The 144,179-nt window shown below is 43.3% G+C and overlaps 2 protein-coding genes, 1 non-coding gene and 1 pseudogene across 8 annotated transcripts in view; 1 reads left to right on the top strand and 3 right to left on the bottom strand.

Moving 5' to 3' along the window:
* Nucleotides 1-4,025, bottom strand: part of Esr1 (estrogen receptor 1 (alpha)) — a 393,645-nt gene extending 389,620 nt beyond the window's left edge. For all 3 annotated transcript variants that reach the window (NR_126357.1, NM_001302532.1, NM_007956.5), the window contains exon 1: nt 3,859-4,025. The gene's annotated coding sequence lies outside the window, so the exon portion shown is untranslated. The remainder of the gene's footprint in view (nt 1-3,858) is intronic.
* Gm3266 (predicted gene 3266) lies at nt 45,782-46,382 on the top strand (annotated as a pseudogene).
* Ccdc170 (coiled-coil domain containing 170) lies at nt 51,516-133,499 on the bottom strand. Of its 4 annotated transcripts, none has more exons than NM_001370992.1 (11): nt 133,386-133,499; nt 103,134-103,262; nt 101,702-101,958; nt 96,964-97,108; nt 95,074-95,259; nt 81,738-82,055; nt 74,132-74,332; nt 69,075-69,248; nt 66,215-66,457; nt 57,281-57,517; nt 51,516-55,115 (listed from the first exon to the last, which is right to left on the bottom strand). In NM_001370992.1, the coding sequence occupies exons 1-11, from the start codon at nt 133,449-133,451 to the stop codon at nt 54,903-54,905; spliced, it is 2,169 nt and encodes a 722-aa protein (NP_001357921.1). In that variant the 5' UTR covers nt 133,452-133,499; the 3' UTR covers nt 51,516-54,902. The 4 variants fall into 4 exon arrangements, with proteins under 4 accessions (NP_001357921.1, NP_001182601.1, NP_001357922.1 ...); NM_001195672.2 differs by lacking the exon at nt 133,386-133,499 and adding an exon at nt 106,095-106,142; NM_001370993.1 differs by lacking the exon at nt 69,075-69,248.
* Nucleotides 131,621-131,780, bottom strand: Gm22739. The gene has a single exon (XR_003949114.1). It is a non-coding gene; the product is annotated as a U1 spliceosomal RNA (small nuclear RNA).
* Nucleotides 133,500-144,179: the final 10,680 nt, after the last annotated feature.

Here is a 144,179-nt window from a genome sequence, read left to right as displayed (position 1 = left end):
TCCTGTCCCAAACTCCGAGTGCCAATCAGCAGTAGCTTCTCTGTGTGCTTCCATACCATGGTGCTCATCTCTATGAAAGCAGCCATCACTTTCTACTCAATTAGTGTATGTCATAGCTATTCTGCAGCAATGATACATCATACTATGTGCCCAACTCTCCACTTTTGACAATTAAAAAAAAAATCATCTAGAACACAAAGAATGCATCATGTTCAATCAAACACATCCATTGCATATCTAACATGGTTGGGTACCAGGCTTTTCCCAGAATACCACAATGCAACCCTGAGCAAAAGCCCCCTGTTGGCACCAAGGGCTCTTCCAATAGGGTCCGCAGCAGACCCTTTAGAACAGAGCTTCATGAGCCACAGTAGAACTTTGCAATGTGCTCATTCTTGGACAAAATTAAGAATTTAATAAGGAAGTCAAACAGAAGTACCCTTTTTCTGAATAAACTTGATGCCAAAATATACAGTAGCAAGATTTCATGTAAATGGGATTCCCAACATCTCTTAATGGACAGGAATGTACGGGTGTTCCGTTGCTTTACCCAGATGCAGAGATGGATTGTTGACTACCCAATGTGACCAGCTTTACTAAGTTCCCTTTCTTTGTAAGGTTTTATAATAAAGCAAAACCTAATGAATGACTGGTTATAGCAAATAAAAAATTAGAATTCAAAGGACAGATGCCATCTTACAGAGGGATTTAAAATTCCTTGTGGATTTCTTTATCACAATTATCAAAGAAAATTTTCCAATGAGACTACTTAAGTGAACCGCAGAGGTAGGAAGGGGCTCAGGCATGTGGCCCCCACTGCAAAAGGACTAGGGAGGCTCTTCTGAAGAGAGTGAGGAGGAGATCCCTTTAGAGAGTTCAGCTGATAGCCACCTGACAAGCAAATGCTTCAATAAGTACCGAGGAATAAGAAATCAAAAGACAGAAAAAAGAACCTGGAATGCCACCACTCCAGAGAAGGACAGTTACCAGGGCTACCAACCACTTAGCAAATTGACTGACCTTGCACAACTTGAGGTTCCCCCAAGGCTTGTCATCTCCTTTCCACCCACCTCATCTCCTTGTGATGAGCAGCAACAAAAAGGTCCTATGATTTTCGTGATGACTGTGCCCCCATTCTAGTCCGCTCTCAGCAGGGAGACACAACCCCCCAAAGAATTGAGAATTATTGAGTTTAAGTAAGAGGCTAAAGGCAGATTTCACTCCTGAAGACTACTCCTGCAGTCGAGACAATGAAGTGACAGCTGTGTCACCAACAAGACTCTTGATATTTTTTGCACTGGAAAAGATAGGGCTTCGCCTACATCACATCTCACACCAGAGGACATCCCCCAAGTCACATTGATACTCCAAGGAAGAGATTATAGACTACTTCCAATATCTCATCATTACCCCCATCTCACCTGAAAGCTTTATCACATGCCTGGAGGCTGTCTCTATGCACACACTTCCATCTACACAAACACACACACGCACACACACCTTAGAAGGAGTCATAGAATCTGTTGATGCATACAGTTTTGCTAACCCAAACCCTAACCCTAACCCTAACCCTAACCCTAACCCTAACCCTAACCCTAACCCAGGCTGATCTAGAAAAAGGACTACTGGAACATTGCTATAGAGACAAAATCACCGTTATCATAACCATCCTTAGCAAAAGCTACCTGTAAAGTGCTAACCTTTAAAAAGAGCATCTGGGTATCCAGCGAGACGGCTTAGTGGTAAAGCACTCGCTGGGCAAGCCTGGTCACCTAACTTAATTCCCAGAGTCCGTGAGAAGATAGGAGAGAAGTGATCCCACAAAATGTCCTCTGAACTCCACATATTCACTGTGGAACACACAATGCCGCTACACACATACATCATGTGTGTGTACATACACACAACACACACACACACACAAACAAATTAACACTTTGTTAGGCCCTTGGCAGGGGTTCATAGGTGGTATTTCTTTCTCAGCAAACAACAGCCAGCCAGCTCAGGCAGAGGTGGGTGGACAGGACCGCGCCTCCTCTGTGCTTTAGCAGAGCAGAAGCACAGTGGTCCTTCTCTCTCGTCTGTTTTTCTCTACAGCCTCCCTGGACCCATGGACCAAACTGCAGCTCAATCATGGCCTCATCTCAAGCAGGCATTCTGACCAACTGGACCAAAATACAGAGACATACTGAGACGGGGCAGAGATGCGCCTTCTTACCCATGGAAGAAGGTGCAGAGGGCACTGTAGGCTTAGGAATGTATGTGTCTGAGCATGATAGGAGGCAGATGGTTCCAAGTCCTAAACTGAATGAAAGTCAGGGGTCACTGAAGGAAAGGACAGCTGCCTGACTTTGTCATTGCAGCAAAGCTAATGCTCTGGGGCCTTTACTGCCTTGAGCAACAGAACTGAACAACTCCCTTCAAGTGTCAAGACAGCACCTCCCACTCATGAACATAACCCTGGCACTCACATTCAATATTTTGCCAATTTTCCTGTGTGTTTGTCTCTCATCTCTATGTCAGTGTTACTTCTAATTTCTATGACAAAAATCCACCAATCACTGCAAGACTGGGTCCAGCCTCTACAGCTTTATATCCAGACAGGGTCTAGAACGGGCCTTTTTGGGATGTTTATAAAACAAGGGCAAACATTTGCCTTTTTTTTCTTGCGAAACAAGAAAGAATTTTACTGAATACAGATAGATGCTGACCCCAAGAACACAGAGGTTCCCACCCTACTGACTTTTTAAAAAGTTCAAATACTTTTAATTGGTACTCCAACATCAGCCCTCTCTGAATATATTATTTCAAATTCAAAACCAAATACATTTCCCATCAACCTTGTGGCTGGGGGTGCTCTGTAAATCTACTAGATCTGGCCCAAGAAGGTAATTTTCAAACATCTGACATTAAGTGGTACTTCATGTCCCGATTGAACATCATCTTAATAAAAACCCAACCCTTATATTAGGGTTAAAAAAAAAACTTAAAATAAATTTTAACTAGCTAGACTTTTCTGGGCAAGTCAGAGAGAACAAACACTGGCAACTTCTTGGTCAAGCATGAGACTTTCCACTACAGGAAACGGGTGGCTTTCCTGTGGCCAAAATGAAAGTATCCTTTTCTGCCTTTTGTAACTACCACGTCACTGGCGAGTGGCACACACTGTATGGCACTGTCCTTAATATACACACCACCCTGCCTTAAAAAAAAAAAAAAGCAGTCACCCGTGGTTATTTTCAGGTTAGAGAGAACCAAGCCCAAGCCCACAGGACTCAGAACTCGCCTACAATTGTGAGGCAACTTCAAGACAAGATGCGTTACTAGATTGCGTAGCTTTTCAGAAAACTCGTCTGCCTTCAGGAAACAAATGATGCAAATGATGGCTTATTCCAGTCGCCTTAGATCCAGCTCACATAAGTCACAGCACCGAAGATTAAGAAACGTGGTCGCGTTGAGACAAGTACAAAGTGAAGTCGGAGCAGGAACTTTTTTAAACTCGCGCACGTTTCAACCATACAGAATCCCCCACAGCTCGACCTGGGACCAATAAATTGACGCGATCTGAGGCAGGCAGAGAGAGAGCCTGCCAGTGCTGCACCAAGAACAGATAACTGTGTCTGACTCAGCTGAATGTAGCTTCCCCGGAGTGAATTTCCATGGGACCAAGGTCAGCTTTAACATGATAACGTTTGCCAGAAACTTTATAAAATATCCCTGGAGCAATGAGCGAGAGAAAAATGAACATATTTTCACAGAAGTGAACTCTTGAGACTCCAGCCTGATTGCACACAGTAGCACACTATAGCCAAGGGGGGGGGGGGGGAACTGTAAAGAAATGGAGAGAAATAGAAGTACCTGCTTGAGAAGAATGTCGCCCAGAGACTGCCTTCTTAAGCTAGACAATGGCAGAGGAGGGGGCATTGGCCTCTCCTGGCATCACAAGGCTGCTGAGCAGGGAGCCTTGTGTTTTCGGTTTTGGTAGAATCCGTTCCGAGGCTGTTATGACCATGAAATTAGGAAATGCAGAGACTCAGAAGCAAAGAGCTAGCACCACCACTTGACTGGGATTGGAAACTCTGCTCCGGATAATAGGGGAGGGGGTGGCCTTCCTCTCTCTCTCCAGCCAGGTCTGCTTCCAACTTTCTCAGCGTTTGCCTACAGATAGATGTTTGCAGAAGGACAAGCCTCTGGCTGAAAAAAAAAAAAAAAAGTGATCCAACCCACTTTCTCTTTCCTTGCAATAAAGCTCGAAGTCTAGACGAACATGTTGACTTGGAAAAAATAAAATAAGGGAGCGTTCTTTCTGCACACAGATTTTCCTCGCTGAAAACTAGCTAAGAAGGGGCATAAGGGTGTTTCTAATGTGAGCGCTTCTCAGAGTTTCTCTTTCACTCATTGACTCAACCAGCTAAGTCCGTGGCTCAGCAGTTCTTGTCACTGATTAATGAATGGGGTTCCTGATTTTGGAAACCTGAACAGCTTAGCCTGAGCTGACTCTGAAAGCCTTCAGGTGTATGAGCCTTCTATAAACTGCTTGGCATTTCCTGCCGTGATTTACAAGTCCTGTTTGCTTTGGGGCTTTAATCTGGTGTTTTGTTTTGTTGAGACAAGGTCTCACTCTGCATTTCAGACTGGCCTTAAACTCTCAGGATTCCCCCTGCCTCGGTCTTCCAAGTGCTAAACTTACAGGCGTAAGCCAACATGACTGGCTTTTTAAAAACTTATTTTGTTTGTTATTCTTTCTTTTTTTTTTTTAACTCAGAGACAAACACGCTGAAGCAATAATATGAGATAAAAAGCATTTTAAATTTATTTTCCTTTTTGGTACTAGGGATAAACCCAAAACTTTGATGTGCTAAGCAAACACATTACCTCTGATCCACAGACCTCTAATTTTTTCAGACCTTTTGGAATTTTAATAGCTCATAAAATCTGTTGTGTTCTATGTAACATGTGTTTTAAATGCTGGGTTGTTGTTTTAATGTCTTAGTTTTTCTTTTTTTCTTTTTTCCCTATTCTATAAATCTGAGAAAGAATGCTTCTGTGGAAGTAAGAATGGTATCAGGCAAAAGACCAAAAAAGACTCTGGCCACTGTCTCGATCCCTATACATGAACATTAGTGCATGCTGGGTAAGAAAAGCATCTCAGAATTGGCTGAGAGGAGAAAAGATACCAAATGTCTCATGACTGATCTACACATTCTTTATAATAAGTTGTCTTGATTGTCTTCAGTTTTCTATACCCTGGTGAGTTTGGCCCCAAAACAATTCAAATACACAAATGTGTCTGAATTTAACTCCCCCAAACTACATAGTGTAGGATGTATTTTAGTTGTGATCTGAAATGTTTTATTTCAAATTAGCGAACGTTAAACTTGATAAAACTCATTTATAGAAGGAATAATCACATAGGCCAAGCATGTCAGAGAAGGCCCTCGCTTTATTGTTCTTATTATGATTTCCTGTGAAAGGTAAGTGAGTCAACAAAATGTTTTGAATAGTTCAAACATTTTAAAAGCCAAGTGGTTTTTTTTCCTCTAAATTAATTGAATCCCTCTGTTACTTGCCAGGATGGATGAATCATGCTTTCAAGCAGCATTAGCTACCTGTTAGAATCAGTGGTGCACAATCCAGAGAAGAAAATTACCTAGGGCAGGGGTTCCCAAAATAGAACACCCCTCAGATTCGGAAGCAAGTGTACATTATTTCTTTGTTGTGAAGGGATTACAGATGAGTGTACAGGCACACAGAAGTAAGTGGGTACATGACTGCAGAGCCCAAAGCAAGACACTGCTGTGCTTCTCTGTTGCTCTCCACATCGTTTCCTTGAGATAGGTATCTCAGTGAACTGGAAGCTGGCTGGGATAGTTGGGCAGTGAGCTCTTGGGATCCACCTATCGAATGCGAGTGCACAGACACACTCACACACACACACACACACACACACACACACACACACACACACACACAAAGAGAGAGACAGAGACAGAGAGAGACAGAAACAGGGACAGAGTCAGAAAGACAAAGACAGAGAGAGAGAGACAGAGAGAAATAGAGAGAGTGTGTAGGTTTGCTGGGATTGCAGGCACACATAGCCACGCCCAGCATGCTAAAGATTCAAACTCAACTCCTCATGCTTACAGAACAAGCAGTCTTATCAACTGAGCCTTCTCCCTGGTCTTCTACGCCCTTTTCTTTTAAAACGCACGTTTGTAATATAAAGATGTGTATGAGGCTGTGTGTCCTTAAGGGACAGTTGTGATGCCCCCTTCTAGACCATGCTTTCTTAGGTGAAAAAGAGTGAAAACACCAGCCAAAGTCTTCCAAATGAGTGCAGGTGTCTGGCGTGTCGGGACAAAGCACTTTCTACAACACACAGAGCCAGGTGCTACTGACTGGCAAGGAGACCGTGAGATGCTGAGATTGCGAACACACTCTGGCTAGAGCCAGTATTCAAATTCAGGGGTCCAAGTCAAGCCTCCATGACAGAGACCTCTGCTACAGTCTCTGAGAATCCACAGAACTGCACCCAACATGGAAGTGTGTGCTGTACTAGGAGTCGTTCTGCAGTTTAGCTTCTTCATGACTTCACTACAGATTAATATATATGTATATGTGTATATAAATATATGCATATTTATACATATATACATATATAGATATATATTAGATATAGACATAGATATAGATCTGCCAAGACCAAAACATTGTTTTAAAATATTCTGTGCTTTTCGTGGGGCAAAAACTCTCCTTTGAGGGAAAAAATTACCTAATTAGACTGTATTCAACAGTATTAGACTGACTGGATAATAAGCAACAAAGAAGAAAAGGCCGGACGTGGTGGTGCACACCTTTAATCCCAGCACTTGGGAGGCAGAGACAGGCAGGTTTCTGAGTTCGAAGCCAGCCTGATCTACAAAGTGAGTTCCAGGACAACCAGGGCTATACAGAGAAACCCTGTCTCGAAAAAAACAAACAAACAAACAAAACAAAAAACAAAAAAAAGCATCTAATCTATCATTGAGAGCGTGTCGTCTGCTATGTCCTTATCAATAATGAGAGAGGGCCAGCACACACATCCTCTCTTCATGTCATGAACTTTATTAGCAACACCAAATGATGAAATTCTAGAAATTTTTCTAGGTTACAACCTAGTTTTTTTGTTTTTGTCTTTTGGTTTGGGGGGAGGGTTGTTGGTTTTTGTTTTGTTTTGTTTTGTTTTGTTTTGTTTTGTTTTGTTTTGTTTTGTTTTTGGATATATTCTTTTATTTCTAAAGTAACCATTAACAGCCCAGTTTCCACAGCAAAGGAAAGCAGAAAATTGATGTAGTCTGTCTGGGTTGTTCAAGTAAAATCTTGCTGTGATATGGATGATTCAAGCTAATTTTTTTTTTAATTTGGAGTTTGTGTTTTTGTCCAAAACCCCAAATAATAGCAGATCTTGGGACTCAAATATATAGGTAATTGCCCCAATTCTCCATTTGTCCGTATTAAGCAAGATGCTTCCACTGAGCACTGTGCAAAGGCTCTTTCGATTCCATCACACTGGGAAAATGTAGCAGTGAATTTCTGGTCCTCCTCATGTAGAGAAACTCAAATCGAGATCTCCTACCTGAAAATAGCAAAGAGGCCCTGACCACTCACCCAGCCATTTCAGTAAAGAAATTGTCCTGTCCGTGGTTGCTGTTGCCTGGTGTCATCCCATCTCCTGCCTCTAATTGCTAATTGAGTAACTACTAGGCACCTGCCCAGCCAGTGATCTTGCACCAGATCTAAGACATCAGAACTGATCATGAGTGCTGTAGAAGTTTTCCCTGCAAGCTCATGTGTGGCACTGTTTAGGGAGACTGTAAACCTCTTAAAGGTGGGGTGTGGTTAGGGAATGCAGGCAGCTGGAATATAGGCCTGTAGGTTATAGCTGAGTCCCAATTCTGGCCTGGGTTCTGCTTCTCAAACTCCAGTGTGAGAGGAATTGTAGCCTGTTGGTCCTGTGGCCGTTAACTCCACCAAACCTTGTCCTCTTGATGGACTTGACCCATTCAAACCATAAGCCAACATAAGTCTTCTCTATCTTAAATTTTTACCTAGTGAATTCTGTCACAGCAACAAAAAAATTAATGAATATAATAGCTAACTACAGGGGGGTTTGCACGGATATGAATTTTTAACTTTTGACAGGGTAGTGGGCCTCATATTGGGGTAGTACAGTAGAAGACACAGGAAGCAAAGACCCTTAATTAAGTGAAGTTATCCATAGACAGAGAAAAATCAGCTAGCAGAGATTAGCAGACATGGGGCTCTGGACCCACAACTTCCTCACTCCATTTGCCACACTCATAGATCTCAAGTTCTGCAGTAACTTATCTTCAGGAGGCTGGGAACATTTTCTCCCGGATCTTGCGTGCTGGTCATAGGAGGCACAAAACCCAGTTCTTGTTGCAGTGTACAGGGATGGGATGGGGTTGTCAACATCACGATGGTATGGCCAACATCCAAGGAGGCTGTCTCCACCATCAAGAGCAAAGGGAAGCCTTGCTATTACTTATGACAGGAGTTAAGAATCAGGTAGAAAATGGACTGAAGTATCTGCTCTGGTAGAAGTGTCCTCCCCACCCCAGCTTAGCAACAGGAGAGTCCCACCCATGATTTTGATTGGCATCCGTGTAGACACCATTGGCCCAACAGCACTAGTGAATTCTGAGAGAATAAAATTCTCTAGATAGGATCTGGGGAAATGACTCCACTGGCAAAGTACTTGCTACAGAAGTGTGAGGACCCAAGTTTGCATCCTTAGCACCCATGTAAAACGTTAAGCATGACAACATGTGCCTGTAATTCCAGCTGGGGGAGGACATCACAGGTAGATCGCTCCAGCTCACTGGCCAGCAGAGCTGAATCAGGTTCAATGAGTCCCTATGGTGGTCTGAAGGAGACTGGCCCACATAAACTCGTACATTGAATGTTCCTAGTTCCTAGCTGGTAGAACTGTTTGAGAAGGATTAGGGGGTGTGGCCTTGTTGAAGGAGGTGTGGCCTTGTTGGAGGAAGTGTGGCTTTGTTGGAGAAGATGTGTCACTGGTGGTGGCTTTGAGAATTCTTGGAAAATCCATGACAGACCCAATTTCTAGCTCTCTGCCTCATGCCTTTGGACCAGATGTAAGCTCTCAGCTACTGCTCCAGCACCATGCCTGTCTGCCTGCTGCCATGTCCCCTGACACGATGGCCGTGGCCACCTTCTAAGACTGTGAGTGAGACCCCAATTAAAAGCTTTCTTTTTTAACTTTTTTTTAAAGATTTACTTATTATTACACATAAGTGCACTGTAGCTGACTTCATATGCACCAGAAGAGGGCATTAGATCTCAATACAAATGGTTGTGAGCCACCATGTGGTTGCTGGGATTTGAACTCAGGACCGTCGGAAGAGCAGTCAGTGCTCTTACCCGATGAGACCTTGCCAGCCCCTAAATGCTTTCTTTCGTAAGTTGCCTTGGTCATGGTGTCTATTCACACAATAGGAAAATAAGTAAGACAAACTCTGTCACAAAAAAATTCGATGGAAAGTAATCACATAGTATACACATGTTCACACAAGCACATACACAACAAGTACACACACACAAAAATTAGAAAGTTACATTAGAGCTAGCACATGGCATCCAAGTTTCACAGTAATAAGTAAAATTGGGAAATAAAGAGCAAGGATTTAGATTACTAAATAATCTTAAGTGGGAAACATGCATAAAGTGTATAATAATAAAGGTCTTTGTATGAATGTGTTTCACATCATTTCTATTTCAACTAAACTTTGTCTGATTATTACATAATGCCAACTCTGTTTCATAAAACCACCCTGTACTCCACTGGTTTGCTCTCTTCACCCTCCAAGACAAACACCCACACGGGTAGTTCCAGGACACTTGGAACCCCTAAAATCCTACCTGAACTCTGGGCACATAAACACACGCATTTTTCTGAAGGAAGAGTCTGGAAACTTCGTAGGATCTTCTCTGAAGCCTACACAAAGTTGAGAATCAAATGAATGGTGCTGTCACTTTAAATCAAAATCACAGTCACATATGTCATTTCTTCACGATTTGTAAAAACCTCACCGAGATTCAGAGTGAGTGCCACATGCAGATCCAATCTGACCCTCCTGCTCACACCAGGCAAACATTGTATCGCAGGAAACAAAGATGTGAGAGTAGTTCTTGGAAAATCAATGATGTTATCTACTTTCTCCCATAGAAGCACAAAGGAAGTAAAAGGAGAAGGAAGGCATAGACACGCTATAAAAGAGTTGCCTGGGTGTGAGAAGATAGTTGATGGGATGCCCAAAGCACATAGTAGGACACAAAGGCCTGAACAGAAAGGATTACAGTATCAGAAAGTTTCCCTATGGAGGGCTAGGCGAGGGGAAGATATCTCTGTGAGGGTTTGTGACTCCAGACTCTGCCCTTTCCAGTGCCTTGTGCAGGGCTCTGTCCTTAGGAGACATCACTTAAACAACAGATGTCAGGCTTCAAATGATAAGTAGGTTTTCCAAAGCCATGGCATTAACTACAAGTAGAAGCTGGCTTTCTATGCATTGAGATAATTAATAGGTGTCCTGGTAAAATCCATACTCTAAGGAAGATGCATAAATGAAGCTCTGGCTAGTGTCCAGCTGTGGGCACCATTCAACAGAGTAGCCATTCCCTCAAAAGCACAGGAGTGGAGAAGGCAGCCTGGGCCCTATGTGTGTATGAACTATTTACACCCTGTGTGTGTATGAACAACTATTTACTCAGGGGAACAAAAAAGAGAAAAAGAAGAAAAAGAACAGTGTTTGAACCAGCAGGGTTAGAGTTAGGTTATGTAATGCTGCAGGCAAGAAGAATAAGGCCTATTTTTTTTTCCTCTTTCCTGGAGAACGGTATTGTGAAATAGTCCAGGAACAACCACCAATTTCCACAGTCGTGGGTGCTTCTCCAGGTTTCTGTCTGACAAGGTCAACAGTCAGAGCCCTGGCAATGGCCTTACACCCAAGAACTCAGATGATCCTCAGTAACCTAGCAGGCCTAAAGCAATCTAAGGACAGTGCTTTCAGAAGGCACTGAAAAGGGCAGAGTCTGGAGTCACAAACCCTCACACATACATCCTCCCCTCACCCAGCCCTCCATAGGGAATCCTTCTGATACTGTAATACTGAGTTCAGGCCTTTGTGTCCTACTATGTGTTTTGGACATACCAACCTGTCAGACCAATAGGGAGTGGGGGAGATGACACCGACACAGGCATGGGGCAATGTCCAGGATTCTCTTAGTTGTTTTGAAACCACTTCCACCCACTCATACTCAGGTGTCTATGCTGCCTCTCACACATTGCACAACCTTAGAAAGGATCATTATTTTAGGGTCTGCAAAGCAGGCCCACCAGAAGTCAAAACAAAAATCACTCAAAGCTGTGCCCAGGCAGGGCTAGGACCAATGCATCACCGCTACAGGAGCTGAGTAGTGAGTGGGGGGTGGGGGGAGCAGTGGTGCTCGTGTTTAAGGGGAAAGTAAGAAGTTAAGATCCAGACCAGGAGAAGAGACTATAAGAGATGAGTAGACAGGACCAGAGTGCTTTGAACAAAGTGACCCGAAGCCATCCCAGGCAGTGTAGGCATGTCTCAGTCAATAGAAATAAAAGAGCTTCTAGCTTTCCCGTGGGTAGGGAATTCCACCCCTGGGAGACTAGGAGTCAAGGCAAGACTTGGTCACAAGGGAACAAAGCTACCCCAGTTGCTTGGATAGGTTCTTAGAGATTGTGTATTCCAGTTCATCTTTTCCAACCACAAATCATTCACTGCATACCCACAGTGTGCCAGGTACCATTCTGACTGTTGTGTCCGTGGAAACAAATGAAGAGCTGACCTTGCAGAGATTAGATTCCCATACAGTAAGGGTAAGATGCAAATTTTTATGGATTTAAAGTTTATATTCCACCTACCCCTCCCAATAAAAAAACCTCATATGCATGCTGAAATCTTAAAACCCAAATAGGTGGAATTGGCAAATGGTTGTTGGTTCATGAGGTGGGGGCTCTCCTGAAGGACTAGTGCCTTTGTAAAGGAGAGTTATTGGGGTCTTTTCATTGTATAAAACCACAGGAGGAAGATAATTTCCAGGACCCCAGAAGGGAGCCCCCATGAGGACCAGAACATACTAGTAAATGGATGGATCTCAGTCTTCTAGCTTCCAGAACTATGAGAAATGTCCACCTTTTAAGTCACCTAGATTATGATATGTGTTACAGTATCCCAAGCTGATGAATATTATAGTCAATGAGATAGACAGACATGGTCAAAGGATGCTGGAGATGAGATAAAGGGGTGCATGGAATAGAGACAGGGAGGACACTCACTTATACCTCACATATCAGGGAACACAGGAAGCTGGCTAGGAAGCAAGCGCTCCTGTCTCTTCTTACGAGCTCCATCATACTGATCTCCTCCTAACACCTCCTGATGCCATCCCGTCATAACTCATAATTTCAACATATGACTTTAGGAAGGACCCTAGCATTTGCCCACAGCAGGAGCTGGGAAGCGAAGGTACTTAGATAAGAGTGGGAGTGGTAAATGGGGGCCTCTTCTTATATGCTGGGTTCATTTGAAAGGCAGAGCCAACATGATTGCTGACAGATTAGATGCCTGGTAAAAAGAAAAGAAGCCAAAATGACTCCAATGTTCAGACCTCAAGAAATCCCAATGCAAACCAAGCATCAAGAGAGACAGGAAAATCCCCAAAATGTATAGGTTTAAAGGAAAAAAGAAGTTTCCAGAATTTAGTTTTAGACATACCAGATTTGAGGAAGCAATTAGATAACCAAATGGCGTTTTAGTGGTCGGTGGAAAGGATTGGAGTTAAATAAGACTTTGGGGTTCTTAGGTATGCAGGTGGTATGCTGAAGTCCAGGGACAGTAACTCCCGCTTGGTGACATGGGACTGTCACATCCCTTGTGCTTGTCTGGCACTGACTATCCCCACTCCCCCGACCTCAGATGTCTCCCTGTCATCTACATCCGCTCAGGTTTGCTCTTCGTGCCTGTCACCTCCTTTGCTCTAATGCATTTACTTTTCCAGAGTCCTGTTCTCTCAAGCGCTGCATACTAAATTCATGACTAACGTAACAGAGAAGCAGATGCAAATTACATTACCAGGTCTATCTGTCCGTCCACTTCTTTTCAAGCCAACATGAGTTCTTTTCAGTAAGGGCCATGCCTGCTGGCTGTGGTTGCACACAGTGGGATCAGCCTGCTGGCTGTGGTTGCACACAGTGGGGTCAGCCTGCTGGCTGTGTTTGCACACAGTGGGGTCAGCCTGCTGGCTGTGGTTGCACACAGTGGGGTCATACGCTGAAGAGGGAAGCACAGTCAGAACACAGGTTCAATAAGGAGCAGATCAAAAGAAAAAATTGGGTCATATTTAGGATCCACACTTTATCTGTATGCACATGTATGTGCCAGTAGAGGCCATAGAGAGGCATCAGGTGCCCTAGAACGAAGTTACAGGTGGTTGTGAGCTCCCATGTGTGTGCTGGGAACCAAGCCCAGGTCCTCTGCAAGAGCATCAGGTGTCCTCAACCACTAAGCCATTTCTCCAGCTTCCGAAAGCTTTGATTTTTTTTTTTTTTTTAAAGACAGGGAGAGTCAGGTAGCATGAAAGCAATGCCAAAGAGGAGGACCATAAAATGAGATAAAACCCACTGATGAGAGTTGCCCCAAACACCTGTATGGCAGTAGGCAACATAGCTTCTTTTTCTGTTACTGTGATAAATGTCCAAGCAAAAGCAACTTAATGAAGGAGTGATATGCTTAGGCTCAGTTTGAGATGGGGAAATCCTCATGAAGGGAATCTCCTCTGGAGGGGAAGTCCTCATGGAGGAAGTCCTCATGGAGGGGAAGTCCTCAGGGAGGAAGTCCTCATGGAGGGGAAGTCCTCAGGGAGGAAGTCCTCATGGAGGGGAAGTCCTCATGGAGGGGAAGTTCTCATGGAGGAAGTCCTCATGGAGGGGAAGTCCTCATGGAGGGGAAGTCCTCATGGAGGGGAAGTACTCATGGAGGGGAAGTCCTCATGGAGGAAGTCCTCATGGAGGGGAAGTCCTCATGGAGGGGAAGTCCTCATGGAGGGGAAGTCCTCATGGAGGAAGTCCCCATGGAGGGGAAGTCCCCATGGAGGGGAAGTCCTCATGGAGGGGAAGTCCTCATGGAGGAAGTCCTCTGGAGGGGAAGTCCTCATGGAGGAAGTCCTCATGGAGGAAGTCCTCATGGAGGGGAAGTCCTCTGCAGGGGAAGTCCTCATGGAGGAGGTCCTCATGGAGGGGAAGTCCTCATGGAGGGGAAGTCCTCATGGAGGGGAAGTCCTCTGCAGGGGAAGTCCTCATGGAGGAAATCCTCATGGAGGGGAAGTCCTCATGGAGGAAGTCCTCATGGAGGGGAAGTTCTCATGGAGGAAGTCCTCATGGAGGGGAAGTCCTCATGGAAGAAGTCCTCATGGAGGGGAAGTCCTCATGGAGGGGAAGTCCTCATGGAGGGGAAGTCCTCATGGAGGAAGTCCTCATGGAGGGGAAGTCCTCATGGAGGGGAAGTCCTCATGGAGGGGAAGTCCTCATGGAGGGGAAGTCCTCATGGAGGGGAAGTCCTCTGCAGAGGAAGTCCTCATGGAGGGAAGTCCTCTGCAGGGGAAGTCCTCATGGAGGGGAAGTCCTCATGGAGGCAAAGTCCTCATGGAGGGGAAGTCCTCGTGGAGGAGGTCCTCTTAGAGGGGAAGTGGCCATGAAGCAAAACATCATGAGGAGAAGAACAGACATCAGAGCTGGAAGCTTGGGTCACATTGTGTCTGCAGCCAGGAGGAAGAGACTTACCAGTGCTCAGGCTTAATTGGTTTCCTCTTTTCATTCAGTCTAGGATCCAAGCTCAGGAAATGGGGCCACACTCCCATAGGGCAGCTCTTCTCACCTCAGTGAATCTAACAGGATGATCCCTCACAGACTGACTCAGAGAGCAACCTAATGGAAATAAATCCCTTACAGGTGTGCCTGGAAGCTCGCCTCCTTAAGTGATTCCAGATCAGCTGGCTAGGCTCCTTCCCTGGAGGCATGCTGAAAATGGCTGCTCCTGAGGCTCTCAAGCCTGTCTGTACCCTTAAGGAGACTTACAAATGTCTAGAGCTAATTCATACCCTCACAGGTCCTGGTCTCTGAGGAGAGGCTGCGTATCAACATTTTTTAATCTCCATGAGATTCTACTGTACAGGGAGAGGTAAAAGTGATGGACCCAAATTCTTTTTAAATTTTATATTATTATTTATTTTATGTGTGGGAGCCTTGCCTATGTGTATGCCTATGCACCTGCATGAATGCTTGGTGCCTAAAGCAACCAGGAGGGGGCGTTGATCCCCCGGAACTGGAGTTAGAGATAGTTGTGAGCTGCCATATGGATGCTGTGCATCAAACATGGGTCTACTTGAAGAGTAGCCAGTGCTCCTAACCACTGAGCCCTCTTTCCAGTCCTGGACCCACCTCTTCTACCATTGCTAAAAACCTGTTCCATTGCATCCCATTCATACGCAATCAAAGCCGACCACAACATCACTGGCGCCTCATATGGCCATTTCCACATACTTACTTCCTGCCTTTTCTATTACGTTTGTTCTAGCTTATTCTTCTCGTTTTTTAACCTATTCAATAGTACAACTCAAGAGAATGTGTGAATTTTCCTTAGTCAAAAACAGCTAACTCCTAAGAATCAGTTCGGGCCCTTGAGAAAATAAAGCTGAGACAACTCGAGATTCCGGATTCACCCCAAACCCTCCTCCCTCTGAAGACTGTGTTAAAGAAATTATACCAGGTTTGCAGCACAAATCTATTATTGTCAATATGGACAAAGAGGCGAATAAACAAACCAAAGAGAAAAAAGAAAGGAAGGAAGGAAGGAAGGAAGGAAGCAAAAGAAAGAGTGAGCCATGTTCATTTCAAGCCACTGAGAAACACAGGCCAAAAGAAAAATAAAATCAGTCAACCTTTGCCAAGTCAGAAAGAACAAACCAGCAGGGCCTAGTGTTCTGTATTCGGCTTTTAAAGGGTATTTCAAACAATAGAGAACAAACACTGCGTAATCACACCAAAGGTTTACAAACAGCACAGCTGACTAATGCAACAAAGTCAGCCAACCAGTGGCTGTCCCTACAGAAACGCCACACCCTGTGCTGCACCTGTGACATGCCCTGCCACTGCTGGCACCAATTCAGGGAGCCTCTCCTGGCAGAGAAATATTCCTGTCTCCTGGCTAGTTCTCATCCTCATGTGGGAGACAGTCTTGAGACCTTGTAAGAAAGTACGAGAATTCCCACTTTCCAGGAAGGGAAATCAAGGCAGGAAGAGATTAATCCCTCTGTTAAGGAAGCAGAGGTTAAAATGTCTGGGTCTCCAGGAATACTAGGGACCAGCTGGATTCGTGGTATCATGGAAACCAAATGCTCCCCTCAAGAGACTCGGGGTTCGGAATTGCTTGTTCTGAAGCCTAGCTCGGACATCTCTTCTTTTGCAGAACTCTTCCCTGCTCTCTGCCTTTGGTTTTTCTTTCCTCATACTCTACACTCATTTCCAGGTTGTCTACAAAAAAAATCGAACATGGTTATAATTAGCCCCAGGGAAGTAGCCAAAAGCCTCTTTCTTCTCCTAGGAGTTGGGGGCATCCATGTGCCTTGAGGTAAACGACCATCTGCTAGGATTTGAGGATGTTCTTGATTACAGTCTCTCTAGTAATTTACATGAGTAGAGAGGGAAGATGGGGAGGGCTGCAAACCGGAGCTCTCCAGAACGCCTTCCCATGAGGGATGCTAAATTCAACGTGTGAGGGTGCCAAGTCAGGGGAGAGGAGGCTGCCCGTGTGTTGGCTCAGCTCATTAGCACGGTTTGAAGATACTTATGATGAGACCGCACGGGGCGCACGCTGTGTTGCCAGTAAGTAAACCGGAGCTAGAAGCTACACGTCTTAAGTGCTTGTGAAAAATCTTCCAGAAGATGGACTATGTCACCAGACCCTGATCCTCATCCAAGTGGTCCAAGTGTTCTCAATTTGGGTCAGTATTTGTTAATGGGAACGAGAGCCTCCTTAGCAAATCCTGGTCAAGAGAGATGGGTGGGTGGGCTTCCTCCAGTCTCAGTTCATTTGCAGCCACTGCCCTTAGAAGATCCAGCAGGATTGAAAGGTACAAAGGGAACGTTAGTGAAGTAGGGTCCGGCCATTTCTTTCTCTACTTTTATTTTAACCAGGCTCTTTGAGTACCTCCACATCTGTGTACTGTGTACTGTGTACTGTGTAGTCTGTACTTCTGTGTACTGTGTACTGTGTATTGTGCAGTCCTTCATCTCCTGCTCCCGGTACCTTCAGTCGTCTCTGGTGTTTCTTTCTTCCCTCCCTTCTCAGCTACAATTGAAGCCCTGATTCCTCTTCCTAAGTTATCGCCTCTCCACAGACACCGTGAAATCCAAGGACAGATGCTGGCCTTCCATTCCATAGACCTCGGTTGGCTCTCTGCTGCCCCCATCTGGTCCATACAAGAATTTCCTGTTGTGATCTTACCCTTTAAAATTTAGAGTCTGGATTTCTTTTGTTGTTGTTGTTTTTGGTGGTTTTTTTTTTTTTTTTTTTTTTTTTTTTTTTTTTTTTTTTTTCGAGACAGGGTTTCTCTGTATAGCCCTTTGAAAATCAGGCTGGCCTCGAACTCAGAAATCCGCCTGCCTCTGCCTCCCGAGTGCTGGGATTAAAGGCATGTGCCACCACCGCCCGGCTTAAGAGTCTGGATTTCTGAAGGCAATTTGAATGTTGCTAATTACTTCTCACTATAACTTTACTTAACTTACGGACCCCAAACTATTCTTTTTTTTTTTTTTTTTTTTTTTTTTTTTGAGACAGGGTTTCTCTGTATAGCTCTGGCTGTCCTGGAACTCACTCTGTAGACCAGGCTGGCCTCGAACTCAGAAATCCGCCTGCCTCTGCCTCCCGAGTGCTGGGATTAAAGGCGTGCGCCACCATGCCCGGCCCCCAAACTATTCTTAATGTATAATGACAAATTATACTACAAAGTTATGAGCTATATCAGGAAGCACCTTGTGGTTTTGTTCTGTTTTGTTTTGTTTTTAATAAGTGGAAAACAGTGGTATTCTAAGAATTTTTTTAAATCCTATAGGCTTTTTCAAATCACTAGAACATTAGAATCATTGGTACGCTTATCCTAGAGTCATAACATTCATATTTTCCTCTCGTTCTACTTCAAATACCCAATGGTGGTAATAAGACAGTTAGGGATGGATAACAGGGGAGAAGGAGGAAGACAGAAATTATCTGGAACTCCCCAGACACTTAGCAAACGTCTTAGAACACATCCCAGCATCTTAACCACAGCCCTAGCCATATAACCATTTGTTTTTGTTACTGTTCTATTGCCGTGACCAAGACAACTTATAACAGAAAGCATTTAATTGTGGGCTTGCTTACAGTTTCAGAGGGTGAGTCTACGGCCATCATGGCAGGGAGCATGGCAGCAGGCAGGCAGACATGGCCCTGGGGCAGTATCTGAGAGATCATATCTTAGCCACAAGACAGAAGCAACAGGAAGAGAAGACTGGGCCTGGCTTGTGCTTTTGAAACCTCAAAAGCCACCACACACACACACACACACACACACACACACACACACACACACGCACTCCGACACTCCTCCTCCAACAAAGCCACTCTTCCTGGCCCTTCCTAAACAGTCCTGGGAAACAGACCTTCGAATATAAGAGCGTGTGGGGTTCATCCATATCCAAGCCATCACATTCTACTCCCTGACCCCCAACAGGCTTATGGCCACATCATAATGCAAAGTGCCTCCCGTCCAGCATCAAAAGCTTCAATAGTTTTTCAAAGTCTCCACACTGTTTAAAAGTCCAAAGTCTCCTCTGTGACCCAAAGCTATCCTCTTCACTGTAAATATCTGTAAAACTAAAATGTGAATTCCATTCTTCCAACGGCACAGAATAGACATTACCATGCAAAATGGGGGGGGGGGGGAGGGAACGGTGAAGAAATGCAGGACCAAGGCAAGAGTGGAACCCAGTAAGGAAACCTCCAAATCCTGCATTGCCATGTCTGCAGTCAAAGAGCCCTTCAGATCTCCTATTCCTTGCAGATTTCTTAACTGCAGCACCCTCCTCTCCTGTGGGCTGATCCCACACCCTGCCTGTAGCAGTCGTTGGCAGGTATCCCAAGGTGCTGGCATCTCCAACATCTGGGGTTCTCCAACACAATCCAGACTTTATGTTCATCACTTCAGGAAATGGCTTCTCTAGGTTTCCTGTGGGAAGCCACATGTGCCGTTGCAGAGTGGCACTGACTACTGCTGGCCACCACGCATAAGTTTGGACAAACAACCAATGTGTACATATGCAGTAAAGTTTTTTGCAAAGACACTGCCTGGCCCGGGCATGATAATGAGGTTCTGTAAGGTACTGAGAGTATAACCAATCAGATGTGAGACATGCAAATGAGGTATGATAATGAGGTTCTGTAAGGTACTGAGAGTATAACCAATCAGATGTGAGACATGCAAATGAGGTATGATAATGAGGCTCTGTGAGGTACTGAGAGAGAGTAGCCAATCAGATGAGGAACATGCAAATGAGGCATAGTGCATAACCAATCCGGGTGTAAGACACACCTCTCCTAGACCTATAAAAGCAGCACCAGTTCTGGGCTTGGGGTCTTTTCGCCTCTACAATCAAGCTCTCCCAATAAACGTGTGCAGAAGGATCCTGTTGCAGCGTCGTTCTTCCTGGCCAGTCGAGCACGCGCAAGAGTTTCCATGCAGAAACTTCACAGGCTTGGCCTCAACAGCTCCCCTTAAGCAGGGACGAAGAGTCCACAGCCCTCTCTCTACTCCTGTATCTTTCTTGATAAAGCTAGAAAGTCGTGGCCAAAACTGACGTGTTCTTCTACTTGCTTGAGCTGGAATCTGACCCCTCCCTCCCTGAATCACATCTGCATCACTTTGACTTATTGGTGGTTTCCTTTCTGCAAGTTTTAGATGATCAGGGTGGGGCCCATGGCAGCGGGGAGGAGAGATTTACCTGGCAAGTCTCCCTAGAAATAATAAGTCACTAAAATTAACCTAAGAAATTGTAGGGAAGGCTGAGTAGCTCAGCTGCCATGGCAAGCAGGGAAGGCTTCTGAGGAACTGTCTTTGAAAATGAACCTGCACCCTAAGAGGATGTCAGTGGAGTCCTGTGTCACCCAGAAGGAGATCAGTGGCAAAGACCTTTTTTCCCCTCAGGCCCCAGCGTGAAACTAAAACCCTGGATACCCCTCCCACTTCCTTCACACTCAAAACCAGATTGCCTGACAACCTGGCCCAGCTGGCTTTGGGAGCCATGCAAACCCTAGATCCAAGGCTTCAGATGATGCACAGCAGGGTCAGGCAGGGTCAGGCTTTGGGTTGCTTTTAACATCCCCACTGACTGTAATTTAACTACTCTGTGCCTCAGTTTCCCAGCTAGGAGACTAAGAGCAGCCCCACTGAGGGCTACACCCAAGGAAAACAGAGTGAGAAGTAAAGTGAGACTATCAACTTCCAGTTTAGGAGCCTGTACTAAGACAACCTCTTCTCCACCTCTGTAAAAAGCCCCAGCCCTTTTCACTGCCCCATCTCCTCCCAGAGCATCACTGTACCATTCCCCTGAGACCCATTCTGTACCCCTGATCTGCCCCTGCATTCTTCTACACTGGAGGTAAAGGAAAACTGGTTATATTTCCAATGTACAACACAAGTGTTTGGAGATACACATGCACACATATACGCTCATACATATTGAATGATCACTATGTTAAGGCCATTTAAAATAGCTGTGGTCAGAACAGAAGTCAGCTGCCTCACCCCATAGTCTGCTGTCTCTGCCACCTTTTCATTATAAGCACGTGTTTCTTCGACAATCAAACTTTAGGGCCCCTCCAGACTGTTTTATCTTTGAGCCCTTTATCCTTTGCCCAAAAACGTATTTAATGACATTTACCTACTATATAAACATATGCATATAACACGATATGCCTATAGGCAAACACATCGATTCTTTTAAATTGGTCTTCCCCATGGCTCTGGAAAAGCAGGCTTCCTTCTGAAGTCACTCCTAAATGACCTTGCCACGGCTTATTGGAGTAGATCCGTGGGAATGTTTTTCTTTCTGTGGGAAGAGCTGGCTGCTGTCTTTATCTCCCTGCCCAACAGGATTGGTACCTCTGCATTTGCCCAAAGCCCATTCCAGGTCCTCTAAGAGCAATATCCCAGCTTATCACAGTGTGACTCACGACATCTTCAGTGACTTTAGGGTACCGTTATTGTCTGTGTTCAGCACTGTGCAAGAAGCCCAGTGTATGCAGTCTTAGATGACCAGGGTGAAAGGATGTCTTAGATATCAACTAGAAAACCCCCTCAAAGCACAGGTGAGCACTACAAGGCTTAGAGAACCAGAAAATTCTCCAACTATAGGTCTCTAGCGAATAGTTATTTATTGGGGCAACTGTCACTGTGTGAGGTGCTGGGGTCACCAAGATGGAAAAGACCCCTACAGTCCTTCACACAGCTGATTTGCTAGTGAGAAAGGAAGCTTAAAAGCAATTTTGATGAAATGTCAGTGTTATAGTGTGTAAGTCATTGCATCCCAGGGATTGGAGAGACAGCTCGTGGGTATAGAGCATGTGTTGTTATTACAGAGAACCCAGGTTTGCATTCTAGTACCCACATGGTGCCTCACAACCAGCTTTAACTCATAACTCCAGTTTCAGAACTGCACATGTTATGTATGCATGCATACAGGCAAACCATTCACACACATACAATGAAATCAATAAATACTGCTCCCCAACCCACACACACACACACACACATAAAAAGCTTTCTACAGAAACATTCAGTGCCCCTAGTGGCAGTGATAGGTGTTACACATAAGTGATTAGTAAAGATGAGTCCGTATGCATATATATTAGAAGATCCTCACTAGACAGCAATAGGTAGCAAGTTCCGGGATGGAAAGCGAGTCTAAAGGGCCAGGGCCAGTCTGTCTCACTCTTAGTAGCCATGCTTTGGCTCACAGAACGTGAGGAATGCTGAAGATCCCAGTTCTCTTTGCTCCAATAAGCCATGACAAGTTCACTTAGAACTGGCTTCAGAAGTAAGCCCGTTTCTCCAGAGCGATGGGCAAGCCTGAGCTAATAGAATGTGATACATGCATACACTGTGGTATGCATATGTTTTTCCAGTAGGTAGATGTTATTATACCTTGATTCCCAATACCATTTCGACTCCTCTTCCACATTTCCCATCTCTGCCTTTCCTGGCCTCCCCCTTTTCCCCTCTCCTAGTTCCTCCCACTCAACTTCCCTGACAGTAAGAACTGTTGTGACTTTTAGCCCTTATGGGTTGAGGTACAGTTGGTCAGTAACAGAGCTTCAGGCTCTATTGTGCACTTAGTTTGCAAACAACAAGGCCAGCCATGTGTCTCCTGGAGAAAGGGGAGCCTGGGCAGGGAAGGTAGGAATTGGTAGCCAGGTCGGATCTGCATCAACTGCACTTGTCCCTAAAGGAAGGTCAGAGGAGGCCACTAGAGGTGACAAGTGGCCCCAAAGCTGTAAAGTTTGTGAAGCTGACTTTGTTGGAGCCTCTTCCACCAGAAAACGGGGACATGTAGGTTTCCTCCACAGAAATAGTTGGGAGTCATAACCATAAAACCCTAAACTTTAAAGTTTAAAGCCCCTTCCCACAGCCCCCTCCCGTTCTCCTCTGAGAAAGGGGGAGCCCCCGGGGTACCCCCCACCCTGGGACATCAGGTCACTGCAGGACTAAGCACATCTTCTCCCACTGAGCCCAGACAAGGCAGCCCAGTTAGGGGAACGTTATCCTCACTTTTAATGGTGGGAAAGGAAGCCAGTGTCTGCTATCCTCTCGACATACAACTTGCTAGGATTTTAAAAGATCTATCCAAATTCTAAGATTTGAACTTGTTTTTTTTTTTTTCAATGAGGCTTTTCTTCTGCGCTCCAACCTTAAATCAATTTCAGAATGCTAGTTGCTTATAGCAGATACGTTCTGGCCATTTTCTTTTAAGAGCCCAGAAAAAGACGGCTGAAATTAGCCAATTTCTTCTGGCTAGTCTCATTGTGCTAATGGAGTTTTTCTTCCCAATAATTCCTTAGTCTTTCAATGCAGTTCTTTATACCCTGGCCAAGTAAAATGTAATTTTTAAATGATATAAGGAAATATGAAGGAAATAACTGTCCAAGAGATTGAGGCAAGATGAAATGAAATATAATACTTAAAATGATTTGAGAGATAGAATAGCACAAAATTCCTGTGTCTGTCTCTGGGGTAATAATTTGAAATAATGTCATATTCCTAAAAAGAGAATATGGATAAGAAAAAAATGAAATCAACTCTTAATGTGCCGTCTTACTTCAGGGACGTGTGACAAAATGTTATGTGTTAGTGGCCTTGAGATTATTTAGAAGCCGCTTTTTAAAAAAAGTATTTGAAACCTTTTTAAGTCTTGGAATGGGAAAGAGAAGGCACCTGTAAGGGTAGTTAGTCAAAACTCCTGGACACAGTGGGTTCCTAGCCCCCAGCCTTCCTTGCCTTCAGATTCTTAAATAAATAACAAAAAAGACTGGGGGTTGGGGGGGGCAGTAGTTCAAAATCTACTCAATTTAAATTGATTCTACATTGATTATAAACTATGGACAATTATGCCCACTAATCTTAGTAAGCATCAGCAAGAGAGGGAGCCCAGAGGGAGAGCAGTCACGGACTGGACTGTTATCCACCCACAGAGCCTTTTGCTGGCTCAGGTCTTACCACTCACAGTTCTGGGGTTCTATGCTTCTGACTGCAGAGACCAGAAGTCTGGAATATCTCTTTAAAATGGAAGATCTGAGGCCAGTTTAACGATGAAATTAAGCATGATTTACGGCTCATAACAGACATTTCTGAAAAAACAAACCACTTTAAAAAAAAAAAATCAAGCACTGATGAAGCTCAGTTCCCTGTGACCCTGGTCTTTCTCTGATTCTTGCCACCTCTGGTTCAAAGGAGGAGGCGCCAAGCCAGGAAAAGTGGAGTAGCCCTTAATACAAAAGTGCTTGAGACAGCTGTGAGCAAAGTGCAAATCTTACCCATTGTATGCCAACACCCCACAGTTACAAAAATGGAATCTGAGGTGGTCACAAACCAGGTTTGGATGTCCCACCTGGTATTTCAGTGAAAAACTTAATAATAGTAATAATAATAATAATAATAATAATAATAATAATGTTTTGAGGACTACAAGTCTCTGGGAGTGTGATTTGGCACATTTCCTACCCACTTGATAGTCAGAGGCCATAAATTTGGAAAATATTTATTACTGTGCAAAACGCAAACTTGTCATACTGATGAAAGGGTAATGTATTGTCCATCTTCTTCAAAGACTCCTTGGGGCCCTTCTCCCCTGTCGCCTTCCCAGTTTAGAAGTGGGAGAGCGTGGGGATTTTCTTTCTTTTATTTTTTTTTAAGGATCAAAAGCAGAAAATGAGAGCCACATGGCCTCTTTCCTAACATTCATAGCAACACAGATCACTGTGTAGTATGACAGAGAAGAGATAAAACATTGAACGTGGTAATGGGAAGTTTCGTTTATTGGTGTTTAAGCTCTGAGAGGAGAGTGTTCTTTGAATTTTTTTTTTTTTTTGGTCAGGCAGGTGCTGCGAGTATTGGCTTGTCTGGTGTCCAGTCAGTGACCTTTATCAGATGGGCTGAACTGCAGCTCAAGATTTTGGCAGGTCATTCTATCAGAGATAAATCTGTGCTGAGAAGTGTCTCTCCCAAACGCAAACTCGCCTTTCCATGTTATCTGAGGCTTCATCCATATCATATCCAGCGTGATTTTAGTAGTTACGTCTCCCTTGATCATTTTTCTATAAACGACTGGGAATGTTATTGCAGATAATAATTTAGAAGTTAGGTCAGTATTACAGAGTTACTTCAGGTCTGTAATTTACCTGAAAATGTAATGCATTTGGTTGTGTTTCATTTGTTTTCCTTGTTGCCATGATAAAAAATAACTGGCTAATGTAACTTAAGGGAGGAAAGCTTTGGCTCACACTCACAAGGAATATGGTCCTTCACTGTGAGGAAGGCCACAGGCAGCTTGATGCCACGGTGGCAGAGTGTTCTGGTATTCCACTTCTTTGCATACCAGGAAGCAGGAAGCAGAGCTCAGATGAGAAGCAAGGACATTCTATAAAACCGTTAGTCCTCCCCACCTCCAATGACCACTTCCTCCAACAAGGCCACACCCTAAGAGCTGGGATCAGAAGTTCAAACACATGAGCCAGTGGGAGCATCTCGCACCAAAGCATGACATGGGGAGACATGGCTCGTCAGCTCTTACAGCATATTCACCTCCTCTCTCCTGTGTCCACTTCCTTCTGGTGGAAACATGCATTTTCAGTATATCCCACAATCCAGAAAGGTTTTCCTCCCCAGGACCTACACTTCCTGACTTCTAAGTCACGCCACCCTCTCGGGTCGCTATTGCTTGTCGGTTGTTTTGCTTCTGATCATGATAACTTGAATCACTCAGCAAGTGTGCCATGCAACTGGTACAGCAACAGAGGGTATAATGCAGAGGGTGGGGGCAATTGCTGATGTGCATCCCATAACCCTCACGGAATCCCTCAAGAATGGGGTCCTAGACAAAAGTACCCACTGCGGAAAAAAGAACAAAAAAGAAGAAGCCTGTATCAAGCAGAACTGAAATGGGACAGTAGTTTAGTTTCAAATTCACTCCATTTGCTGTCTGTCTGTTGCCCAGAGCCCTATTTCTGAGTTATCCATGGTAAAGAGTGTTTGTTTTCACCTCAGTCTTAAGCACTGAAATAAGAACTTGAATTCTGTATTGGTCCCTGGTTGCTCTATAGGTAAATAAGGCTTCTGGCTTGTTTTTTTGTTTTTTGTTTTTTTTGTTTTTTGTTCCTCCAGCAACATTGCCATCTCTCTGGACATGAGTCGTGCTTCTGTGGCCACAACCAGCTCAGCCCAGTTCCAGGAACGCAGTGGGAACTCCAGTTGGATATGAGCAGAACAGAGCAAGAGGACAGACGTCATCTCCAGGTCAAGGGCTGCTTAATGATCCAAAGGAACTGCACAGATGTTCCAGTTATTACAGGCAGTGACTGTCAAAAGGAATCGGATGCTCCCTCTCCAGCATGCATAACTGTGCCACCCTGAACCTCTGCCAAGCAGAAGGCCATCACCTGGTGTGTTTAGAACTCTAGACAGAAATAATCCTTTGAAACAGTTTTTAAAAGTTGAAACCAAGAGATAGAAAGATGACACAGCTCTTAAGAGCCTCCTCACACAATCGTAAATTCTTGAATTCAGATCCGAGCACAAGAAAGGTATCCTGAAAACACCTTAGCTCCAGCTTCCTGGAACCAAACATCTTCTGCTAGCCTCTGATAGCTCACAGTCATATCTGTATCATATCTTCCATGCAGGCACACACACACATACACACACACACATGAATAGATGATAGATGGATAGATAGATAGATAGATAGATAGATAGATAGATAGATAGATAGATAGATAGACAGAGAAGCAGGCAGACAGATCGAAACTTTAGAATTTGAAAGAGAAGATACCAATCCTTTCTTAAAAATTAAATTTGATCAATACAAGTTGAGTTCCTACTAAACACACTGAAAGATCCTGGTGTCCACGAAGGATTTTGGAATAAAAGTAATGGTCAGGTAAGTAGGTTTCAAAATAAATGCCAAGGCACACTGAGATCCATAGGCCATTAATTATTAATTTATTTCTAAACCACCTCTTTTCAACACAACCTCAGACACCTTGAATCTTGATCATGAATAAAACCCTCTACTTCTGTTCCCACGTGGAACTGAATAAAACGCCAAAAAGAAGGCTGAGGCACCTGGGAAGAAGTGCAAGCTGTCGAAGGATGGAGCAGCCAGAGCTCTCTAACAGATCAGAACACTGGGGCTCCTGTGGCATCAGAGACTCCATTCACTGATGTTGCCCTGAGCCTAGGACCTGGCCATTCCTCCAAAGGAGTCTCTTGAGTCACAATCCAGGCATGCATTCCATTACACAGAATAAATAATGGCTTAATTTATTAGCTACACAAAAATTTCATGGGAGGTTTTTTCAGAGAAGCTTGGGAACTATCCACATTTTCTTTTCTTATAAACAAAATTCCTCATTTTCTAAATGCATGGTAGAGACCTTTGCAACTATCTTCTGCAGCTGGCTTTAAACGGGAGCTGTGAAGTGCTAGGCCTGTGACTCTCTCCATATCTGGTGTCCATCCTTCCTAGAGAGGGGTTCAGCATCTTGAAGCGCTTTGTTGAACTCTGTCTTTATGGCTACTGTGCTTCCTTCCCTGTGCTCTGCGAAGCTTCTCACCTCAGTGCATGTAGCTCTGCAGACAAGGGATGAAGAGATAGGGCGCTTGGCAGATGAAGTCCCAGCACAGAGTTCAAGCCTTGCTTGGGACCCAGGCAAGACTGAAATTGAAGGCTTGCCCTTCTACCTCCTAGTTAGGACCTGCAGGCAAGTCTCTTCACTCTGCCCTCCCCAGTTAAAAGACTGTGGCTCTAAATGTAAGTATGAAGATGAAGTGAGATGAAGTAACCAGTTCTTGACATAACTGCTGCCATGATTGTTTCCCAGAACTGAAGATGAATGTGTTATCAATTTGACAAGATCTAGAGTCACTTAGGAGACAAACATTTCTAGAAGCATTTAACTAATGAGAAAAGACCTACCCTGACAATGGGCAGGACCATTCTGTGAGCCGAAGTCCCAGACCTGAGCAATGAGCACTGTTATCAGCTCTTCTTCCTGACTTTGCATGTGACATCCACAGCCTCTGTCACCATGACATCCCTGTCTATGAGAGACTGGACCCTCAAACCATAAAACAAATCAGTTCCTTTCTTCCTTACATTGCTCTTGTGCTACGCTCTCCGGTCGAGTCAACTGGACAAGCCAAGAGGCTTAAAAGTCACTCATGAGGCAAAAGAGTTTCAAGGAAGCTCTCTTCCTGGAGTCTAGCGTTCCCTACCCATACAGTAATTTTTCACTCCCGAGTTCCATTCCCGCGTTAGTCTAGTGTATGGATCTACGTGCTCTCTTTCAGTATTTTCCTATTATAAGTGCTTTTTAAAATTGAATTCTGACATGGCTAAAGCTTTCCACCAGTGTTCCAACAGTCCAAGGGCGTCCTTGACCAAGATCAAGGGTTTAGAATTCAGCAAGATTGTAAAAGCTAAGTCACTCCCTTACACAGGAATTTACCATCACTAAGGAAGAAGGAAGTTTCAGACCAAAGGAGAAACCAGAATAGATACTATAACAGAGTTACACCCATACACACACACACACACACACACACACACGTATTTACAATGGCCTAAGGGGAAGGTGGACTATACAAGAGACTAAAATAGGAACTATGGCAAGGACACGAAGCCCTTGACCCTGGCTTCTAAGATTAGTGAATCTTAGGTGGAGCCCTTGTTGATCAGAGCTGTTATCAATGAATTCTATCCCAGGTGGTTCCCGTTAGATCTTTTGTGTTTGCATTCCTCTGTTTTATGTAAGATTCCGGTTACCTCAATTGTACCTTGCGAATATGTCACCCAACTTCCTTATTGTCCTCTGCATAAAAAGTCTGACACTTGATTCGAAAATTACACTCAGATGCCACACGAACTTTCTTGTGTGTGTCTGTTTGTCGCTCATCCACACTTTGCCCACCTGCGTCGAGAGACCCTGTTCTACGCAGACACAGGGACCCAGAGGGTCTGCGGCACTCTTGCTAGGTGATCTGTCACAGCAATGAGACAGAAACTACCACACCTGCCTAAGAAATGTATGCAGACAGCAAAAAACAAGATGAAAGACACTGACCTGTGTGGGCGTGTCCTGAATCTGTACACATCTGAGCCCTCAGCGTCCTCTCAAATGTTGAAATAACTGCTTGCTCGCCAAGAGCTCAGGAACCATGACCTTGAGTCACCCCAGCTACTTTGGCCCATTCTATCTCATTCTGTCCAATGATTAAGAACAGGATTCCAGCCAGGCAGGGGTGGCACACACATTTAATCCCAGCACTTAGGAGGCAGAAGCAGATGGATTTCTGAGTTCAGTTCGAGGCTAGCTTGGTCTACAGAGTGAGTTCCAGGACGGCCAGGGCTACACAAAGAAACCCTGTCTTTAAAAACCAAAAAAAAAAAAAAAAAAAAAAAAGAATCAGATTCCAGATTCCAACAAGACAGAAAACTGATGGTTGAGACCAGACACCTTCAGGGATGCTGGCCAGCACTGTTCTCACTTGGTCTTCATACCTAACCAAAACATAACAAACAGGAGCTCACATATGAAGATATATTTTGTGTCATTTGGTAGTCATAGGTACTGTGGTGGGGTGAAGAGGTATGTCTCCTATAGACTCATGTGTCTGAATCCTTGGCCCGTAGAGAATGACCTATTAGGAAGTGTGGCTCTTGACCCTTTGGGAATGGCACAATTAGAAAGTGTAGCCTTGTTAGAGTAGGCGTGGCCTTGTTTTGTTGTTGAGAAAATGTCTTATTGTAGGGGCGAGCTTTGAGGTCTCCTATGCTCAAGCTCAGTGTGGCACACAGTCTCCTTCTCCTACCTGCAGATTAAGATGCAGAACTCCCGGCTCCTCCAGCACCATGTCTACCTGTGTGCTGCCACGCTTCCTGCCATGATGATAACAGGCTGAACCGCTGAAACTGTGAGCTAGACCCAATTAAATGTTTGCCTTTATAAGAGTTTCCTTGGTCATAGCCACACACCCTAATTACGATGGGCACTAAAAAAGGAGCTATACCCATGGGACACCACTAAGCACTTAGGGAACCTTGACGATAACTAAAGAAAAATATTGTTTCCACGGGGAATGGCCCTCACGAGGGTACCCCACTTGAAGAAGAGGGTATAGGCTGGATTCTCCTCTCCACTTACCTAGGATCTGGACATCCAGTTGTAAAGTTTCTGGTGTACTCACCTACACCCCAAAAAGGGCTGCTGGTGGGTGGCTAACAGAAAAACAAACTAACAAACAAACTCAGTGACATCTTTGGAGGTTTTGTGTCTCATAATGTCATGTCAGGGCTTTGTTTTCTCTTTAATATTATCTTTTTATATTTTTACTTAGGTTTTTTTCTTTTTTTTTTTAATCCTACAGGTCCTTTGCATATATTTTTTATGGCTTCCATTTGTGTGATTTCAGGTTATTCCTAAGTTTGCACACAAATGTGCTTCTGTGCCTTTCCTCGGGTTCGTCTCTGTCTTTGCTGACAGAGGCTTTTATTTGCCCTCTTCCAATGTGTTTGGTTTACCTTATTTTATTGTATCCTATTTTGTTTTATTATGCCTTAGAAGCCTGTTGGTTTCCTAATTAGAGACGGAAAGGGGGTGGATCAGGATGGGAGAGGAGGTGGGGAGGAACTGGGAGGAGTAGAGGCATCAGAATAGAGGTCATGTGAGAAAAGAAAAAAATAAATAAAATGAAATTCAGGGGTAAAACTGGGGACCGGGGGAAGGGAGGCTACAAATTCCATAGTGCTCAACTTCAAATCCCAGTAAGGAAGTTGTACTGGCTGGTTTTATGTGTCAACTTGACACAGGCTGGGGTTATCACAGAGAAAGGAGCTTCAGTTGGGGAAGTGCCTCCATGAGATCCAGCTGTGGGGCATTTTCTCAATTAGTGATCAAGGGGGAAAGGCCCCTTGTGGGTGGTGCCATCTCTGGGCTGGTAGTCTTGGGTTCTATAAGAGAGCAGGCTGAGCAAGCCAGGGGAAGCAAGCCTCCATGGCCTCTGCATCAGCTCCTGCTCCCTGACCTGCTTGAGTTCCAGTCCTGGCTTCCTTGGTGATGAACAGCAGTATGGAAGTGTAAACTGAATAAACCCTTTCCTCCCCAACTGCTTCTTGGTCCTGATGTTTGTACAGGAATAGAAACCCTGACTAAGACAGAAGTCAAACAGACTTTTTTGTTGAAAATAGTGTGCTAGTTTCCTTTCCATTGCTGTGATAATATACTATTACCAAGAACAACTTAGGGGAGGAAGGGAGTTCATTTCATTTCACACTTCCAGATCAGTCAGGAAGAAGTCGGGGAAGAAACTCAAGCATCAACCTGGTGCAGAAAACACAGAGCAACAAAGCTTGCTGACTCACTCACAGATCTACATTTCACTAGTGTTCCTATAGAGCAAAGGACCACCTGTCCAAGGAATGGTGCCACCCACAGTGGACTGAACCCTCCCACATCAGGGTAGGTCTTCCTACTCAAAAATATGATTAAGAAAAATTCTTCGGAGAAGTGTTCTGCAGCTGGATTTTAGTTAATTCTAGATGCTGTCAAATTGACAACCAAGATTAGCCACCACATAGTTAATAATATTTATCTTATAAGATGACTGTAAAAATTGAATAAAATGTTATACATATCATTTAGCACAGTTCCTAGTACATTATACAAACAACAATAAAGAGTACTTATTATTCCAAATGAACTTTTAAAATGTTTGCAAAGGGTAAGCCAATATACAGGCTTATTCATCTGGTTATAATTGTGCCATTTATTAAACTATTGGCTTTTGTCTTTAAACACTCATTTCTAGAATTGGCTTCAAAACATAGGCTGAACTTTGGCCAATGATGTTTTCATAGAATTCCCTTGGAGGGAAAGACATTCAGCCTGTTAATCGCCCCTATAAAAATCTCGTCCCCAGATGTTACCTCAGCTGGGAAAGAGGGCTTCCTTTCAAGAGGTTGCTGACAGAGGTTTAGAGATAAACATGAAATGGCAATATATGTGTGAGCCAGAAGAAACTCAGTAGGAGAGTGCTGGACACTTGAAGGATTGTGCAAGCCAATGAGAAAAGGCTTTCCTAGAAGAACTTACCAGAAAGGACTTCAGACCCAGAAAGGGACATCGCTGCTAGGGGATTCTCAAGAGGAAAATCCCAACACTGGAGTAATTACACACACACACACACACACACACACACACACACACACACACACACACACACCATCAATGTTTCCTCAGCATGAATGGGACTGGCTTCCATGTGCTTCTATCTAACGTGCCCTGTGCTGACCCTCTCTGAGGGAACATTTGCTTTCTTTTCTTTTTCTTTTTTTAAAAATATTTTTATTAGGTATTTTCCTCATTTACATTTCCAATGCTATCCCAAAAGTCCCCCACACCCTCCCCCTGCACTCCCCTACCCACCCACTCCCACTTTTTGGCCCTGGCGTTCCCCTGTACTGGGGCATATAAAGTTTGCAAGTCCAATGGGCCTCTCTTTCCAGTGATGGCCAACTAGGCCATCTTTTGATACATATGCAGCTAGAGTCAAGAGCTCCGGGGTACTGGTTAGTTCATAATGTTGTTCCACCTATAGGGTTGCAGATCTCTTTAGCTCCTTGGGTACTTTCTCTAGCTCCTCCATTGCGGGCCCTGTGATCCATCCAATAGCTGACTGTGAGCATCCACTTCTGTGTTTGCTAGGCCCCAGCATAGTCTCACAAGAGACAGCTATATCTGGATCCTTTCAGCAAAATCTTGCTAGTGTATGCAATGGTGTCAGCGTTTGGAAGCTGATTATGGGATGGATCCCCGGATATGGCAGTCTCTAGATGGTCCATCCTTTCGTCACAGCTCCAAACTTTGTCTCTGTAACTCCTTCCATGGGTGTTTTGTTCCCAGTTCTAAGAAGGGGCAAAGTGTCCACACTTTGGTCTTCATTCTTCTTGAGTTTCATGCGTTTAGCAAATTGTATCTTATATCTTGGGTATCCTAAGTTTCTGGGCTAATATCCACTTATCAGTGAGTACATATTGTGTGAGTTCCTTTGTGATTGGGTTACCTCACTCAGGATGATGCCCTCCAGGTCCATCCATTTGCCTAGGAATTTCATAAATTCATTCTTTTTAATAGCTGAGTAGTACTCCATTGGGTAAATGTAGCACATTTTCTGTATCCATTCCTCTGTTGAGGGGCATCTGGGTTCTTTCCAGCTTCTGGCTATTATAAATAAGGCTGCTATGAATATAGTGGAGCATGTGTCCTTCTTACCAGTTGGAACATCTTCTGGATATATGCCCAGGAGAGGTATTGCGGGATCCTCTGGTAGTACTATGTCCAATTTTCTGAGGAACCGCCAGGTGACAACAGATGCTGGCGAGGATGTGGAGAAAGAGGAACACTCCTCCATTGTTGCTTTCTTTTCTATGTACACATACTATTTAGCATTTAAAACGTGGATTTAAGCCAGGTCTCCTGGCACTAACCTGTAATCCCTACTGCCTGAGAGCCTGAGGGAGGAGGACCACAAACTGAAGGCTAGCCCGAGATGCAGAGCGAGTTCAGGGCCAGTCTGAGCAATGTAGCAAGAACCTGTCTCAAAATAAAAGTTTAAACTAATTAAACAATTAGTTAATAAAATAAAAGGACTGAAGCTAGATCCATGATGTAGGGGTCTTTCTTAGTATGGATGAGGTCTCCTGTTCATTACCCCATACAAAAATACCTGGATTTAGATGCAGGTTTGCCTACTGTCAGAGTTTGAATGTAAAATATCCCACGCAGTCTGCAGCTATGAAAACAGTGAACGGTGTGTATAGTGACTGGCCTGGGAATAGGCCTTTGAGCATAACACCTTCCCGAACAGTCCAGGGGTGAGGCCTTCCACCAGGCACGCTGGCCACCATGGATCCCTCTGTGCCCTCCCCAGGATGCAGGTGTGTATCTTCTGAAACCATGAACCAGGGCAAAGCTTTCTTCCCTCAAGCTACCCTGTCAGACACTGTGTCCCAGCAATGCCATGGCAACCCACACAGCTGGCCTGCCGGCTGTCATCCTAATGAGATGCATAAGTCCTTTCAGCCTCATATATCTACAAAGCAAGAAAATGCTCCCTTTGACTGTATTTGAATGAAAATGAGACTGTAACTTTAATGTATTTGGAACAGTCTTACACACATTTTTAAAATTTAAATATGTATATATACAAATATAAATATGCATAAATAATATACATAAATATATGTTAAGATATATTTGATTTATTATATAAAATGTAATATGACTTATAATAAATATAGTATATGTTGATATAATTATATATGCTAAAATATTATATACCATATTAAAATATATTATATAATGTATAATATATAAATATATTCAAATATATAATACAGTTATAAAACATATAATACATATTAAGCACACAACAGGTACTTCTTGCATTTACTGATTATGAATATATATCTTATAGTGACTTACAAAGATGGGGGACTAAGAACTCTTGTCTCAGTGAGATGAACAGTCCTTAGGATAGTGTTTGGTACATATTAGAGATCACTGTTTTATCAGATATGGAGTATTAGGGAACATCATTTTAGTAAAATTAGTAAACAACATTCCTGGATATGTTATATATGAGCAGTGATACACAACCTGAATCTAGCTCTCAGAAACAGAGGAAGGAAAAGGAATTTCAGAATCCCTAAGTATTTCTCTCAAATATTTCTCAACTACTTGAGAGGAAGCATTTAGAGACACTAAAAAGATAATCAAACTGAAGTCAGTTTAGTTACAGAAGTTGGCTCCCTTCAGCACCTCAACACACCATCATCAGGACCACCAGAGGATGTGTATGGGACATGTCATCCCCCAGAGACTGCAGCATACGATTCACTTGTGTCCAAGTGCTGTGGGATAATGCTTACCTTTCTTGCATGATTAAACTCTAACTGCGGGAAGGGAGTAGTGAGATGGCTTAGTGGGTAAAGGTGCTTGCAACCAAAACTGAAGACGTGAGTTCAATCCCTGGGGCCCACATGGTAGAAGAAGAAAAACAATATCTGCAAGTTGTCCTCTGATTTGCACACACACACATACAGAGCAAGAGAGAGATGCTAAATTAATTAATTAATTTTTAATTGTACAAAAAACTAATTAAGGAAGATATAGCATAAAATAAATATGAGGAGAATCATAAAAAAAAAAACCAATGCTCTTTGTTACATGTTTGTATTTCTCTAAAATGGAAAAAATCTTTTCAAACCAAAAGCAAAAGATAAAAGAGTGAATAATTCTTCAGTCATTACAAACTCATAAACAACAGTCTCCCAAATGAAAGACAGCAGGTTTTTTAAAATATTTATTTATTATATAGTGTTCTGTCTGTATATATGCCTGCACACTATAAGAGGGCACCAGATCTTGTTATAAACCACCATGTGGTTGCTGGGAATTGAACTCAGAACCTCTGGATGAGCAGTCGGTGCTCTCAACCTCTGAGTCACCTCTCCAGCCCCAACAGTAGTTAATACGAAAAAAAGTTATATATTTAACCATTTTTATATACAAAAAAAGGAAGAGAAATTGCATCTGAATCTTCTTTAAACTGAGTGAACAATTTTTTAAAGCCAGGCATATATTAATATGTCTATAACACTTAAGTCCACTTAAGTGAATTCATGCCAGCTCCTTCACTTTTATGGCAGATTTGGAATAGGGATTATATAACCCTTAAACTAAGGCTTCACACAAGAAGTTGGTCAGTGGGGACCAACAAGATGACTTGTCAGGTGAAAGCTCTTGCCACCAAGCTTGAGGCCCTCATTTCTATCCTAGAGACCCACATGGCCAAAGGAAAGAACTGACCTCTGAGAATTTCTTTATCCTACATATGAACCATACATATATGCTCATACACACAGGCACAAATAAATATTTTTAAAGCTGGTCAGTGGCTCAGAAGATTATACAATATTTAATAAAAAATGAGCAAAATGTCTATGTATGTGTTAGATAAGTTCAAGTAAGCTGTGTTAGTGTAGGGTGATGCCTGCTTGATCCACCAAGATGTGGAAAGCTCCCACCTGCTACCATAAACTCGCTCAGATGCCTTCCCATCTGTATGCAGATGCAGAGCAGTGGTGCCATCCAACAATAAAGTGTAAGAAGAATCTCACCCCAAGACCAGATTTGCTTACAAGATTATGCGACATAATTTTCACCCCAAATATTTACCTTCACCTATTCAGATTGAAACTTGATATACTATAATTTATAATGGTCAGACCTTTATTTTTAAAAGTTAATCCTTTTCAAAGTTGCCCAGTTTAACCAATTTTCCTTTTTACAGTGGTGCTGTGGAGCTTAGCTCTTGAAATTTGCCTAGAATTGGGTGTATAGGCTCAAAACTATTTCAAGGTCTCACACATGAAATTTACTTACAGTTAGAGAATCTAAATCTGAGTTTTACGAGAGACAGATGTGTGACAATGTTACCTGAAGATACAAGGAAATTAGGATAAATAAACAAAAATATGTTCCCTGTGTATAAGATCTGGTCTGGCAAGACTATTGAATTCTGTTTTCTGGCTGGCATTGCAAGGATTAAAGGCATGAGCCGCCGCCACCCAGCTTTCGGTTTTTTGGTTTGGTTAGTTTGGGTTCTGGTTCTGGTTCTGGCTTTGGTTTTTTGAGACATGAAAGTTCTTATAAGCTTCCCAATCACAAAGTTGGCTGTCATCTTAAATTGTAAAACAGCCAAGCAATCTTTCATACAGAGCTGAACAGGAAACTCAGCATTAAGAGCAACGGTTGCACTTCCATAGGCCCTGTGTTTGGTTCCAGCACTCACAAGGTGGTTCACAATTTTCCTTAACACCAGTTAGGGAATCCGGCTGCCTCTTCTGACCTCTGCAGAAACTAGCAAACATAAGGTGCACATGCACGCACACAGGTGAAACGTTTACAAACAAAAAATAAATAAATTATAAGTAATTTTAAGAAATTACAAAAAAAAGGAGCTTTCCTCTCTTCTGTACAGTTCAGAATAATATAATCGAAGCCTAGCCCAGTCATGAAAACTAAAGAATATGAATAATCCAGATGTCTACATAGCAAGAATAGATAGCACACAATATAGATCTATGACAATATAGAATGTTATAGATTCAGAAACTTAACAGGGCAAATGCAACTGTAATTGCAAGCATAAAAAGATCTCTAAATTGAGATATTTTAAAAGAGCAATCACAGAAAATCACCTGTCTCTCTTTGAAGAGAAGTAGGAAAAAGAGAGCCCACTGGAAGTTATATTAGTAAGAGACCATCAGTGCAATGTGCAAGCTTACAGAAGCCCAAGCATATTCAATAGCCTGGCATAGGATAAGGATTGCGTTTGAATTCAGTGGAGAAAAACAATTCAAACATCCCTTTCAAGAAATATATTTTAAAAAGGAACTTTGTTGAAACAATAAAGTCGAATCTGCACTTAATAAAAACTTAGGTCAATTTTAATGAAAAGACAAAGTAGTAGAAGAAAATTAAACATAACACTAAGCAGAACATAATTTTTCTAAGTAGAATCTACACCGGGAAATGTTGGCATCTAGCAGTTGCCGCTGCATCTCTTACATGTGAGACTTCGGTTTGCGCATGAGTCCTTTTATGGGCTCTAAAGATGCTTAATTTCTACATGAATGGAAGGAAAGGAAGGGAGGGAGGGAGGGAGCGAGGGAAGGAGAGAGGGGGGAAGGGAACAGAGGAAGGGAAGGTGGGAGGAAGGGAGCGAGGGGGAGGGAGGAGGAAAGGACAGAGATAAAGATGAAGTAAGGGAAGACTGCAAATGTGATTTTTAAATCTCTTTCCCCAGACAAAAAGGCTGGCTAAGCATTATGCAACAAAACAGGGAATCTCTCTGCTCATATGTAACAGGCTAATGTCCTGATGTTATAAAGAGGCTGAGGAAGATGAAGAATCCAAGATCAGGACACTAGCAGTTAAATGTTTGCTGCTCTTGCAGAGGACCCAAATGTGGTTTGCAGCACCCAACTCCTGAGTCTCCAGCTCTAAGGTATCTGGTACCATCTTCTGGACTCTGTACCACCTGAAGTCATGTGTGCATATCCACACAGACCTACACATAATTTTAAAATAAAAATAAATCTACAAAAGAAGTGTTCAAGACCAAGCTAAACTACAAAGCAAGATGCTATCTCAGAAACAAATAAAATTTTATTTAAAAAAAAATTAATGAAAGCTGAGCACAGAAAATGCTGGGGCGGGAGGATTGGCAAGTGGTAAGGCCAGCTTGGGCTGTTGAATGAGACAGAACGGGGAAAAGGGAGAGAGAGAGAGAGAGAGAGAGAGAGAGAGAGAGAGAGAGAGAGAGAGAGATGAGGAAGGGAGGAAGGGAAGAAGGAAGGGAGGAAGGGAGGAAGGGAGGAAGGGAGGAAGGGAGGAAGGGAGGAAGGGAGGAAGGGAGGAAGAGGGAAAGGAAACAACCCCAAAATAATCCCCCACTAAAGATCTCTCTCTCTCTCTTTCTCTCTCTCTCTCTCTCTCTCTCTCTCTCTCTCTCTCTCTCTCTCTCTCTCTGTGTGTGTGTGTGTGTGTGTGTGTGTGTGTGTGTGTGTAAAACTGATAGTTGTATTTGGATGGGAAAATGGAATAGAGTTAGTGAAGGAAACTTTAGCTTTACCTGATGTTTTTGTTACTATTCTCAGGGAGAGTCTGTTCATATACTGTTTATTAAATCTATATTATTTCAATTCAAGGTGTAGCCAATTTTCCTTTTCTTCATGAGCTATTGGGCCATATTTGGGTTTTATGAACACTAGGAATGCATTATCTAGGCAACATCTAAAAACACCTTGAAGGATCAAGGTTACATTTGGGGGCTCTAGTTATACAAAAACAAACAAACAAACAAACACACAGGAAAACTGGCTATCTTAAGAATCCACAGAACAGCTAGTTCCGGAAAACTTAACAATAGGTGAGAGAGATCTTATTCTGAATAGATAGGAAGGGGAGTAAGGCAGACTGACAGATACATGGGTGAGAGTATGGATGACTAGAGGAAGAAAGGGGCCTAGAGAGAACACAGGTGATAACCCTTGTCTATATGCATCACACAGTGGCAATGGCCGGTGGGACCCAGGCTAAGCATCAGATAAGAAAACTCACTGTGTTTTTGTAGTAGATTCACAAAGACACTTGGCTGGCCGTTGAGGAGTTGTGTGAGATACACTTTCACTCTGAACATGGCCAGTGCTTCTGCCCTGGAGACACACACTCAGGATCAACATTCTATGGAGATCGATTCTCGAACAGAGGAGGTTATTTTTTATTAATGTTTTAGTCAGCACGCAATGTATGTTTCATAGACAGGTCCTCTCCCCCACTGCCCCAACCTGCTCCCTCTGGCTGCCTCCTTTTCTTCACTGATATGTCCCCACTCCCATCTCCCACTTTCTTAACATATGACCACTTACTTTCTTTTTCCACGTGCCTCCCCTCTCATGATTTAAGCTAAGTACACAAGTACATAATTTAAGCTAAGTTCCACATATAGTAGAAAACATGATATTTGTCTTTCTGACTGACTTCACTTAACACAATGATTGAGGGGAAGGAATGATGGAGAGAAAGAACATGTGATTTTAGGATAATTAAACTACTCTCTATGGACTATTATGGTGGATATATGTATATATGAAGGCTAGGACTGTGGGTCAAAACAAATGGTTTTCTCTTAAGTTACTTCCCTTGGGCATTTTGTCACAGCAACAGAAAAAGCAGAGATACAGGGTATGTGAAAATACCTGTACAGATCACTTGATTGGTTTGTTTGTTTTAATGATTCCAGAACTACTCTCAAAAAGTGTGCTACTTAAAACCTAAACGAATTTTCATTTTGCATCCCTGTCCTCTCTGGCACAAACTACATGGATTTCCCCAGGAAGATTTCTGATCCTTTCCAATGACCTACCTGCATCCAAACACAGTGAACAAAAAGCCACTCAGAAAAGAGAAACTGAGTCAGAGGATACAATGGTGTCTGTACATGTGATGAAAAATATGCCACATGTTACACTTCAGATCTCTGTAGCTACAAAGCAGAAATAACCATATTCAGTCAAATACAATTATCTCCCAGAATGCCTAGTCAACTGCTCAAAGTTCTCTTAAAATAACCCAACGCTCTACCTAACTCATCTTACCAACCACACATTTTAGAAAAAACACCATTTAGGGTGCAAATGACAACTGACATTTTCCAAATAAAATACTGGTTTCTAAAAATATAAATTGTCCTGTTTTTGCTATTATAAACACTAGTCTGCTGGCAAATGGTAACACGGGTGCAGTTATTTTGAGAGGTGGTGGGTGTTCCTGTCTTTGAGTGATTCTTTGGTGTTTTGTTGTGTTTTGTTTTGTTTTTCTTTTTCCATGGGCCATGATGCTGGCTTTCTCTTCAGGAAACCACCCAGGTGTCTTCGGATGAATTTCTTGACCAAAAATAGTGTGGCTTTAGGCTCTTTGAAGTCTCTTTCCCTAGTCCCCACCCTCTATCTCCCCATTTGCACAAGGGACAGAGCATGTTCAGTCCAATTAGCACAGTTCTGCTGCAAGGTGAGGTCCCACCATCTTATGACATGGCAGAGGATGTTTCAGTCATTAGTTGCTACACAGCAACCTCCCCCCCCCAAATGAAGGGCTTAAAACTGCATCACCTACTATTTCCCATGGGTCTGAGGGTTGATTTGGCATCTCTGATCATAACCAAAATGACCTTGTGGCTAAATTTAGCTGGAAAATGTACTAATGATTGAATTCAACTGTAATATTGGTTGGGCTGGGCCTCGCTGTGCAAATGATCTTAGGGTACTTTTCAAAAAGAAAAGGCCAGGGTTTTTTTGTTTTTCGTTTTTTGTTTTCTTTTCTTGTAAGACATCTAGGTTCAAAGAGGGTGAGATCCAGGACACAATTGTTAACCAGGTCTTTGCTTGCAGGACACTTGCCAGTGTCCCATGGCCCAAAGCAGGTCAAGTGACAAAAATAAGTATGGGCTGGAGAAGGGCTACACTGGGCATCAATACCAGGACATCCCTGTGATCCAAGGTTATGAAGCATTTCCTTCTAACTGAAACACTGCCTCCTGGAGGTAAGCTGAGGAAGTAAAGAAAAAAACCTCACAAGTCCCAGGAAGTTCCTAGAATCGACAGACTTCAGTTATATAAACAGTAACAGCTGCTAAGGAAGAGTCTCTGGCAAGTGAACTCCTGAGAGATACGAGATGCTCAAGAGTCATCAACCATGTGAGAATGGTCTTTTTCCATGATGCAGCAGCCTTTAGCACCCCATGCTCTTGTAAGCAACCCCCTACCCATACTCCTTGAACATGTAAAACTCATAAGTACTTGTAAAATTTAACAAACCCACAAGTCACTAAGCTAGACTTCAGTAGAATCCTGTCTTTGGTTTGCCATCATATGCTCTGCATAAGGTGAGTAGATATAAATTGTCTTCCCCAAAGTCTTGAGTGCTGAAGATATGGTTGCCAGTAAAGAACAATTTGCATAGGAAGCTCAGGGCTAGTGGTTGGATCACATGGCCTCTGCTTTCATCATTGGGTTAACTCACTGAATAGAGTCAAAATTGGAAGAAACTATTGGGAGGTTGTGAAGCTGTCGAAGGGTGAGGCCTGGTTAAAGGAAGTATATCCCTGGGCATGCATTCGAAGGGTTTCTTGTCCTGACCATTTCCGGTCCATTACCCTCTGCCTCCTGTCCACAGTGAGGTGAACAATTTTATCTAAGGCCTTCTGCTATGGTTTTCTGCCTTTCTATGTCCCAGAAACAATGGATCCAGTTGACAATTGACCAGAGCCTCTGAAGCCATGAGCCACATGAAGGTTTCCTCCTCAAAGCTGATTTTCTCCAGGATTTTGTCGCAATCATGACAAATCTAGCATCACACTGAAGTGGTGAGATGTGGCTTTCAAAACTAGTTTTTAACATCCGGCTGAACCCAGAACTGACCTGCTACCCAGTGCATGGATTCAGAAAGAGCTCCTAATTTTCTTCTCTTTTGAGTCACTGAGACCTATGCATAGACTCAATAGCCACTCTCATAGAGGGCCGATGCAGGCACTGACAAGACACACACACACACAAGCACGTGCGCACACACACACATTCACACCCAGCACACACGCCTGTGCATACACACGCACACACTAGCACATACTCATGTACACACGCACTTGCACACATACTGAGAAATGAGGACCTTCAAAAGCAAGGTGTAATACACAAAGTGAATGACTCCAAGGTGAGCTCATCCAGTGTGGGAACTAGCACCAGGCGCTTTTCACATCATACATTCTTTCCTTTGATGTTAAAGCAAGGCTGAGCAGAATGTCTGCCAACTGCCCAATGGCTCAGGAGAAGATTAATTTTGAGAAAGCTTACAAAATGCTCACTGTAGACTCTGTCTCATAAATGAACAGTAACTCTCAGTCTTAAGATTAAAATCTAGTGTTTTTTCAGAAATTATCTGGAATCTCTGCCGTTTCCTTGCTAGAGAGGCACATACATGATTTCGTCAACCCTAAAGGTCGGCATTGCCACCTTGTGAGGACTCTCAACAGGCCTATGGAGAGTGCACATTAACTTATATATAGGAAAGAATCCAAGAGTTATTTCTAAAAATAATTTCTTGACCTAGGCAAAAAAAAAGCTTCATTCTCAAAAGTATGTGGTAATGTCCTCCGAAGTCATAAATTATAGGTCATATTGATGTTAATCTGAGCTCCGCCCCTGTGCTGAGGGTTACAGGAACAAATTACATGGGTGAGGAACCCCACTGACTTAAGCTCTTGTATTTTAATTGTGTTATGTATTTTTGCCAAAGGAAGAAAACCATAAGAATAAATCCTGAGTTAAGAAAAGCATAAATACTTGGTAGCATTATTCACATGTTGAACATTCTTCCCATTGCTACAATGCCATATGTATGTGACTGGCCACTGCACTCCATTGCAGGGTGAATGTGTTTGAGGGACTCATTGCTACCTCAGTCAACTCAGACAACCATGACTGACAGAAGTAGAATAGAGTGGATGGCTTAACCAACATCCGTTTATTTCCCACCACTGTGGAGGCTGCAAGCCTGTAATGGTAGGATGCCAGCCTGGTCTGGTTCCAGCAAGGACTCTCTCCTGTCTTTCATCCTATACCACCTTTCTATGCCTTCACATGGTAGGCAGAGAGCAAGCCCCACCTGCTGCCACCGCTGTCACCGCTGTCACCACTGTCACCGCTGTCACCGCTGTCACCACTGTCACCGCTGCTGCTGCTGCTGCTGCTGATGATGATGATGATGATGATGGTGGTGGTGGTGGTGGTGGTGGTGGTGGTAATGAGGAGGAGGAGGAAAAGGAGGATGAGAAGGATGATTCTCCTTCTTCTAATCCCATCATAGGGAGCTCCACCCTCATGCCCTCATCCAGAGAAAATGACTATCCAAAGATTCCACCAGAAAATACCAAGACAGTAGAGATTAGGACTTCAACGTATGAATTTTCAGGAGGTACTGACATTCAGTTCGTAACACATGCAAATTCCTCTAGATGCTTTAAACACTGTCGCAAGCAGAAGAGAACCCTGAAAAATGTAAGGCTAGAATAAAGCCTGCAAATTATCTTTTCAGTTCTTCAGTTGCACTTAAGATGTCAAGGTCCTCGAAAGAACAAAATAAGGCTTGAGAAGCAGATAAAAAAGAGTAGCTTGAGTATCCATTAGCATGTATTTTCCCCCAGAACATAAAAATTATAGTCTTCCTAATCAAGTCTGTTTTGAGATTTTTTTTTCCACTTATATTCACAAAGTGTGGCTGTGAGCCAGCTAGAACTGGTATAACCTCACATTCTACCACTTTCTACTTTAATGACCTTGGGTGAGTCTCTTAACCACTTTATCCCTTTTTGCCTCATTTGTAAAAATGAGACTCATAATCCTACCTCTAAAACTCCTGACGAGCATAGTATGAGTTCGTGTACGTAGAAATGCCATTTGGCATAGCATGGCCATGTGTTGACTACTTGCCCTGTCTCTTTGATTGGCTTTTCTTTTTTAAAAAACAAACTATCTTCAAAGCAATTGCATATAAGGAAATCATTCTTATTGAAAGCCTTAATCATTAACAAATATGAGGTTTTTATCTAAAAGCTATACATTAAAGGATTAAATTTTTTGCAAATCTTAACAGTAAAATTAACAATTACTTCAAAACATGGTACAGGAGGCCAGCCAGACATTTCCCATTCAATATACACCACTGCGCTCTAAGGATTAATTATTGGGTTTTATATCTACATTAAAATCAGAAACTGGATGAAAGTCAAGCCTTTTCTCCCCTTAGGTATCCAGCAGGTAACCCACCATGCACTTGGCATCAAGACCACTGTGTGGGCTTGATCCACCCTCTACTACTAAAAGCTTAAAGTTACAGATGGCTTTTCCCTCTATTCGCATACCAGGCAGTGCCAGTAGGATTCTGGCAGCACAAAGCTATCATGGCGCTCGCTCTTGTTTACAAATGAAAACACTCTGCTCTGACAACACCTTCCTGCTCCTCCATCCTCTGAAAGCTAACTTTTGATGCTGAATACCTATGCAAATGACCCTGCATCCCCTTTGTTAATTCATGAACAGAGCAGGGAGAAGCACAGAATTGGGGATGTTGTGACTGGCAATCAACATCCATTTCTCTCCTCTTACCATAAAGTATTTTTCCAAACTGTCAGTTGCCATCCGCTAGAAGGTCATGAAATAACGGCTCCAAAACACTATTTCTTGATGGAACAGATTCACACAGGGTAACACAGCATGGGATAGCAGGATACGTCACAGTTTCCTATGAATCCTTTTTTTTCATGGATGTGATTGTGTGGCTGTGTGAATAAAGTGAATTTGATAAAAGAACATGTTTAAAAGTTGGAGGTATAATCTTCAGTATGCCTTTCAGTGCCTCTGGCATTGACAAGGAGAGTTCTGTAGTTCTTGGAATGCTCTAGGAGGCGATTCCGGATGCCGCTTGAGTTTAGCCAGTCAGATGCCTAAGTGTGAGATCTGGATGTTGGCAGTGGTCTCTACCACATCTCCTGCTGTTGGACATATGGTAGGCACATTTGGCTTTCTGTGGCATCATTAGCAGAGAATACAAGGTGTGCTCAATAAATTTGTGGTCCCTGAGAGGGAAGGTATACAGCATGTCCACCCTGGTTCAAATACCTGCAGGTGCAGTGGATGGTATCTAGGATCGGTGACAAGAAGGATGACTCTGGAAAAGATCACTCCTGATCATGTAGCATGTGATTCTGTGTACTGGCTTTCTGCATATTCTATTCCCATTCTCCTCTGTGCACTCCCGTGCTTTCAGTCCTCAGAGGATTCTGTGTTTACACCCTATGACAGACCTCTTCTTGCTGGTCCTATTGTTAAGTACCACCAATTCTGTACTGTGAAGTGTTAAACCACAGAACATTCAAAATGATGTTTCTGGGCAGTGGTGATGCAATGCCTTTAATCCCACCACCCGGAAGGCAGAGGCAGGAGGATCTCAGTGAGTTCGAGTGCAGCCTGATCTACATAGTGAGTTCCAAGACAGCCAGGACTACACAGAGAAACCCTTTCTCAAAAAAACAAAAACACACACAAAAAAAAAAACCAGACAAACAAACAAACAAAAACAAGGCTCACCATATATGCAATACTGAGTCTACACCGCCATCTACACAACAGCATTGTTGTTTCCCAGTTCGAGGGTACTGTGAAACTATACACACACTGCTGGCTGTCCAGAGCCAGAGCTGGAAGGAGGAATAAGTTACCAAAGATACCTGGATGGAAGGCTTCCTCAAGCCCACTTGTCTATTATGGACCACTCTCCAAGTTTGAGGACAGAGACCTCACCCTTTACTAATCTAATGTCATCTTGAGACACCTGGACCACTCCTTTGGGCTTTATAGAAAAAAGACCAGAGTAGGGCCACAGGTAGATATGGTGAATGATGGGATGGAGGACCTCCACTGCATATACATCACCCTCATCTACAGCAACTGTAAGAATGGTAAGGAGGACTATGCTAGGCCCTGTCTGGACACCTGAAGCCTTTTGAGACCCCCCTGTCCCAGAAACAGGGAGGCAAAGCCTTCGATGTGAGTGAACAGATCTCCTTTGCCGATTACATCTTGCTGGACCTGCTGCTGGTTCACTGAGTCCTGGCCCCTGGCAGCACTGATCTCTGCCTATGTGGCACATCTCAGTGCCCAGCCCAAGAACAGGGTCTTTCTGTCCTCCCCCAAACATGTGAACCATCCCATCAATGGCAACAGCAAACAGAAAGTGGATGGAAGAGACAAGGGCTGCTTGTCTTCCCTTTCCCAGACCTAATAAAATGTGTAAGACAGGAAAATACACACACACACACACACACACACACACACACACACACACACACACGCAAATACTAACAAAATAAATGGTTATTTTCTGGTTCGTAATATTATAGTAGAACTTAGTTAAGAGTCGCCATGGAGACTTGTGAAAGAAGCAAGTATAATTTGTTACCGATATTTGTGTTTCCGCTGTTTAGGGGGTTTGATAGGCACTGTAGTCCTGAGTGATGGAGGGACAGTTGTAAGGTTGATAAAGCTACTTGACAGAAGATACCAAGATGGTTTACTGTCTTCAGACCTACATTTATATAGGGTGAATCTATCTTGATCCTTCAGGTTTCCTGAAGTGACTGTTAGGTAGAGAGCTGGTCAGCTGCAGATGGAGAAGCCAAACTTGTGAAAAAGTGGGGGGCCAGGCTTGCTAGGGTGTGTTGGGACTGTGCTGTGATTACAGCAGAAGCATGACCATTTAGTACTGCTTCTGTTGCTAGGATAAAATGTGCTGATAACAAGCAACTTGGAGAAGGAAGGGATAATTTGGCTTACAATTCTGGTTAAGCCCGTTGCTGTAGGGAAGGTACAGTGGGTGGAGTTTAAAGCCGTTCACACTGAAGCCACAGTTGAGAGCACAGAGTAATGATGCATGTAGGCCTGCTTGCTTGTTTGCTTGCTCCTCTCATCTGGTTCAGGACACCCTTCCTAGGGAATGGTGCCGCCCACAGTGTGCTGACTCTTCCCTCATCAGCTAGCAATCCAAACAGTCCTCCACCTGATAATCTGATCTAGATGACTCCCAAATTGTGACTGTCTTCCAAAGTACTTCTAGGCTGGGTCACGCTGACACTTACAGTTAACAATCCCACAGTCTTATTCTGAAGGAAAGGTTTAAAGATGAGAGGACCTTCCAGAGTATCCTACCATGAGGGACAAATGCCAACTCTGTGTTTTCCTATATTACCCATTCACTAAATGAGATCTATCCTTGTAAAAGTTCTGTGAAAGAAGGGCAAGACATAAGTCCTTAGGAGGCACTTAGATGTGAGTTGTCAGAAGCCAGCAACTCTGGGCAGATCTAGAATTAGCAGTTCAGGGCCAGGGATGTAACTCAGAGGTAGAAACACTTGCCTAGCTCCCTGATAATGTGGCTTCTTACCTGAGGAACCATCATTTTAATGTCTAATTTCATCTTTGAATGACATTCTCCCTGTATCTGCATCTGTGCTTGTGCCCATATTTCCCATTTAGAAAGCCATCTTCTTATTTTTTTATTTATTTTGTTTATTCTTCTCTCATACACTCTAAACACAGCCTCCCCTCTCTCCACTCTTCCCAGTTCTACCCCCAACCCTTTCTTCCCAGATTCACTGCTCTGAAGGCCTGTTTCCTAAACTACAAATGGAGCACCTTCTTTATCCTTCTACCTAGGAGAAAGGCCCAGGACTATGAGCAGAGGGCTACTTGTACACATTCGTAGATCTCTCTGTGAGTCACTATTAGTTCATCAAGAAGTGACCCCCAGGTGGAGCCAAGTGGCAAGGTGCCATGCATAAGCTCCCCTAGTAACTGTCTTTATTTTTAATCAGGGCTCACACTAATAACATCTTCATGTGATCATCTATAAATACTTTATTTTAAAGTAGGGCCCCATTTACATTACACTTGAGTTTACAACTTTAGCATCTTTTGGCAAGAAACCTTTCAAACACAGAAGTAACCCATCCATTTTACAGATGGAGACAAGGTACAAAAAGAATGTTTCTCTGACATCATGTTTTTAAGAGGTAGGCAGAGGACAAATTCCTGTGAAACATTCCCATTCAGGAGACAGGCACAAGACTCCACCATTGTGGGCTGGACCAGAGATAGGTGCCCTTTCTGAGGACAGTCTATCTACAGGTTTGTCACTGATGTGTCTGTTCATCAAGGGCACCTTATGTTCAAGAGTGACTGAACACCCAACCATGGTCTCCAGAAGAGACAGAGAGAAGGAAGCCAAGACCCATCAAAAGTGGAAACAAAGACAGCAAGACACAGAATACCCAGAATGTGCTAGAAAACATGAACAATGGGACAGGCAGTAGCAGAATCCCGAGGTGACAGGAGAAACAGGGAGATGATGTTGAGTGTTGGGTGAAATGGCGGGACCAGAACTGAAAGTTGAACCATCATGACAGGACCAAAGGGCAGATTTGAAACAAAGAGCTGCCCAGGCCCTCTAACCCTAAGGCAGTCTACTACCATCTGGTTTCCATAGCATCTGGGTGTTGTCCACAAAGCTCTGACTATGAGGTCAAGCATCCCACACATGCTTATATCTCCCACTTCACCTTACATGAATCTCTTGTCTTCATTTTGTTTCTTATAACCTTCAAGTAACCTTGCTCAGGTGAACAGAGGTAGGTAAAAAACTGAGTTGACTATCACAGCATGGAAGCCTGAGAAAGAGGAAAAGGCAAAGGATGGTTGGTCCTTCAGAAAGTTCAAGTGAGAAAAGCATTTTAAAAAGAACAAAGATTTGCCCAGCCAGATGTGGATGCTGCCAGAGCCAGGTGGCAGAGTGATAGTATGGTGTGAGTTGGACCCAGAAAGGCAAAGTATAAATGGCATCTTCAAGGGGCTCAAACTTACAGGAATAAAAAGGGGAGAGATGGCTCTGAGGGAAAGGGGCAATGGTGTTTTAAGAGGGGAGAGGCTGAGAAAGTCTAAATATGATGGAAATGAGCTATGAATTGGTTGAGGAATACCAACGTTTAAAAAAGAATCATTCAACTGGAGGGAATTGGTTGCTGTGGATATGAGTGTCCAGGCTAGCCATGGCATTAAGCTAAACTAGGAAGAAGGAAGAAGAAAGAAGATGTGTGTGCATGTACACCGCAAAAAGTGTTATCAGGATGTGGTAGCCATGTAATGGCTCTTATTTTCTGAGTGAAATCAGAGGGAATTATCCACTGAGAAGGAAGAAGGAAGAGATGGGAGAAAGGCAGTGAGGAAATGAACATTTTCAATAGCTGTTTCAGAAAATGGCAGTGAGATCCAACTGGGAAAACAGTGTAGGGTGACCAGTTGGCACAGAGGGCTCTGCAGAGATCACAGGCTGTAGATTTGGGATGCCACTTAACTGTGATTTTATGTGTTTTTTCTCCAGCCTCATTCAGTGGGGCAGACAAACCAGCAGAAACACTGGTATTAATTCAAAGTTGAGGAAGAAAGAGCAATAAAAGAAGTCAAGAGTCTTAGGAAGGGAGTAACTAGAGAAATGAGCCATAGAGTCTAGGCTGTCTTCAAATGGAGAGAAGATTGGCGAGGAGGAGGAAACGGGCTGCCTGGGAAACTTGGGTACGCAAACAGTTATTTGAGAGTATGAGGTGAAGCGCTGGGGGAAGGAGAGGTGGTACAGATTTTAATATTCCAATCAGTGCAGGCTGCATGGATATGAATGTCCCACCTTCCACTGGAATATGGTCAACTTGCCAGGGACCACACTCAAAGAAAACTGATTCCCCTTCTCCCAGCAGTTATCAATAGTCAATAGCTACTTGGTGAGGGATAAGACATCATCCTCCACTCTCCCTTTTCATACTGGGCTTTGTCTGTCTTCGGCTTGTGCTGTTTTTTGTGCATGATGAATGTCACGGTTTGAATATGCTTGGCCCAGAGAGTGGCATTATTTGGAGGTGTGACCTTGTTGCAGTAGGTGTGTAACTGTGAATGTGGGCCTTGAGACCCGCCCACATCCTAGCTTCCTGGAAGCCAGTATTCTGCTAGCATCCTTCAGATGAAGATGTAGAGCTCTAAGCATCTCCTGTATCATGCCTGCCTGGATGCTGGCATGTTTCCACTTTGATGATAATGGACTGAACCTGTCAACCTGTAAGCCAGCCCCCATTAAATGTTGTCTTTTATCAGACTTGCCTTGGTCATGGTGTCTGTTCACAGCAGTAAAACCTTAACTAAGACACTGTATCAACTTCTGTGAGTTCATGCTTGCAACTGACTCGTTGTGTTTGGAAAACACTGCTCCCTTATAGTCTTCCACTGCTTCTGGCTCTAAGACTCTATCCACACCGTCTTCCACAGTGATGCATCTCCATCTACTACAAAAAAAAAAAAGAAGAAGAAGAAGAAGCTCCCCTGATAAGGGTTGAGAGACACAGTAATCTATAATAAACCATGTTCATTTATCATGGTAATAGTAGTAGCTTCTCCCCTAGGCCTTAAGCCAAAGCCCCTGGTATCAGTGCCACACCCAGTTTTGGTCTTGCAGCTTAGTCCTTAAATCCAATCAGAAAGTGTGTGGTTACTCACATGACTTTCATGTGGCTGTTGCACCATGGGTTTGCCTTGACTGGTCATTATTGTAGCTCACAGGCTTCTCAGTTGGATGATAAGATTAACAGTTACTTTTCACCTCTGGTAGCATGCAAAGTATCTTCCAGCACTACAAAGCTAGCCAGAAGGGACAAAGCTTCCCGGTGAATCCCAGCTTGCTTTCTCTGTGTCTTATATAACTCCTTTGTGGCATCTTCAGTAATAGGATCTTACCATCAACTTCTGGAGAGTATCCAAGAGCCTTGATGGTAGACTGCAATATTTTGGGGGTCACCAGGCCACGCTAACCAAAAACTTTAGAAGAGGTAACCCATTTCTGGCATTGGGGTTTTTATTTGTTAGTCTCTAGTATCCAGTAGGGAAAGTGTTGCCCCATTATAAGGTAATTCCATATACACGCTTCCATAGAAATTGGAAAAAGCCTTCCAGGTTAAAGGTTAGTCACCATAGAATGTTACACAATAAAATTTAGATACTTCTTCTGCATGCTGTTATTACAGCGTCAGTATGACAGATCTCGACAGCCCTTAAGCCCAGCACCACCTTATCTAGACCACTGGCCACTCCTCTGCAGAATCCCAAAAGAGATTAGTATCCCAGATTGGAAATTTAGATGGATCAAATCTTACAGTTTTTTGTGAGATATTTCCTGAAAATATTTAGATGTCTCAGTGACCAGAACAATAACCTCAGAAGCAATTCCCCTTGTTAAACGAGCTAGTATTAAATATTTTAAGACATCTAAAAATCACGTTCATCAAATGCATTTTATTGCATGATATAAAATATACATGGATATTATAGAAAAACAAAACATAGTACAGAAATGTGAAGCTAGCCCTGCCAACTCTGGAATTTGTGCACAAAGGAAAGGCCAGCAACCAACTGGCATTTTGACATGAAGGACAGGGCTTTATGCTAACACATTTTCAGTTTGCCCAAATAACAAACTGTTACAGTGTGCGTGAACTATCTGCAGGCACAGAATTTATTTACGCTCATGCCACATATCCTTTCACTGGACATCTCTAGGTTACATATTTGGAATATTAATATATGTATCAAGAATTGTTATTTAAACACGAGCCATATATGTGGATAAACAAAATGAAATTTCACATGATTAAGCACAGAGATAACTACTATGAGTTATTATTAGTCTCTTACATGAACCCTAATAGGTAATTCATGACCAATCAAAAGGAAAAAAACACAATACACTTATTCCTTTAGACACATACAGTCCGGCAAAAGGAGGTAAAAGCTAACCTAATATGGTTATTTGTTTTGTTAAGGGTTGCAGGAGGAATGGCTAATAAGTTAACAAGTTGGTTGTTTGGTTGTTAGCATGGTTTGAGATTGAGTTTCACTCTGTAGTCTAGGCTTGCCCGAAACTCACGATGTGGCCCCAAGTGACTTCAAACTCAATCCTCTTGGCTCAGTGCCCTGAGGGCTGAGATTCCATGTGTACACCCCCGTGACTGAAGGAAGCAGTATAACTTTAAAAATATATTGGATGAGCCATTTACTCAAGTTATTGCAAGAATATTCTTATGCCTTTTGTCACAAACTAGTATATCTTTCCAAGCTTTGCAATGGGTTGCTATGGCTCCTTTATCGTGTGTAGTCTTGAATCAGCTTGTGCCTTGTTCATGGCTGTGAGACAAGAGTTAGCTGTATAATTTCTCATTTTCTCTTAATGTTGTAAGGCACTAGAGCTGTTTGTGGTTTTGTTTGTTTGTTTGGTTGGTTGGTTAATCGGACACATAAAGATACAAGCTGGGACTGGAGAGATGACTCTTGCATAAAGACCTGAATTCAGATTCCAGCTGGATCAGTCACTCCGCCCCGGGAGACAGGAGGATGGCAGAGTTCAGTAGCTGCCAGCCTATCTCCAGGTTCAATGGCAGACTCTACCCCAAGGAAATAAGGTGGAAAGGGATAGAGGGTGAACCTGATGTCCTTTGGTGGCCTTTTATACACATACAAAGGCACAGCACCTGCACAAACGTGTGCATACCCCACTCTACAGTTGTAGCTCTTGCTCTCTCACACACGTATACACAACAATCAGAGACAATTTATAGGTTTATATTTCATATATTTAAAAGAAGATAAACTATCCAATAGAAAACATTGTCAGTAATGCTAAGAATATGGTTTTTTACGATATATTTATCCAACGGAAGTTTTGAAAGATGAGAGGAATTTATTTATGATAGAATCAAGACCATGAAAATGTTCCTTCACTGTTAAGAGTATTTTATACATTGGTGAATGTGATGGTTTGTATATTCTTGGACCAGGGCGTGGCACCATTTGGAGGTATGGCCTTGTTGGAATAGGTGTGACCTGGTTGGAGTAGGTGTATTCCTGTGGATGTGGGCATAATACTCTCACCCTAGGTGCCTGGAAGTCAGTCTTCCACTAGCAGCCTTTGGATGAAGAGGTACAACTCTCAGCTCTGCCTGCACCAGTGCCATGCCTGCCTGGATGCTGCCATGCTCCCACCTTGATGATAAAGGACTGAACCTCTGAACCTGTAAGCCAGCCCCAATTAAATGTTGTTTTTATAAGATTTGCCTTGGTCATGGTATCTGTTCACAGCAGTAAAACCCTGACTAATATAGTGAATGAAACTTAAGAGGATTTATCCATCCTATCAACCTAGGCTTGGGTGAGAGATTTTGATTTTAAAGAACTGCGGTTAGCCCTGTTCACACTTTCAAAGCTGCCATTTGGAGCAGTAATAAAAGCATACACGCCAGGCAGTGGTGGCGCATGCCTTTAATCCCAGCACTTGGGAGACAGAGGCAGGTAGATTTCTGAGGCCAGCCTGAGGCCTACACAGTGAGTTCCAGGACAGCCAGGACTACACAGAGAAACCCTGTCTCGAAGAACAAAAAAAATAATAATAAATAAATAAATGCATACACATTTCTTACCGTGCCTCAGTCCTATGTGAGGGCTATTCAAATGAGTCACTTTTTAAACTCTGCTGCCTTTAGAAGTCTCCTCCTGATCGTAGAGTTGCCTTCCTTCCTTCCTTCATTCCAGCAAGTCCTATCAGCCTCAAAACCAAGTTGAATCTGAAACTGTGGGTTACAAGTGGTACAGCCTCTATCTTGTACATCCTGGCTCCACTACTAACCATGCACAACTCATGCATTGAGTTAGTTCAATTGTTTCTGGGCTCTGGAAAGCATGTAAATAAATGTTTTAAGACTCTACCATGTTACCGTGATCTCATAGTTACACCTTGTATGTGTGGATTGGAAGGCCACTCAGAAATCTATAAACAGGTCCAGATACTATGTATCAAATTGTATGTAGACAGACAGACAGACAGACAGACAGACAGGTTTTGTGGGGCTGGAGAGATGGTTAACTGCACTTGCTACTCTTTCAGGGGACCTAAGTTCCGTTCCCAGCAAGCACATCAAGTGCCTGTAACTCTAATGCCAAAGAATCTCACTCTCTCTATGGTGTCTGCTGGCCCCTGCGCGTACGCGCACACACACACCTAAATATAAAATAATTTTAAGTAATATTTTCAGAAAACTTCTGCGCATGGTATCTTAAGATTTAAACTCATCAGTAATACTCTAGCTAAGATGCTCTGCTTTTCTGAACTCTGTGCACATATGTCCCAATGTAGGCATGAATCTAGGGATTCCTGTAGGTCTCAATGTGCTAACTAATTAAGTAATAGGTGGTTTTAGTGCTGAATATTTATCTAGGACTGGCCTTTTTTTTTTTTACATTCACTTACTCTGTGTGTGTGTGTGTGTGTGTGTGTGTGTGTGTGTGTGTGTGTGTGTGTAAACACTTAAGTTACAAAGCATGTGTATAGGTCAGAGGACAGCTTGCAAAAGTCACTTCTCTTCCTTCTACCATGTGTGTCCCAAGGACAGAACTCGGGTTGCCAGGCTTGGCAGCAAGTGCCTTTACTTTCTCTGGCCCTAGGGATGGCACTTTGGGAGATCTTTTCACAGGTGATATATTCTTAGTAAGTCATCAGAGAATATATTAGTCACACACTATGGCTGAATTTCAAAAATATGAGGAATGTATGAACTGCACAACTGGAGAATCGTACCCCCTCCCTTAGTTCCTCCCTCAGGGAGGCAAGTGATCAATGCGGAATTTCCACACGGCAGTGTGAGCAGCTGCCTTGCTCAGCAGCCATGTCTTGGAGGCAGGCACAGGGAACAAAGTGGTGGTGGTGGTGGTGGCGGTGTGAATGGAGCAGTCTTTCCAGACACTTGATGATCTCATAGTCGGGAGGATCGTGAGAGGTCATGTTCAAGCCCAGCATACTGGAAACCACCTCTCTGAAGTCTGCCAGCTGCAATAGCAAGCAGAGACACATTAGCTGGGAAAGAAAAAACAAAAACACACCACCATTGCTGGGTCAAGTGCAACAACAATAGCAAGAAAGGAACCCTTAGATTTGCATGAGGTAGGCAAATGACCCACTCTACCCTGAGTTCTCTAAATTATGAATAAGTAGGCTTGCCTGCTAAATGATCTCTAAAATCCCTGCAGGTTCCCCAAGCCTCAGAATTTTCATAATCTCTTGCGAGTCAATGTGTGCATTTGCTACTGAGACGAGACCCCCGACACACACACACACACAAGAGACAATCGTTTCTGAGACTCTGACCTCACTAAGTCTGTTCAGAAATCCTGGATGAGCAAAACGATTAACTGAGAACACGCTCTGTGGCCTGACAAGGGACTCTACAAATGTTGATGTGAGTGGAGAAACATTTCTGCATTTGAGACATTAACAGGGAAATGGGGTTCTGAAACTCAAGACAAGGAGTAAGCTTTTGAAAACAGGAGGGCTTCTCGGTCCTTCTTAAACCAAAGACTGCTGCCTCAGTGTGTGGTTCTAACACTGGGCTGATCTGAAGCTACTAGGTGTATGGTAAAGGGAAAGTAGAAGCCAGGGGCAATGGTTATAATGGGCCCCACTGTTGTAGTAAATCTTATTCTGGGGGTTGCTATATTTAGCCTTTGAGTACCTAGCATCACCAGGCCAACCCCCGATATATTGCCTCTCTTCACGTCCTCCCAGGGTGGTTTCCATTGCCCTAGGTTACCATAGACAAAACAGGGGTATTTAGGTAAGCCCTCACTAAATATCTTCTATTTCAGAAAAGATGGCATGCACATCAAGAGTGCAGCCTGCAGACGGAGTGCCATCAGAAGAACACCATCCAAACACGCCAACCCCATGTTCATTTATCTCCAATTTCCTTCCCATGAATGGTCCAGCGTGGGAGATGAGAGGTTCTTATTTGCACACCACACCTTCAAAGTGTATATGGAAGCATCATCCTCGGTGGGATGGTACTGGCTTTATGAGCTAATTAGGCTTGGTTGAGATTATGATGTTGGCTTCTCTAAGACAAAATTGGTATCCTTATCAACGGATAACCACAGCTTTTACCATTTGAGGGTTTGGGAAGACATCATATGTAAACTTGACTCTCAAACCTATAGACCTAAGAGAAATAACTGCCCTGCTTATTATGAGCTGCCCTGATTCCTACACTTTGCTCAAGCACCCAAATAGAATAAGGTACCAGTCTAGTCTCCCAAATGCAAGCGCTTCCCTCAGAGTTTCCCACTCTCTTGAATATGGCCAAAACTCACAATTCCTGAGATGTTTTCTTCCTGAGAACGCTTGCCCTTAGAGCTTGGCTCTTCCCAGCTCTGCCTGACACATGAGCCAAAGCAGAGTGGAGGAAAGAAAAAAAAAATCCCTAGGACCAGAGACCGTTCTCTGCCCTTTTCAGCTTCAGAAAGTGACACACTAGTCAAAAGCAGTAGGGGTCAGACTGCCCGGGACAGAGTTCTTTATGTTTGACCTGATGTGCTCATGAGATAAGATTCTCCTTGTAACCAGCCAGCCAGCCAGCCAGCGTGTACTTTTTTTATGGCTTACATCTGTGCTTGGTCAACCATGAAGTCTGTGCCACTGTTGGAGATTGGAGGCTGTTTTCCTGCAACTGATCTCTGTGGGAGATACGGCTTCTCTGAGCTCCAAGGCCTGCTTAACATTAAATGTGATGAGGCAATCTCCAGACAATTATCAAATGCAGTTGGAAGCATCTCATCACCCCCAGACGAGGATTCACACTAGCTTTCTAATGCTTTGATAAGAGCATTAGTTTTTGTTTCTTTCTTATAGTCTATGCCATGAAGCATGAACTGCTCTTCTTGGCCAAGAAACTCATAATGATTATTGGCTTGCCAAAAAGATGCTGGGGAGTGGGCAGATATGTTGAGATGATATAGAAACCGCTACACATTGTGTTGGAAGAAATGTATGACTAATGCTTTCTTTAGAGGCACACATGCAAAATTAGAAGGCCACACGGGAGCTAAGCATGGTCCTGCACACGGATGGCATACAAGTTCGCAAAGCAGTCCAAAGCTTTAAGTATGACTATGCATATAGCTTTTCAACCATCCTGTCCTGTCCTGAAGATTTATATCTACCTGCATTCCTCTCCTCTCCGCTTCATCCAAAGACTTCCTCAGGGTCTTCAGTTCAAGGCTGGCCAACTCTATCATGGCTCTGCTTCTTTCCTGGTGTGCTCGAGCCTCCTGCTCTGTGTTTTCCAGCTCAGACATGACCAACATGAGCTTTTTCTCTGCATTCTCCTTCATCTTCTCCAGCTCGTCTCGGGATTGATTTAAATCTTCAATGGCTTTGGTCTGTTCCAAGGTTTTAATCTAAGAAGTCAAGAGCATGATGATAATTTCCCTTGTACTTTCTTAAGAGAACTGGATACAAAGATAACTGGGAAGTCAGTGGAATTCCCTTAACTTTTTTTATGAATGAACAGTGGACTTCATCCCAAGCAGCTATGCAGACCTTACAAGACAGCATGGGCTGGATAAGCATGACTTCAGTCCTTATAGCTTATAAACAATAGAGTGGAGTAGCCTTATTTAAAACATCAAGCCACTAAAATGGCAGGCAGCATGGCTGGATTGAAATGGCTAGAATAAACCTGGGAGCAAGTTGGATTTTCTGTGCTACCCAGTGGAACCCTGTGCCTTGCAGATAAACAATAGCAGCAGCAAAATGCCTCCTCTTTTTGTGGCGTCACAGGGGGGCCCCTCAGAAGGTCTCTCTCATTGCTGTAGGGGGGATCTCTATAGGACGTTACACATTCAGAAGAATCTCCAGATGTGGACATGAGGCAAAAGATGCCATTGAATCCTGGGCAGACAAAGGGCAGAGATGGTCCCCAGCTGGAGACTCACCCCAGAGCCTTAAAGCCCTAGGGGAGGTTCCTGGGATGGGAGATGTGTCCTTGGGAGTTTGAGATCACACTAACTGCTTACAAAATAACTCAAGTAAGGAAGTGTCACATCCAGCACAGCTCCAAGGACAGACCCAATGGGGAAAGTGAAGGAATAAAGAAAAGATGAAAAGACAGACAAACAGAGAGACAGATGACAGACAGACAGACAGACAGATGCAGAAAAACTGGGATTAGATGGTCGGTGCTCTCTGCTGGCGTGACCACATTACTGCAGAAGCTCAGCATGCTTTCTCTATAGATTGAACAGAGAGGCAGAGCTATCGCATAGAGCTGGACAAGAAGCTGTATTTCATACAGATGAACAAGCAGGCAAGGGTTATGATATACGGCTGGATGGAGGAGACAGGTTTGTTCTGGGAAGAAACAGTCTCTGTGGGGGAGTCGTCTTCAGGCTGTAAATATCAAGAAGAAAGCTGTGGTGGTCATTTTCTGCACACACCATCAACAACCACACTTGGACTTGTGGAAGCCTTCGTCCTTCTTCCATGTGTCTGAAACTCTGAGTCTGTGGACATGAATCACAATATGGATGGCGTACAAAAGCATCCCTGGGTAAATTAAGCCAGGCACAATGGAAACTGTGATAAACATTTCACCTATGAGATACATGGAACAGGCTAACTCAGATAAAGGCAATAGGCTTTCCCAGGGCTGGGGAAAGGACAAGTCGAGAGTGGTTGTGCAATAGAAACAGCTTTTCAGTTTGTGGTGATGGCAAGGGCTAGAAATGGGTGGTGGTGATATTCTTACAGCCCTCTGGATGCACTCAGTGCTGCTGAAGTGGACACCTAGTAACAGCTACTGCATTGGGTTTTGTAATATGCTCTTTCACTGAAACATTAAGAAATTTGAAATAGTTTTGTAACCGCAAAGATTTGTAAAGGACTATTAAGACTAAATAAACAGGCATGCTGGCTGTTGTAGCTAGTCTGTTGACTGATGCTTCACTGAGGAATTATCTAGAGCCAATTGCCCTGTGGGGATATCTGTTCAGGAATGTCTTGATTGCCTTTAATTGAGGTGGGAAGACCCAGCCCAGGAAGGGCAGTGCCTTTAGCTAAGCAAAGTATCCTAGGTATAGGAGAAGGGAGACACCAAGCTGAGTGCAAGCAAGCAAGCAAGCAAGCATGCAAGTGTGCACACATTCGCTTCTCTTTGCTCTTGACCGTGGAGGTGACAGACTGGATGCTTTAAATACCTGCCGCTGTGACATCTTTGCAATGATGGGCTGTAACCTGGAACTGTAAGCTAAAATTAACCCTCATCTTCTAAGTTGCTTCAGGTTGAGCTACCTTATCACAGCAACAGATATAAAATTAGGATGGTGGTGCTTTTAGTCCCAGCACTTGAGAAACAGAGGCATTAAGATGGGATGTTCAGGGCCAGCCTTGCCCACACAGTGAGTCCAGATCAGTCTGGACTACATAAGAGATTACCTCAAAAAATCCAAACAAATAAATACAAACAAGCTATAAGACAATAGACACTGAGATGTTTACATTTTAAAAAAATAAAAAGGACAATTATAAACCTTCTCAGGGAGTTGGGGGAGTTAGAACCCTCACATACTGCTGGATGGAATATAAAATGGTGCACTAATATAAAATACAGCTTTGAAAATGCTAAATACATGAACCATCTATCAATCCCCCCCCCATAGCTGTAAGCCAGAGAGAAGGAAAAGCATATGCCCACACAAAAAGTTCATTACTCATAATCACAAGTGGTGACCACCCAAACATCCATCAGTGGATGGATGGGAAAATATAGTATAGCCAAACAATGAAGTGCTTATAGAGCACACAACGAACCCTAAAAAATGCCATGACAAGAGAATGAAGCCGGTTGCCAAAAACCACATGATTATCTTCTTATGAAAGAGACAGAGAAAAGGTCTGAGGCTAGTGGGAAGGAGGAATGGGGAGTTATAATTTATGGGTACAGAGTTTCTTTGGGTATGCTAAAAATATTTTGAAATTAGATACTGTTCAATAAGTCTGTAAATATACTTAAAAAAAACACAGAAATGCATATTCTGAAATGGTGGCACTCATTTGGAAGGTTCCAGAAGACTTTACATGATACAGGAAATCGGTGACTGAAGGGTGCGCTTTTCAAAGCTATACATCTTGCTCAGTACCCTCTTCACAGTCCGCTCCATATCCACCTTCCTCTACCACCACAGTGCTCTACAGACATTCACAGAACCAAGTAGCTATAAACAACTATAAACTATAAACAACTCTGAAACTGTGAGCCAAAGACTTCTCCTCCATCAGTTTGCTTACATCAGGCGTTCCGTGACAGCACATGCTGGCAAGGATGAGGAGGGACACTCCTCAAAAGTCTTACATCTTAACCTCCAAGGAGATACTGTGAAGGAGTGGGCTCCTTAAGAAGTGAACAGGTTGTGTTTCAACAGGAATAGATACCTGGGGTGGTTTGAACAACAGTGGCCCCCATGGGCTCATATGTTTAAACGGTTGGTCACCAGGGAGTGGATGCTTTGATGGGATCAGGAGAATCAGGACGTGTGGCCTTGTTGGAGGAAGTGTGTCACTGGGAGCAGGCTTTAAGGTTTCAAAAGTCCAAGCCAGGCTCTCTCTCTCTCTCTCTCTCTCTCTCTCTCTCTCTCTCTCTCTCTCTCTCTCTCTCTCTCTCTCTCTCCCTCCCTCTCTCTCTCCCTCACCACCCCCTCCCAAGGCTCAAACTGTAAAGGTCTCAGAAACTTCTCTAACACCTTTTACCATCCACCCCACCCATGATGATAATGGATTAAGTCTCTGGAACTGTAAGCAAGCCCCAATTACCAATTAAATGCTTCATTTTTTTTTTTTAAGAATTGACTTGGTAATGGTATTTCTTCACAAAAAAAGAACAGCAACTAAGATGCTTGTATAACAAACAGGAACCAAGCATTGTATGCCCTGATAGACCAGATAGACCTGTCTTGCCCCCTTACACCGTATGAGGACACAGCTAAGGTCTTGTGTGAACCAGGAAGCAAGACTGAGCAGACATCAAATCTGCTGGCAACTTTCCCTTGGACTTCCCAGGCTCTAGAACTCTGGGAACTCTGTTGTTTATAAGCCACCCAGCTTGTGGCATATACTTGAAGACTAAGACATTTTTCTAGACAGAGGCCAACAGCAATAGCAAGCATGCTTGACCTCGTAACCACTGAGCCAGTTAGTTCTCTGGGGTGACACGAACTGTCTTGGGACTCTGACAGCAGCTGTGAGCTTACAGTCTAGAAGTCAAAAGAACACCTTCTACAGCTCTGGAAATATACAGAAAATAAAATGCCAGACCCTGGGATGAGGGCAGCACAGAGAAAGGGGTGAACAAAATGGTGAAGCAGGTACTCAAAATGAGGAAGGCGCAGGTCTGCATGAGCTGAACATGAGCTGAACATGGGGGCTGGACTACTACCTACAGATAAACAAAGAGGCAGAGTTATTATATACCAATGAATAAGGAGGCAGATGTACCAAATCTCAGTAGGAGCAAGCTCTGTAAGGGAGCAGTCTTCAGGCAGTAAACAACATCCAGGGGGAGAAATCTAATGGGGATATTCTCTGTACTGTCCAGTCTGACCACAGAAAGGCTTTGCCAACTCTCTGAGCCTCTCACTAGGGAAGGCTTTACCACAGCCATGGGCTGAGACATGAGTGCCTTGAGATGCCTGTGTTCATGTCAACTGCACACACTCACTCAGGACGTCTCTGGTCTCCTACTCAGAGGACTGCTTGGATTCTTGTCAAGGGACAGGGGCAAGGAAGGGAGCGGCAAGTCAAACCACCAGGACAGAGCTGGAAGCCAGCAGGAATGACGGAGACTCTAAAGTCAAGCCATCAAGCCAAGAGCAGATTCCTTCGAGTGGGGTGGGAGTGAGTTGGTTTCTTTATCCTCCTGAGGGAACTTCTCAGACCAGCTCAGAGTTCAGCGAGTAAGCAATTGGCCTTTAATTTTCCTCCAGCAGGCCAGAACTGGCCATAAACAAGATTAATGTGCCATCGGGAGGCTAGCCAGGACAGGGAAGGTTCCCAGGGTACCATTCATGGTAAACACTGTATGCTAGCTGTTTCCCAGGGAACGACTATGCAATCTAGTGGGCAAGTCTTTCTTACACAGAAGAGTCAAAAGCCCAGACAGAAAGGTGATTAAAGCTGAACTCTTAAGTGTTGGCTGACTGTAGGGTCTAAGTCTCCAGATGCAGTTGTCAAAGACAGTGTACGAAAAACCCCTCACAGCTGTCAAGCAGGGGCCTCTGTATGAAGTGGGGGCAGCAACGTTCTAAGGCAGTGGTTCTCTACCTTCTGAACACTGTGACCCCTCTGTTCCTCATGTGGTGACCCCTACAACTATAAAATTACTTTCTTTGCTACTTCAAAATGGTAACCTTGCTACCCTTATGAATTGCAATGTAAATATCTGTTCATGCCCTGGCCGGGGGTCACGACCCACAAGTTGAGAACCACTGTTCTAGTGTCTTACTGGCCAAAAGAGATGCTGTGTCCACGCAGACGTAGCTCTGTGGGGGAGGTGTCCCACTCTGCAGTCTCTCCTCCCTCTTTGTCCCTCGTAGCACACATTCTGGGAGCTGGTAGCACAGTTACCCTCGCCCCAAAAAGCAAGCACTCTGCCTTTGCAGGCCCTGCCCCTTTGCAGTGAGAAAAGCAGTCCAGGCGGCCTGGGGGGGAATTTAGAAGCATTGACTCCATGGAAGGGGAGTGAAGGGCAGCAGTAGCTGGCTTGGAGCTTGCTCCATGGGGAAGAACTTGAGGGGGGGGAGCTTCTGGGCAATGGATGTACGGGAAAAGTCAGAGAGGAAAGCTTTGCTGCGGCTGGCAGTTATTGTCTGTTCTGATGCTTTCTTGGGAGACCACAAAGAAGACACCACTGGCTCTCCCATGGGGTTTGGAACCGATTTGGAGCCACAGCTCCTACCAGGGTTAGGCCACATGCTACAGGCTGACAGTTAAAACTCTCCACTAGATAGTTAATCTTCCTCTCTTTCTCACCGGCCAGAATTAAGACTTATTCTATGGGCTGACCTCTTTTAAACAAAGTCAAGAGACTAAGTCCCTGCCAATGAAGACAGAGAACTGTTATATCACTCCAAAAAATAGCCAACAGGTTGTTTTTCAAGCCCTTCCTCCTGGCTGGCACCTAGAAGGAAGCTGGAGCCCTAATAAGTGTGTGGGGCTAGGAGATATTTCTGAGGATGAGAGAGGATGGAAGCATTGGGTAGGATGCTCAAGTTGAAATCGGAATAAGCTGGGCTTCTGATGACCATTAAGGGTCCTTGTAAATGTGTCACATCCATCCCTCGCGCGCGCGCGCGCACACACACACACACAGTGCTGAGGATTTTACCTGAGGCCCACACAGGCAAGGCAAGCATACTGCCATTAAGTTACCGCCCCAGCCCTTGACTCTTCAGTGAAAAAATAAATTAACATTCTTCCTGTCTGAGCCTCTGACATTGTGGGATGTTTCTGTGTATTCTGTGGAAACTGGGGGCAGACGGTAAGTCATCTGGCCATGGAGAGGTTACACAAACCTCTTCTACATCGCCTAGAATTCTGCCACAAGATTTCAGTGCCTGCAGTCATTTACAAGGTGATGCTCTGCCTAGCAGTAATTGCTTTACTGATTCCGGGTTAATGAGAAAAGAATGGGGGGGGGGGGGGGTAATGCATAAATCACACATTCACACAGCCTGAAGGCCAAACTACGTCACCATGTGCAAAGGGGTTTTACACTAAGAAGATAAAACATGTGGTGGACCAAACTTCTTCCTTCAGGACACACTCAAAATCAGCCACCACACATTCTTGTTAGTGGTGATTTTGGTGACACAGCATAACCAGTGTTAATATCATTAACTGTTTTAGTTTGAGTCTTCATCCTTTGATCTCTAAATTGGTTCTGGTTTCACAATGGCAAAAACGTAATGTGATTAAGAAGGCTACGTAGTCTTAAGTGTCCTAAGTTATCAGCGTCATAAATTATTCTAAATTTAACACAAGAAGGATGATCTATGCAAAAAAAATAGCTTTGTCTTTCAAAAATACTTCCATAATACTTAGATCTGCATGCCAACATAACTTTCAATTTGTTTTTTCTTGGTCTAGAACTCAAGGGAAACCTTAATACATAGGTCTTACAAAGAGATATTCAGACAACCTGGAGCCAACGACTTCAGCCTTAGTTTTCAACAGACATGGAAATGTACATGAAAGCTGGAACACAAATATTTATAGAGGCTCCAAACAAGAAACAACTCAAACATCTATTAAATACTAGATGGACAAACAGGAGGTGGTACATCCAAGTAATGGATTATTATTCACCCATCAAAAGGAAATATAGTCAACTTGGCTGGGCCACAAATGTCCCACATTTGAGAAAATAGTGTTCTAGATGTTTCCTGGAGGGTGTTTGCAGGTGAGATTAAAAATAGGTCTTTTTTTTTTTTTTTTTTTTTTTTTTTTGCTTTTGCTTCAATTGCTTTGCCAACAGACTCCCACTATGGAGCCTGGGATGTCTTCAAATGCATAATCTACCTCCTGCCTCCTCCTGCCCCCTCCTGCCTCCTCCTGCCCCCTCCTGCCCCCTCCTGCCCCCTCCTGCCCCCTCCTGCCACCTCCTGCCACCTCCTGCCCCCTCCTGCCTCCTCCTGCCCCCTCCTGCCCCCTCCTGCCCCCTCCTGCCTCCTCCTGCCTCCTCCTGCCCCCTCCTGCCACCTCCTGCCCCCTCCTGCCTCCTCCTGCCTCCTCCTGCCTCCTCCTGCCTCCTCCTGCCTCCTGCCTCCTGCCTCTTCCTGCCTCCTCCTGCCTCCTGCCTCCTGCCTCCTCCTGCCTCCTCCTGCCTCCTGCCTCCTCCTGCCTCCTCCTGCCTCCTGCCTCCTGCCTCCTGCCTCCTGCCTCCTGCCTCCTGCCTCTGCGATGTTACAATTATAATTGAGACTCTAAACCTTTTTCAAGGCAGATTTTGCCAGCTAATGTGGGTGGACTCCAATCAAATGGAGTCCTAAGTGTAGGCTAATTAATTAATTAATTAATTAAAATAAACCTCCCCTGAACAAAAGGAAAATCGCTAAGCCAAAGTCCAGAACTGAACTATGTCAGATGTGAACTAGAATGGTACCTGTCCATCTCCCATGTCTGCAGGCCTTTTCCATGGGATGTTTTTGTACTGGCTAATTTTGTGTCAACTTGACATGAGCTAGAGCTACATCCTTCAGGGAAGATGAAGCCTCAATGGGGAAATACTCTCATAAGATCTGCTGTAGGCAATCCTGGGGACATTTTCTTAATTGGTGATCGATGGAGGAGGACTCAGCTCCCTGTGGATGGGGCCATCCCTGAGCTGGTAGTCCGGGGTGCCATGAAAAAGCAGGCTGAGCAAGCCCTGAGGACCAAGCCAGGAGCAGCACTCCTCCATGAGCTCTGCATCAGCTCCTGCCTCCAGGTTCCTGCCTTGACGGCCTTTGGTGGTGAACTGAGATAATGGAAGTGCACACCCGATAAAGCTTTTCCTCTCCATCTTATTTGTGGTCATTGTGTTTCTTCCCAGCAATAGTGACCCAAACTAAGTCAACACCCTGATTCTCAGTGAACAGAGTGTCTATTACTTTCTCATTTCCTCCTAAACACATTCCTGTCTAACAGAGACCCCTGCCACTGGTCTGCAGGAAATGGAGATACTCTAAAGAGACACTTGCGTCTTTCAATCTGACCATCAGACTGTTGAAACAATGGACCCCAGAGAAATGGGAATTTCCCCAGGAATCTCACACATGGAGAAGAAAAAGGCCCCAGACAGCAGTCAGGTCACTTACAGGATGAGACTTTACCCACTGAGCCATCTTGCCAGCTCCATCCTTTTCCTTCTTTTATTTGAGGCAAGGTCTCATGCAATCCAGGCTGGCCTTGAGCTATCCATCTAACCGAGAGCGACTTTGGACTCCTGACCTGCCTGCTTCTACCACTCAAGTGCCAGTATTCCAGGCACACACAGGCTGCCTTCCTTTGTGTGTACTTGGATGCACCTTAGCAGAAAGGAGCAGAGGAAGGAGCCCTCCACTTGCCTTGAGTTCATTGGTGTCTGCCAGTTTGGCTTTGAGCTCAGTGTTGTGCTCCTGACACGCACTCAACTCCTTCTGCATCCTCTCCAGCTTCTTCTCCAGCTTCCTCATGGCAAGATGGGCTTCGTCCCTCTCCACAGCCAAGGCTGAGCGCGCCTCTTTCTCCTGCTGCAGCTGGGCAATTTTCTGCCGAAGGAGGTTCATATGAACTTCTTTGCTCTCCAGTCTTTCTTTCTGAGTCTTTAGCTGGTTTGATACAAATGGATTTTTTTGAAGAAAAAAAAATAATTGAACAGTCAGTAAATATAAATGAATTACTCAGATAATGTCGATTTTTTTATCTGTACTTCAATGAGACTCATTTGCAAACCATCAAAAAAGGTCACTGGGTTCCTTTCCCTGATTGAATTTTTGTATTCGTATTTTTTCCAAGAATTCTGTAGCTACAAAATACAGGACAAAAGAGCCCCCAGAATATATGAGGAAAAAAAAGTCAGTTCTCCACAGCTGCTTCATCCAATATTCTGTGCCTCATAATCAAAATGTAAAATTACTTTTAAGACGAATAAAATAGGCTTATCAAGAGCAGAATAAGTAGAAAATAATAAGACACAGACAAATCCTCTTCAGTGCTCAGTGGACACGATCCCTGTACCCGTGTTTTATGAAACAAGAGCAGGGCCCCATCATACTAAAAACCTGCCCTGGATAGTCTGAGGCCCCTAGAACCAGGCTGAGTAGTCCCCAGGGTACAGGTCAATATATTCTTACAGAGGGTGTACCCAGGAGACTTTTAAGGAAGCTTTGTTTACAGACTTTGACTCTCAGAAACAGACTTCATGTTGATTTCTCTTTTTCAAACACTTTGTGTTATGCAGGGGCCATGAGCTCCTCCAACCCAGCGGAGGGAAAGGTCTTGGAACATCACTTGTGCCGCCAATTGAGTTGGTGAAGGGAATTTGAAGGGTTTGTAGGAGATGATTCTGAGGGAAAGCATCTCCTGGGCTCTGCCTGTCACTTCGCTGGGCAGATATTAAATCCAGGCAGTGATGTCTTTAATCGCAAACACTGGGAGGGAGGATAGAGAAGAACTGTCGAGTGCCCAGGCTGATGACCGTAGCATTGTCCCTTAAGTGTTATGACAACATTGAAGGACTTACTGAAAAAACTACCTTGTGTTTCTTGCCTAACTGTGACAGCTGTGACAGCTGTGTCCACACCTGGGTCACGCCTTAACAAACCTTCCTGATAGTTCTCTAACCCTTTTAAAAATTTTTGAATAATGGTTTCATTTGCTCTTTGAAATTTGCAAACATGTATATGATGAATTTTGATCTTATTGAAACCTTAGCCTACCTACGACACTCGTCCTCTCTCCTACTCCCCCCAGGACCTACCACCTACCTCCTCCCGACCACAGCCCTCTGTCACCCTTATTTTATAATCATCATTATTATTATTACTCCTATTGCATTCCCACAAAATCTTTTAAGTGTTGACTGTGTTCCCATGAGTGTGGCCCTATCCGGTTTTTCTAATACATTTTTATTTATTGTGTGTACGGTGGGGACGGCGCATGCATGCCACAGCATATGTGGTATATGGAGGCTAGAGAAAGTCTCTCCTCATGGATACCATGGGTCAAAGTCAGCCTGTCTCCAGCTCCCCCTCTTCAGACACTTCGTATCAAACAGCACTCTGATGCAAATGCCCACCAGCAGTTCTGTACACTGGTAATTGTGATGATGATATAATCCTTAAGAAGAAATAGCGTTCGGTATTAAGAGAGGAAATCAATTCTCTGAGATGTGAAGAAAGAATTGTGGCCCATTTCAATGTCCCTGATGGTGAGCAGGTTTTCCGGTTTTGTTTTTTGTTTTTTCTCTCTCTAGAGAGAGAGAGAGAGAGAACTCCTGACACAGTGGACTGTAGTAGAGTCCATGTGAGCACAGAGTTTATTCTATGAGACAGGAGTTCAAATTTTCTGCCTCCTATATGAACTCCTCTGTGGGGTGTATGTCTTTCCTGTCATAATATGAAGAAACAGACGGAAGCATGTGATTAGCCCAGGCTACACCATCTGGCAGAGTCCAATGTGATTAGCCCAGGCTACACCATCTGGCAGAGTCCAAGGTCCCCGCTGTGATTCCCTGTACAGCTTCTATATAAAATGTTTCTCCTAAGAAGAAACATTGTTATTATTATTATTATTATTATTATTATTATTATTATTATTATTATTCTGTGTTTCCTTTTTCTCTCTCTGATGCTGATAATTGTAAGACTAATAATTATGCTTTATCCCTTTTATTTGTTCTTTCATTCATTCATTGTTCTAAACCATTTCTAACTCTGCCTTCAATGGATGAAAAGAGAGCCCTTCTCTCTGCTTTCTGGCTCAATAGAGCTGGTATACACAGAACTGCTCAATGCTTCCAGCTTTCCTTTCATTCAAAAGAGCAGAAACTATGAATTTAATGTCTACATCTGCGAGTCTCTCTTGCAACCAGGTTCAGCCAGAAGAACTGTGACCATGCTATAAACATAACATTGGCTAGCTTCTTCCAGAATCTCTTTTACAAGACATTGTTTGCATCTTTGGCTTCCCTCTTCCCCTCCTCCAACCTTCTGTGTGAAACACAGACAATTGGTTCTAGTGACTATTTTGGGCCATGGAGGTGAAGATCACGGCAGGGAAGGGCTGCTCTCAGATCTTCAGAACTGAGACTCAGCGTCTGAATATATAACTTTATAAAATGCTTCTTGAACATGCTACTGATCATGGTGGGAGAAGATCTCATTTAAACACTTGGGCTTTCTGGTAGTTTCTCTTCTCGGTACTATGAAGGGCAATGGTGCCTACCTTCCTCTGTAAGTTGTGAGCCATGGTCTTGTTTTCAATGACAGCATTGCTTTCAAGGCGAACTAACTGCTCTATGCGAGCTAGAACTACATCCAGACACACGTCAAAGCCAAGGTCAGCAGCTACGTGGCCCAACTTCATTTTCTCTGTCAGCTGGTCCAGAAACTTCAGATACTATGCCCAGAAACAGAAATGAAGAAGGGACATGGAAGTTAATGGGTGGTCTCCTCAAATCCTTCTCTTTATCTTTCAGCCATCTCAGAGCTGTGCTTCTGACCTTTAAAATTTGGTAGTGAACATTTGAACACTCTTACTGATCTCTACCATCTTCCTGTCCAAACACTCTGGACTTTCCTGGCCCATAACCTGGACATCAGTCTAATATCAAACACATTTTTAAGCTCTTCCACTTGATGAATGAGCTATACCTCTAGTTCTACCCCTGGTCTCTCTTTACATATCTTAGCAAAGAGCCACTGAAGCCTTGCCTCTCCCAGGCACTTAGCTATCACTTCACGACCAAAGTCCTTCATAAATACACAAAAGCTAAACAAGAGGTTTTGGGTAGTTTTGTTGTTATTGTTGTTTTGTTTTGTTTTGTTTTGTTCTGTTCTGTTTTAGTCAAAATGCTTTAACAAGGCTGGAGAGGCGACTCAGTTGGTAAAGTGCTTATAGTACAAGCAAGAGGGCCTGAGTGTAAGCCCCAAAACACACATGTTTAAAACAGCCAGACACTTAGTGTGCCTCTATAATTCTAGAATAGGTAGACAGGGCCAGGGGTGTGCCTTGGGACTCACTGGCTAGCCAGGACAGCCAGATTAGCAAGTTTCAGTGGGAGACCCTATCTCAAGAAGTCAGACCAAGAACAACTGAGGAAGACACATATTTCCAACCTTTTGACTACTCATAAACACACACACACACACACACACACACATGGAGGGGGGAGATTTAGGAAACGTTCTTTAAAGTGTTTAATTCAACATAAGTAAATAGCATTCTAAAGCAGAACTGTATGAAATTTGTCAGTTTGCATTCTTTTAAATATTTGACTTATTTTCATGTGTGTTTTTGCTCTTGTATATATGTTTGTATGTATGCATGTATGCATGTATGTATGTATGTATGTATGTGTACCACATGCATGCAGTACCTGGCGTGACCAAAAGAGGGCACCAAATCATTTGTGAGACACCAGGTGGGTAGGTGCTGACAGGGCCTCTATAAGAGCAGCAAGTGCTTATAGCCATTGAATCCTTTTAGCCCCCCGCAGTCATTTGATTGGTATTGTTCATCTGAGCATGTTCAGACACAGAATGCTATCTGTGTGCTGAATGAGAGCATTAATACATCATGCTCTGTGATAGTTGCAGAATTGGAGTCTAGCTCCGATAGCTCCCTCTTGTTGCAGTAACTCCTCAGCATCTGTCACTTTCAGGCAATTAGATGTTGAAATGAGAATAATTTCCTGCAGTTTAAGTGTTTCAGCTTAAAGCCCAGAACTATCTATATTTCAGTCATCAGGATGACATTATCTGTAAGTGTATATTTTCCAATTTTGTTAAGTGGCATACAGATAAATACAACTTAACCATCTGTATAAGCTGCAGTAACTACCAATATAGCATCATTCACTATGTTTTGATGCCACAGACAATTTTATTAATGTGATGTCACGCTGTCAGTTCCCTCTTGCCCTGGTGGCTCTCCCTTTGGGATTTTATTTAATATCTTATCTGTGCTTGAGCATGACCTAGCTCCTACCGATTGTATTTTAAGTGGAGGAAGAAGATGTATGCCATAGATCGGTAGGATTAAAATGGCCATCCTGCCAAAAGCAATCAATAGAGTCAATGCAGTCCTGATCAGAATTCCAGCACAGTTCCTCACAGAAACTGAAAGGAGAGATTTCAATATGGAAACACACACACACACACACACACACACACAGATAGATAAAAACAATCCTAGATAATAAAAGAACTGCTGGGGGTATCAGCTTTCCTTATCTCAAGTTGTACCGCAGAGCTGCAGGAATGACAAGTGCATGGTATTGGCATAGAAACAGGCATGTTGACCAACAGAGTTGCATTGAGGACCCAGAAATAAGTCCACATGCCTACGGACACTGGCATTCAGACAAATTGGCAGACTACTGGGAAAAGATCTTTTCCAATTACAAATCTGAGAGAGGCTTAACATCTAAAATTTTAAAATCTCTTTCCACTTCTATATGTGGCCCATTTACTCTGTGCTACTCAGCTCTACAGCAGGCAAGGAGGGATTCAGTTGGGACCAAACCAAGGCCCCACAAACTAGGTGGCTCTTTCAAGGACTTTAACTGGCCCATAAAATGACGTTTGATGGAGCTGGAGACAGCTCAGCAGGTGAGGGTATGACCTGCTCTTGCTGAGGACCTGTGTTTGTTTCCCAGTACCCATTCAAGTGACTCACAACCACCTCTAACTCCAGCTCCAGGGGATCAAATGCCCTCTACTGGCCTCTTCATGCACCTACATTCATGTGCATACACACACATACATACACACACACACTTAAAAATAAAATAAATCTTTTATTAAAATTGCAGTTGAAACATTTTTATTTCTTTTTTCTGTTTTTTGTTTTGTTTGGAGACAGGCTATCACTATGTGCCCCAGGCTAGCTTTGAACTTACTATGTAGCCCAGGCTATTCTCAATCTTACAGTCCTGTGCCTTAGTCCTATACAGGCATGCCTTACTGGCTTAAAAATCTTTAACTGTGTAGACATAAAGGGCTGCTGTGTGTTTTATTCATTTGGATCACAGGTTATGATGAGTTAGAGACCGTGTGTTCCACTCTGTATTGCATGAGCCTAGATCATATTTAGCACTTTATCTCTATACATCCTCACTTTTAATTTTACATGAATGTGCCCTTACTACTTGCATCTGTGGAAAACTCACTGTGGACATAATTAGCTTATGTAATTTGCTTTCATAACTGAAAACTACTTTGGCATAATTTCAATTAAGACTAGTAATACATTTATATGACAAGAAGAGAAGAGAAATCAACCTACACAAAGACGGGTTCTAGGGGCTCACATTTGTAATTCTACCACTTAATAGGGAGGTAAGAGAATTTCCACAAGTTCAGGGTCAGCCTGTGCTAAAGAGTGAGTTCCAGGCTAGCCTGAGATACAAAGTTCAAGGCCAGCCTGAGCTCCAGTGTAAGGTCCTGTTCTTGACAGAAGAAGAGGGAGAAGGAGAAGAAGAAAAGGAGGAGGAGGAGGAGGAGGAGGACGAGGAGGAGAAAGAGAAGAAGAAAAGGAGGAGGAGGGAGGAGGATCATGTCCCCATAATGGAAGAAAGAAGTTGCTATTCCTGCCACATCCCACACCATCTCTATCAGAACACTAGTTATATCAGTGAGTCCCTAGTCCACCTGCCTCCTGTGGACTGGCATCTCTGCATATCTGATGCCCCAATGTAGCCATGGCAATACTTCCTCAATATATATATATACATATATATATGCTCATTGGTTTGGTTGGTTGACTAGCTGGTTCGCTGGTTGGTTGACTAGCTGGTTCGCTGATAGGTTGGTTGGTTGGTTGGTTGGTTGGTTGGTTGGTTGGTTGGTTGGTTTTCCAAGATAGGATTTCTCTTTGTAGCCCCAACTGTCCTGGAATTCACTCCATAGACCAAGCTGGCCTCAAACTTACAGATCCATCTGCCTCTGCCTCCCAATTGTTGGGATTAAAGGCATGGGCCCCCTCAGCCTGGTTCCTCAGTTTCTTTTAAGTACAAAAGATGAAAAGGAGATAGTCTCCCATGTACAATTGTCTTAACCAAAGAGTATCTGGCACAACAAATTCTGTCCCTACATTCTTGATCCTCTGTGCCTCCTTTTCTGTTCGTGCCCTCTCTCCCATGGACCCTGGTAGCTCACAAGTTCTGACCTCTTCAACATTACCAACAAAACCTTTCTTAAACCCTGGGGTTTTTTTCCATTCTTCTCATGCTTATGCACCCCTTCCCTTCTATCCACACTGAGCACAGAGCAAGTAGGCCCACTTACTCACTGTTCTGTAAAACTACCTCAAAGTTATGATGCCCTCCCCATACTCAGGTCCTTGGAGGGGGACGATTCTCTCACATTATCCTTGCCTCCTCTAACCTACTGGCACTGTCCCTTCAGGGCATCAACTCCACCAGTCATGGATTGCTCAACAGTGGATCTAGGTTCTGAAACCTGTAGGATCAGACAGTGCTGTCTCTGGTGAGCATCAGGGACAGTGTCAACATCACTTTTTATCCTTTCTTTTTAACTTTTGAGGTGCTGAGTTAAGCATATGTTCTACTGCTGTGCAGCACGATCACACAGGACCACTGTCATACAAACAGCCTACCACCGGCAAAGGCATCATCAGGCAGCAGGTGACTGCATTGTAATGTTCACAGTAATTAGTTATACTTTATATCCTATTGGAGAAAAGGGATCTTCAGATCTAAAAAGATCTCCGCATCCCATCCTCTCTGTCATAGCCCCACAGAGGATGCCACATTCCACCGTGTGTAGTAACTCACTTTGCATGCTCTGAAGATAGCATTTACAAGGCTTCATGCCTTTGTTTAAACTGCTTCCCTCTATAGCACCTGCCTCTTCCCCCACTATAATCCTATTTACCCTTCATAGATAAATTGATCTACGTAAAATCTCCTTATCCAGAAATGCCTATAATACTTCATTAGTACCATGGCAGCTATAACATCTATGCTAGTACAGCAGGGTATCTTAATGCCTGTCTTGTCTATTAAACACTGAGCCTTTAATAATAGAAACTATGGATCATACTTCATGTATCCCAAACCTACCAATATCTTAGATAACAGACATACAATAAATATATACCAGGTTACCTGGGTTGACAATCAAAAGAACCCTAAACAATTGGAATTTGCTTGTAACTCAAGACATAATCAGTATCAACACTGCAATATTCAAGACATTCTCAGGTAGTTTTAGCATATGACAGACATTTCCGCCATGAACTCGCCATCCCATTATTACTTTTTGCTTCTCTAGAAACAAGTTGTCTCTCACGACGTCTCCAGAAAGCAGCTCTCCCTCCAGGTGACTCAGCTGACTCTGAAGAGCCTCCAACTTCTTTTCTGCCACATGGGCCCTCTGTAGGGCTTTCTGGTGAGACTCAGATTCATTTCCCAACTTCCCAACAAACTCAGAGATCTGGGCTTCAAGCTGAGAGGCCATCTGGAAACAAAGACGGAGAAGAAAGCGAAGCCTTGTTTAGACCCAACTAAGTGTTCAGATCCATCACTCCATCCAAGAAGCATAACTACTATGATGCCCACTTCCAGATTCCTTGTAAAAATTACATTTAAAATAGGTCATTTTGTAGCTGTGTTTTCCTCTGTTTGAAATCAACCTGTATTTGTTATTGTGGAGGCTTGAATATGCTTGGCCCAGGGACTGGCACTATTAGGAGGTGTGGCCTTGTTGAAGTAGGTGTAGCCTTGATGAAAGAAGTGTCACTGTGGGGGTGGGCAATGAGACCCTCCTCCCAACCACATGGAAGCCAGTCTTTTCCTGTTTGCCTTCAGAATAAGATGAAGAATTCTCAGTTCCTCCAGGGCCATGTCTGCCTGAACAAACACTGCCACGCTCCAGCCTTGATGATAATGGACTGAATGTCTGAGCCTGTAAGCCAGCCCCAATTAAATGTCGTCCTTATAAGAGTTGCCTTGGTCATGCTGCCTGTTCACAGCAGCAAAGTCTAAGACAGGCACCAGACTGATAGTGGTGGATGTTCTTCATTTTTCCATAATTCCTTCAACAACCTAAGTTGGTAAATATTTACAGATATCATTTACTTACCTCCATAACAGTTATAAACTTAGAGGTTTCGGAGCTAAGCGGGAAGGGGAAGAGGTTCAGACAAAGTAATTTCAAGAACCACAAAAATATCATTTCCCCAAGAGAGACTCTTCCACCACATCTAGTTGATTAAAGATTGTGTTTACTTATCATGAGAGACAGCCTGGAGGGACTTCTATTTATACTTCAAATGAATATTGGTTATTCATATCATAGACTTCAGTGGTATAATTATATAATAATATTATCATTTTAGTATCTGAAAAGTCTGAAAGGTCAAATTCTTTTTAATATGGTGACACCAAACATTCCCCCCGCATTTGCATCCTCTGCAGGAATCCCTGTCTTTTGTCTTGATGGTCCCGTTCCCCGAAACGAAGAGCAAAAGTCTAACCGTCCACTTAAGATGCACTTTCAGACCACCCACATTGATTTTTGTGAACTTGGTTTTTAGGAAATGTTGCACACTATAAAAGTGAGATAAACGACTGGTGAATAGATCTGTTTTCTCTTGCTTTTGGAAGCAGAAGGGAAAAGAGTGATGGATGTTTACAGAGCACTACAATGCTAATCGCCTTGGCTGGTTTAGCTTTGTTACAGTCTAAACTAAGAACAGAAAACAGGCTCTTCCCTGCATCCCTACTCATTCTAGAGAGATGCTAACCCAAGACACTGAAGCTGCTGTCAAATTTTTTGAAATACTATTATAGGTAAGATTTAATCTGGCTCACTCTCAGATCTTCAATGAAGGCCCAATAAACATAAATTAGAATAGAAAGTTCACATTTACTTTTTTCATTCATCCCTTTGTAATATAGTACAATTCAATAAATATGTATTGTGAAATATTTATTAAGGGCCAAAAATAAAAATTGGCAAAAAAAAAGAAAAAGAAAAAAAATTCTGTGATCCTCCAAACAAAGACCATAATTATTAATTTGTTTAAAATAATGTGTCAGTTTTATATTGTTAAGATATAGTCAAGATTATGTCATATATACAACTTTCTATTTTTTACCTATTAGCAGTTTAAAAATCATTTTATGTCATTCAAAATTATTAGCATTTCAATGGTCGCATTAAGAATCCATCGTGAGGGGCCAGAGGCATGGCTCAGTGCTCAAGAGCATTTATTGTTCTTGTAGAGGACTATGGTTCAATTCCCAGAACCAACATGGTAGCTCACTACTTCTGTAACCCCAATCCCAGGACCCGGTGACCTCTCCTGACCGCCAAGGTACATACATACACATATATACAGGCAAAGTACTAATACATTAAAATAATAAATACATTATTGAAAAACTTTCAAATGAATCCATCACAGAGCTGGGCACATAAGTCAGTTGTTCAGCTCGTGCCTACCCTGTATGAGCTTGTCTTCAATCTCTATAACAATGCACCATTAAAAACAAAACAGAACGTTCTCAGCATTGAAAGAGAGAAGCAAGACTGTCGGGAGTTCTAGGCTAGCCTGATCTACAATAAGATTGCACCTCAATATCCCAGTCGTAGCCCAAGCATCCCTATACAAGAAAAGAGGATGTTTCTTCTGATGATTAAAGCTGTCTAAATACCAGGCAGCAAACAAGTCCCTACTTGTCAATGGAGAAGGCCAGAGGCCTGTCATCTACTTGTCCTAGAGAGGACCCAAGTGACACCTGGAGGAGGCTAGACTGAACAAACTAAAATCTCCTTCTATGCTTTTATGGCTTTTAGAATACCAAGCTTATAATACAATTCATTCTGTACTTCAGTGAGTATTTCACATCAGTGTCTGGCGGAAATTTACTCAGAGCCATATTTAAGTAACTGTTTTTCCCCAGGGGAAAATGTAATATCATCACAGATCAGAAGATGCTGAAAAGCCTCAATGTGCATTGTCACTTCCTAGAACCAGCACCACGCATGTGCAGTCCATGCCCCATTTGGTGCAGTGTGTCTATGTCTGCACCAGTATTTCTGCTCCAAAGTATGGGTTCAACCCATCATATGTTCTTTCCTTAAAGAGGTTTTGGTTTCTTAATCTTCGGAAATTTCCCTCTGCTGACCAGATGTGGTGACCTATCTTACAACGCCAGCACTTGGGAAGTGGAGGCATAAAAATCAGGATATACCTGACTACAAAACAAGTTCCAAGGCCAGCCTGAGCTAAATGAGATTCCCATCTCCAAATAATAAAAGGAAAAATTTTTCCTGTGCTTCCCAAACTTTTTACCTATAGTCTCTGGTCAGCTAGAAATCTTTCTATAGAAGCCGCATGAGAGACAAAAGCATTTGAGTTAAATAAAGCCAAGAGAATCCTCCCTGCACACCACCTGTGTAGACCCGAGAATGCCCCAAAGAGCCTTGAAATTTGAACTCAGACCACTTTGCAGACTACTAATAAATAGGTGTTCTTAAACTTCTGTTACATGTTTTTCTAACATATAAATATAATAACATCTAGAAAATCCTTTTTGAATCCAGCAGTAGGACCTTCCTCTGAAGCAGAGGGTTTCAATCAGGGATGGCTGTGCTCCTGACAGGGAGGCATTTGGCTATGTCTAAAGATACAGGGGTTGTCTCAAACTGGTGCTGACAGTCCCACTGGAATTTAAGAGAAAAAGATTACAGATGCTACTAATGCCCTAGAACACATAGGATACTGCCACCACCTGCCATACACACACACAAACACACACACACACACACATATATATGGATATATACATATATATAACATGCATGCACACACATGTGTGTATATGTGTATATACATATACATATAACATGCATGCACACACATGTATGTATATGTGTACATACATATACATATACATATACATATACATATACATATACATATACATATACATATACATATACATATACATATATATATATATATAACATGCATGCACACACACACATTATCCCATACAGAGCAGGGTATGATGGTGCACACCCAGAACCCAAGGAGGCCAAGGCAAGAAAATCATGAGCTCAGAACAGTCTGGCTACTCAGCAAGATCTTCTCTTCAAAATAAATAAATAACAAGACTATGCAGTCTAAATATCAACAGTACCCTGGGCAGAAATTCAAGGAAGAAGTAGAGATGACTTACTACTGGAGAAGTGAGGGACGGTGTCCTCTAGTCTACTAAGAACTGGAAATCTAGGAGAGAGAGGATGGGAAGCCAAGGAAGGAGGAAACAAGAAAAGCAACATCCTGAAGGTAAGAACGCACAGGAGATGGACTCGGAGCCAGGACAAGCCTGTGGGGCCGTCACACAGTATGACCCAACAGCTGGCTGTCTGTATCCAGGGCAGCTGGCAGGGAGAAGTGGCCTCCTCCACACAGATTTATCAATTTGTAAGGAGCCCACTCTTCAAAAAACATTTCTAAGACAATGTGCAGAATCCATTTTCTCCTGATTTTACTTGAAGAGAAATCACACGGGACACCAGCTATATGCCTGATTTGGGGTTTTTTTAAATGGGAAGTGTGGCTTCTGAGAAAAATTACAGGGTAGGGGAAACAGAGAAAGATACTAAAAAGACAGAATCATTCTTATTTGTATTGGGAGGGAGAGAGGCACAGAGAGAGAGGGGGTGGAACGAGGGAGAGAGGGAGGGAGAGAGGGAGGCATGACTAGCCCTATTTCACTACTTTGCTTTAGAAAATAAACATATGCATTATGCTGGCAACTGTATGCCATGTTCCTCATGCTGGCATTAAAATAGCAAGGGAGAAGCCGAGATACATAGAATGAAAAGCAGTAAAATGGGGGGGGGGCAGTGATATTAAAACACACATATCACCACTCAAGACAACTTCCTGAAGTTCTTCCCAGTTCTGTAAGTGATTTCTTGAATCCATTGAGTAAACTGAGCCACGGGAACAAATGGACCGACCCTCAGTGGTACACATGTATTACAGGCTGCAGCCCAGACAACAAAGCAAAACAAAGTGCATTGGGCTAAACCGGCCACAGTATTGCTTGCAAAGCATGCATGCATTTCCTTCTCTACTTACAAATGCATCCTAAACTAACTTTAAAAAAGAAAAGGGACATTGAGGGGCTAAAGAGAGGGCTCAGTCAGTAAATCACTTGCATTGCAAGGACCAGGACCTACATTCAGCCACCAGAACCCACACAACAGAAGCAGGGTGTGCTGGGGTAGAGAGAGGCAGACCCCTGAGGCTCAATGACTAGGCAGCCTAGCCTACTAGTAATTTTCAGGGCAGTGAGAGATCTTGTTTCAAAAAAGAAAAATATCTGGATGGTACCTGAGGGACAATGCTGACCCAAGAGTCACTGTGTCTTCACTTATTAAACACACACACATGCTCACACACATACATGTTCACACACACACACACACATGCTCACACACATACATGTTCACACACACACACATGCTCACTCATACACATACACACATACAGACACACACATGCTCTCACACACACACATACTCACACACCCTCCACATTCACTTACTCACAAAAAAATTAGAAATTATTGTACAAATTTAAGGTATATAAAGGTGCTCTAAGATATATATTTAGTAAATATCTTAGAACAGACTAGAGACTATACCATCTCCCCTATTACTATTTTTACTACAACATGGATGAACCTAGGGGACACTGTATTAAGTGAAAGAAATCAAAGAAAGAAAAGTATTGCATGATCTCAGCTATGTGCAGATTCCTTAAAAGGAGAAGAAAAGTCAAATATAAAGCACTAGAGAAGAAAAACTATAGTTACAAGGGACAGAAGGACAAGAGAGGAGGAGAATACAAAAGACACAGGACTGACCTGTGGGCAAACGGCATCGAAGATGACTTAGCTCCTCTGAATGAGTCTAACATCATAAGAACTATCCATAGTGCGATTCTACAGGCACCTGTGCGGTGGCTAGAATAGATATGGTTCCCATAGATTGATGCGTTTGAATGCTTGGTACATAGGGAATAGTACTATTAGGAGGTGTGGCCTTGCTGGAGTGGGTGTGGCCATGTTAAACAAGGTATGTCACTGTGGGTGTGGGCTTTGCGGTCTCTTCCTATGCTCAGGCTCTGCTCAGTATGAGAGAGAGCCTCCTTCTGGTTGCCTTCCAATCAAGATGTAGAACTCTCGGCTTCTCCAGCACCGTTTCTGCTGGGAAGCTGCCATGCTTCCTTCCCACAGTGATGATCATGGTCTACACCTCTGAAAATGTAAGCTAGCTCCAATTAAACTGTTGTCCGTTATAAGAGTCGCCTTGGTCATGGTGTCTCTTCACAGCAATGAAATCCTAAGACAACACATGATGCCATTTACTTTCAAAACTCACTACCTAGGATACACATCATAATCTGGCATTGACCAACCCGTAACAGTCTGGGCTGATGTCAACTCCACTAAGTAGAGTGTTCTGGACAATGACAGTTGTTAATAATGGATCTGCTCTATAGCCAAATAGTCCGTGTTATTGTTTATTAAGTAGATCTGCTCCCTGGTTCTCCTGGGCCTCAGCACAGTGTGCAGAGGATGGGGGGAAAGACATGGCAGCAATAGTTAACATTTGTTGTTTTGATTGGCCGACAACAACTCTTCCACTGAATGCCTCTAACAAGCAATAACCTCGTGAGGCAAATATTGATAACATTTGCTAGCAAGACTTGGCCTGGCCTGACCCTTCAGGACAGCAAACCCGCATCATAAATAACTTAGGTAATTTATAGCCTCCATTCACCCCATTAGGAGTGGCTCACGGGTTCCGTGTTAGCACAGTCATTTCCGTTTTGGCAGTAGAGTACAGTCTAAGCTCCTTATAGAGAAATGTGTGTGGTTCATATATGAGACTTTTTTGTATATTTATTTTATAAGCCCATGAATACCCTAGATTCAAATGCATAGTAGGGTATGTGGTAGAACAGGCCTGCAATTCTAGCTCTCATGAGGCCTTATAAAGCAGGGGGATTACTGTGAGTCAGAAGCCAGCCTGGGCTACATAATGAAACTCTACCTCAAAAACATCATTCACTCACCCCAAAAAGAAATGACACGATGAATCTGAAGAATTTTGCAGTTTTGAACAGGGACTATGAAGTTTGCACTACTTGCTAATAAGATGAGAAAGTAAAATCTTTTAAAACTCAGAAGGGTAGCTCAGTGATAGAGCTTCCGTCCAAGTGTCAAAATCTGGGTCCTATCATCAACATTGCAAAAAAGACAAAAGAATTCATTGAGACTAGGGAAATGACCCCATGCTTATAGTACTCACTGTGGGACTCCAGAAGTGACATTAAGCAGCAATACCTATCTATGGGCCTGGTGGCTTGCCTATAATTTTAGCCTTGAAAGGCAGAGACAGAGACTCTCCAGAGCAAGCTGACTAGTGAGGCTAACCACATCACCAAGCTCTGGGGTTGGGTAGTTACCTCCAGTCAGCACAGGCCCAGGCCCCTACATGCTCCCAGACACATGCAGATACACACATACAGCACGCAGACACGTGGATGTAGAGGAGGGAGAAGAGACAAAGAAAATGAGAAAGAAAGTCATTGAAAGTTTCAGAGTCCTGGGGGAGTTCACGCCACCATGCGTAAATACTTTGGAGAAACAGGATTCAGCTTGGACATCTCCAAGTCCATGAATGATGGCCAACTCCAAGAATGACTCCCACCTTCCTATGTACAGCTGGAAGTGGAACAAACATGCTCCATTATATGTTAACTAATTCCAATGGCTGCTGAATATGCTGAGCGACGGCTGAGAGCGTTTGCAAAAGGCCATGGCCTACTCACCCTTCTCTGGCTCTCCTCCTCAATGCCTAGCTCTCGAATCCTCTCCAATATGGCATCCTCTGTGGATTCAGCTGTGTCGAATCTGCTGCAAAGAAGAGCTGTGAGTTTCTCCCTGAAGCAGGAGTTCCGGCTCTGCGAGGCTGTGGTGGCCTCCCTGCTGGCCTTCAAGCTCACATCCAGCTCCTGGCAGCGTTTCCTCAGCTGGGTCAGCTCCTGCTTCGAGGCATCCCAGGCTCGCTGAGATGCAAGCAGCCGTTCTTGGTAGAGCTTCACTTCCCTTTCTAGAGCTGTTCTCCCCTCCACAGCACTGAGCAAGTCCTGAAAGTTACCGAATGAAAACAGTAGCAGGTATGTCTGCATTCGGAAAAGTATTCCCTTGGCTGCTTACCAGTGACTCGAAGAGGAGAGGGTTAGATGTGCATTACATTTTTTAGCTCTAAGAGTCCTCCATTGATGCATAAAGTTATTAAAGAAAGTTGTTTGGGCTGGAGAGACAGCCCGGTAGTTAAGAGAACTAGCTGCCCGTCTAGAGGACCCAAGTTTGAGTCCCAGCACCTTACCATATGAAACTCCAGTTCCAGGGTATCTGATCTGACACCGGCTTCTGACCTCCGCAGGCACCAGGCATGCGTGTAGTTTACATTCATACATGTAAGCTAAACACTCACACACATGAAAATAAATAAATAAATAAATAAATAAATAAATAAATAAATAAATAGATAAATCCTTGTATTTAACCAAAAACCTGCTTGGCCAGCATGCACAGAGCCCTGGGTTTTAGCCCCAACACCACAGAAAAGCAGGTGCCATAGTGCTCAAGTGCAAACCCACCACTCAGGAAGTGAGTGCAGGACATTGGAAGCTCAAGGCCATCTTCTGCTACACAGCAAGTGTGAGCCTAGCCTGGACTGCATAGGACAGTGTCTCAAAAAGAAAAATGTGACTTGAATAGAGTTGCTATTTTAATCCCATTTTTAAAAACTAGACTGGAAACACACACACACACACACACACACACACACACACACACACACACACACACACACACCAGGACACTGATGGTACATACCTTTAGTCCCAGCACTCAGGAAACAAAATCAGATGGATCTCTGAGTTCACAGCCAGCCTGGTCTACTGAGTGAATTCCAGGACAGGCGGGGCTACACAGAGAAACCCTGTTTCAGACAGACAGACAGACAAACAAACGTAGGCTGGCTATGTGTGGTGTCACTCCACAGAGGAGACCTGCTCCAGTTTACTGACTAACGTTCGTCTCAGAAAGAGACAATGAAACCTGACAGAGCCAGAAGAAGGGAGGTTGAAGGCTCTGTGTGGTGAGGAAGTCAACTGAAGGGCACACCCAGTCAGTGCCAGAACTCACAACTAAGATCAACCAGCTAGTTACCCTGGCTCATGATAAAGTCCTGCTGCTTAGTTAACGAAAGGATTGGGGAGGGGGGGAGGTGCTTTTTATTTAAAATAGAGTGTTAGGGGCAATGGGCACTAAAAAGAGACAATATCCTTGAGCAGAGACTCGCCCAAGGGGGCCAGTAATAGTTCTGGCTGTTAGTTAAAATACTGTTTGTTTATATTAGAAATGGTCTTTAAAGGTGTTTACCTCCACCAACAGTGAGAAGGCGGGAAAGAGGTGAACTGAAACGCTACGATGTCCTACTTCATAGAGAAAATACGACATCTTCCCTCTCTTTGGCAATTCTAAAACAAATAAATAAAAATGAAGAGCAAGGACGTCTCAGTCATCAGTTGCAAAGAACGCCACCCAAAGGCAAGGAGTCAGGAAAGCCTGCCCTGTGCAGGATAACAGCTCATCACAGAGATTATTTTGTGAAATGCTTCTCTTTTTAGAGTTTTGGCTTTCTCCTTTTCAATAAAACTCACTGCTGCTGCTAATTAAATCACAGGCCTTAAGGTACAGCCAAGAGTCCTTTATCGGAGACACCATATCTTTAGCATTTACAGATTTCCCCTCAGAGAGGAGTGTAGTATCTGCCTGCTTGCTCAGTTTTAGTAACCAGGATCAGTGTTGGTGATAAGCAACTGGACTCGTGTTTTTACTTAGAAAACCAATGCCCTACATTGAGTGACACAGGGGTATTTGTTAACCCTAATGAGTTCAGAGGTCCTAGGCCATATAAAACGTTACATATTAGCCTGTATATGTTAACACTAATGAGTTCAGAGGTCCTAGGCCATGTAAAACGTTACATATTAGCCTGTATGTGTTAACCCTAATGAATTCAGAATCCCTAGGCTGTATAAAACGTTACATATTAGCCTGTATACGGAAAGAAGCCCCTTGTGCAAAAGCAGGAGTCTCTCATTGTCATTATTGATATTTGAAAGCAGCTTTACACAAAAGGCCTTTATGATACATTTAAAAAAAAAAATCTATCAAAGCCAGATTACTCAGTGGTTAAAGGTGATTGCCACCAAGCCCAAAGACCTGGGTTCGATCCCCAAGGCCCATATGGCAAAAGGAGAGGAGCAACTCCCCCATAAGTTATCCTTCAACCTCCAAACATACATGTAGCATGCTAGCAACACACACACACAAAATAACAAATAAAAATAATAAACAAATAAAAAATAATTTAAGTCTATCAGATGCTAGCATATGGTGGACATGCTCACAATTTTAAGTAAATTAGTCAAATGTCACCTAATACCAAAAGAACAGCAAACATAATTAAAATATTTCAGCTTTGAAGAAGGTTTCTACCCTACTATCAGACTACCAACTTAAGCTAATCCCTAGAACAGCAGTTCACAATGTGTGAGTTGTGACTCCTTCTCCGATTGAATGGCCCTTTCACAGGGGTCGCATGTCAGATATTTCCATTATGATACATAAAAGTAGCAAGATTACAGTTACAAAGTAATAAAGAAAATGACGTTATGGTTGGGGGTCACTACAACATGAGGAATTGTATTAAAGGATTGCAGTGTTAGGAAGGGTGAGGACCATGGGTCTACAACAAAGCACTACCTCTTTTTAAATAGAAGCACCCATGATAATGTCTAATTACATAGTTTGGCTGGATTTTTTTTTCCTGAAAATGTCCTGCCTGGCAAATTATGAGCTGTTTCTCTATGAAATCTAGGATCCAGAGCCAGCAGCAGACCTTGGGGACAGCCACTCCCCAGCGCCCTGGTTAATTATTCTGGGACTCAGAGGCATTGTTGTACTGGGAGTAGATGTCCTCAGGACTGCACACACAATTACCTGTACAGCCCCCAGGAGCAAGCCACCGGAACGGAGTCTTGTTGCATGGCTACCCCAAGGATACACTGAATCGTGAGACATACAGTGACGGGAGCATGGAGAGCCGGGACCCGGTGACTGCTATCAGATCACACTGACACAGGAGGAGAAACAGCTTCTTTCCCAGAAAACTCAGAGGTGACCTTCACTGAGGACACATCTGCAAATAAGGGCAGGCCCTATGCAGACAGTAATGCTGAAAACATTTTGTAATAAAGAGCAGATCTTGCCGGGTGTGATACTAGATGCCTTTAATTCCAGCATTTGAGAGGCAGAGACAGGTGGATCTCTGTGAGTTCAAGGCCAGCCTGGCCTGCCGTAGTAAGTTCTAGGGCAGTTCTATACACACATAGACCCTGTCTCAAAAATATCAAAATAATAGTAATTAATAATAATAAAACAATAAACAGATATTTAGGTTCAGCCCTACTAAATCAGCAAATGAATAGTAATGACTTCACTATTACATTTAACAAAAATGGTCTAAATAACAGAAAGTGATCAATGAAAGGCCAAAATCGATCTGAAGCCAAAAAACAAAAACAAAAACAAAAAACAACAAAAACAAACACAAAAAAACCCCTCATTGGTTTGTGTACTTTTAGATAAAGTGCCAGTTTCAAATGCATAACAACCTAAGTTTAAATCCAAAGACCCCAGATTTTAAAAGCCAAGAGATCTTCTGGGTGGGGGGCAGGAGAGAAAGACAGATCCCTAGAGCTAGTGAGGCAGCCAATCTGGCCTAACCAGTGAGCTGGAGGGAAGGAGGGAGGAAGGGAGGGAGGGAGGGAGGGAGGGAGGGAGGGAGGGAGGGAGGGAGGGAGGGAGGGAATTAAGGTAATGAGCAGTAGAGGAAAAGATTCTTCATCAACCACACACACACACATACACACACACACACCACACATACACACACACACACCCCACACACACACACACATATACACACACACACATACACACATACACATACAGTCACACATGACATGCACAAATAGTTGATTCCTATCATGAATCATAATTCCTATCATGAACTTGCTAACTACAATATGGATTCACATATGCCCAAGATCAAATTACCTCGTAAAAATGCAACAGTTAGTTCCTGTCAAGGTCAAAACTTCTGGCTGAAGCCTATTCCAATTCTAAACTCACTTTATAAATTTAAAAAGTCAGCTTTTAATTCCACCTACTGCAGTTAAGATTAATAAATAAACCCTGCAATTCCCTGCACCAGGCGGGCACACTCAGGCAAATAAGGACAATTTGAGTATACGTTTTTGATATAATACCTAATAAAATGTAACATGCAAATATCTTTTAAAACCACAATTCTAGTCCCCCAAAAAAGAAAATCACAAAGAAAAAAATACAACTATAAGCTAAATTATAAAGTAGAGATGCTCTCAAGACATGGTTGACCCAGAGATGAGAGAGTCCACATGTCCACCTTGGCCCCAAGTAATTTCTGATTGGTAAATAAAAATGCCAACAGCCAATAGCTGGGCAGAAAAAACATAGGTGGGGTTTAGGTTTTGTGGGCTTGAGGTTGGAGAAGGACCACAAGGAAGAAGAAGGCAGGAGGAGAAGAAGCTGCTGCCATGGGTTAGGTGAGCAATAAAAATGTGGCCCTGGGCCGGGCCATGGTGGCGCACACCTTTAATCCCAGCACTTCGGAGGCAGAGGTAGGCAGATTTCTGAGTTCAAGGCCAGCCTGGTCTACAAAGTGAGTTCCAGGACAGCCAGGACTACACAGGGAAACCTTGTCTCGAAAAAAAAAAAAAAAATGTGGCCCCTGAGAGCTGGCCAATGGAGCTAAGAGCAGCCCAGATGAAACGTAGTAAGTGATAACTCAGGGTTATCAATAGGATAATAGAAGATATTAGATACAGAAGAGCAGGCCACCACAAACAGCTCTGCAAATGTCTTAAGGTCTGAGTACACGTCTCCTGTAAGCATCGTCAGTACAGCCAAGGCAACCTCAGCAAGCAAACATGAAGTTAGTGTGTGATCACAATCAAACTTCAATGTGGACACACGCACTGCCCCTTGTCAAGGTTCTTGTAGCTACGTTGGTTTTTTTTTTTATTGTTTTATTTTTTAATATCAAGGTGTATAATTTTAACTTTTGTTTAGATGGCATTGTAAAACCAGCCTGTGGCTATAGTCAATATCTTCTTTATTAATCTCCTTGCACAAACTTTCAAAGTAGGATGGATACAGCTTGGAGAATTCTTTTTCCCACACCTGTTCTCTTTACAGGAAGTTTTCATTTCATGGCTGTGGTTTTCAACACTTGAAATTTGGGTTTGTGCTTTCCGCACTGCTAGCTAATTTTTCTACTAATTTATATTTTTTCTATTTATAGAGGCATTTTCTATTTATAGAGGTCAGGAGTTAGCTCAAAGTCAATAAAAAGTCATGACCCTACACCCACAGCCCGGTAGATAGCATCCTAGGGTGCATGCATAGAAAGAATGGTAGACGTTTTGGGGTTGTGTTTTAGGGGGATTTTCTTTAACTGGAGCCTTCACCCTGCAAGAGCCTCCTGCTCCAAGGGCTGCCGTGTAGACGAGGAGGAGTTGCTTTGTTCTACTCTAACAGATGCTCAATGATGGGGAAACTGCAGGGCGACATTTTGCTTCAGAAGAGCTGACCTTTCCCCCAACAGAGCTGTCCCAGTGCCATTGTGTATGTTAAAAAGGACAGATGTAGCTGGCGTTTGAAAGAGTCGCATTATTAGCAAACTCAGTACTGGATGACCGTGGCTTCCTCTGCCCCAGAAGCCACTGTGTTCCTGGGCTGCACTATGGAGCTGTAAACACTGCCCTGAGCTGGTTGTTCTGTGCCTGGAGGGCCAGAGACAGTTCCCACTGGACCTTTACAGCAGACTGTGATGGATTCTATCACGTCTAAGATTAGACTTATAATAAACAATAAAAAATGCAACATGTAATCTTTAAATGCTATTCTGATTGTAAATTTTTAGAATGACCCTAAAGATAAACCATCTAATAAAATTTAATTTTAAAAAAGCAGAATGTACCCTATAGGTGGAACAACAATATGAACTAACCAGTGCCCCCAGAGCTCGTGTCTCTAGCTGCATATGTAGCAGAGGATGGCCTAGTCAGCCATCAGTGGGAAGAGAGGCCCCTTGGTCTTACAAACTTTATATGCCTCAGTACAGGGGAACGCCAGGGCCAAGAAGTGGGGGGGAGGGGGAGCAGGGGGGGAGGGTATGGGGGACTTTTGGGATAGCATTGGAAATGTAAATGAAGAAAATACCTAATAGAAAGAAAGAAAGAAAGAAAGAAAGAAAGAAAGAAAGAAAGAAAGAAAGACATTGAAAAAAAAGCAGAATGTAAAACTTGACAATGCCAATATCTTAATATAGGTAACATGTTAAAACTCTAAGTAAAAGGAGGGGGACCAGAGGCACAGGCCTGAAATACTAGCTACTTAGGGAGCTGAGAAGGGTCAAGATTTGCCTGGGCTACTAAATGCATTCATGTCTAGCCTGGGCAATTTAGCAAGACCTGGTCTCCAAGAATTTTTTTTTTCTAAGAAAGTATGTCTGAGGGCCATGTGACTTGAATGAATGAGGCCTTGGGTTCAATTTTCAGAACTCTGAAGAAACAAGAAAGGAAAGGAAAGATGGGGGGGAGGGGAGGGGAGGGGAGGGGAGGGGAGGGGAGGGGAGGGGAGGGGAGGGGAGGGGAGGGGAGGGGAGGGGAGGGGAGGGGAGGGGAGGGGAGGGGAGGGGAGGGGAGGGGAGGGGAGGAGAGGAGAGGAGAGGAGAGGAGAGGAGAGGAGAGGAGAGGAGAGGAGAGGAGAGGAGAGGAGAGGAGAGGAGAGGAGAGGAGAGGAGAGGAGAGGAGAGGAGAGGAGAGGAGAGGAGAGGAGAGGAAGAAGAAAAGCTATTTCTGTTTACTTATGAAGAAAGACACTACCAGGATGAGTGCATAAACTGTAGAAATACTGGTCTCATTTTCCTTTGATAGGAAATTGTTCCAATTAGAACTGTGGGAACAGCTCAAGAAAGGGCTAGACACCAGGTAGAAGGGAAATTTTAGAAGATAAGTCTTTAAAGCGCTTGCCTAGTTGTGAGGAGTGGGTGTGGCAGCAGTCCCAAGAAGGCGCCCGGGACTGCAGCTAAGTCTTATGACTTGCACCTGACTTCCTCATACACCTGAAAATAAGCCACGACCATCGTGAGAGCTGCGCAGGTGTACCAGGATACTGGCGAATCCATTTTGGTGGAGACATGCCCCTGCTGCCCTGATTAGCTGAAGCTGCGTGCCTGGTGAGGTGCCGTGGCCTGCCGTGAGTGGATGAGGGCTGAGAGTATATAAGAGTGAGAGGCCCGGGGTTGGGGGGGGGGGGGAGATAGATGAGGAAAAAGATGAAGCGAGAGAGACGAAGACTGAAGTTTGCTGAATAAACTGCTGTTAGAAGGACTGGTGGTCATGTTCTTCTTGCTGGTCGAGAGCGGACGCGACACCTAGTGTACACAGCCCCTGGGGTCAATATCCAGCACTGCCAAAAAATAATCAGTAAATTGGAATAATAAAATATACCAGGTATGACACATGCCCTAGCACTCATTCTAATCAAGAAAATATCAACAGTGTTAAAGAAAAGAGGCTGTTGAAAGTCCAATGTGTGTATTTAATTTCTGACTTTAACTTCCAGACTCTAGGAAAGCTATGTGTAGCTTATGTGGGCAAAGTGACTACTTTTAATAAAGTTGGATTTTTTTTTAAGATAACAAAGATAAAAGGTGTCAAGCTTTGATAGATTTTTAAAACACACTGCAAGGCTGGAGAGATGGTTAAGAGCACTGACTGGACAGGGGAACGCCAGGGCAAGAAATGGGAGTGGGTGGGTAGGGGAGTGGGAGGGAGGGTATGGGGGACTTTTGGAATAGCATTGGAAATGTAAATGAAGAAAATACCTAATTTTAAAAAGCTAAAAAAATTAAATATAAAAATAAATAAATAGGGCTGGAGAGATGGCTCAGTGGTTAAGAGCACTGACTGCTCTTCCAGAGGTCCTGAGTTCAAATCCCAGCAACCACGTGGTGGCTCACAACCACCCATAATGAGATCTGGTGCCCTCTTCTGGTGTATTCAAAGACAGCTACAGTGTACGTATGTGTGATATTAAATAAATCTTTTAATAAATAAATAAATCTTTAAAACAAAGAAAAAAAAAGAGCACTGACTGCTCTTCCAGAGGTCCTGAGTTCAATTCCCAGCAACCACATGGTGGCTCACAACCATCTGTAACAGGATCCAATGCCCTCTTCTGGTGTGTCTAAAGACAGCTACAGTGTACTCACCATATATAAAAAATCAATAAATAAAATACTAAAAAAAAAAAAAAAGCACTGTAATATTTGTGCTCTAGCTGTACATGTGCTTATCAGGCCTAAGACCTTCACTTCACCCTGCCCAGTACCACAGGGGCTGAGTGGCCAGACCATGCCCAGAGCACCCCTGAGAAGAACTTCACTTCAGTTCCCAGTACCCAAGCAAAACAACTGCTAAAGAGTTCCAAATAAATTTACCACATGTAATAAAACACCTGGATTTTTCTCTGAGAGAGGGTCTTACAGTGGAGCCTGGCTGGTCTGGATTTCACTGTGTAGACCAGGCCGAACTGTAATTCAGAGATCCTCCTGACTCTGCCTCTTGAATTCTGAGATAGAATTCTTGACTTGGCCCTTAAATTTAAGCAAAGCAATAAAGCCAAATTTTGCAGACATAGGCACCTCAGCTGTGTGACTACTTCTGCCTCTTACATACATCTGGACTTTAATAAAAATAAAGTTTCCTACCTCAAAAGTAGAGCTTTGGCAAGCAGTCTGAGGGTTCTTTCTGAGGCCATCAACATGTCAGAAAAAACACTTGACAGTATTTTTTTGATAGTAAATCATCAGAGTAATAAATAGTTCTATGAATGAGCATTTTGTAAAGACCTCAGGCTTTTATTGCCCAAATTTTTATTTTACAATTTTTTGTTGTTGGCAGGAACCTGGAGCCAAAGTGGATAAGTTTCCAGAGTCACTCCCAAGCAAAGACACTTACATAAGAAAAGAAATTTGGTGTTTTTTTTTTTCCTGTTTCATGTCATATTACGACATGGTTTCTCAGTAATATCCTACTAATGTCCAAAGATACTTTTCGAAAGTTAATACTCGCTAAGGATATGGCACAGCTGTTTATAATTGTTCTTCCACTGATAAATAATCCTTGCCAACACCGTCCTATGATGCTATGAGCTTCATACACAGGAGAGGATTGATAAGAGGCACAGCCATGTGGTGATGTGGGTTCAGGTCCTGGCCTTGCAACATGATAACTGGATGGGCTAGAATCAATCCCACAACCTCACTGAGCAGTTGGCACCATCACAGGTATAATGGTAAGGGTACAAGAAGTGAGCACAGCTCCAGGCTAAAGCATGGTCCCTAAGCACCACCCCTTGACAAGTAGAACCTAAACTCTCTAGGGAATTGAGTGATTTGAACTGACAACCTGAAAAGCTGCAACTGAGTCTGGAATAGTGCCTCTGTCCTGAAATCAAGGAAATATTACAGTGTTGCAGAGCAGGGAGGTCATAGGCCCTCTCAAAGAAGCTGCAGATGCAAAAAGCTCAAAGAATTTAGAGCACCAAGAAGAAATGGATTGTTAGACAGCAAAACAATGAAAATGGATGAGTAAGAATGAAAAAGAAACTGCTTTTAATAGAGTTATAGCAGCTGATCACTCATGTATCCATAGATTTATTCTGGATTGTGGATCCTTTAAGAAAAACAAGGTAGCAATCAAGAGAGGGATGGAGAGAAAGGGAGAAATAGAAAGAAAGAGTAGGAGAGAGAGAGAGAGAGAGAGAGAGAGAGAGAGAGAAGCTGATATAGGTAGGAGTCTAAGCATATAGTCACTTTGCCTCTTCTGAGGGGGTAGCTAATCCAGGCAAGATTCGGTGAATGCTAACATGCCGAGGAACAACGGGAAGAATACAGCTTCATGGTAGACCTCTTGCCTAACATGCAAGAGACCCCAGGTTCAATCCCCAGCACCACAAGGAATGACCTCATAATTGTTAACTCACAGATATCTCAGGTAACCACAGAAATATATACTAAAGAGACCAAGGCTGTACAGTGGCACGTGCCTATAATCCCAGCCTTTGGAAAGCTGACGCAGGAGGACTGCTGTGCATCTCATGTCAACCTGGAGCCACATAGCGAATACAATCAACCAGTATTTATCAGCCAAGCTATATCTATCATCTATCATCCATTATCCACCTATCCCTCTTCCTCCCTCCCACTGTGTGCTGGTTCTCTCTCTCTCTCTCTCTCTCTCTCTCTCTCTCTCTCTCTCTCTCTCTCTCTCCACTTTGTCCCATCCCCTTCCCCTCCTCTTTTCTCTCTCTCTGCCATGAGGTATATTTATAAGCCAGGAAAAGGACCTCAGCCATGCCAGCACCTGACTTCACACTTCCCTTTTACTCTTGCTTAAGCCACCCACTCTGGGTTTGTTTGTTTTTTTAATTTTTATTTTCTCATATTTTGGCACTACTGAGAATTGAGCCTAGGGCCTTGCACATGCTAGACTCACAGGTTCTCACTCTGTTGGATCCCCAGCCAAGCCTGTGGCGTTAGGCTGCAGCAGCATGGGCTATGCATGACAAGATGCTGATGATAGTGTCAGTCTTTGCTTTTATGGGGCATGGGAGGGAAGGGGGAGGGGAGGAGGAAAGCTATCGGTAAGTTCCCTGTTCGTGCAGAGAACTGGAAATAATTAGAAATTATCATTACTATGGATCACTGTCAGACCGTGACATGGCTGTAGGTAATGAAGGTATGAGGAAGAAGGCCATTCATTGGCCCTCCTCTGTCCTGGAGCCTCTCTGGAACACCCAGTCACTGCCTAATCAGAATGTCCCCACCTAGGAGTAGAGCCCCAGCACTTTCCCCAACTGGCTGCACCAGCTTGCTTTAGCTTTTGAAAGGCAATAGTTATTATTAATTCAATAATGGGTTTCTCTGCCCCCTTCCCTTCTCCCTCTTGCTCCAGTCCCTCCAGGCCCTGCTTGCCCCTGCCCAAAGGATTTTTATTTGTTTCTCATTATGGGTGATTGTGAGCAACCATATGGTTGCTGGGATTTGAACTCATGACCTCTGGAAGAGCAGTCAGTGCTTTTAACTGCTGAACCATCTCACCAGCCACCAATAATAGGTTTCTTCATCACACAATTTAAAACACATTAAAAGTTTATACAGTGTTAAATATATAGAGTTTAGTCTCACATTCAAACAAGTGCTAGCTAGTTGGAAAAGATCAGGATATTTATTATCTAAATAAAAGTTTATAATTATGAGTCATGTCCTTATATTGACACCTCTCAGAATTACTGTATCCACACACTTGGATCCATCCAGTCTTCTAGGATGTTGCTATCTATAACAGGTGACAAGTAAAACGTTATATAGGATTGTTGCAGTTTACGTGAGAAATGACCCTTATAGGCTCATCTATTTCCACACCTGGCCCCCAGTGATGGAACTGTTTGGGGAGGCTATAAAGCCCTCCTGGAGGAAGTATGTCATTGGGGGTGGGATTTGAGGTTTTAGAGCTGGCCCTACTTCCTGCTTCCTATTTCCTGTGTGTAAAATACAGTCAGTCTTCCTCCTGACCACCAGGTGGCCTCATACTCCTGCTGCCATGTTCTCTCTGCCATCATGGACTGTATCCCATGGAACTGTAAGCCAAAATAAATGCTTTCCCCGCAAAATTACCTTTTGTTAGGGTGTTCTATCACAGCAACAGGAAGTGACTGATACATTCTTCATAATTGCCTTATTGATAACAGTGTATAGCATATTGTCATTTTATTAAAAATAAACATATATGTAATATATAGAAGGCATATTATTGTATATATTATATCTGTACATACATATATATGTATATATGCATGTACATTGAATAGTTCCAGAAATATCAATATTTTTACATGTAGTTTTTTTTTAAAGGCTAGGATTGCTCAGATTGCTTCTGCATAAACATGAGGATTTACATTTGGATCCCAACATCTGTGCAAAATGCCAAGTGCATAGGGGAGGAGGGAGAGGGAAAGAGAAAGAGCGACAGGGAGGGAAGAGGAGGGAGGAAGAGAAAGAGACAGACAGACAGACAGACAGAAACAGGGAGAGCAAGAGAGACAGAGAGACAGAGAAATAGCACCATAATCCCAGAGGTGAAAGCAGGAGTCTAGACGCCTTCTGGCCACACGGTCTGGCTAGTTAGTAAGCTCTGGACTGGTGGGACACCCTGTCTCAAAGACTGAGGTGGAGAGAAGTGGGAAAAAGCAACCAATCTCTAACTCCACCTGTGCGTATACATGTACAGGTGTGCACACCACCCGAACATACACATGCACACAAATTAACTAAATAAAAAAGACATTATAAGAAGTTTCCCCAGAGGAGAGGTGGGATGGCTAGGGAGACGGAAGAAGGGAAAGAATAGTTAATATCTTTTGTACAATAAGAATTTTGTATTTTTTAAACTTATTACCTACATGTTCAAAATCTAAGAGTTGAAAGTGAAAAGCATTCTTATTATCTAATCAAAGTAAGCCATCGTGCCTCCAAATCCTTTAAAGTATTTTGTACTCCTTTTTTTGCAATTAGAAATCCATATCTAGCCATGTGGTGGTGACACACACCTTTAATCCTAACACTTGGGAGACAGAGACAAGTAAATCTATGAGTTTGAGGCTAGCCTGGTCTACAGAGTGAATTTCAGAACAGCCAGGGCTACACAGAAATATCCTGTCTCGGAAAAAACAAACAAACAAACAACAACAACAGAAGAAATATGAATTTAATTATCTGTAAAAAGCATATATGAAATATCACATGTCTTGCTTGGCTCATGTCCCCCACACAGTGCCCCCACCCTGAGCTCAGCACATCTGCCCTCCATTTCTGCTTTGTGTGCAGGGCTCAGAGGAACCTTCAGCAGGCCGTACCTGATTCAGCTTGTCTTTCTCCTCTGCCCAGGAGGCAGCTTTTGTCTGCTCCCTGCTGACTTCGGCTGCCAGCCTCCTGATAGTTTCTCTGTTAGCCTTTGCCTCCATCTCATGGACAGTTACAGTCTCTTCAAGAGTAGCGAGCTGTCCTTTCAGGAATGTGGGCTCCTTGTACAGCTCTCTAAGCTGAAGAGAAAAAATTTTCAGCTGTGGTAAAATGGGGGGGCGGGGGGGGGGACCAAATAGATGGTCGCATCTGTTTTCTCCAAACAGCTCACAGTCTACAGCCTAATGAGGTTGTGATCTGACTAAACAATAAAGACAACAGATATCCTCACATCATCAAAGGCAGCCTCCAAAGGCCACTATCTGCCAATTCTGCAATCACATTAAAATTATTTGAAGGGGGCCACAAAGCAAGGATTATGGGAGGGGTGTAAGCTTGGGTGAGCCCTGACTGCAGCATGATGACAGTGACATGGTAGGCTAAGGGGATGTCAAATGCTTCGGACCAAGCTGCCCTCAGCCTACATCCAATAGCACCTACTGTGTGAGAGGTGCTGGTGTGGGAGCTACTGCGGAGAAAACAGAACAGTTGTTTTTACGAATATCTTTCTAAGTAATTGGAAGCATGCTAGGAGCAGGCTAAAAGTGGCTGTCGTTGGCGTTAGCATACATGGGACTTTTTGCTTCCCATGATGCGCTTTTTAAAATGCTTACATAACACATTTGTAAAGGTTACTGGCCATATAGATAAGCCACTCTACAGAGCCATGACAGTGCTGTGGCAGGACTTGAACCTGCAGGTAGCATGGTCACCTATGTGGTTTGACCACCTGTGGAACATCTCTCACCCCTTGCACATTTCACAGCTCAGTTCTGTTCCTCGCTCTTGAATACTTCCTCCATCCTCATGTTCACTTCCCGGCATCCTTGTAAGCTCTGGGTCAGTACCCCTTTCATCCGCCTGCCTAAACCAGCCCCCCACACCTCTGATATCTGTCACTCCCTCTCCCTACCTCACAAGGAGATTTTCTTCACAGAACCTTTCACCAGATAGGATGACATCACCCACCTCTGCACCATTTCGACACCATAACAATGACAGCTCTCAGCAGTGTAGAGTTAGTCTTGTGCCATTCACTGCCACATCCCCAGAGCAGTGCCCAGCATGTAATATACACTCATTAGATAATGGAGAAATGCACAAACATATCATGTGATAATTAATTGTATTTGAATATCTAAATTTATTTTAGATCACATAATCCCTTTTAGACACTAATTAATCTCAAATAATGCTAGCAAAAGATCCTAGAATTGAAGCTTATAGACATGTTGTGGTTTATTCTGATCTACACCATTAATTAATGTTACCTGAACTGGCTGGGTTTGTTTCAACTTGACACAAGCTAGAGTCATCAGAGAGGAAGGGGTCTCAGCTGAGGAAATGCCTCCATGAGATCTCTTAAGATATTTTCTCAATTATGATCAAAGGGGACAGTCCCAGCCCAGCCAGTAGTGGGTGGTACCATCCCTGGGCTGGTGGTCCTGGATTCTATAAGAAAGCAAGCTGAGCAAGCCATGAGGAAGCAAGCCAATAAGCAGCATCCCTCCACGGCCTCTGCATCAGCTTCGGCCTCCAAGTTCCAGCCCTGCTTGAATTCCTGTCCTGACTTCATCCAATGATGGACTGTGATCTGGAAGTGTAAACTGAATTAACCCTTTCCTCCCCCAGCCTGCTTTTTGGTCATGGTGCAGCAATAGAAACTGTAACACACAACCTTTAGGCTACTCCTGTCACCTGTAGACCCAACCACAGTACTTCCTTTCGTATCACATGCCAGGATGACCCCATGTTTAGAGTGCCTTTAACCTGCATGCAAATACCTTTAAAATTAAATCTTCATCCGATGCCTCTTCATGCTTCTTGTCTAGACTCAAGCAATCATGAAGCTGAGCCCGAAATTCCTCGTGCCTCCGGAGGTGCTCTGAGCCTTGTTTCTTAGACTCCTCATTTTCCTTTGAACAGTTTCTATCAGCCAGGTAACAAACAAATCAAGATTTAGCACCATAGCAGACCTCAGTCATCAAAACAAGTCAGGACTAAAGCTCTCCATGGGGAATAATGTTCACTTTCAATACATCATCGTGTCCCAGTGCAAATGATTGGCTGCTCAGACCTGTCAGCAAATGAGGCGTGTCAGCAACTTCAGGGCACCTACACTCTGCAGAAGATAAAAGGTCTTCATGGTGTATGGACCTCGTAACAAGAGAGGAGGAGGAGCCTTATGTTTTTAACTGATCTGCAGACATGAAGGCAAGCACAGAGTTGACACACAGACCTTCTGCCATTTGTAGTCACAACCCACAAGCCCCAAGGCCTCTGCTGGGGCCTCCAAGGGGAGGAGAATGGCACCCTACAGATGCTAGAGGGCCAAGTTTCATTTTCATTTTAGACATTATGTGGTGATTTATAAGGTCCTAATTCATGGCCTAGTATAAGTGACAGACACATATACATATGCACATGCATACGTACATGCATACATGCATACATACATACATACATACATACATACATACATACATAATGTCTGGATCAGGGAGAGATTGTGGAGAGAAAAACTTTCAAGCACAAGCAAAAAGCAATGAGAAGCCACACAGAGAGACTCTTTAGCATATTAGCCATGTGTTAAAATGGGCAAGTCAAGGGACTGTCAGATAGGCGGTCTCCAATAGGTTTGTTGAAATAGCACAGTGCATTTCCAATGCTTTGAATGTTTAGAAAGATATCATCAAAAAAACCACAGACATACTTTTAAGACAAGTTAGAACATCTAAGTAATTTGGAATCGTTTTTTCAGAATTCTAGACAATAATCATGATTATTGCTTTCTTTTTCCCATGATAAGTGTTTACTGTGAAATTTTTGACTCTATTTAATAATTAACAAAGCATGTAATTGCATGTACTCAAAAGCGTATCATATTTCCATTTAGGAAAGTGCATTAATAAATGGCTAGTGTCGATCTATCTGTAGTTTCTGCATACACAAGAAGCACAATGCACACCATGGCTCTGACAGATCTGCCTATGTGGCCTCATACTTTAGCCACAAGATTTCAACATCATAGCTCAATTGCAAAGGTCCCCAAGCTATGCCCACAGCTACTGGCTTCCCAACTGACTTAACAAAGTTTCAAGAATCTACCCTAAGGAAATAATCACATAACTATAAAAATATAAATGTCTGTAAATGCACTGTTGAGATTGCTTTATGGTAAACATGATAATGAAACTAAAAGTATTTACAGGAAACATCCAGGAACTGGTTTGAGTAAATAATTAAGCTCCTAAAGATTGATTGATTGATTGATTTATCTGTTTATTTATTTATATTTTATGTGCATGAGTGTTTGCTTACATGTATGTATGTGTACCATGTGTGTGCTTGGTGCCCATGGATGCCAGAGAGGGTACTAGATCGCCTGGAACTGGAGTTATAAAGAGACCATTGTGAGCTTGCATTTGGGTGCTGGGAACCAAACCTGCTCCCCTGCAAGAGTTTGGAAGTGCTCCTAACTGTTAATCTATCTCTCCAGCTCCCAATGAAGCTATTTTGGAAACAGAATACCTATGGCCATTAAGGTGATAAACTGAATGACTTTTAAAACAGCAACAATGTACTAGTAAACATAGCATATTACATAGTGCTCTTTGAGCAAAACTGTCTGAAAGCCTATTCAAGAAATGCTTATTACTAAGATTTTCTATAAATAAAGATTTTTGAATAATTTTTAATTTCTTCAAATTTTTTAATTTTTTCTATATTACAAAGTGTTTTTACAATAAGTGTATGACATTTGTATCTTGCATTTATCTAGTGGACAATTAATGAACACAATTATGCATTGGATCCTATCAAGGATATAAAAGCCTCAGAAGTAAACAAGAGAGAAAAATCCTTGCTCTGTGAAGCATATGTTCTAGTTGGAAAGACAAACTGATCCAAATATTAATCTAAGTAAGATATACAGTATTATTATGTAAAGACTGGAGGAAAATGATAAACAGAAAAGGGGGTAAGTTTTTAGACATGGCACTCATGGGAGGGCTCAATGGGCAGATCCTTCTGAGTGAGTGCCTAGATAAGACATAGTCATGCTATCTGGGAAAGAGCCTTGAAGACAAAGAGATGAGCAATTGCAAAGGCCCTGAGGTAGAATCATGTCTGTCCAGTTCAAAAATCAGCAAAGAATCCAGTGAACTGGAACAGCAGGAATGAAGGAGAGAAAAGTAACACCAGTGGGTTAGTATGGGCCTTTGCGGCTGTAAATACACTAGGTCTTTACCCTAAGGAAGGAAGGAAGGAAATCACTGGGGACTCAGAGCTGAGGACTGACACAATCTAGTTTGTGCATTAACAGGGTCACTCTGGCTGGAGTGTGCATTGACTGAAGAAAGAAAATCATTTGTGAGCTAGGTGTTTCTGTGTCCCCATATGTTGAATCAGGAGCCTCCATTAAGATAATGTGTGTGCTTGAGGCTTCCCAGAGGTAATTATTAAGTCATGAATGTGAATAAGAAGATTAAGAAAAAAGAGAGAGGCTGTCTCTTTCTCTCTCTACCATGGGAGAAAACAATAAGAAGTTCATCTTCTAACTGGAAGTAAATCCTACTAGGAAATGAATCAGTAGTACCTTAATCTTGAATTCCCCAGCGTCCAGAACTATTAGTAATAAGTTTATATTGACTAAGCCAGGTGATCTATTATACTTTAATAGCACCTTGAAGAATAAACTGGTACCAGGAGTGGGGTCCTGAAGTAGTACATACTTACTACAATAAATCCAGATTAAAGATGATAGTGTTATTGGGGTAACAAATGAGAAATGGTTAATATTTAGTTCTATTTGAAAATAGCTGTGGTTACATTTGCTAGTGGAGAAGAATATGAAAGAAAAGGAGAACCCTGGATGATACCAAGATATTTCACCTGGCATCTGGAAGAATGAAATTATCACCAGATCAAATGAGTACAAAGAGATATGGTGGGAACATAAGATTTAAAATGTCTGCTGAGCTTCTATGTGAAGATGATACGGAGTCATCACCAGCACTTAGATGGTACTTAAAAGACAGGAGATTAAATAGCACGGAAATAAGAATAAGACACTTCAATACTTGGAAGCCAGGAAGAGAAGAAAAAACACAAAAAGAAAAAAGTAGGAGATAAACTAGTCTGTAATGTTCTGGAAGCCAAGAAAGTGGTTCCCAGATCGGTTGTAGCTGATGCTATGGAGACCTACCAGCCCTGCTTCATCACTGATGATCTTACAGAACAACTAAGGACAGGTTCACAAAGATATCTAAGAACCCTGGTAATCCAAACTCTCAGGAAGAAAAGGGAGGATAAAAGCTCAAGAGCAGCCTATGGCTACACAGGGAGAGTGTGGTGGTTTGAATAGGCTTGGCCCAGGGAGTGGCACTACTAGGAGGTGTGGCCTTGTTGGAGTAGGTGTGTCCTTGATGGCGGAAGTGTGTGACTGTGGGAATGGGCTTTGAGAGACCCTCCTCCTAGCTGCCTGGAAGTCACTCTCTCGCTGTCTGCCTTTGGATAAAGATGTAGAACTCTGAGCTCCTCCAGCCTTACATCTGTCTGGACACTGCCATGCTCCCACCTTGATGATAACAGACTAAACCTCTGAACCTGTAAGCCAGACCCAACTAAATGCTATCCTTTAAAAGAGTCGTCTTGGTCATGGGGCCTTTTCACAGCAGTAAAACCCTAACTAAGACAGACAGCCTGTCTTAAAGTCAAGCGAACAAACAAAAAGTTTTTCTATAGATGGAAGAGGACAGGAGCTGGGGGTATTGGTTCATCTTTTAAGATGGAATAAATAAAAATAATATGAACTACTTCACTAGTAGTGATATTTAAAACTGGTCATGGAACAGCATGAGAGTCATTCTAACACTCAAGAGGTGGAGGCAGAACAATCTCCATGAGTTCTCTGTAGAAAATGCCGTGAAAGCCTAAGGAGGACTGTTCAAAGTAGTCTTGCTTCCTTGAATTTTTTAGCTAGCCTCTAAATACACTCTTTCTGTGGGCTTCTCTATTGCTCTAGAGTTAAATGTCTATTTAGGGAAAAGCTCACAATTAAACCTGCAAAAAGCTTTTGGTTTTTTTGTTGTTGTTGTTGTTGTTGTTGTTCTTTTTGTTTGTTTGGTTGGTTGGTTGGTTTTGTTTTGGTTTTTTGAGACAGGGTTTCTCTGTGTAGCCCTGGCTGTCCTGAAACTCACTCTGTAGACCAGGCTGGCCTCGAACTCAGAAATCCACCTGCCTCTGCCTCCCAAGTGCTGGGATTAAAGGCGTGTGTCATCACCCACCGTCAAGGTTCTACGCTTGCAAAAGACAACACTGTGTTTGATGAAATACTTAATAACACTTGAACTTGAGCAAAGTTTGTAAGACTACAAAGATATTTGAGGGCTATAATTGTTTTTTCAGCTTGAGTTTAAAGGGAAAGTCATATAAAACATTCAAAGATCACTCAAGATGTAGGCTGAGCTCTGAAGCTAGGATAGCCACTAACAAACTGGGGGATGTTTCCAAATTTCTTACTGTAATTTCTCATCCAGTTCTAGAACTTTCTTCATTAGTTCCTGGTTCTCCTTCATCATGGCGTGAACAGAGGCCTCTGCTCTGCTTTTAGAAGCTGAAACCGCTGCTGATTCCTCCTGGAGCTCCTCCATCCTGCCCCTCAGAGACGTGAGGAGAGCTGACTTTCTGGCACTGCTTTCTTTATAGCTCTCCATTTCCACCTTCAGCTCCTGACAGCAAGCTTCTTTAGAAAGCATCTTGGAGCGGAGTTCTCGAAGCTAAAGTGCAGAGAGGTTGGGGTGGGCGAGAACAAAGGGATTTAACAATGTGTATGCTGTTGGAAGGGCCTACAAAAGAGTCAATACTGTAATTTAAAATTTCTCCATTTTATTCCTGACCTCGTCCAATTTCATTTTCTCTTTCTTGGATTTGGATCTGCATTATCAAATTGAAAAGAGTAATTATTGTATATAATGTGTGTGAGAATTTGAATTCAATGTCGAGTACACAGACCAAAAAATAAAATAAAAATGAGCAGCATCTTAAGTTGATTTCATGCCACTCGGGAAACATTTCTGGTGGGTATTACAAAAAGCAATAAAATATTTTACAATGGGAACCAATTTACTCTATCAGCCTTGCTGCATTTAGTACTGATTTACAGTGACTTGGGGACTCTCCAAGCCACAGTGATTGTGATTCCATGGCCACAACTGTTTCTCTAGCAAATCCAGATGTTCAGGATATCATGGTATCTCTCCCATCGGCCTTCTAGACCATAATTATAGTTGGTAAAGAAAAAAATGATATTCAGATTCCTGGGGGAAATATGGTGGCAAAGGGAAATTATGCAAGCGGAAGGTCTGGACTTCTGTGGCTTCAGTAGCATCAAAATGCTGGAGGGTGTTTGCATTCGAGAATGCTGGGTCTCCGCTGTGGGACCATCTTCGCTCATGTGTGGTTCTTTGGAACTGGGAGTGTGCATGCTCACAGAGTTGCACATGTTTCCAGTTCGCCAACTGCTAGTTACCTCGCAGACCAGGCTAGACCCCTCACAGCCTCTGCCCTGAGAGCAGAAAGAATCCAGAGGGGCTCAGAAACTACACCACACTACTCGAGCTTGGAATTCGCCTGCCTGATCAGAACTCCCACACAAAAAGGATTCAGAAATCCTTCTTACCAGCTCTGGGAGACAAGCAATGCACATGAAAGGAAGACGTCCCCCAAGGCCCGTATGACTTTAACACAAAGTTCTCAGGTCTCCCCGGGTTATACAGACTTTCTCTAGATTCTAAGAGTCGGAGGGGCTAAGCATACAAAGAGTAAGTATAAACGTTGTCAATGGATTGAAATCCCATTCTTATTTCCTGTTTTTAACCTTCAACATCCTGTTTCACTCTATAAAAAGCTACAGAGATGCACTTCTGAGTGGTGACTGTGAACAGCGTCTCACCTCGGACTGAGCACATTCAAATTTGACCAGCATTGCTGCAAGCTCACTTTGAACATTTTCAGTCACATTCCGGTAGTGGTTCAGCTGTTCCCAGGTATCAGGGACTTCTGGGCGATGACTGGCAGTTCCCTGATAGAGTTTCCCCAAAAGACAAAGCATTAAAAGTATTAAACAGTCTGTCATCTGAGGCTGCACAAAGATATCTCGGCTGGAAGTTTCCTTTGTATTCCAAATGCACAGAAAGCATGACCAAGAATGTGTACTGTGTTCAGATCTTTTCAGTCTCGCTCTCAAAAGTTCAAAGGGAAACAGGAGACAGTCCAAGAAATGGTGCACACGCACACACACATACATGCACACTCATACATATACCTGAACATTCACATACTAACACACACACATACACACACATGCACACACACTCATACACACATATACTCATACATTCACACTCATAAACACACATATATATACTCACACATACTCACACATATAAACACACACTGAACACACATATACTCACTCATACACACAGAGAGACATACACTCTTACACTCATGCATGCACACTCACATACTCACACATACTCATACACGCATATATATACACACACACATACACATGCACACACACTTACACACACATACACTCACACACTCATATACACTCATACACATACACTTACACATAATATTATATGAAAAAAATAAGATGGCTTACCTAGGCTCAGTAGTAAAAGCACATGAGTAATACCCTGGGTTAGACCTCCCATAGAAGAAAGTAAAGGAAGGAAGAAGGAAGGAAGGGAGGGAGGGAGGGAGGGAGGGATGGAGGAAGGAAGGAAGGAAGGAAGGAAGGAAGGAAGGAAGGAAGGAAGGAAGGAAGGAAAGAGCAAAAGAAAAGGGAGGAAAGTAGATAGCCAGGCCCAGTAGCACTTGGGAGTTGGAAACAAAAGGATCAGGAGTTCAAGATCAACATGGACCACCTAGCAATTTCATGGCCAGCCTGGGCTACATAAGACCCTATCTCAAAAGGCACAAAACAAAACAACCAAGAGAAAAAGGAGCAAGCAAGCGAGCGAGCTAGCAATTGAGTTTTGCTAGCTTAGAGGTTTTGCCAAGCTGGGAAGATGGCTCTGTGGACAAAGCACTTGCCGTGCAATTGTGAGGACTTGAGTTCCTTGGGACTCATATAAAACTCAGAAATCTGTCTGTCCCAGCAGTCATACAGTGAATACGAGCAGAGACAGAAGTCCCAGAAGCTTACAGGCCAGCAATGGACAACAAAGAGATCCTGTCTCACACAAGGTGGAAGGTGAGGACGGGCATCCCAGGTTGACCTTTGACCTTTGGAAGAGAACCATGGCATGTGCACAGGGGCACTCCCCATCAGTGAACACACACATGAGCACACACACACACACACACATTAAAATAATATCTTTAAGTTTCCTCCTACTTAACTCAAATGCTGTCTGAAGCAAATCCTGCCCAGAACAAAGAGTCAGAACGGGGTCGTTTAGAAGGTTCTTGCTAATGGCTGCAGAGCAAGTCTCACTGTTCTTCCAAATCTGGTGCTGATGGGCTGCTCTGTTTCTCCTCTAAGAGATCACATGACTTGACTGTAAAAGGGCCCCTCCTTCCTACTGATTCATTTTGCCATTTTTCTCAATATCTAAATCTTTCTCAGGTCACAAAAGGGATGTAAATTCGCAAGGGGAGAAACAGGATGGCAGACATTTGCAGGAAGGCCGGCCTGGCCTGGGCAACTCATCCCAGCTTCCCTTTTGTTTTTGTTCGTTTGTTTGTTTGTTTTTATATGTGTATGTTTGGCCAGCATGGAAGCCTGTGTATGCCTGACTCCTGAAAAGGCCAGAGAGGCTATTGGATTCCCTACAGCTGGAGTTGTAGATAGTTGAGAGCTGCCATGTGGGTACCAGTAACTTTCTCAGTTGCCTTTGTCCAGCATTTTGCAATATCAGTAAGAACAACTAAAATAGACATAGAGCTATACCCAGCTCTGTGAATTCCCCATGCCCTATGCTCTTTACAAAAGATGTACATGAAAAACCACTCTTTTTTTTTTTTTTTTTTTTTTTTTTTAAGGAATGTGAGAGAGGTCACAGAGAGGAGAATTTCATGGAATATCCCCTGGGCCTCAGAGGACTCCTCAGTAAAACCACTAATGACAGCCAGAGATGACTGGACTACCACCAACCACTCTTGCTTGGTATAATCATGACCCCCCGAAAGTCATCACACAACCCAGAACTGGACAACAAGCATTGCCATGACCTGTGTGTGGCAGTCCACAAGATGCCAAACAAAGCTCTGGGACACTCAGTGACAGCTAGTGTTGGCAGTCACAACACAGTCAAGCTGGCTAAGCACTCCAGGAAGAGAGAGCAGGAGAGGCTGAAGGGGAGCTCTTAGGGCAGGATCACACCCTGCCAACTTCCTCAGGGATTCAGAAGGGTCCCACTGATCCTCACCATCACAGCTGCACTTCCATCACGAGGCCTCGAGGGACAGAGTGCCCTCAGGACAGGTTTCAACCTTAGTGTACAGGACCACCAACTGAATAAAAATTGCATTAGAAAAAGAAGGTCCCCAGTGGCTAGGATTTCTTTCAGTCACAAAGCACATGACATTTAGCAAGTGCTATAATTACTTTGGGTTTTTTTCCTCCTTCTAAAAAAAAAATGTGATGTGCCCCCTGAATATAATAGTAATGTGAGATAGTTCAGAAATAGAACTTTGTCTTAGTAGGTCCTGATCTGATGAAGATCAGTACCAAAAGTATTAACATCTTCAAGTGTTCATGGGATGGAAGAATGTATTTTGGTTAAAACGGGGCTACCAGTACAGTGTGCTGCATGTAGCCAACTTGCCCGGCGGAGACAAAGCCTTGGTGTCAATATCCTACATCCCAGAACAAACACGGTCAGACCCAACAGCTCACCTCGCTAGCTACACCTTGACAACTTTTCCCACAAGTGCACAGGGACATGTGGGAAGATGATTAGCACCCTGAAGCTTATAATAACAACAAAGGAGGGGCAGGTTGTCAAAGCAATGCAAACTTATTCACCTGACAATTATTAAACAAAGACCTTTCTGAACTGTAGAACCCTATGAACTGGGAAGTGAGAGACAGATTGCTCTCTTACTAGGTCGGGGCATTGTATTGTCTCTAGGAAACATCACGAACGAGAAATTAGAAAGCCACAATGATGCTTGTGTTCATAACCCAGAGGAAGGAAAAAAAAAAGTCACTGTTTAACTACATCTAAGACAGTGTCTAGACAGGGGAACAGCACACAGGCACTTGATAATCCTGACCTTCAGGAGGGATGCCAGTATTGACCGTGGGGCAAGGGTACAATGGTTTAGTTTTATATCATTTATACAATTAAATATACATGTTTAAATGCTGGAAAGAAACACTATGGGCTGGAGAGATGGCTCAGCGGGTAAGAGCACTGACTGCTCTTTTAGAGGTCCTGAGTTCAAATCCTAGCAACCACATGGTATCTCAGAACCATCTGTAATACAATCTGATGCCCTCTTCTGGTGTGTCTGAAGACAGCTACAATGTACTCATATATATATATATAATAAATAATTTTTAAAAAGAAAAAAAAAGAAATACTGTGGTTCTTTCCATCACAAGGCTAGATTTTACTCTCTTTTTTTATTATAATTTACCATATTTTCCAGTCCTTCACAAGAACTGTGTGTTCCTTTCATATCCTCTGAGAAGTTTTTTTCCTTTTATTGAACGACCATTTGTTTTCTCACGTAATGTATCCGGATTACACTGATCCCTTCCCCTCCGCTCCTCCCAGGTCCTTCCTGCCTCCCTGGATCCACTCCCCTTCTGTCTCTCATTAGAAAACAAACACGCTTCTGAGGAGTGATAAAATATACCGAGATAAAACAAAGCTAACACATCGGAGCTTGACAAGACATGAGAGAAAGAGCCCAAGAGAAGGCACAAGAACCAGAGACCTGCTTGTCCACACACTCAGGAATCCTGTAAAAACACCAGACTGGAAGCCACGCTGCATGCCCAGATGGCCTGGTGCAGACCCGTGCAGGCCCTGTGTGTGCTCCGTGCGTGCTGCCTCAGTCTCTGTGAGTTCACGTGAGCTTTGCTCCTGTGGATTTAGAGGGCCTTGTTTCCCTGGTGTCCCCCATCCTCTCTGTTAAGTATTTCTTTAAGGGACAAACATAGCTAAAATTCACCAGCCCTGCTGTGCAGTCTTTCTTCAGAGACCACAATAACTAGTAACTGTGACAGCAGAGACTGGAAAAAGGTGACAGCTGGCATTCAGGAGGCTTCTTCTCATCAAGCCCCTCCTGGAGCCCTGCCCCCTTAACCCCTCAACTTTCCCCGTAAGTATTCAACAATCTCCCTTTCCTTCCTTCCTTCCTTCCTTCCTTCCTTCCTTCCTTCCTTCCTTCCTTCCTTCCTCCCTCCCTCCCTCTCTCTTTCTCTCTTTCTCTCTTTCTCTCTTTCTTTCTTTCTTTCTTTCTTTCTTTCTTTCTTTCTTTCTTTCTTTCTTTCTTTCTTTCGGTTTTTCAAGACAGGGTTTCTCTGTGTAGCCCTGGCTGTCCTGGAACTCACTTTGTAGACCAGGCTGGACTCGAACTCAGAAATCCGCCTGCCTCTGCCTCCCAAGTGCTGGGATTAAAGGTGTGCGCCACCACGCCTGGCTACTTTATTTCTTTTAAACTATCTACAGTGGCAAAATTAGGGCCTATCCATTTGTCCTCCCATGAGGACAATTGAAGCCATTAGGTACCACCCAGATAGGCCATGAAGCAATTTTATATTAGTTTTAGAGAGCCAACTACATAAGATTTGATTCTGCTACTGATACTATTATGATAATGAATGGAATTGCTTTGAAGGTGCCTCATAATCTTTCCAAAAAAGATGAGGGTTTTGAAGTTCAGTACCATAAAGTAAAGACAAGCTCACTCATCACTTAGTACACAATGTGCCCAATTATCTGACCTGTGGGCCATGTCTGGGGCCAGTCTTGCTACGACAGTGCCTGGCTATCTTAATGTCCAATGGACAAAAAATAGAAAGAAAAAGAGAGAAGAAAATCACTCCAGTTTGGGACACAAAAGCTCGAAAGCCCATCCCATTCTCCTCTCAGGGACCTGCAACGATCTCCTGTGCTCCTGCACGACACCACACTGAAATAGTCAACTGAGTTACCACAGGTGACTCCATTATGGAATTGCCCCCTCCCTCTCTGTGTCTCCCTTCCTCTCACTCTCTTCCTCCCTCCCTTGCTCTCACATTTTCTTTCTTCTTGTCCCACCTCTCTCTGTGCCCCTGTCTCTCTGTGTATCTTTCTCTGTGTCTCTATCTATCTGGCTGTCTGTCTCTGTCATCTCTGTTTCTGTCTCTGTCTCTGTCTCTCTCTTGTCTCTCTCTGTCTCTGACTCTCTGTCTCTGTCTCTCTCTCTCTGTCTCTCTCTGTCTCTCTGTCTCTCTCTGTCTCTCTCTGTCTCTCTCTGTCTCTCTCTGTCTCTCTCTCTCTCTCTCTCTCTCTCTCTCTCTCTCTCTCTCTCTCTCTCTCTCTCACACACACACACACACACACACACGTTTCCAGGGCTGCTCTTAGATACTCCCTCCTGCAGCCCATCTTCCCCTCACCAGGAAGGTTCTTCCTGAAGTCACAGCAAATGGATTGTCTTGAAGAACAAACCTTCCTGCTTGATCACGCCTCTAGTCCACAGACATCTATCTTTTTGATGCTATAATATGACATTGACCTGAAATGTACTGGCCACAATTATAACTGTCCTGAGATGGATGGCCCATTGGCTACAAGTTGGTCTAGCTGGTCTAGTTAAAGTTTGATGTCAGGGCTCTCCTGAGCCTCCTGCTTTTCCCCTCTGCTTGCACTTGGTCTCTGGGGTTCATTTATACCTAAGGGGACAGCCCTATGGATGTAGGACTTAAAAAAGCCAGTCTGAGTATCTGCACCTTAGCAGATAGAGGCAAACTTCAGAAGATATTTCTGCATGAAGTCAGGGACCAGCCCATTTTACATTACCTTCTCTTGAAATACTAAAATTCTAATTCAATGTACCCACTGAAAATTTTCTAGAGGGGCTGGTGAGATGGCTCAGGGGTTAAGTGCACCAACTGCTCTTCCAGAGGTCCTGAGATCAAATCCCAGCAACCATATGGTGGCTCATATCCATCTGTAATGAGATCTGACGCCCTCTTCTGCTGTGTCTGAAGACAGCTACAGTGTACTCATATATAAAATAAATAAATCTTTAAAAAAAAAAACAAAAAGAGGGTTGGTGAGATGAGTCAGCAGGTAAGAATACTGACTACTCTTCTGAAGGTCCTGAGTTCAAATCCCAGCAACCACATGGTGGCTCATAACCACCCATAATGAGATCTGATGCCCTCCTCTGATATGTCTGAAGACAGCAACAGTGTCTTTCTTCCTTTCTTCCTTCCTTCCTTCCTTCCTTCCTTCCTTCCTTCCTTCCTTTCTTCCTTTCTTTCTTTCTTTCATTACTTTTGGTTTTTATTTAAATTTATTTTAACTAATTCATAAAAAGATAACAACTGCACATCTTCATGGAATACCATGTGATATTTCTTTTTTTTTTTTGATATTTCTTTTTTTGTTGTTTTTTTAGTTGGTTGGTTGGTTGGTTTTTTGAGACAGGGTTTCTCTGTATAGCCCTGGCTGTCCTGGAACTCACTTTGTAGACCAGGCTGGCCTCAAACTCAGAAATCTGCCTGATTCTGCCTTCTGAGTGCTGGGATTAAAGGCCTCCTGAGTGCTGGGATTAAAGGCGTGCGCCACCACACCTGGCTATGTGATATTTCAATACATGTATATGCTATGTGATGCTCAAAGCAGGTTAAATATATGTCTCCTCAAACATTTATCATTTAATAGTGAAAACATTTGAAGGCATCTTAAAATATATGGTATTGTGTCATTGTCGGTAGAAACACCAATGTTTAAAGGCCTCTCACAATTCCCCAGAGCTCCTTGAAACTATACCACCAATCAAAGAAACTTGTGGTTCTAGCTGCATATGTAGCAGAGCATGGCCTAGTCGGTCATCAATTGGAGGAGAGGCCCTTGGTCCTGTGAAGGCTCTATGCCCCAGTGTAGGAGAATGCCAAGACCAGGAATGGCAGTGGGTGGGTTGGGGAGCAGGGGGAGAGGGGAGAGGATAGGGGATTTTTGGAGGGGAAACTAGGAAAGGGGATAACATTTGAAATGTCAATAAAGAAAATATCTAAAAAAAAAAGAGTGTACCTATTTATAATAATAAATCTTAAGAATAAAAGGAAGAAAAAAAGAAACTCTTGTAGAACAGTCTCCATATGATGCTCTGCTGAAAACATCATGCTGTGAGCAGCAGCCATGGTCACAGACACAGACGTGCCAACCCCTTCCGGTATGTGCTTTCAGGGTAACTACTCCTGTAGTGCGTGATAATAGACACCACTGTAGTCACGATCCAGGAACTATCTCCATTCGCTCTCTACAATGACCCTGTGAGTGAGGGCTGTCCTTAAAACACCACTTGAAACTGAACAAAGCGAGGTCCAAAAAGAAAATTATATTGGCAGATCCTCACAAAGCAAACAGTAGTGAGATGGGAAAAGGTTAGAAGGAAGATGGGGGGGGAGAGAGAGAGAGAGAGAGAGAGAGAGAGAGAGAGAGAGAGAAGAGAGAGGGAGAGAGAGAGAGAGAGAGAGAGAGAGAGAAGACAAACTACAGGCCTACAGCCAGGGTTGCCTTTCTGTATGCATAATTAAAAAATGAATATAAGTGTACTTTATGAACTTATACACTATGGCAGTCAAGTGTGTTCTCCCTGCTGCTAGCCCTTCTAGTTTCACACAAGGTTTATGGTCTATAACATTTATTACAACACGACAGCAGACTGTTGTACACCCATAAGATGAGAATCCAGAAAGCAGTTGGAAGAACCAAAGTGACCCTAGTGACAACCTACAGACATTTGTTCCTAACCCACAGCTCAGTGTAGTCTTCACCTCACTGAGGAAACGTGTCATTGCAACAGACAGAGCCCACTACACAAAATCACAACCCATCAAAATGCAGAGCTCTAGAGCCCAGTCCCAATGGACTCCCTCACCTGAGGCTCGGGGAACTTTGCAGAAGAGGGGATGGGAAGAGGGTTAAGAACCTGAGGAAACAGGGAAATTGCTGTGAGACTGCAGCTTCTAGTAACATCAGAAGCCACACCCATAAAGTCTCACCAACATGGCACCAAAGCGTGAGCTGAATGACACCAGCGAATGTGCCGACTGCTTGGGGAAGATGCCATGAGGCCTCCATTCTACACAAAGAACTGTAGGCAACTGAGGAAAGCTGAGAGCAAGAGAGGTGTTCTTCCCCAGACAAGAGCACACCAGTTTGTTGTACAAAGCCAAATGGTCAGCCCTAAAACATGTTATAATTGTATTTGTGATGGTTTGCATATGCTCGGCCCAGGGAGTGACAATATTAGGTGTGGCCCTGCTGGTGTAGGTGTGGCCCTGTTGGAGCAGGTGTGTCACTGTGGGGGTGGGATATAAGACCCTTATCCTAGCTGCCTGGAAGCCAGTATTCTGCTAGCAGTCTTCAGATGAAGATGTAGAACTCTCAGCTCCTCCTGCACCATGCCTGCCTGGATGCTGCCAGGCTCCTGCTTTGACGATAGTGGACTGAACCTCTGAACCTGTAAACCAGCCCCAATTAAATGTTGTCCTTTACAATACTTGCCCTGATCATAGTGTCTGTTCACAGCAGTAAAACCCTAACTAGACAATATTAGAATCTCAAAAATAAAATAAATTTAAAAAATCAAACAAAATCTACAAGGCAAAAAAAAAAATACGGAGATCTCAAAAGCATACTGTTTTAAAGTGAACTAGACAACAAAGCTAACAGTATCATACCTGTTCAAGATTTATTTATTTCCTATTTTATGTACATGGGTGTTTTGCCTGAGTGTGTGTCTATGTACCATGTTCTGCCCCTGGAGGCCAAAAGAGAACATTGGATCCCTTGGAACTGAAGTTATAAATGGGTTGTGAGCTGCCATGAGGGTGCTGGAAATTCAACCCAGCATCTCTAGAAGGGCAACCAGCTGAGCTATCTCTCCAACCCATTTAGTTTTAAAAGTACATGCTAAACAAGATAATAACTTTTCTCTAGGTACGAATGTGCAAAGTATTTCTAACGGTCTAAAAGACACCCACTAGAAAAAAAAATACTTACTTTTTAAGTATTAATTACTGCTACAGAATGAAGGAAAATGGCCAAGAATAGAAATGATTTTCAAAGGGAGCAGTTGCAACTTTGGTAATATCCAAGAGCCATAAAGGAGAATAAATCACTTTTATCTCTTTGTCTACCAAAACTCGGCACAATGCCCAGTGACGTACACGATTTACTCTCTTACCGACCAGTCTCAAGTAGACTTAACTGTTTTTAAAGGGATGAACTTTTGTACTAAATGTCTTAAGGAAGAGACAGGGGAACGCATGCTTAGGAGTTTAAGACACTAAGTTCTCAGTTATCATGTGCCAGTCTCCAGAGGCGCCACAAGTGCAGTAGTTGCATGTTTTGTTTGGGATTTTAGGTTTTGTTTTTTCTCTCTCTGTGTGTGTGTGTGTGTGTGTGTGTGTGTGTGTGTGTGTGTGTGTGTGGTGTGTGTGTGTGTGTGTATGTGTGTGCACTCATAGAGACCTGTGGTCTGTGTCATGTGTCTTCCTTAATCAATCTCGACTATTGTTTTGGGGACAGGTCTCTCCTTAAACCAGAAAGAAACATCAGTTTGGCTAGGCTGTCTAGAACCTGTAGAGTTCTACCAGTCCTGGGATTACAGACACAAACCTTGGTACCTGGCTTTTTTTAACATGGGTGTGGGGTCCAAACTTGGGTGTTTATCCTTATACAACCAGCACTTATGTAATGCATGGTGTCCATCGTCTTAGTCTGGGGGTTGGGTTGGGTTTTGTTTTGTCTTCTTGGCTTTTGGAGTTCTCTTGAGAACTCCAAAACTCAGGTAGCCCAGTTTCGAGCCCACTGTGTAGCAGAAAATGACTTGACCTCCATAACCTCTTCCTCTCTTCTTCTTCTCCTCCCCCTCCCAGGGCTAAGATTCCAGATGTGAGGTACCCACGGCACCCTACACACCCACATCTCCCCACCCCGGCTTCTTTGTCTCCCCACCCCGGCTTCTTTGTCTCCCCACCCCGGCTTCTTTGCAAGATCTTGCACCTTAGAGTGCACAAAGACAAGGCAGAGGGAGGGCAATGGAGTTTGTGGAATGCATTTGTGGAACAGGGACAGTTTGTGTCTGCTTCTGAGGCAGGAGACTCACAGCTAAGAGATGAAACATAAATAATGTGATAGCCAAAATATGAGTGTCCTAGAGACTCAAAATGGTAATTGAGTGCTTTTTTTTTCTAACCACAAAAAGTCTCCAATGAACAAGGGAAAACCAGACAAGGGAAAAAACAACTTCCTAAATAACATGTGTTGAACTAAACCCCAGTTTTCTCTTCCAAATAAACCCTTAGCACAGCCCAAAGAAACCACCTTACAACATGGTTGCTTTGTGTTTTCCAGCAATGATTCTTCTGTTGGGAGAAATGTACTGCTTCCCAGACACAGCATCTCCTGACGGCAACAATGGCTCCTGAGAACCATCGGGAACTCAGGAGAAAGGGGGAACATAGGAACATGCAAGCGGATAGCCAAATAATTTTAAACCTTCCTATAAGAATTCATGCAGCAAAACACCCATGGAAGGAGTTACAAAGACAAAGTTTGGAGCTGAGATGAAAGGATGGACCATGTAGAGACTGCCATATCCAGGGATCCACTCCATAATCAGCATCCAAACGCTGACACCATTGCATATACTAGCAAGATTTTATCGAAAGGACCCAGATGTAGCTGTCTCTTGTGAGACTATGCCGGGGCCTAGCAAACACAGAAGTGGATGCTCACAGTCAGCTAATGGATGGATCACAGGGCTCCCAATGGAGGAGCTAGAGAAAGTACCCAAGGAGCTAAAGGGATCTGCAACCCTATATGTGGAACAACATTATGAACTAACCAGTACCCCAGAGCTCTTGACTCTAGCTGCATATGTATCAAAAGATGGCCTAGTCGGCCATCACTGGAAAGAGAGGCCCATTGGACACGCAAACTTTATATGCCCCAGTGCAGGGGAACGCCAGGGCCAAAAAGGGGGAGTGGGGGGGTAGGGGAGTGGGGGTGGGTGGGTATGGGGGACTTTTGGTATAGCATTGGAAATGTAAATGAGCTAAATACCTAATAAAAATGGAAAAAAAAAAAAGAATTCATGCAGGCCAGGTGGTGGTGGCGCACGCCTTTAATCCCAACACTTGGGAGGCAGTAGCAGGCAAATTTCTGAGTTCAAGTCCAGCCTGGTCTACAGAGTGAGTTCTAGGACAGCCAGGACTACACAGAGAAACCATGTCTTAAAAAACCAAAAAAAAAAAAAAAAGAAAGAAAGAAAGAATTCATGCAGATCTGGGATCATTGGCATTCTATAATTGTACTTGTGGACAGTGGTGACTGACCATCTGAGTTCAACCTCAGGATCCCACACAGTTAGGAAGAGAACCAACCCCCAAATGTGGGGGATGGCATACACACACATGCACACATAGACAAATATGTAATAAAAATTTAAATAATATTTAAATAATACATGGTAAGGGAGAAGATTCACAATAAAATGTTTAGTTATTTCTATAGTTTATTCCAGAATGAGTCAAATTGAAGACAGATGTCAAGCTCCCTCCAGGACTGTACTTAGCAACTGTCATGATGTAGCCAGTGAGTGACAAGTGTCCTGAGTACACTCTCTAGGGCAGAGGCGTATGATTCAGTTTAGGGAGGGAGTACATGTTGCTGAAAGGTGGGTCCACCTTCCACTAGACTTCACCTGACTCCACCCAGGACCCACATCCTTCTCTCTACAGGGAAGAGAGAGGAGAGGCAGCTGTGAATTCAAAGCAGGTAGCCGAAGCTATCCTCCTTAGTTTTAACTGTCAACTTGGTATAACCTAGAACCATCTGAAAAGAGGGAGCACCCAGATTCGATTAGCCTATTTCCAAGTCTGTGGGGAACTGTAATCATTGTTGGTTGATGTGGGAAGGCCCAACCCACTGTGGGGTTGTGGTTCAGAGGTTTATAAGAAAGCTGACTGAACAAAGATCCAACAAAGAAAGAGAACTTCAGACCAATTTCCCTTATGAATACCAATGCAAAAATACTTAATAAAATCCTCTCAAACTGAATCCAAGAACACATCAAAACAATCATCCATCATGAACAAGTAGGCTTCATCACAGAGATGCAGGGATGGTTTAATATATGGAAATCCATCAACGTAATCCACTATATAAACAAACTCAAAGACAAAAATCACATGATCATCTCCTTAGATGCTGAGAAAGCATTTAACAAAATCCAACACCCCTTCATGATAAAAATCATGGAAAGATCAGGAATTCAAGGCCAAAACCTAAACATAATAAAAGCAATATGCCGGGTGTGGTGGCGCACGCCTTTAATCCCAGCACTTGGGAGGCAGAGGCAGGTAGATTTCTGAGTTCGAGGCCAGCCTGGTCTACTGAGTGAGTTCCAGGACAGCCAAGGCTACACAGAGAAACCCTGTCTCGAAAAACCAAAAAAATAAATAAATAAAAATAAAAGCAATGGGGGGGGGGGGATAAAAAAATAAAAAATAAATAAAAGCAATATACAGCAAACCAGTAGCCAACATCAAAGTAAAAGTAAAGAGAAGCTGGAAGCAATCCCACTAAAATCAGGGACTAGACAAGGCTGCCCACTTTCTCCTACTTATTCAATATAGTACTTGAAGTCCTAGCCAGAGCAATTTGACACCAAAAGGAGATCAAGGGGATACAAATTGGAAATGAAGAAGTCAAAATATCACTATTTGCAGATGATATGATAGTATATATAACTGACCCTAAAAATTCTACCAGAAAACTCCTAAACCTGATAAACAGCTTCAGTGCAGTAGCTGGATATAAAATTAACTCAAACAAATCAGTGGCCTTTCTCTACACAAAGGATAAACAGGATGAGAAAGAAATTAGAGAAACAACACCCTTCACAATAGTCACAAATAATAATATAAAATACCTTGGTGTGACTCTAACGAAGTGAAAGATCTGTATGACAAGAACTTCAAGTCTCTGAAGAAAGAAATTGAAGAAGATGTCAGAAGATGGAAAGATCTCCCATGCTCATGGATAGGCAGGATCAACATTGTAAAAATGGCTATCTTGCCAAAAGCAATCTACAGATTCAATGCAATCCCCATCAAAATTCCAACTCAATTCTTCAACGAATTAGAAAGGGCAATCGGCAGATTCATCTGGAATAACAAAAAACCTAGGATAGCAAAAACTATTCTCAAGGATAAAAGAACCTCTGGTGGAATCACCATGCCTGACCTCAAGCTTTACTACAGAGCAATTGTGATAAAAACTGCATGGTACTGGTAAAGCAACAGACAAGTAGACCAATGGAATAGAATTGAAGACCCAGAAATGAACCCACACACCTATGGTCACTTTGAAAGACTCCGAGAGGAGCCCCTCGCTCAGGCCTCAGGACAATAGCGGACACCCAAGAACTCACGACAGACCGAGCTTGTTGCAAACCACATGAGGCTTTATTCGGGGAAAGCCAGAGCTCTGGGGACGACTCATATCCCACGCAGGGGTAGAGGAGTCGTCCTCGAGGGGAAAGAGTTCCCAGTTTTTATAGGCCCTCAGGGGGGAAAGGAGAAGGGGGAGAGTAGGGGATTTCCAGATCTAAACAATGTCTATTCTCAAGAAATGGGTATGGGAGGGGTACAAGGAAAGAGTCTAATGAAGGTGCAGCAATGGGCACACACCTGATCAGAACATTGGCAGACACACAGGTTCAAGGAGTGGCCAGAGCATTGTGCACCTCTATTTTTTTAAATCAGTGAAGCTAGTTCTGCTAACACTGACGTCTATCTTGCCAATTTCAGGGCTTCTGTGTCCTTTTACATTCTGCCAGGATCTTTCAACTTGATCTTTGACAAGGGAGCTAAAACCATCCAGTGGAAAAAGACAGCATTTTCAACAAATGATGCTGGGACAACTGGTGCTTATCATGTAGAAGAATGTGAATTGATCCATTCTTATCTCCTTGTACAACGCTCAAGTCTAAGTGGATCAAAGAACTCCACATAAAACCAGAGACACTGAAATTTATAAAGGAGAAAGTGAGGAAAAGCCTCGAAGATATGGGCACAGGGGAAAAATTTCTAAACAGAACAGCAATGGCCTGTACTGTACGATCAAGAATCGACAAATGGACCCCATAAAATTGCAAAGCTTCTGTAGGGCAAAAGATACTGTCAATAAGACAAAAAGGCCACCAACAGATTGGGAAATAATTTTTACCAATCCTAAATCTGATAGGGGACTAATATCCAATATATACAAAGAGCTCAAGAAGCTGAACTCCAGAAATTCAAATAACCCCATTAAAAAATGGGGTACAGAGCTAAACAAAAAATTCTCAACTGAGGAATACCGAAGGGCTGAGAAGCACTTGAAAAAATGTTCAACATTCTTAATCATCAGGGAAATGCAAATCAAAACAACCCTGAGATTCCACTTCACACCAGTTAGAATGGCTAGGATCAAAAATTCAGGTGACAGCAGATACTGGCGAGGATGTGGAGAAAGGGGAACCCTCCCCCTTTGCTGGTGGGATTGCAAGCTTGTACAACCACTCTGGAAATTAGTCTGGTGGTTCCTTAGAAAATTGGACATAGTACTACTGGAGGATCCCGCAATACCTCTCCTGGGCATATACCCAGAATAAGTTCCAATTTGTAATAAGGACACATGCTCCACTATGTTCATAGCAGCCTTATTTATAATAGCCAAAAGCTGGAAAGAACCCAGATGTCCCTCAACAGAGGAATGGATACAGAAAATATGGTACATTTACAGAATGGAGTAGTATTCAGCTATTATAAACAATGGATTTGTGAAATTCTTGGACAAATGGATGTATCTGGAGGATATCATCCTGAGTGAGATAACCCAATCACAAAAGAAGTCACTTGATATGCACTCACTTATAAGTGGATATTAGCCCAGAAACCTAGAATATCCAAGATACAATTTGTAAAACACAAGAAAATCAAGAAGAAGGAAGACCAACATGTGGATACTTCATTCCTCCCTAGAATACGGAATAAAATATCCATGGAAGGAGTTACAGAGACAAAGTTTGGAGCTAAGAGGAAAGGATGGATCATCCAGAGACTGCCCCACCCAGGGGTCCATCCCATAATTAGCCACCAAACATGGACACTATTACATACGCCAGCAAGATTTTGCTGAAAGGACCCTGATATGATATAGCTGTCTCTTGTGAGGCTATGCCAGTGCCTGGCAAATACAGAAGTGGATGCTCACAGTCATCTATAGGATGGATCACAGAGCCCCCATGGAGGAGCTAGAGAAAGCACCCAAGGATCTGAAGGGGTCTGCAACCCTATAAGTGGAACAACATTATGAACTAACCAGTACCCCTCAGAGCTCGTGTCTCTAGCTGCATATGTAGCAGAAGATGGCCTAATTGGCCATCACTGGGAAGAGAGGCCCCTTGATCTTGCAAACTTTATATGCCCCAATACAGGGGAACGCCGGGGCCAAGAAGTGGGAGTGGGTGGGTCGAGGAGCTGGGTGGGGGAGGGTATAGGGGACTTTTGGGATAGCATTTGAAACGTAAATGAAGAAAATATCTAATAAAAAATTTTTTAAAAAAGAAAAAGAGAAAGCTAACTGAACTGAGCACTTTAATAGGAAACAAAGACAGGCGGATCTCTGTGAGTTTGAGGCTAGCCTTGACTACACAGTGAGTTCAGGCCAGTTGGGTGGGAGATATGCTACTAGCGGAGCTATGTCCCAGCTCAGTTTCCAAGATTGAAGTCATCGCTAAACGTAGCATCCAACTAAGAAAGCGAGATGTATCTGTCCTGTTAAACACATGTGGGGGCCTCCCCTATCTGACACTAATTCACCAAGCTCTCAGACACCTGACTTGAAGCACTTTAACACCAGGACTGAAGTGGCTCTGCCAAAACCTCACCCCAGAAGTGAAGCCGGACACAAGAGGAAGACTTCCTGTGCTCCCCAATCTGTGTCCCTTGGTGCTGCCCCTTCTGGGAAGCTCCTATCCCTTCCTCTCAGTCTCTGTCTCGTGACTATGATAAAATTCCCTGACAAAAGCAAATTTCCTTTTGCTTTGAGACAGGGTTTCTCTGTGTGGCCCTGGCTGTTCTAGAGCTAGATCTATAGACCAGGCTGGCCTCGAACTCAGAGATCTGCCTGTCTCTGCCCCCCAAGTACTGGGATTAAAGGTGTGTGCCACCACTGCCCAGCTGACAAGAGCAACTTTTAGAAGGAAGGGTGGGGTGGAGAGATAAGTCCTCTGCAGTTAGACCATGACTATTCTTGCAGAGAACCCAAGTTGGGCTCCCATGGCAGCTTTAAACCATCTGTAACTCCAATTCCAGGGCATCTGACACTTCCTTCTGGTTTCTGTAGGCCCCAGGCATGCATGCATGTGATACACATACATGCATACAGGTAAACATGCATTGCATAGATAGATAGATAGATAGATAGATAGATAGATAGATAGATAGATAGATAGATAGATAGATAGATAGTAGATAGGTGGATGGATAGATGGATGGATGGATGGATGGATGGATGGATGGATGGATAGATAGATAGATAGATAGATAGATAGATAGATAGTGTCTTAGGGTTTTGTTGCTGTGAAGAGACACCATGAACAAAGCAACTCTTACGAGGGACAACATTTAATTGGAGCTGGCTTACAGTTTCAGGGGTTCAGTCTGCTATCATCATGTTGGGAAACATGGCAGCAGCCAGGCAGACATGGTGCTGGAGAAGGAGCTGAGAGTTCTGCATCTTGGTCTGATTGCAGCCAAGGGAGATTGTCTCTTCTGCATTAGGTAGAGCTTGAGCATAGACCCTCAAAGCCCACCCCCACAGTGACAAACTTCTTCCAACAAGACCACACCTACTCCAACCAGAACACACCACCTAATAGTATCACATCCTATGGGCCACACATTCAAACACGTGAGTGGAGCGGGGGTGGGGGGTGGGGGGGTGGGGGTGGGGTCAAACCTATTTAAACTACCACAGGCAGGCAAGCAGACAGGCAGGCAGGCAGGCAGGCAGGCAGGCAGGCAGGCAGGCAGGCAGGCAGACAGACAGACAGACAGACAGACAGAGGAAGAGGAAGAAGTTGTTGTTGTTGTTGTTGTTATTGTTGTTGAGGATTATTTTAAAATTCGATCCATCATGAGTGAGAGTGGGGGTCATGGCAGCAGGAGCTTGAAGCACCTAGTCACATTGCTCCATCCATGGAAGATGGGGGGTGTGGGGGGTGAATGCATGCTTGTGTGCTTGCAAATGCTCAGCTCATGTTCTCTATTTTGTAGAGTCTAGAATTCCCTGCACAGGAAATGATCCTGTCCACAGTTGGGAGAATTCTTCTCACATCAGTTAGCATAACCACAGCAAATCCCCTCAGGCTTGCCCAAAGGGCAACCTAAGTATATATTGCACCATGGCTACTTCTAGAGACCTATCTCCTGCTGCTTTTAGATTCTGGCAAGGTGACTGTTAATACTAATACCATCCCAAACTCTCCCAGGTAGACAGGGTAAGGAATAAACTCCCCAGGCTGTATAAAGCACTTCTCATTTAACCAGAATCCATATCCCACTCATTTTGGCTCCAGTACTTGATGTCTACTACAACCTTCAGTCCACCATGACCCTAGTAGGCATTCTCTTTGTTCATTTCTATTCTGTAAACCCCGCCCATGACCACACACACACCTGTAGGACAATTCTGTCATCATTCAAGGCAGGTTTTCTCCCCCTCAGTTGGTCCCTGCTGAAAGGCCTTCACAGACACGCTGAGAAGCATGCTTTAATAATCATATAGGCATCTTACAGTCCCATCAAGTTGATATTCAAGATAAATCACCACAAGTTCAAGTCCACCCCTTGTCAAATAGACACCCAAAATGCATCTCTCTAAACCAAAGACTCCAACTCCAGGACCCATAAAAGGCTGATGTCCATCTTCTACTCCAAAATTCTCTTAATCCATCTCCAAGGGTCCCAACAGTCTCAAACAGCTACATAATATCCCATCATAAAAGATATATTTTCATTTCTCCATAGGAATAATTCTGAAAAAAAATAAATGGCTGTGCCAAAAGTAATAAACATTTTACACAGGATCTGTGAGCCTATTTCACATCAAAGGAGCACCAACTTACCAGTAAATTGAGATTCATCACATGAAAAGCCACTATTTAATCGGCAGCTTTTCATTATTTCTGTAGCCCTTTGAAAATGTCATTTGGGGGCTGGAAAGGTGGCGCAGCCGATTAAGAGCACTGTCTGCTGCTCTTCCAGAGGTCCTGAGTTCACCTTCCAGCAACCACATGGTGGCTCATAAACATTTATACTAGGATCAGATGCCCTCTTCTGGCACGAAGATGTGTACATGCAGATAAAGCATGCATGTGCATTAAATAATAAATAGGTAAATAAATAAATAAATAAATAAGGAAAAAAGATGCTAGCTTTAAGTAAATAAATAAATAAATAATAATAAAAATGCCATTTTCCAGGGCTAGGGAAAGGTAAAAAGCTTGCTGCACAAGCAATCTGAGTTCGAATCTCCTGAACCCACATGTAACTGGATATAGTAGCAAATGTCTGTAATCCCAGCATTCCTGGGAGATAACAGGAGGCAACGAAAGGAATCTCCCTGGACCCCACAGCTAGCTAGCTTGGTTTACACAACTACACATAACAGAGAAACCATGTCTCTTAGTGTAAAGTGAAGACCAACACCCAAGGTTGTCCCCTGCCCTCCACACACATATGAACATACACATGCACACAAATACACACACAAACATTGTGCATCTACATCTTCCAAAATATGTCTATATTCAAGTATTTGTTTCAAGAACAATAGTAAAGTTGTGATCCTTCCTCAAGGACTGGACACATAAAAACACTGACTATCATTATACTAACTTTGCCTCACTCAGCCCTTACAGTAACCTCACAAGACACCAGCAGCTTGGTCTTGACCAAGCACCCACAGGAAGTGCACTATGGCGCCTCCTTTCAAGCTCACAAGCTCATCTGAAACTCAAACCCATGATTTTACCCTGGGGGTCTACAATTAATTTTGCTTATATCTTGCAAATGTGTTTATAAAAATTCCACTGCCGTGCATACCTGATATATTGCTAGAACACACAAGAATATGAATTAAGATAATATTTTTTAAAATATATTTTCTTCCTGAACCTTCCATAAATCATCTCTTTACTCTCCTGTACCCTTTGGAATCCAACCCTGGCCCACACTATTTTTGGTCTACATCATCCAATAAACTCCACAAAGGAAGTACTAATCAGTCCTTGTAGCAACCAAGTGTTCAATCCTGAAACTTAGTAAACACAACTCAGTGCGGCACTCTTTGATCCTGCAGTGACCTTGTAATGCTAATGATGTTATTCTCACTGTGTAAGGAGGAACCGAGGCTCTAAGAGCCTGCTCCTCCCCTCCCTCAGCCCTCACTCCCCGCGCTTCTTCTGCTCCAACCATCAGGGCTCTTCAGTCATTAAGTCCACTTCCTCTGACCTTTTGGAATAAATCAAGTTCTTATGTTAATCCTTCACATGGCACTAACTTTTAGCCTATGTGTCATCACCACTGTGACTATTACTTATCTGAATGACTGAATGAATGCAATATCCATCTCCCTTGACAGACTACTAGGCAGGAGAATGTCTATTTTGTTCAACATTATTTTTCCAGTGACTAGATATCAGCAAATGTGTGTGGAATGAATGAATGAATGAATGAATGAATGATCCATCCAGAATGCAAACCAAGATTGTTTGACTCCAAAGTCCATGTTCTTAATTGTGATATTACTATCCTATATTTGTCTTTTCAAAAGTTTAAAATAATCTGCTTTCATAAATTGAATTTAGGCCAACCCCTCCTACTACTATCTACTAATCTGGCTGTTGTAATTTCAGCTGGCATCCTATATAATGGCAAGGAATTAATGTAACTTTAACTCATAAATCTCTTTCCCGCTACTGTCTAAAAGATGAATTTTTTTTTTCTGCAAGTTCAGAAGTTTACAGGTTGGATCTGGTCAATTTATAAGTGTTTATTTTAATTGGATATAAAGTTCGAGAAAGCTAAGGAAAGATCAGTCCATATTAATAAGATAATTTCTCAACAGGACTCAAAGTAAGTCACAGGAAAATTAATTGACTTTGGGGCCAGTTTTCAACATGGAGTGTTTGCATTTAAATTAGATCTCTCTCCACAGGAGGCATTAAGTGTCTCTGTCAAATTGCCTTATCTGGCATCAATGGGAGGGGAGGCCCTTGGTCTTGTGGAGGCCCCAGCATAGGGGGATGCTAGGGTGGTGAGGCAGGAGTGGGTAGGTGGATGAGCACCCTCACAGAAGCAGGGGGGGGAAAGGGAAGGGGGTTTACGGAGGGGAACCAGGGAAGGGGGATGATATTTGAAATGTAAATAAAGAAAATAACCAATAGAGATGACTCAGTGGTTAAGAGCACTGGCTGCTCTTCCAGAGGTCCTGAGTTCAATTCCCAGCAGCCACATGGTGACTCAGAATCATCTGTAATTGGATCTGATGCCCTCTTCTGGTGTGTCTGAAGAAAGTGACAGTGTATTCACACACATAAAACAAATAAATCTTTTAAAAAATAATAACCAATAAAAAATTTTTTAAAAAGCATCTCTGTCAAGACTCATAAGACAGTGTATTCGGAACGCCCCACTTAAGTGGAATGGAGGCAGCAGAAAGCCCTGCTGACAGCTAGCTAGGTGGAAACTGTACCCTGGCTCTCCATCTTCCCAAGAAAAACTAAAAGAGTGAACTGGAGAAGACTCAAACGACCACTGAATGCAAGTGTGGACCAGGCTGCAGGCTAAACTCTCAGAAGCCAGGCAACCACCAAGAACTCAGCCCACACTGATGTTCACTGGGAGGAAAGATTTAGGGTCAAGAGGTCATGAAGAAGGTCCAGCCTGGTGCTGATCCCCTAAACCTCAGCACCATGCCAACATATTCATGACCCCCTTCACCACCAGAACTTGATCTAAGGGAGAAAGGGAACACAACAGAGTGTGTCCCCTGCACAGGGAGAGAGGTATATTTCCACTCCAGCTAACGTCTCCTGGTGATAAGTGGAGTTGTGACCATAAGTTTTATTTTCCCCATCTAGATGATGTCATCTCTTGTTGTGTCCGGCCAGCAGACCACAACCTGGGTTCTAGCCTGGAAAGGCATTTTGGAAACCTGGAAGAGAAGAGGGGCTAGGTGGCGAGAGAAAGGAATGTAGCCAAGACAGTTATTCTGATCAAAGCTCAAATTTTACTGTTGCGACACTCAGTTATGAAGGAAGGGGGAGGGGACCCGATTCCCGCCGAATAATCTCTGGTCCAGTAGAAAGGTGCACGTGTGTGGCTCCGCAGGTTCCAGCAGTGGGCGTGGCAGAACGAATGAGCAGGAAGCTCCACCCCTGAGCAAGCAGGTTTCAGGCTGGGGGAGGGGAGACTACATTTTCTCCCTTTTATTAACAAAACTTAAAAAAAGAAAAAGCTGGCCTGAGGGGGAAAAATTATCTATGCTCAATAGTTCTGCCTGGAATCTAGGGCTAAAGAAAAAACTTGCTTTCGTGGGATTCCTTAACTTTTCTTATGGTAAACTGTATCTGGCTAAGACTGCCCTTTCTTATCTTAGTAAACAACTAACTGAAAAGCCTGGAGCTGTAGGCTCTGACTTTATAATGCTAATTAGTACTTGGTAGGTAACTTTCTAGTTGAATTTTAAGTAGGGCGTTGGAACTCTGGCTAAGTTTGACTGAACAAATGTGAAATACACTATAATAAGAATAACACTAAGTTGATATTCCTCCGCATTTTTGGATGATAGGTGGGAAACAGGGAGAAGGGGTTCGACCGGCTCTGTAGTACAAGGCAAATTGGCTTTTTTATTTTGGGGTGGGAGGCAGTGAAGACAGTACGGTCTCCAATCTCTCTCCCCCCTATTAATTAAGTTAAATAAGGCAAAGGTTGTGGTCTGCTGGCCGGACACAACAATCTCTAAAGTGTGCACTCCCTGGGTTTATCCTCCCTGTACTTTAAGCTCTTGCCAGGGACTTGTCTGTCATCTGCGCACCAGCTAAAGAAAGTTAGGTGAGGAAAAGGGGTCAGAGCACCAGGAATCTAGTGCTGAGGAACCCGAGACCAAGGTTGTTCTTGGTGACAGCACTGGTTTCTCCCTGGTTTCCACAGGACCGTATCCCTGTGTTCTCATGGGACACTCTAGCCTGTGAAAGTACCGCATCGTTGGGTTTGCTTACCGTGTTTGTCCCTCTGGATCCTTACATGAATTAATGCATTGATGTTCACCATGCTTGCTGCCTCTCTGTATAGACTTCAGTTGTTACTAATTATTTTACCTAACTGAACTATAAACTCAATTGCCAGACACAGTACTTTCTACGCTGTAACCTCATTTGGTTATTGGCACATATTGGTGAGGGGTTTTTTGGTTGGTTGGTTGGTTGGTTGGTTGGTTGGCTGGTTGGCTTTTTTGGTTTTGGTTTTGGTTTTGGTTTTTCTTAAGTACAAAGAAAACTTGCAAGAATAATCCAGCGAACCTGAGAATATTTTAGACTCAATCAATAATTAATGAGAACATTTGGCCAAATTTAATCTACCTCTTTGTGTGTGGTTGCTATGGTTCTGATTGCTGGGTCTCTTTTGAGTGATTTGCACACACTATGGCCTCTTTGAGCATCTGACTCAAACTACTCTCAAATAAATCTCTCTCTCTCTCTCTCTCTCTCTCTCTCTCTCTCTCTCTCTCATTCCTATCAATGAGCCTGCTGTTTCTAGGAATGCTCCTTCCAGATTACCCAAGATTCAGTCCATAGCTTTCTCCCTAGAGGCTTCCCTTCTTACCCTAGCCAAGAGGGTCTTGCTCTTCACCCTATGAGTCTCTAGCTTATGATCCTGTCTAATTTCCTTCTCAATGCCTTTATCACTCTCTGAAATGATGTTCTGTATTGCTTAGTTTTTAAATACAACTTTTATGAGAGGGGGACTCTAAAACAGACCCTAGTGTTGGCAGCAAGAAGGGACTCTGTGCTTGTGGTATGTTACAGAGTGTCTGAGACTTGCCCTGTGGCTGGCTAGTCCAACAACTCGCTAGCAGAACCCTTGAGGCTCCCACTTCATCCTAAAGTCTCACTTTTGCTAATCCAGATATTTGGTTTCAACATCAAGACTTCCTTTAAGGGCTGGTGAGATGGCTCAGTGGGTAAGAGCACCCGACTGCTCTTCCGAAGGTCCAGAGTTCAAATCCCAGCAACCACATGGTGGCTCACAACCATCCTTAACGAGATCTGACTCCCTCTTCTGGAGTGTGTGAAGACAGCTACAGTGTATTTACATAAAATAATAAATAAATCTTTAAAAAAAAAAAAAGACTTCCTTTAAGAAATCCTACTACCTGTATCTTTGATTCCAAATCAAAGAGATCTATAGAAAGTTCATAATTACTCTCCAGTCTTAAAATTCTTGCCCTTGACACTGGCACTGAGGTTACATTGGCCTTCCTCTGCCAAAACCTCATTTCTGAAAACAAATATCTATGGGGATGGGTTGAGAAGAAAATTATGAGGGATCATTCAATGAGAGCGAAATCATTTGGGTTACTCAGAAACATAATTCAAAAATGTATCTTATGAAACTAATATCCTCCCAACTGCCCTAAGGAGATATTTATTTGGATGTTTATTTATTTGATTTGATAATATCATAAGTGATCTTTAGTTATTCAAAATAGATAGACAGACAGACAGACAGACAGATTGCTACTGAAGCTATAGCCACAAGCTGGTGGGCTGGCATAACAGGAACTGAGTGAAGAATCCACTTTAGCAGGGCCTTTAATTTTCCTGTCCTTAAATCTAAACCACCAACACACTAATTTCAAAGAGGAAAAATAAACTAGAAGCAAAACAAAGAATGAATGAAACCTTGAGCAAGAGAACATGGCATAAATAATCCCTTGTGTGGCCAGGTTACTCCCTTGTGCAATTTTTTTAAAAATTAAATTGTCCTTGAACACAGAAACAAGTGAGTCCTATAAATTCATCAACTTAAATCAAGTACAAACCAAGATGCAGTCAGTGCTGTTCAAAAGCCTCCACGTTCTATTTGCTAACACTAAGTAAAGACGGAGTCTCTACAGTATAACATGAAGATGATTCTCTCTTTGTTGTTCAGTGTGGCCTACCCATTCTTTGAAGGTGTTAGCTCGCACTACATTTTTTTTTATTAGATATTTTCTTTTTTATTATTATTTATTTATTTATTATATGTAAGTATACTGTAGCTGTCTTCAGACACTCCAGAAGAGGGCATCAGATTTCATTACGGATGGTTGTGAGCCACCATGTGGTTTCTGGGATTTGAACTCAGGACCTTCGGAAGAGCAGTGGGTGCTCTTAACTGCTGAGCCATCTCACCAGCCCTAGATATTTTCTTTATTTACATTTCAAATGCTATCCGGAAAGTTCCCTATACGCTAACCCCTCGCACTACATTCTTAAGCCAGGTGCTCAGAGACTAGGTAGGTACCAAGAGAAGATGATCATTACAACAGAAATCTCAAAGTCAAATGTGTAAGTGAATAAACCTATCTCTATTTGTTCCTATACCCTTTTGGGTATTTTATTCCAAAATGACTTACAGTAGCTGAAAAGTTGCAATATCTGAACAAAGACTCTCTGATCAAAGTCACCTTCCCCAGCCTCCCCTGAGAACAAGTTGTACTGTGAACCGAAGCACAGTTATCAAAACTAAGAACTTAGATTGTTACAATGTTACTGCTCTATTGCCCCTGTTCTCCTTTCACCTGTTTTGTTTTGTTTTGTTTTGTTTTGTTTTGTTTTGTTTTGTTTTGTTTTGTTTTGTTTAGGGGGCGTTGGTTGGTTTTGTTTGGATTTGGGGGGAGGGGCAGTGTGTGCTTGTTTGTTTGTTGCTAATAGTTTCTTTTCTGACCAGGAGCCAGTGCAGGCTCCCATACTCCCATACTTTCATTTGCATGTTCCCTCAGTCTTTCCCTAGGGCCTTTTACGTTTTTAGAAGGGTACTGGCCAGAATTTTGTAAAAGGCCTTTAAAGGCAGCCTATCTAATGTTCTTAAATGACTTGATTGTTTTCCTTTGTTCATAATAGTATAAAGAGCTCATCTTCCGGTCTCTACCAATAAAGTACTTCAAGGATTAGGTCTAATAATTTCATAGTCAACACACACACCCTACTTTACGCAAAGGAAAAAAAAATCTTAATAAGTGTTAGCATTCTGTCTAAGCTCCACCCCACAGTTACCTGGCAACAACCAGGTGTACCTGACGCAAAATAAAAGGGGCTGCTTGCCCCCTCCTTTCTCTCTTGTTCTTGCCTTCTTGCTTCTGCTCTGTCCTCCCCTCCCCTCCCCCTTCCCCCTTTCTCCCCATTCCCCTTCTCCCTCTGCATGTGCTTATGGCTAGCCTCTACTCCTCTACTTACTCACTCTCTGCCTTTCTGTCACTAGTACCCTCTCAACTCCCCTCCCCTCCCCATGCCCTGAATAAACTCTATTCTATACTATATCCTCGGGTGGAAGGGATGCCTCAGCATGGGCCCACAGAGGTACTCCCTGCCCCCACACCTGACTGCACATCCATCAAACATATTCCTTTTCTCTTTATCGTTTTATAAAACACAAGAATTAAGTATCTCATAGGTGTTGCAAAGCAGCAATAAAGCTTTTAAGTGCAGATCAGAAAAAAGTACCTTGTCAAGATGGACAGCAATCCACATGACTAAAGCAAGCCTGTAATTACTGTGTGGCACTTTGTTTTCCTTTGCACGGTGGGAACTTTATGTATATGTATATGTATATAAATTCTTTCCATCAAACCCATCTCTCCTCTCCAATTCCTCTCCAAGCCTCCTGCTACTTTGTACATTTTTATTCTCACAATCACATAACTAAATTTGAAGCCCTTTAACACTTCTACTAAACTTTTGACTGGTCGATCTACTAGACCCTACCTGAGGTATGCGGAAAGTTTTTCTGGAGACAATGGAATGCCTTAGGGGGTTAAGGTGCTGAGGTGAAAGAAGTCTGGTGAGCTCAGCCCCTCAGACACCCAAGGTGAAAGAAAGGTGAGATCTGATTGGACAAGTTATCCTAGGGCCTCCACAACCCCCCTCCCCCTCCTCACACACACACACACACACACACACACACACACACACATGCATACATTCACTAAATAACTGTTTAATTTCAAAAGAAAAGAAATGCGCTACCTCACACGTGCATTTGTCTGTTTATCCTAACAGATGTTACTTCTACCAGGTTTTCTTCTTGTATTTGGGCTCTGTATTTTGTCCTTCACACATGCTAGAACTGTCACACTTTCCTGATGAATGGGGTTCATTTTAGGACATGGCTCTTTATCATCACCTCTAGTGATGCCTTCTTGCCTTTACAAGTTCTGCATCATAGTAACGCAGTAACTAGCTTTGTTTGGGTCCTTATGTGCCTGGGTTCTTGGTAACAGTTACCAGTGCTCTTAACCACTGAGTCATCTCTCCAGCCCTTGCCTTGCACAGAGGAAAGAGACTGGCTTCATTTCTTAATAGTAGCTTGTACTGGAGTCATCATTTCCAGTCAGAGCCTGTAAACTTGTGAAAACAACAGAATCACAAGATAGCCTGTAAGTTACCATTAGTTTGTGGCACCGACTAGAGTTTAAAACACTTTTCTCTAAATCCCCGCTTTATAGCGTTTGCTGATTGTTGATGCTGCTCCATCCCTGGGTAGCGTTTTTCCTCCAGTGCTATTGCTGTAGGTGCACGGGGACTCGAGGTTTCCCAATGCCGTATGAATCCTCCAAAGCACGGCGCACTCCTCCCTGCCTAAGACGCTCTAGTCCCTTCTGACACCTCTCACGGCTCTCTCATCTTCTAACCTCGTGAAGTTCTTTCGATGACTTGACTTTGGTAAATTCAACTGAGAAAAGCTTAGCGTAAAATCTCCCTCCTGACCAGACACCAAGGAAGAGGCAGCCTTTTACAAGGTCCTGGTTCCTTTGACCATGAACTCAAACCCTCCAGGAAAAGCTCTTAGGAACTCCTCCCTTTTTCTAGCTCCAGTCTCACCACTAGGTCCTCAAAAAAGCGATTTTTGCGGTGGTGGCCGAGTTACCAGTTGAAATAATGGGGACAGAACAGTAGGAGCACTGGTGGGTAATTTTAATCAGTATCCTAGCAGACACTTGGTCTCCTGTTGATGACACTCGATGGCAGAAACATGTCACTGGGGCAGGCTTTGAGAATTTATAGCCTGGCCTCCCTTGCAGCTTCCTCTTTCTGCTTTCTGCCTGTGTTTGAAGACGTGGTCTCTCTGCTTCCCGCTCCAGCTGCCTGCTGCGGTGCTTCCCCTACAATATGGACTCTCTCTCTGGAACCGAAAGCCCAAGTAAACTCTTCCTTCCATACGCCCTTTTTGGTCATGATATTTACCACAGCAACAAAGGTAACTGATATGCCATATTTCTGATGAGAACACTTTACGTTCAAATATTCTGGAAAAGTAGAGTGGTTTGCTTACACCCTGCTTTTATTCCAAACCTGGTGTCTTAGGCCCCTGGGTATCTATCTATGCCATCAGAGAGATGCCTACAATCCACGTTCTGGGTTTTAATCCAGTTTTTCAGCGCAGCATAGCAGGAAAAGTATAAAACTTCAGAAGACAATTATGCCTTATTTGCCTCTTTCGTCAACTGAGCAACCCAACTGTATAACTTGAACCATCCTTATTATCTACCTAAGATCACCTCAGACGAAATGTTTTTTTTACAACACAAATTCTAATGGTAATAGATGCTGGCTTTTCTGTTTCTATCCTTCTCAAATAAAATCTTTATTCCAAGCCAGCTCAAATATCAAATATGGCAGAAATTGTCCTTTATATAGGTAGAGGCTTAGCCTAAAAAATAATTTCACAATTATTATGATTATTTATTAAACAAATATCCTATGGGTATGAATGTTTTGCAAGATGTCTTAGTTAGGGTTTCTTTTGCCCTGAAGAGATACCAGGACCATGGCAACTCTTTTTTCTTTTTTTTTCTTTTTTTTTCCCCCCAGAGGAAAGCTCGAACTCAGTCCCCCACTACCACAAATTATGCAGTAGAGTTTCCTGCGTCTGGGGAAATCCCATAGCACATCTGGAGTGCAATGAATAAGCCTCGCCCTGGGAAAACCACCTTCGTGATCATGGTATCTCCCCGGCCATGGCAACTCTTTTAAAGGAAAATATTTAGTTGGGCCTGGCTTTAGAAGTAATTCATTCTCATCAAGGCAGGCAGCCTGCAGGCAGACATGGTGTTGGAGAAGGAGCTGAAAGTTCCACATCTGGATCAACAGGCAACAGGAGACTGTGAGCCACTGGATCAACAGGCAACAGGAGACTGTGAGCCACAGTGGGCGTGGCTTGAGCACAGGTGGCCTCAAAGCCTGCTACCACAGTGACACTTTCAGCAAGGCCACATCTATTCCAACAACTCCCTGTGAGCCAAGTTTCAAACCCAGGAGTCTAGTGGGGTGGGGCATTCCTATTCAAACCACCAGGTATATTGCACTTTGGTGAGTTCCCTTATTCTTCCAAGAATATATTTGGAGGCAGGGTCTGTGATTTACCTTGAATGGGTTCGTTAAAGATATGCAAATGACGCCAGGCTTGGTGGTGCATGTCTTTAATCCCAGCACTCGGGAGACAGAGGCAGGCAGATTTCTGAGTTCGAGGCCAGCCTGGTCTACAAAGTGAGTTCCAGGACAGGGAGGGATATACAGAGAAACCCTGTCTCGAAAACAAAACAAAACAAAACAAAACAAAACAAAAAGATATGCAAATGACAATCACATGCTTATATATGACCCAGCCATCTTAATTCACAGAGAATAGAGACTACATTAGGATAAAATATAAAATTATCAGGGAATGAAACTAGTTTGTTTGTTTGTTTGTTTTTGGTTTTTCCAGACAGGGTTTCTCTGTACAGCCCTGGCTGTCCTGGAACTCACTCTGTAGACCAGGCTGGCCTTGAACTCAGAAATCTGCCTGCCTCTGCCTCCCGAGTGCTGGGAGTAAAGGCGTGTGCCACCACTCCCGGCATAAAACTAGTTTTATTTACATATCACTGTACTTACTGGTTTCCCACAAATAAGTGAAGAAGCAGAGAAACGTAGAAGTGTAGGGAGGGGATAGCCAAATGTGCTGAAAAACTGAATTCTCATAGAATGTTGGAGAATCCAACCTGCGTTTTAAAACTAATTTTGTTAAGAAGATACATATGGTGGATATGCCCTGAGACCCTTCCCAGGTTAGAGGGGCAGTACGTGTACACACACACACACACACACACACACACACACACACACACACAGGGGTAAGAGGTTGAGGGGAAGGGTTCGAGGATCCCTGAAGAAGACTCCAGACAGGTCCAGAACTTGCCTACTTCTGTGTGACACCTGTAAGTCCCCCAATGCCAAGTATGGTGTAGGAGTAATTAAGCACGCTTGCTGTTTGGGAACGATAAGCAGTCTACAGGCCTTGAGAGGCCCAGGGCTAATCCTGCCACCTCTAAATTAGAAAGACACTGCTCTAAATCGAAAATTAAGTTCAGTGGAGCAATCCCTTTGTTCCCTGGGGATAGGGCGGAGGAGGAACCGCAGGAGAGGCTACTCTGTGGAATTTAGCCAATCTTAGTGGTCAGAGTGGCACCACCTCAAGGCCTGCCATTTCTGACCACTGCCCCTGTGGGAACTGAGCTGCTCCAATCCCACCCAGGACACTGTGCAAACAGAAGATGCCCGCGCCCCTCCCAGGCAGCAGCTGCGGGAACTCTACCTCTGGAGGTGAGGAGTTGCAGGGACATTCCGGACTCCCGGAGCCCAAGGAGCTGCTGTGGCTCATGCTGGCTGGGTCGGGAGATGCTGCTGGGACCCAAGATGCAGGAGCACTGTGAGCGCACAGATTTCCGGGCATGGGTGCGTCTCCTGGAGCAACAAGTAAACAGAACTGGAGGCGGTGCCTGTTGCCTGCACTAGCCAGTGGCCAAAGCCTCCTCTGAGACCCGCAGGCCACAAGGCAATTATCCCTTAGAGGCAAGTCCTCCTAGCTACCAAGGACTCTTAGGGAGAAAGATCGCTCTTAAGGGGGAAGGAACACACTACCACTGTAAATGCAAACAGCAGGTTTTAGACGGTGCTGGAGACTGAATCCAGGGCCTCAGGTATGTTAGGCAAGCACTCAAACAACGGAGCCACAGGTTCATCCAATCTTAGCTTTTTGTTTGTTTGTTTGTTTGCTTGCTTGCTTGCTTGCTTGCTTGCTTGCTTGCTTGCTTTGCACAAGAGTGTGCATGCACTTTGTACCCGAATCTGCAAAGCATGTGGCCTGCCCTGGTGAGTGAACGTTCTTTTCTCATCTCGCCTTCTCAACAAGTCCACCTAGAAGCACAGATGTGGCAATGCCTTGCTGGGTAACCCCGTGGCTTCTTGCGACATCGACATCCTCGTAGGTGGGTGGCCTTTCACCAACAGTTACAAGTGGTCCCCCAGAGATTTGGAAGTGAATATTAGAATAATCCATTTTCCAAATAAGCCAATGGTCACAGTGGGATAAAGCAAAAGCCAAGGACACACAGCTGCCAAATGGAGGAGTGAAGATATCCCACAACAGAAAACCAAGTTGGGCGGAGGAGTTTGCCTTAGTAAGAGAAACTAAAATTGTTCCCCCGCAGTCACATTGCTTGAAAGCCCTGGGGACATTTGTAATGCTGGAAACTTACAGGAAATCAGGACTGAGGCTGCCTTTCTTAGATTCCATCCATCCATTCTAGAAGCATCCATTGCTGGCTCTCCGGGTTGCATGACCTTGACAGTGGTTTCTTTGTTTGTTTTTTAACTTTTTGAGGGTTTTGTACAAGTATATATTTTATGCTTAGCATAACTCCTCTCCTAGTACACCCCACTATCTTTTCTGTCCCCCATGAGGCCCCTTTGCCCTGTAGACAGTTTCTTCTACTTCTATATCACACATATATACATGATTTACACACACACACACACACATGTAATCTAGCAACTACAAATGAGAGAAAATGTGTCCTTCTGGAGCTGGCTTAATTCACTTGTTGTAATTATCTTCAGTTGCATCCATTTTTCTGCATTTTTCATTAAAACTGAAAAAAAATCCATATGTGTGTTTGTGTGTGTGTAAATAGATATATATGCCACACATTCTTTATCAGCCCTCTGTTATTGAATACCTAATAATTTAAACCCTGTGACTAGTTCTGCAAACACAGCTGTGCTGTCTTAATTGACACATTAGAGCCATGCTTATTTATGGGGTGCCGTACACGACCTCACAGTGCCTTGTAGTGCTGCAGTAATATAGCCATGTATCCAGTCTAAGCTCACATCAGGACTTTCGTTTGAAGCTCCATTAGTTTGTAAATTTTCTTGGTAGAAACTATGCTTTTGTGGAAACTCCTGTTCACAGTGGGATTCTGAGAACACACATCTCCCAGTTAGGTTCTCCTCACAGTAGAACAATTGTGGACTTGCTTACTTTTCAATGAGCTGACTCTATCCAAGCAGCTTCAAAGCAGATGAAAAATGGAGGCATCTAGAAGAACCCACCTAGAAAAAGGTCCTTTTCCAATACCTCTCTACCCTATTTTATTGCTGCGGAATTCCACTTGCGGTCACTTTGGGTGACCCCAGATTTTTTTTTTTTTTTTTTTTGGTTTTTTCGAGACAGGGTTTCTTTGTATAGCCCTGGCTGTCCCGGAGCTCACTTTGTAGACCAGGCTGGCCTTGAACTCAGAAATCCACCTGCCTCTGCCTCCCGAGTGCTGGGATTAAAGGCATGCACCACCACGCCCGGTGTGACCCCGGATTTTTTTCCATGAAAGCAGATCTCAGCTTTCACAAATTCTCAAGACTCGTTGTGAAAAGGTTTGCACCCATGTGAAGGCACCATATACTCTTATGGTAATAGATGCAGGAAACGGTTACCTTTGATCTTTCTGGGGTGTTAAAACATGAATCCAGTGACTCTTGATGGCTACATCTGATGCTAAAATGGAATGATGTGTAGGGAGCTAGGCTGGTGGATTCCAAGGCCTGGAGAGGGCTACACTGTAGACCGAGGGGCCTTTGGTGTTTTAGCAGTTTGGGCTGGGCTTTGCAGCATTCCATTGTGATGATAGTTTTAACAAACTGGGAAGTAAAACAAATAAAACCTACTCCCATCCCAGCTTCTCACAAAACTCCCTGGGCGGGAGCCATCCCTGGGTAAGCAATACACTGTGGCCCGCCAGTGTCCCTCTGGACAACAGAGACATGCGCTACCAGTTGTGCGACCTTGTACACATCCTATAACTATTTGCTAAAACGGGACGGACTACTGCTAACTAGGGCTCAGGCTGAATTTGAACTGTGTGGTGCAAGAGGTATAAAGCTAGTCTGTTTGGGAAGGCGAAACTTCAAAAAGGCACCAGGACCACAGTGACCTGGACAGAGGAGGCCCAGGGAGGAGACTACCATGGGGAAAGTGAGAGGTGAGATCCAATAGAGGGAAGGGGTGTGGTGAGGAGAGGGGAGACATGTGTGCAGTCACCTACAGCTGAGCTCACTGGACACACGGCATCATAGTGGGACCTAACAAACAGACAAAGCAAAGGAAGAAGATAAGGAGTTCAGCTGGGACAAATTTAGCCTGAGGTATGGAGAGGAGAAGACAAACATATTTTGTAGTGTGGAACAGAAAGTCTTGGGTGCATTTAGCTTAAAGCAGAAAATCCAGTTCAGTCTCCAGTGGTGTTAGCCCTGTCCTGAAACACCCTGATAAGCCTCGAATGCCGCATCCACGTTAAGGAAACACGCTATCTGAGACAAGATTTTTTTTTTTTTTTAAAGCCTGGAAGTAGCTCCTGGAGAGGAAGACAGAAAGTTGTGTCAGTTCTGACATCATTTCTTGTATTCTAAATCGTAACTTTTGTTTATTCATGTGTTTTACAAATGCACATGCTTCTCATGCTGGGGGAATCTGTCCTAGACCCGGAGAGATGGCTGCGGGATCTGTCCTAGACCCGGAGAGATGGCTGCGGGATCTGTCCGAGACCCGGAGAGATGGCTGGGGGATCTGTACTAGACCCGGAGAGATGGCTGGGGGATCTGTCCTAGACCCGGAGAGATGGCTGCGGGATCTGTCCGAGACCCGAAGAGATGGCTAGGTGGGTAAGAGCTCTGGCTGCTCTTGGAGAGGACCTGGGTTCAGTTCTCAGCACCCACAGGGTAGCTCACAACCATCTGTAACTCCAGTCCCAGGGGATCTGATACCTTTGCCTTCTGGCCTTCATGCATACGTGCATATGATACAGAGTCAAATGCCGGTTAAACACTCAGACACATAAAAGAGAATAAAAACAAATTTTAAAGAAAAATTTTACTATGATAACTTTAGGAGCTTTAATTTATGTTTTAAAATGTGATGTTCAAAACGTTCCTATGACACTTGAATGATCTAAAGATTATTTTGAAGAATACATTCAATTTAAATGTTCCCCAAGCAAAGTGCTATAACCTATATTGGTATCTCTCCAAGCTCCTATGTTGGAATACTCTATTCAGTGTGATGACATTAAAAGGTAGGGGTCTGGAAAATGGCTCAGTGGGTAATGTGCTTTCTTTGCAAGCTTGAAGACCAGAGTTCAGTTCCCAAGTAAAAAGCTGGGCATAGCAACACACATCTGTAATCAAAGCTCTGGGAGTGGGAAACAAGAAGATCTCAGCAGGCCCACTGAACAGCAGCTTAGTCAAATAGTAGGAGCTTCAGGTTCTATAAAAGGTCTTATCTCAATAGAATAGAATAGAATAGAATAGAATAGAATAGAATAGAATAGAATAGAATAGAATAGAATAAAGACAGTCAACATCTATCCCTGCCTACACATGCACACACAGGCAGACACAACTCCCAAATACACACACACACTAAATACATATACATGGAGGAGGGCTGAGTTAGAGACGTGGGAATGGGAGATATAGCCCCAAATACATGCAATCAGCATATATACATAGAACATACATACATACACACACACACTCACAAATGCATAACACTGGAAGATGCAGCCCCCCAATAAATTTTAATAGGCCACTATCACTTTAAGTATAATAACTTCTAGGTGTGCTTACACTGGCTTGTTTTGATGTGCATTTAAAACAAAATCAAAGCTGGGAAGATGGTTCATCAAGTAACGGCATCTGCCTGAGGATTGGCTCTCCCATTCCCATGTCTCTAACTCAGCCCTCCTCCATCAAGACAGGAGGTAGAGACAGAAGAACCCTGCAGAAGCTTCTGAACTGTTAGCTTGGCATTTACAGCATGGTAGCAAGCAAGGAGGGAGACACTTTCTCAAACAAAGCAGAGCAAACACATACATATACACACATGTATACATACGCCAAAATAAAATAAAGTTTTCAAAATTAGACAAATGCTATGGGCAAAAGATTCAGGAAAGCATCTAAGAGATTATATAACTTTTTGAAGTTGGTAAAGTGCTCACTTTCCAAGCTTTGGGGACTTGAATTTCGTCCCCCAGATCGCACAAAAAAACAAAGATGGGTGTATGGTACTCAATTGTAATCCCAGCTCTGTGGAGGCAGAGATAGATCTCAGGGGCTCAATGTCCAGTCACTGTAGCCTAGTTGGTAAGTTCTAGGTCAATGAGAAATAAAGATAATAGCAGCTGTCACCTGGCCCACATATACACAAACATGGACATACAGATAGACACTGATGTATACCCAGAACTGTTTGCTGGTGGGATTTGGCCCATAGGCCATACTGCTTTCAACGCATAATCCCTGATCTAGGAGCATGGGGGAGTGGGGGGTGGGGAGCAGAAGGCAGAGGAAGGGGGGGGGTCTCTTCAAACACAGTACCTGTCTTAGTCAGGGTTTCTATTTCTGCACAAACATCACGACCAAGAAGCAAGTTGGGGAGGAAAGGGTTTATTCAGCTTACACTTCCATACTGCTGTTCTTCACCAAAGGAAGTCAGGACTGGAACTCAAGCAGGTCAGGAAGCAGGAGCTGATGCAGAGGCCATGGAGGGATGTTCCTTACTGGCTTGCTTCCCCTGGCTTGCTCAGCTTGCTTTCTTATAGAACCCAAGACTACCAGCCTAGGGATGGTACCACCCAAAAGGGGCCCTACTCCCTTGATCACTAATTGAGAAAATGCCTTACAGCTGTATCTCATGGAGGCATTTCCTCACCTGAAGCTCCTTTCTCTGTGATAACTCCAGCTTGTATCAAGTTGACACAAACCCAGCCAGTACAGTACCCAAAAGAATACCAATCCAGGGAGACAAAAACAAACTCAGTAGCTGATGTTGGTTCAAACATTGAGAGTCTGACCTCAAGTAGTTAATTTTAGGCATATTTTAAGCACAGCACAATTTGGGGTGGGGGGAGGAGTTTCCTAGTGATAATTAACTCCACACTATGTGCACATCACAGTTTAAGACATGACTACTTGAAACTCTTGTAAAGTACAAGTGACACCATCCATAACGACAAGTTCTACAGAAACAGGCTCAAAGTAATCAAGCTCACGATAAGAAGCGAAGAGCCGATGTGGCCTGGCCATATACAGGTAGCACAAAGGTCACCAGACTATTAGTCACATCCGCTCCTAGCTTTCTGGGAGGAAAGCAAGTTATACATCTCTCCCTTAGAAGAGACAACCTTGTATGTTCAACATTCCCAGTGCTTGGTTCAAACTTCCTACTTCCTCAGTGCTTATCCATGAACACAAGGACTTCCAGGCCTCCTCCAGTCTAGAACAACAGTTTTGAGTTATAGATACATTTCCTTTATTTATGTATTTACTTTGTTTCCATTTTGAGACAAGCTCTCACTACGTATCCTTGGCTGGCCTGGAACCCACCCTGGGGCCAGGAAACCCTCAGACTTGCAATAATCCTCCTGCTTTGGTTCGGAAATTCCAGGTGAGGATCGCCACACCCAGCTTTAAGGTAATCAATCCTGTGGTAATCATTGCATAGGAAGTACTCAGACACAAAAATATCCTCTCCATGACAGAGAAATGACTAGCATTTGGGAAACAATAGAGGGAAATAGTGAGAAAGCCTGAGGTTTTAAAATGAAACCAGTGATCTCTATTGTATGATTTTTCTCCTCTCTTCCAATTCTTTGAGGAAATGGAACACATTTACCTTCAACCGAGGTTAAGGTTATACCAGGTCAGCAAGATCGGGAGAACAGGGGACTTATTTTGCAAGGGAGTCATCATAAAAACGGATATGGAATGTAAGTGGGGTAGCAAAGGAAGTGAAGGTGGATGAAAAACGAAAGCATGTGACAGTTAAAGAGTAAAAATGACAGAGTTGGTGAATGAAAGGCATGAGGGGGTCAGAACCTAGCAGTGATGGGCAATTCTCATAAATAATAGAGGACAGTAGGTGCTGGTCAGAGTGAGATGCTCAAAACTAGAGATGCTGTAGCTCCTGGAGTGGACTGTAACCATGGAAATGGGTAGCTTAGGTTGAAAAATGGAAAAAAAAATCATTGCTCCCAAAGCAGGTAATCAAAGGACTGAATGGCTAAGGGTTTGGACAGGTCACCCCATTGGATGTTGATGTCATCAAGGATGATGATAGAGAAAGATAGCCAGGAGGAAAAGGCCTCAATAGTTATGTCACGGAGAAGTCTGGACTGGTCTATGGAATTAGCCAGACAAAAGCCCAGCTCTTCTTGACGGCTAAAAATAATAGATGGCTCAATGATGAAATGATTGCGTTAACTAAGTTGGCAATCAGCCACCAAGCCTTCACTGAGGTCAGGTTATACATGGTATCTGGTTCTTTTCTCACACATATGAAAAATGCCCACAAGGTTAGAATTTCTTATCCTTTAAAAAAAAAAATACAGATAAAGTTCTTAAATTTATCCCTAGACTTGGAGGCCCTTAGATCACTAGAGAAGACAAATTCTTGATCCAGGCTATCTGGATTCCAGTTCTGATATTGCTATTTCCTAGTCTTATGATTTTTGGGAAAATACCTTAACTTCTTTAAACACATTTGTTATCTGTGTTCTCAACAGAGGTACTGGTGACAATCTGTGAGGTTGGTATAAAGATGATACTGTTTAACATGTGCAAAGTACCAGGTATTCAGGACAAAGTTAACATGTGTTAGCTGTTAGCATTTTTGGCTTAGAGTACAGAATAGAGAATTCCTCCAATAAGAACTAGAAAAGCAATGTATTTGTTCTTATTCTACTGGACCAGAAACTGTGAAAGATCGCAGGCTTAAATTATTTTAACTAAATGCACACGAATATAATTTTAAAGGCTCCTCTAGGGGCTGGTGAGATGGCTCAATGGGTAAGAGCACTGACTGCTCTTCCAAAGGACCTGAGTTCAAATCCCAGCAACCACATGGTGGTTCACAACCACTCATAATGAGATCTGACGCCCTCTTCTGGTGCATCTGAAAACAGCTACAGTGTACTTATGTGTAATAGTATATAAATCTTAAAAAAAAAAAAGGCTCCTCTTTGCTTTGGGAAAAGGATCTTTAGAAAGGAGTTGAAAACATTTCACTTTTCCAGATAGATAGATAGATAGATAGATAGATAGATAGATAGATAGATAGATAGATAGATAGTGAGTCAGGGTGTGTCTGTTCTGGAACTTGCTCTGTAGACCAGACTGTCCTTGAACTCACAGATCCATCGACTTCTGCCTCCCAAGTGGTGGGATTAATGGTGTGTGCCACCACTGCCCAACTGAAAACACCTGACTTCTAAGAGCAGACATCAAGCTGGCTGCAGAGATACATGCATTTAATACCAGCATTTAAGAAGTAGAGTCATGAACATCAAGGCCACCCATGGTTACTAGGCTACACACCTCACAATCATAGAGGGCTATACAAAGCATTTGCTGTACTAACCTGATGACACATGTTCAATCCCTAGAATTTACACATAAGTATACATACATACATACATACATACACACACACACATACACACACACATACACACACACATACATATATATACAACCACACAAGAAAATAAGTGATTTAAAATTTTCTAATTTTTTTAAATTAAAAACACAAACCTATAGACCTCCTCTTCTTAAACCACAGTAGTAATATGCAGAATGCCTTTTAAAAACCTAGTGTCTCCTGAGCCAAAAGATGACCTTAACCTAATTAACTATCATCATATTTAAGGAAACTATATGGTCAACCTCGTCCACGTGGCTCCACAGTGGACGCCAGAGACCTCAATCACTAACGCCTTGACCCTTTGGTGGCTTTGTTTATCATCTAAAATAATAAGTGGACATTTTGTTTTGAAAGATCAAGGCTCTGCTCTCAACACAGCAGCAAACAGAGCCTGCTAGAGCCAGAGGGATCTAAGAACTTCACGTTCTTCTGTACAACTATGCCCAGATGCACGCCCTAGACTAGCGCCACTCTCAGCCTTGGTCTGAGGTTTTTACAGTGGGCAGCAGTTCATAGAGAGCCACAGAGGTGACTGCTGAGTGTTCAGCTCTAAACTGACAGCTGTGGCACATCCTCATTACATCTCAGAGAACATCTGGAAGAGAGAGCTGAAAAAATGCAAGAGCCAGATGAGGAGAGGAACTCGGTGAAATGCTGACGTCTGGGCATGACGTGACCATTGCGCTCGCTCGTGAAGCGCCAGCCGGCAGCTGTCCTCTACAGCAGACCTGCACTGCATCAGGCCTGTCAACATTCTGGCCTGGCTGAGTGGGAAAGGGGCTCACCAGGCCTCACCCCTGGCTGAGGAGCTATTGGCAGTTAGAGCTGCTGAGGGATGAAAGGGCCATTTTTCAGGGGTGGTAAGATGCCAGTAGTCCAGTCAATAATACCATGCCCACACTCATGTAAGCAACCTTAATTAAACTCAGAGGATCATAAAAATGATATATACATACATATATACATATACACATACACATGTATACATACAAACATACATTCATTCATACACATATATATTCATACATAATAAAAGAAGAGGAAAACATTAGGAAGAAGGGATCCAGAGGGATAGGAGAGGGTTGGGGAGGGGGATAATGGCAGTGTGCTCCTTTAATCCCAGCACTCAAGAGCCAAAAGCAGTCAGATCTCTGAGTTTGAGGCCAGCCCAGACTACAGAGTGAGTTCCAGGACAGCCAGGGCTATACAGAAAAACCCTGTCTCAAAACAAAACAACAAGAAAGAGAAAGAAAGAAAGAAAGAAAGAAAGAAAGAAAGAAAGAAAGAAAGAAGAAAGAAAGAAAGAAAGAAAGAAAGAAAGAAAGAAAGAAAGAAAGAAAGAGAGAGAGAGAAAAGAGGGAGGGAGGGAGGGAGAGGGGGAGGGGAGGGAAGGAGGGAGGGAGGGAGGAAGAAAAGGGTTGTATTATAAAATTATCATTATCTAATGATAATTTTAATGACCATTGACAGAAATATTCCACTTTGTGTCAGATTTATCACTATTACTATTATTTCTTCAATGTCATGGAGCCCCATCTATTCGAGCCCTGGTTTATGTATGTGGATGATATGCAAGTGGGTGGGTGAACGCTTGCCATTGTGTACACAGTGGAGGCCCACGGACAATGCTGGACTCCCTTGCCCAGACTTGTCCTCTCTAGGATCCTTGAGCATTTGTAAAATGTCTCTGGAGGTTATCTGTCCAAGAACAGGAGGTTAGCAGCAGACTTAGAGCAACCTCCTTGAAGTTGATCAAGATTACTCCAAAACAATGAAAACTTACTAAGATCAATTTATTAGGAATAACATTATGACTGGGAGGGTGGCTTCCGTATGTAGGGTCAGAGAACAACTCTCTGAAGCCTGCTCTCTTCCTCCACTTTTATTTGAGTTCACAGTACCAAACCTGGGTCACCACACTTGCGTAGAACATCCTTACCCACTGAGCCATCCCCTGCACCCAGAATTCCTCTTGCCAGCAAACGCTGGAGTTCTCAAAGGAAAGAAGGTTAATGGCTCCTTAAAGCATGAAGATAGTTGACTAAACATTAGGGTAAAATCAAGTTTCAAAAGCAAGCGTGATTTCTAAATTAAGCAGAAGCCCCAACTATTTCTGGACCTTTCAAATGTCTTTATCATTTCGGAAAATCTCACAGCTCTGAGGGGAGTTGAGAGGAGTGTGGGATATTCCTGACCCCATTTTAGACATGTTCTGGATTTCTTTTAAAATTATGCCAACTTTCAAGCAAAAAAGAGTTCTTGCTTTTTAAAATCAAGAGGGAAACGTTTCTCACTCACACTGCTTTCTCTCCTAGCTTCTTGTGCTGATCCTAAGATTCCTGCCAAGGGTTTCAAAGCAGCATCCTGAACCCTTTTGATATTTTTCCTAATTCATATGAGGCCAGATTTCATAAGCAATTGTGGGTTAGCCATATGCCTGTATCTATAAAGTGACTCTCCCTTATCCTCCCAGAATATCCAAGTAACATAATGGTCTAAATTTTTGTAAGAGATCCTTATCTTCTGACGATTCATAGCCTGATCTCAATTAAATCTATTTATAAATTTGCATTA

Source organism: Mus musculus, chromosome 10 (genome assembly GCF_000001635.26).
Source record: "Mus musculus strain C57BL/6J chromosome 10, GRCm38.p6 C57BL/6J".
Classification (NCBI taxonomy): domain Eukaryota; kingdom Metazoa; phylum Chordata; class Mammalia; order Rodentia; family Muridae; genus Mus; species Mus musculus.
The sequence above is the reverse complement of the archived record's forward strand: the minus strand, read 5'-3'. Positions and strand labels throughout refer to the sequence as shown.

Excerpts from the sequence above, each read along its gene's own strand:
- Ccdc170 (NM_001370992.1), bottom strand. The coding sequence starts at position 133,451 with ATGAGCCACAGCAGCTCCTTGGGCTCCGGGAGTCCGGAATGTCCCTGC. Across the intron at positions 74,333-81,737 it reads AGGAGGAGAGCCAGAGAAGG|ATGGCCTCTCAGCTTGAAGC; the intron begins GTGAGTAGGCCA and ends CTTTGTTTCCAG. Across the intron at positions 57,518-66,214 it reads CAGACACCAATGAACTCAAG|ATTAAAACCTTGGAACAGAC; the intron begins GCAAGTGGAGGG and ends TTGACTTCTTAG.